The sequence below is a fragment of the Pagrus major genome, chromosome 22 (genome assembly GCF_040436345.1).
Source record: "Pagrus major chromosome 22, Pma_NU_1.0".
Lineage (NCBI taxonomy): Eukaryota > Metazoa > Chordata > Actinopteri > Spariformes > Sparidae > Pagrus > Pagrus major.
Genome location: NC_133236.1, coordinates 15,114,236 through 15,216,614, shown reverse-complemented (window position 1 = coordinate 15,216,614; position 102,379 = coordinate 15,114,236). Strand labels below are relative to the sequence as shown.

The window sequence follows — 102,379 nt, the reverse complement described above, 5'->3', positions numbered from 1 at the left end:
CCAACCTCTGAGGCTGCATAATGTCTCCTTCTTAACACACACACACACACACACACTGCCGTCACAGATCAGTGTTATGGGTTCATTTGTGAGGCACCAGTTTATAAACTCTGTGCATATGTTTGTATCTGCTCCACCTCACCTAAATATTAAAGGGTTGGTAAAGACAGCGTGTTTTATTTAAATGGGTTTTATAATTAAAGTTGTCAGTTTTAATTTGAGAAGAGATGCCTTCATACACTAATTTAGGTTTTCTGTCAGCACAATCTTCATCGATTAACATTAACCTCGCAGTGTGTGGTTTTTACCATCAGGGTGTTAAAATGTTCGACAGACTCAGACCTGTACATTTTGTACAATATAAATCCGTGACGTCAACACACTTGCCGAGCTGTCTGCTGATGTAGCAGGCACAGACAGAGACACCTCGAGGTATAAATGGAAATTTAATCTCAATATGATGCACATTTGTATGTGCTGTCATTTTTCATCACGTATTTTCTTCATTCTCATCTCATTTGTTATATTGCACATCCAAACACTGCCCTGTAATGTTTGGTACAACCATATATTGTGAACATATAAACAAATGGTGTAGAGCCTAATGTGGTGCAGAATTAAGCTTAACCAGTGGTGACTGTACTGTCTGAATGAGTTGACCTGTAAATACTAGCACCAGCATCTGTTTCTGTTTCTTGTTTTGTCAGTTTTGTTTTTCTGGTTTGTTTGTTTGGTTTTTGTGTCCATGTGGGAATATATGTGTTGCTGTATTTTCGTTGTTGTCGATGCTTCTACGAGGCAACCTACAAGTGCAATACTGTGTAAATGTGTACAGGAGAGGCAGATTGTATTTGTAGAGTCTGTGGCAGGAGACAGAGATCTTCATTAGCAATGTAATGTTTTATGTATAAAGTTGTGTTTTTGTCTGAGAAAAAGTTTCATTGCTGCAGTGGTACTTTTGTCTTATAAGTGGGCTGGGCACTTGTTTGTGCATAACACAACAAATTAAATAACTACCTAACTAAGTGCAGTATTTTTCAAGTACTTGCTCATACATTTTCATTCTCATTAGCTTCTCGTTGCTGCTTTAAATGCTGCTGTGCATAATTGTTCCTCAGTGAATTCATTTTTTGACTAAATACTCCAGGGCTCCAAAGTTTTGTTGCTGTAGTCGAAGTTCAGAAACCCATTTGCTGTCTTCTTATTTTGTCTTTATTTTGTCCTATTACAATGAGACTGCAGCATCATCCCAGTTGAGCCCAAATCGTAATTAAAGTTTCTTCCTCTGACCTTATCTGTATCTGCTTATCAGCAGAGAGAAATCGGATTTTAATGTGGCTCTGGATGATAAATGCATTCTGTGTACATAAATCATATCAGGACACAGTCTGCATGAAAAGTGAAAACTAATAACAGCCTTTCTTGTCAGTGAAGTTTAGATTTAAGCTCAAATCTTTTCATCATCACAGAGTTGCATTTTGCCGATATAGCACACTTTCTTTTTTCTTGTTTCGTCCTCCACTTCTTTCTGTTCTTGCTCTAAAATGTTGGATTTAACACTGGCTTCTTGCACTGACTTAGATGAGAGGACTGATACCACTCTCATGTTTGCATGGTAAATAGCTAGAACCAGCAGCCAGTTAGCTGAACTTAACAACACCTCATGAAGCTAAAAGTGGGGGGAGCAGCTAGCCTGTTTCTCTCCAACATTAAAATAAAACATAACCATCAAATAAGAGGGTTGGGATGTACCCAAAGTCTGCATATGAAGGAGGGTGGGGTTGATCTGACTTTGACACAAGAGATCATTATTTCCTGTTTCCAGTCAACATTGTATATTTTATAGCATGACTATGATCATACCGTAACTTTTACCATGTGTTTATTATCTTAACAACGACCACGAAGCTCTTTACTTTAACTAAGTAGTGAGTAGCACCATGGTTTTTTTCTTTAAACTAAGTTGTTTTTGTTCATAAACCTAACTAAACATCAACCATGGAGTTATCATATCATAAAAGTCACTGAAGTTTAAACAGTGGAAGGCCCAGCTGAATTATATCATCCTGATAAGAGGGACGTCAAATCAGAAAACTTTCTCTAGGTTGTAGGCAAATGAGGTGTTTTATGGTTAAATTGGAGGACTTGTTGAACAGAGCCAGGCTAGCTATCTACCTGGTCTTGACTTTTCCCAAGCTAAGCTGCTGGTGTTAGCTACATATTTAGCAGGGCTCCAGGGTTTGACTATTTGGGTCACACATGCATGCAAAAATCTGTCAACTGTGACTAAACTTTTTCATTGGTTGCACCGGTGCGCCTGAAATCTAGCAGTTTAATTTTTAAACAATTGGTGTTCTTTCTTGTGTGTGCTGTGATTTAGATGACGAAAAAAATGTATTTGCAACTTTATTCCTGTTTACAGTCACTTTCATGTGTTGTTTAAGAAATTACAACTACATGCACCTAAATGATGTGCTGGTGCACCTGCAGCCAGGGTAAAAAGTTTGTCTGGAGCCCTATTTAATGTACAGACATGAGACTAGTAGTAATCTTTTCATCGAACTCTCAAGAAGCTTATTTCCCCCCCCAAAAAATAGCCTTAACCAATAACACAGCCTTAACTTAAGTGAGACTGAAACCGAGAACAGTGTGTCACTTCAAAATAGCTGACACGTTAAACATTCACTCTGTTTTCACAAATCCAATACTGACGCTGAGTTAGAACAGCTGGTAAATTTAAGAGAGAAACACAATCTGTGTCCCAACAGCAGTGACTGAGAGCTCTGTCCACAGAAACCTGGTAAACATTAGCAGACTGTGTGCATTTTTGGGTACTGAACTGTGTAAATTGCCCATTTTGGAGCTGCCAAAGTACAAAAAATTGCCTCGTTTAGATTTGAAGCGAAAATGTCTGGTGGTTTCATAAGTGTGTCTGGCAATGTTTCAAGAGAGAGATTCGATAACAAATGTGTGTCCACCTGTGTGTTAAAACTGAAAGCTTGTGTACGTGTGAGTGAAGCAGAGGGAGGAGATCATAAACTGAGAAGCATATTCATGTGAAATATCAGCTTTATCTGCATTGCTCATACACCTGCTTTTTTTCATTAGCTATCAGGACATGATGGCTAATAAAGCACCATGTCTCTTGCATGTGTACTACTGTATACTGCACCACTTACACTCTGTACTCTGTGTCCTTGTCCTTGATCAGACTCCAGTTTACTGTGGCATAAAAGTGCTGAATGCCATTTCCACTGATATAGCGAGAGATTGATTCAATTTAAATTAAAGTTTGAAAAGCCTCGGCTTCAATGCATTTGATTTTTGTGACCACGGCTCCTCTGGAAAATCTTACATTTCAAAAGTGTCAAGTTTTAAGGTGATTTATATAACGAAAAGTGCAACAGCTCAATCCATAATGTTGTGGTGGAGACAGGTCTCTGTAGAGATGTTCTGTGATGTTGTGGTGGAGACAGGTCTCTGTAAAGATGTGGTGGAGACAGATCTCTGTAAAGATGTTCTGTGATGTTGTGGTGGAGACAGGTCTCTGTAAAGATGTTGTGGTGGAGACAGATCTCTGGAAAGATGTTCTGTGATGTTGTGGTGGAGATAGGTCTCTGTAGAGATGTTCTGTGATGTTGTGGTGGAGAAAGGTCTCTGTAAAGATGTTGTGGTGGAGACAGGTCTCTGTAAAGATCAAGCATTAGCCAAGAGCAGCCTTAGATGAAAGATTGATTTGCATGGCTCTTATCATGACTTCAACCCAAAACTCTTTGGATTAAAGGCTCATCAACCTGCTTTCTTCTCCAGTGATTAATGTAATTCGGTCATTGATAATACAACAAAAACGTTGTGATATTTGTAGGAGCTACCGGCCGCTGCATCTGCATCATTTCATTTTTGACTGAATAACCTCTTTCTTCGGTCGTGACATAAAGGACAATATAAAACAAGATACATTTAAATGTTTATTTAATTTAACTTACATACCTGACAAAGCCTGTCTTGTTCATCAGTACCAACATAAAAAAACAACATCTGGTTTCCAGTTATGTGACCTGTATATTCATGTTCAAACAAAAGCTATGCATAATGTAACATGTGTTATTGACTGAGGATCTAGTCCTGTCTCAGTAAAGGTTGTGAGTTCTCTGCTGAGGTCTCGGGGGACTGGTATCTGACTGTGAATGACTGCAGCCCCTCTGCGCTCACACTCCAGCTGGGATCAGCTCTCCATGACCATATCTATCCAGAGGCCTGCTATTCAGCCTCATGATGCAGCAGCACCACCAACATCTCATCCAAAGGGACAGGCTTAGCCTTGGTTCAGATAACAGATGTTTACTGTTTTATACTCATTTTTTCTTTTGTTCTTTGTCTCCTCACCTCTCCTCAAGGAGCTGTAATGCACCATTTGTGCGCGGCTCAGTAACACTTGTGGGATCACGATGTGCTGGGCTGGAATATACACCCACTTCAGCTCTGTTGTGCAGCAGAGGAGGCATCCTCGCACCTACTGGATGTCCCTGGGATAATTGGCACAGAACATCTTGTTATTGGCCCCTATTTCGGTGCAACGCTCACTGTTTGTGAAGTCTTTCCCTGTGGAAAAGATGATTACGTTCTCTTGCTTTGTCTGTGTTCAACCTTGGCTGTGTCATGTGACTAGTCATTTCAATCCTCACTGGTTGTCATGCCAACAGCATATCTAAGGCTGTTGTGCCAGTTCAGTGGAGAGATGGGATGTTTGCACTTCACAGACAGGCAGGTAGGTGCACACAGTAGGTCAGAGTGTGAGCTTTGCTTTGGCTGGTACTCAGATACATTTTTAAAAAAATGTTTTTTCTTCCAGTTCTGTAATGTTCAGATCTTATCTATGATCTGGAGTAATGTACAGGCCTGATGCCCAGATTAGATAAGTCTCTAAATCTGCAATGAACTAACTGTAAATGCATCTTTTCCATCGCTGATTGTCTGATAAATATTCTGTTCGCGTTTTGAGTTTTCCCCCAGGAGGAGATGAGTTTTAAAATGTCCTTTAAAAGGCCAATTTCAATTCTTTAATTGAATTTAGCCCTTTGTATTGTATCGTGTAAGGCCAGCAAACAGCAACGTTAACTAGGATGTCCTTGAATGCTAACGTTAGCTGTGTGTTGTGTATAATGTGTGAGCTTTCTCCGCCATTTCACAGCAGCTATATGACGTTTCCAATGAGAGGCATATTTTAAATCTGTGAATCCATGTTTTTATGGCCATGGTCAATCGATTTGAAATGCTGTGGCTGGTCTGTGCATCATTTAATACAAAAGCTCAGCCTGATATATTCGGTTTGTTTTGAAAACTTTGGGATCTTCACTTGAATTTATATAAAAAATAAAGATCAATGGAATAAACAGCTCATGTGCAACCTGTAAGATGAGATGCCGTAAAGTGTTACAAGCCAAAATGATTGGGAACCAGTGTTTTGAGTTTTTAAAGCATTTCAGAGCCATGAAACACTGTTTTTTTATGGATACTTCTCAATTTTGTTTGCCCCTTTTTGGTGATTTTAACCATCTTGCGAACATGCTGATCAAATTTAATTCAATTAAATTCTTCTATGCTCGCTTTTGTCTCGTACAATGCTGCAGGAAAAAAGTCTCCTGGGGGCAATACCATCTCATATTAACAGAGGTTGTTGTTATTGCCTCTATCAATATTGGTTGCTGATAGTTACCCCAGGAGGAAGAGCTGCAGATACACGGTCATTATTTTACTCAAATGCCTTTTTTTTTTTTTTTCGTCCACGATTAAAAGTTTGTTGCGACCACATTGTGATCTTCAGGGTGATTAATCATTACCTGTGAATGCACAACTCAGAGTTCACACTTAGTAAGACTGAAAGTAATTTGTGTCTGTTGGAACAAAATGTCATGAATATTATTGTTTGTTAGCACAAAAAAAAAAGATCCCAAGATGTCTCACAGTGTCCTGAAGAATAAAGATGAACCAGTATCAGAAGCCTCCTGGCATTAATTTGTGTATCACCAATGACTAATTACTTTTGTCCTGTTCCCGCGGACTAAACAGCGATGTAATCCTTTTTAAAAAATTCTAGTGAGTTGTACAATTTAATGAGTTGGAGCCTCAGGCATTCCCAGTCCAGATGGGATCCATAGTCCTCCAGTGTGTCCCAGGTCAGCCCTGAGGTCTCCTCCCTCCCAGGCACCTTCAAACAGGAGGCAGCCAGTGGGCATCTTCACCAGCTGCCCTGCTCTTATCTGACGGACAGTCGGTCTCACTGTGTTTCCTAATCCCTCTGCAGAATAAGACTGCAAGATGGCTGCTGCCCCCGTCACCTGGATGGGTCGGGCCTCTTTGTTCTGGGAGGATTGTGAGCTCTGACTCAGAGGTGGCGATCCTCGTTTGAACTCTTGTCAAGCTGAAATGCAAAGTGCTTCAGTGCACATTGAGGATTACGGTCCAATGAAGCCGGGAGGACAAACAGCAGAGAGAACACGTACATGTCATTAAACCTTCAGATATGCATCCAGTGACCTTTCATTAATGGGATATCAGGAATACCTCAATTACCAACAATTAAATACACAAAACCATGGATCTAATTAGAGAAATCTGGATACAGCGTCGGACGCGGAGCCCAGTTCTTCCGTAGCGGAATAGCAAAAATTCTGATAATGAAACATTTCTCGGGGGTCGTGACGCTCAAAAAAATCCATCGTTTTCCAGACGCTTCTTTCGCAATGTAAGCTTATGGGAAAAAGTATTTTTTGCCCACAGTGCATCATGTGACGATGTAATTACGTGGTTTGGCCACTATGAAAAATCACTTCAAAGCCTGGTGCTGTTCCCGGGTTACAGTTAGATTTATGGATTTAAAAAAATCCTTTAAACACTTGAAAGTTAATTGGCGGCTAAGAATTTATGTAATTCTGACAAGTCAGCTCAGAAGATAAATGGTTATCCTCACACACATGCAATTAAAAACAATCCTATTACATACATTTCTCCTTCTGTGCCTTTGTACTCCAGTTCGATTGCACACATGCTTCTTCCATTAGGATTATAGGGTGTACATGCAGTAACGGAGGCTTGCATGTGATAAAGTGTGAAGTGTTTCTGCGTCTCCTGATTTTTCCAGAGTGCAGCGTGTTCACCTGCATAAGTCATTCTGACTAACGTGATTTATAAAATGTGAATGAGGACGCTTGCAGAGGCAGCGTCATCAGAGAGCTGCTCATTCATGTGAGACGTCCCAACTTAATTACATTTCATATATATTTTGTTGGAACAGGGAGATAAACAAATGCTGATTTGCCCTTTTTCTCCTACTTATAATGCATTTAGTTTCTTACATCACAACCAATATGCCTCTCTTCCAACATCCACTTTGACTTATTACTTTGTGACAACTGAAAAAACATGTTCACATATATTGTACCGACATATTGAAGATGCTGAAAACATGTATTTACCCGCATACATGTTTACACACATCGCTTAAAAATCACACGACAGACAGGTTGACGAGGTATCTGTCGTTATACTTGCATTCAACAAAACATACTCTCTAGATGCTACATGTGTCTTTAAAACCCGTCACTAGCAATTTATCATATCTACCTGATCAAACTGCTCCTTTAAGAAACCTTTTCAGTCTTTATTTGAGTCATTAAATGCTGTTCTGTTACCTGCGCTGTCAATCTTTCTGTTAAGTTTGTTTTTTCAAGTACTGCCGTTTGATTTGCACATGAAAAAGTGCTTTCAAATACAAATAAATCCAGTCAATAAAAGCATAAACAAGCCCAGTATCTGACTGACAGTGTTTCAATATTGGACATCCTTCTGAACTTTCAGAGGCTTTCAGGGGGGCGAGGGCGAACAATGGAAACATCCATCCACCAATAATTTAATTCAGAGCGTCTTCTCCCGCCACAATAGATACAGATGAGTTTCATCAACGGATGACCCCATAACTACTGTTTTGAAACTAATCAAATCTAATCATCACAATCGCTGTTGATTATTCAGTGTTTAGCATAATTACGCAAAAGTTCAGGGTCGCCGCAGAACTGAAGTAAACTGTAATTTGTCATGAACCGATGATGCAGCTGCAGCTCGGCAACATTATCACTCAGAGTTTATGGCTGGATCGTATCTATTCATGGAGGCAGCAGACAACGAGCTCATTCGTCTCTATAGTTTTCACACAGAATCATGAGCAAGTGCCACACGTGAATAATTAGCTCGAGGTTAGTTGAAGTGCTTACTGGCAAAAAGTACCTGCTTACAGTGCATGTGGTCTATTTTCAGATGAAGTTAACTCGTGCATAGGCCATGTGATAAACTTAATCACTGGTGTAGCCTATTTAGTAAAAGCATGAGCAGGTGAACTCTCATGCAGTTTCAAGATTCAGATCAGGGAAATACCAGTGAGGGATGAAGTTCAGATGAATGCAGGAATCCAAGACAGATTTTGTTTATTAAACCTCCACAGGCCTGTCATATTGATGAGGTTGTTACTGCTGCATTTGTGAGGTCTCTCTGTCAGTCAGAGCTCCTTCCTAAAAAACCTTTGAATGTGGAATAACCTGCAGGAGACACACAGGATATTAGGCTGGTGCAAAATGCATTATGAGCCCTGAGTAAACTCATATCTGCCTCACATGCAGCATCACTGTAATATGAACCATGTGAGGCGAGGAGGCACTTAGCACTCCATGGGTTTAACCTGCAGCGCTCCGTTGCAAATCCTTTAGTCGTCGCTAAGAAAGAACAATGAAACAGGACTTTCACTGCAGCATCAAGCTTTAACAAATCCTCTAAAAAATAACATTATTTAATGTAATAAAACAACTGCCAATCCTTTGACTTTGCTTCATTCATTTGTGAGAAATCGGTGTGTTAGTTAGTTAGTTAGTTTGCGTTAGTGTTGTGTAGTTTGAAATGAGTGAGAAATAGTGGTGTAAATTGGCCCTTATAGACACATTTAACCAGTACAAGAACTTTAGCAAGCTAACGTTAATTCTATAAGTTAGCTCATTCATCTGGCTACGCAACAGTTAGCCTACTAAAAAGGCCTATTTAGCAGGCTAACAACTTACCAGTAGCACTAACGTTATAGCAAGCCAATGTTAATTCTGTCAGTGAGCCCATCTAGCCAGCTACGCAAAGCTACACCTGGCAGTTAGGTGTAAATATTTAGTTACAACTAAACTCTTTAAAAAAAACTATAGCAAGCTAACTAGCTGTGCAAAGTTAAACCTGGCAGTTAATAGGTGTAAATATTTAGTTACAATTAAACTCTATGAGAACTTTAGCACGCTAACATTACAGTAAGTCTGTCAGTTAGCTCCTTCAGCTAGCTACACAGCAGTTACACCTGGCAGTTAGTTATTAAGTTACAGCTTGACTCTACAATAACTATAGTAAGCTAAAGTTAAGTCTGTCAGGAAAGATTTTGCTACAACTAGCCTCCAGAAGTAGTTATATGTGGCATAATAATAAGTCTTCACTTGGCAAACATGTTATAAAGTCTATGTCTGAATTCACAAACAGCTTGTTTAATGGCTCCTGCACCTTAATATTAACATATTTTATACACAGGCTATAAGATTAGTATTATTGTACAATAGTGTTGTGGACATGTTCAGAAATACACTCTGTTTCATTATGGAAGTAATTTTCCATTTATGCATATTAATATGCTTTAAGTGTTTACCGAACAGGCCTAAAGTGGGGAGTCTGACATTTAGCACTGAATAGCAATCAGTCAAATTACAACTGGATCACATAAGTCTTCCTTCTGACTGCATTTCCCGAGCTCTTTTGTCTGATACATGGACTCAAAGTGAGTCACTGGAGGACAAAATGTTATGTACCGCAACTGAAACGCAGATGGCCGTGAGCTTTGCTTGAGCCATCACTCATTGCTCACTCACAGGTTAGCATGCCAACCAAGTCAGAGGAAACTGTCACAGTACACCAGTCGCTTTGGCAAGAAACCCTGCTGCCTAAAGTCTAACTGCTCCATGTGGTGGATATTACAAAGTCTCAGTCGCTGGGATCAGAATTATAAGCTGATGAAATTCTAATTATATTCAACACTTACTGGACATTTACTGGTTTTTATGTTTAGAGTAAGAAAGATATTTCATTCCACATCATGCCTGCAGATGTTTCATGGCTGCCTAGATGTAAATTTTTTTTATAGGTGCTGCATTTCTAAGCAGACATGAAAGACAATTACTTTTGAGACATCGGTCACACAGAGACATGTATAGCTACGGCTGGTTATCAATCAAATGGGTGTGAATACTTAATTGTGCAAACCTGTGGAAATCACATGTAGCCGCGAGAAAAGAAACTCTCATTTCAGCATGCTGTCAAATAAGCTTAAGTAAAATCTACCATTAAAATAATATATGGTTGTTTTAAGAACTGCTGTTGCTGATGAACCTTCCAGTTCTTGGTTTATCCATCGTTCGGTCCACCATTTTGGACAAGGGTGAAATATCTTAACAACTACTGGATGGACCGCCATGAAATTTGAACTGAAAAGATGATGGATAGTGAAAATCTTGAGGACATTGGGCCATATTTCAAGGTAAAACAACATATATGATATGTTAGCATTTTACCACTTCCTTACCATGTAATTACACCCAGGGTTCACTGCTGGGCTCATATAAATGTGTCCAAGATGTACGTTGATATTTTAAAATGAATTAATTTATTTCCTATCATGACCCTCTAACACTATCAAATAGTAATGTTAGTTAGGAAGCGGATGACTGCGAACAGTAGCTGTTATCTTATGCAAGCTAATGCCTTATCAAATATGTTGTTTGTGTGTCCCTCCAGATTTTCATGATCCGAAAATTAAGGAAAAACCGTCTTACACTTTAATTTATGCGAAACTAATTGCACATTCCCATCAACCGCAGCTTGTGTTTAGTGCTAATAAGCTCATTTTAGCTTGCTAACTCACTAAACTATGATGGTGAACATCAACATGTTCACGGTGAACATGTCAGACTGCTGATATTAACACTGAGTTCAGAGCACCACTGTGCCTCGTCGGCCCAGAAAGCTGCTCGCATGGCTGTAAACTCTTGTTTGGTATTCATCATCAATAACCAGCCAAATGTCATATAGCTGAATATCTACATCATTTATTTTTCATTGATCTAAAACTTCAGTAACACATTCTCATGTCAGTACTCTATAAAAATGTTTTATTTTTCTACAATTTTACAAGGGCACTAACACATAATGCACGGAGAAATCCATCACAGAGATGGCAGAGATATGGATTTCTTCATAAAAGATTGCTTCATAGATACACAGTTGTTTGGTTTACAACAAGACAACAGCTTTCCTATAAAACTAATTGCATGAAAGAACTTCATGAGCTTTCTGTGGATGCTCCCAGAAACATAGAAGGAACAATCAATGAAAAACTACAGCACATGATCAAAACAAACTCCTGGAATGCACTGAAACATCACAGATGGATGCTCTCCAACAGTCAAAGTGCATCTGAGGGTGATGTTTTCCTGCACAGGTTTAAGAGGCAGACCGCAGGCTGGAAGACTTCAAGCGTGCAATCGTAGAAACCCAGAGCAGAGGAAGTGAACCAGGGTTTTCTCTTCTCTCTGTCCTTTGATGTTTCCTAGCACGAGGTATTTATCTGCCACTTACTCTGCTCGAGCTAATCAGTTATCAACGAGGAAGAGGGCTTTTATTTTTGGGCCGCTCGCAGGTTTGAGTCAGTGTGTGGAGCTCAGCTTTGATCTGTATCTAGTCCAGCAGATCATGACTGTAAATAATGTGTTCTTTCTGTTTGCTTTAAGATTCGACGAGAATCAGCTTGGAGATTTACAAGAAACTCAGCTGCGTACACTGACGAGCATTAGAGCCAGCATTAAATAAACCCTGAAAAGATTAATAAACCCTGAAAATGAGCTCCTCAACATCCACGTTTTTTGGACATTTCTGACATTTGCTGACCATAAATGACTTCTCATGTCGGGATGTAACATTTTGTTCATTTCAGACGGAAACATTAGCTGTGGCTGAGCGACGCTAACAATTACACCTGCAATTATAGAGCCATAGCCTCATTTCCATTCTGAGAGGCAGAAGGTTTTTTATCCGTGGCAGCAAAATGTCCCATTAATGCATCTATTCTGGTTTTATCTGTGCTGCCTCCTCGTCCTGGACCGCTGATTCTGCGACTGTGTAAGACGGTGTAAAGAGGAGGAAGAACAAAAAAACATCACTTAATGTTTGCAGGGATATGGCCACATGGAAATTAGATCATTTATAATCAGTGAGTTTAATCTGTTTTTATTAGGGCCATGGAAAGGCTGTATTCGTATTGTGATTCATTGCAGAATCTGGCTTGTTAATTGGTGTAAATGGGCTTATTTAGTTACAGCTACCCAGTATAACAATTATAGCAAGCTACCGTTAATTCTGTTACTAAGCTTCAGCTAGCTCTGCAACAGTTACACACAGCAGTTATATCTAAAAGAACTATAGCAAGCTGATGTTTACAGTTCGCTCTTTCAGCTAGCAACAAAAAAAAGCAACAAAAAAGTTGCAACCTTGCAATTATTTGGTTTGTCTGTGAAAAAACTATAGCAAGCTAACGTTAATTCTGTCATTTAGCTCATGTAGCTCAGTTAGCTACACAACAGTTACACCTGGCAGTGTACTAAATAACAATTAACCTCTATGAGAACTACAAGAAGCTAACATTAAGTCTGTGAGCTATCTCTTTCAGCTTTGCGTAAATACAAAGTTACAACTAAACTCTGTAAGACCTATAAAGAGCTAACCACTGAACTATAGCATGCTAATGTTAATTCTGTGAGTTAGCTGTTTCAGCTAGCTACAGTTACACCTTACAGTTATTTGGTTTGTCTGTGAAAAAACTATAACAAGCCAACGTTAATTTAGTCATTTAGCTTGTCTAGTTCGGTTAGCTACGTAACAGTACAGTGAACTAAATAACAACTAAACTCTATAAGAACTCTAAAAAGCTAACGTTAATATGTTAGCTCATTTAGCTTACACCCGGCTGCATAAGAAGTAGTTTGTGTGACACACCCTGTTTTAATTGAATGATGTACACCTTCACTTACAGTTAACACTTTATAAAGGCTACGTTTGAACATTGAACATGAACCATTTTGCTGATTTCAGACAGAGACAGCAGCCATAATTGCACCTCTGATTATGGAGCCATGGCCTCATTTCTGTCCTGAAGTGGCAGGAGGTCTTATGATCTGTGGCAGCAAAATGTCCTGTTATCTATTCTGGTTTTATCTGCGACAGTGCAGCCACTCAGCTCCTGACTCCTCGTCCTGGACCACTGATCCTGTGATTGTGTTAAGAAGGTTTGAAGAGGAAGAAGACAAAAAACATCACTACATGTTTGAATGGATACGGCCAAATGAATAAATGGAAATTAGATCATGTATAATCAGTGAGTAGAATCTCTTTTTATTAGGGCCGTGCAGGGAAAGGCCGTATTTGTTATTGTGAGTCATGGCGGGATCTGACTTGTTAATGTGGTCGTGTGTAATCTGATTGGATGTGCTGAGCTGGGCTATCCTCTTGATGTTATTTTTAAGCGTCTAAATGAAGCTTTTGGCCCTTTAATATTTTTTTTTTTTCTTTTTAAGTCGTCAGAATAATAGGTTTGGATCAGAAAATCTCTGTAAAGTAAACAGCTTAGAGTGAAAACAGTCATTAAAGGGGAGAAACGTGTGAGGATGAGTGGCTCAGGCTCAGCCAACATCCCAAATGATGAAGCTTTTTGTTCTTTGAGATTCTCAATTTTTGGATAATTGTGCACACAATAAAACAGACATGCACTGACTGACAATCCAGACAAGAGTCTCGAAAGTTGTGAATTTCACAGTTGAAATGCAGCTTTTTGTTCCTGCAAAGAGTCAGAATTATGCTCACAATTACCTCATGAATTAAGCAGATAACACGTCTATTATAAGCTGTTTCTTAATCCAATCTTTTGGCTCTTTGTGCTTGTGTTGATGCTGGTTTCTTTGTCCGAGTCTGCCTCAGAGGAGCTTTGGAGGGATTCAAATCAGATCCTTTTTTTTTTTTATAAGCCTCCACCTCCACTGTCGTCTCCCTTGTTCCTGTGTGCAGCGCACTTGACAGCTTCATGGGTTGGGCAGATAAAGCTATATGGAAACACGTGACAGGGCTTGTAGGAGCGACGCTTCATAAGTGTGAAGACTCGGAGAGAAAGGAGTGGAGAGCCGCTGGAGCCATCAGCAGCAGCAGCAGCAGCAGCAGCAGGAGCAACCTGTATCCAAGCTGGAGGAGCGCACTCCAACACTACTTCTACTGACATTACAGAAAAACTTATGTTACATGTAGACTCAGAAAAAAGAAGCTAATAATCATGATTGTAATTGTGGTTTGTTTCTAACACGTTCCCGCTGGTTGTCTCTGCTTTTATGTAAGATCTGTTTGTTGGATGATGCGCTTCTGACTTGGATTTAACGCGCGGTGATAAAGGGCGATTCTGCGCACTTGGGAAAATTATGTAAGGTAAAGAAACACTTTCCTTCTTTTTAATGTTTGATTACGGCTTTTAATATTGTTTCCCAGCTTTTAGTAGTACTTTAAATGCTTTGTGTCTGTGTTTTCTTCTTTTTTTTGGGCGGATTTCTGGATGCATTTGTGCTTTTTTGCACCAGATTAACGATAAATCTACACCCAGACTTACTAAATAGCCTCATATTTGAATAACTTAACACATTTGGCAGTTTTGAAATTATATAATAGCAATTATCCAGATGTTATGTACCTCTTTAGTGCTACAGTTGATCAGATTACTGTAATTGGAGCATGCATATGCTGTTAATCGTTTTACATATTATTACAAGGGGATTGGATTGCGTCTCCATCTCATAGGAAAAAAAGAGGCGTTCAGGCTCATGTTGTTTTCATAAGTAGGTTTTTCTGTTTTTGAAAAGTAAGGAATCAGTCATGAATAATTTTATATGATGAAGTATTTATAAGAAAATCAGCTCTCAGAGGCCAGATGTGCTAGAAACTCTTTAGATGTATTGAAATGCGTCAAATATTCAAAGTATCTGCGATGAGAAATATTTGCATGGTGTGGATAATGTGTTGAAGGTGTGAGCACTGCTGCAGATATTCCTTTCACAATATGCACAGGAGTCTTTGTTAGGTTTTTCAAACATGTCTGAAATGTTTTTCATCAATCTGTAGGTTACCCAGGTGTCTTAAACTGCCGTATTACCCTCAGACACAGCCATGAAATCTGTGCTGGACGGTGTGGCGGACACCACCTTCCGGACTATTACATCTGGTTTACAGTATCTGGGCTCCAACGACGCTAACTATGACGACCCCCTCAATGATGTAGACTTCAAGGCGGGCTTCTCTCTGCAGAAGCCCTTATCTGCCTTCCGCAGCAACTCCTTCCCAGACAAGGTACCTTCGGACGAGGAGCTCATCCTCAAAGGCATCCCCTTCTTCCCCACCAATGCCACAGACTTGTTTGGCAACCGGAGCACGTTCAGAGATGAGAACACTATACAATGTGGGGAGAACTTTATGGACATGGAGTGTTTCATGATCCTGACCCCCAGCCAGCAGCTGGCTGTGGCTGTGTTGTCTCTGACTCTGGGTACCTTCACGGTGCTGGAGAACCTGGTGGTGCTCTGCGTCATCTTTCAGTCGCGCTCCCTCCGCTGCCGGCCGTCCTACCACTTCATCGGCAGTCTGGCTGTGGCTGACCTGCTTGGAAGTGTCATATTTGTGTACAGCTTTCTGGACTTCCATGTTTTCCACAGGAAGGACAGCCCCAACGTTTTTCTCTTCAAGCTGGGTGGAGTCACGGCGTCGTTCACTGCATCTGTGGGGAGCCTTTTCCTCACCGCTATTGACCGCTACATCTCCATACACCGGCCTCTTGCCTACAGGCGCATTGTGACACGGACCAAGGCCGTCATTGCCTTTTGTCTGATGTGGACCATCTCTATCGTCATCGCAGTGCTACCTCTGCTGGGCTGGAACTGTAAACGTCTCAACTCTGTTTGCTCAGACATATTCCCTCTGATTGATGAGAACTACCTGTTGTTCTGGATCGGTGTCACCAGTGTGCTGGTTCTTTTCATCATCTACGCCTACATATACATCCTGTGGAAAGCACACCACCACGCTGTGCGAATGCTGAGCCGCACCTCCCAGAAGAGCCTCGTTGTTTACTCAGCAGATGGGACTAAAGTGCAGACGACACGCCCCGAACAGGCACGCATGGACATCCGTCTGGCCAAGACCCTGGTGCTCATCCTGGTGGTGCTGGTCATCTGCTGGGGCCCACTGCTCGCCATCATGGTCTATGACCTCTTCTGGAGGATGGATGATGACATCAAGACAGTATTTGCATTCTGCAGCATGCTCTGCCTGCTAAACTCCACCGTCAACCCAATCATCTACGCGTTGAGGAGCAAGGACCTGCGGCACGCCTTCCTCAGCTCCTGCCATGCCTGCAGGGGCAGTGCCCAGCAGTTGGACAATAGCCTCGAGTCAGACTGCCAGAACAGAAATGCCAACATTTCTGCCAACAGGGCTGCAGAGAGTTGCGTGAAGACCACTGTGAAAATAGCCAAAGTAACAATGTCTGTGTCAACTGAAACTTCTGCAGAGGCCGTCTAATTGGCCGTCACTGGGGAAACTGTGTAAATGTCATCTTCCCCGAACAATGCCATTCAACACAATAAAGCAGAAGTTAGATTAAAAAACAAAACAAGAAAAAATCAAATCCTCTCCTGAAAGTATTACATTCTCACATAGATGCTTTAGTGGTTGCATTAATTTATGTTAGCGTGTGAGCACATGGTGTGCCAAAGTGCCAAACGGTAAGGGACTCACAATTTGAAAGGTTTTATCAAAGACTGTCATAAGTCTGCTGTTTACCATAGACTTCATGATATCCAGTTAGTGAAGGCATATTATATTTTTGTACTGTGAATTCAGGTTTTGAAAACAATATATCTTCATTTATGGGATAAGGGGCTACTGACATTCTTAATTCAAGATGTTTTACTGTGTCATCTAGACTCTAACATGTGTCTTGCACCATAAATATAAGACAACATCGCGCCTTGACTTTCTACAGGCTTCATGTAAACGTTGCATATAAACATTTCTACGAGGAAATGGTGAAAAAAAAGCTCAAATGACTCTGATTGTTTATTCATTTTTTGTACTTCATCTGACAACACTCAGTGAGTGGCAAATGTGTGAAGAGGTTTTTGAGAAACGAGAGGTGATTCATGCTCGAGAGAGATAAAAAAAAAAAAACGACAACATATTTATCAGCATCACAAATAAACTAATGAGACGGAGTTAAAACAGATGCACGGCTTTTGAGTACGTCCGATCTGAAATGGCATTTTTCTGTGGCGGAGTGACGGTCGTCCCTGTCGTCCATTTCCTTACTCACTAGCTGTTAGACCTTTAGAGAAGCGTGTCTTTGTTCAGATGTATACCTAATAACTGTACAGTGTTTTCTTGCTAAATAAAAGTGTTCAAGTCAACTCATTCAGCGACACAGCCAACAAAACAACAACAACAACAACAAGCTTTTGGCAAGAGCTTGAAGTCTTCAAAACTTGGCTGCAGCGTGCTGGTCACTACTGCAACAAACTGAAGTGGTTCCTGACGATAGATGCTTTCATCAAATGTATGACTTTACTGAACTGTATGTGTGTGATAACTTGTGACTTGGTGATATATTTCCAACCCCAAGCCTTTTGATCATTGCAGTGAGTTGTTTTAGTGCTACTGTCGCAGCGGGGGCATCATTTCGGTAAAATAAAAAGCAACCCATGCACAGGCCTAGTGAAGTACTTCTGGCGTGACTCTAAATAAAAATATGTCTGCTGTTAATTTTTACTTATGGAAACAAAGAAACAAAAGGTTTGTTCATTAGCTGGTGACTTTGAATGGAAGTCTGTGTGTATGCGTTGTGAAGAAGATCGACAAACTGGCCTTACAAAAGAAAACTGAGAAGATGATGTAGTACTTTTAATCTAGAAATCTCACAGCACAATTGTTCTGTAGACATTTATCTTGGTGTAAAGTTATCCAGACAGCTGTTTATCAGTATGCTTTGCTGCCTCTTGTATTATTGAGTATTGAAGATCAAAATGTCAACTGTCAAGTGGCTTCTGTACAATGGTGGCATAATGAGGAATCTATGACTTAAAAATCACAATCAGTCAAGTGTTTTTAATATTGCTGTTTAAAAAAAAAAAAACAACTTTTGAATAAAGTCGCAGATGGTTGTCATGTCGCCTGTAGTTATTTGATTGATTATTTGATGATGGGAAACAGGAGGTCACAGCATATTTTCTGCTCAATTCATCCAACAGCTTCAAGAGAGAGGAAGCCCAGCCCCGAGCCATCAGTGAGGTTTCACTGCCCCCTTGTGGAAATTGTCATTTCTTAAGAGAGAAGACATTTCTGCATTGATTTTTAGCTTTATTAGTATTGCTCTGGTTACGTCTTGTAACCCTGAAAGTGACAAATCGCAAGAAAATGGCCTCTGCAGCATCGTCTGACAGCAACATCTGCTCTGTTCTTTTCATCTCACGGCTTAGAGGGAAAATTACAACATCTGTTCACCAGATACAAACTGGATTTATCTACCAAATACTCCAATCCAAGACAAGCCACATGTGTGGAAAACTACAAGTGTGGAAAATTACAATTAGAGTTGAATTCGATAAATAAACATAGGCTGAGGCTAGAGCCAATAGAGATTAAAGATTTATTGATTGGCAGAAGATTAAAAGCTAAACATTGCCTCATTAAAGTTCTGTCTCACATGATGGTAAACTGAACATTTAAAACAATTTGAAGACATCAACTCGGGCTTTAGGAAGCTATGAAAGAAATGTTTCACTGTTCTCTGAAACTTTACCAAACAAAACAAAACATTTGGCAGATAATGAAAATAATCTTCTGTTGCAGCTCTAGTTGGACCAAGAAGCAGGATATTATATGGCCTTTAGGACATACACCTAAAAGTATGACATCATTACGTAAAGGTGCACTACATAGTTTTGGGGTAGAAATTTTAATCAGAAGCGAAGATCTTCATTGATTGATTTTCATGCCTAAACAACCTGTTTCACTTTGTTTATATGTGGCGGACCCTGCCAGCTTTCTAGCTTCAAACAGTGTTCTGGGGACCCTTTTTTTCCCGCTGACAACAACTTGTTTACTCATACATTTACATGTTACTGAGTTTATATTATTTTCTAAAAAAAAAATACATAGAGCACCTTTAAGAATTCATATTGTTCATATTTCCCAAAAGACTTTCCAGCTTGACACTAGAGGATGATGACACCAAAGTACAATCTTGTGTAATCCAGTATTATAATGGATGTTGCCTTTTCACCTGAGAACAAATGTTGAAATACCAATGGCTCCAAATTCCCCCTCCATTTTTGTACAGTTCAATATGAGTGTGTACTGGGATGGTTGAGGAAGTTGTGGTGATGGAAGGGACATTTGTGGGTGTGTGTGCAAGGTGTGGGTCAACTGCAAACCAGACAGGATGTTTTACAACCACAGTAGGCTTTTATAAGTCCAAGTACATGTATGTTAAGTAACTTATTTAGATCAATACTTAACGTGAACCACAGGCAATTAGTTGACCACTTATTTTCAGACTGATTTAATTATCAAAATTCAAGACCATTGATTCATATTTGGTGTTTGATTCTGTGGCGAAATAATGAAATACCTCAATATCGGATTAAATCTACTTTGTAGTTGCATTTTAGACAAACTGGCCTGAGTACAGTTAACTTTAATTATTTTTTTATGATTTCAAACTAGAAAAGTTCATTTAAAATGTTCCCTTTAAAGTGTTCTCTTAAAGTGTAATAAACATATGTCTGAAATACAACTTTTTTCTTTTGTAGAAATACGTTATAAACTGCTTTTTATTGTTTTTATGTGAACGTTTCAGGCGAAAATGAAACTTTTCCGTGATTTAGGGGGTTTTGTAAGCAAACAAATCAAATTTGAAAAAAGCACTTTCTCAAGGTATTCGGGAAATGTAGTTTTTCAAGCTGGTAAAAATAATGGCAGCGATTAGAAATAAAAACTACAAGTACCAAGATGAGACCGTTCTCTTGCGCATGCTCGCAACCGACCTAATAGATCGGAATAAAAAGTAAGCTAGTCTGAGCCGTTGTTGGAAATACTCACAACTGCGGCCGCTAAATCCACAATCATCTGATTAAATACCAAATTTACCCTCAATTCGTTTATCCAGACTAATTCGAGATATACTCGGTGACCTGAACTCTATGAGATTTATCAGCAGAAGGCGACGAGAAAGAAAAGAAGTGCGTATTTGTCTGAAGACCGGAACCGCTGCTGCCGTCTGACCTAGCTAACGTGAGCTAGCACTGGTAGCACAGACCGGGGCCCAGGTCAGCGACTTACCAAGATAACAGGGGGTTTTAGGTTTTCTAGTTTAGATTTTTAGACACAGTTCAGTGTGATGGCTTGTGGGGCTACTCTGAAAAGGACCCTGGACTTCGATCCGCTAATGAACCCGGCTTCGCCTAAACGAAGGAGGTGCGCCCCGATCATGTCTCCAGTCTCTTCACCACAGAAATATTTGCGTATGGAGCCCTCACCTTTCGGGGAAGTGTCGTCCAGACTCACAGCAGGTACGAACCTAAATCCAGATCTCACATTTCAATGTAATGTCAAGGTTACACTGGTTAAACAGGCCTAATTGTAAACTTGATAGTGATAGCATGTACGCCATTAGCATACCGGTGTCTGTCGTGTGAATCGAACAAAACTCCACAGGCAATTTGCCAAATTAAATACGTGTTGAGTGTTATTTACGTTGCCTGTCTGTTAACACATATTGTAAACTATGTAGTACGAATCTTTATTGCCCAGTGGTAAATTCGGCATTGACTGTGTGGACGTTTTTATGTGAGAATGTAAAATTTTAAGTAGTAGTTTGAGGATGCAAAGTGTGTGAATAACAGGGAAGATTTCTCTGAGGTTTGTGTTCTTGTTGTGTAAACAATAGATGGACGTTGTGCTGCAAGCAGTTCATGAGTCCTTGCTTTTAATTGTACTGTTTGTTCGAAGATGTTGCTTGTGTGTGTATATATACAACTATGATATAATATAACACTGTATTTTGTTTCTGTGTTTCAGAGCAAATTCTACACAACATCAAACAGGAGTACAAGCGGCTGCAGAAGCGACGACACCTGGACAGTGCTTTCCAGCAGGCAGACGGCTCCTGTCCTGTTGACCTGCAGAACATTCACAGTGGATCTGCTCTCCCAGGTACCAGTGGCACCTCCTCACTGAGAACATTGGGTAGTTTTCATAGATCCATTAACCTATTTTAGATCAGGATTTAAAGGATAATGTCAACTACATACAATCTCATCAGACTCAACAAACAGCTAGACTCCCAGAGAGAGAGAAAGTAGAGCTGGAAAGCCCCCTTGTCCTTTCATTTTCTTTTGTCATGGTGGCATGTTACCACAACCTCAGTCTGTATAAAAGTAAAATGGACTTATGCTCCTACAGGGAGTGTACATCAGATAGATGAAGAACGATGATGGCACTACTGCACAATACACATTTTTTTGTCCATAAATATGCTGCCGTTCCTGCTTGGCATTATTGCAGTATATTGTATATCTTATATTGATTGTGATGTAATTCTCCCAACAGGTACGTCCTCAGGTGCCTCATCTCCCACCAGGAAAGAGCAGCCTTTATTCTCCCTCAGGCAGGTCGGGATGATTTGTGAAAGACTACTGAAAGAGCGAGAGGACAAAATTCGCGAGGAGTATGACGAGATACTGACCACAAAGCTTGCAGGTATGAATTATTTTTTTTGAGTGGTACAGACAACAATCTGTGGTGAGCAATCCCTAATGAGCGTTTGTTCTTCTTACAGAGCAATATGATGCGTTCGTCAAGTTCACACATGATCAACTGATGCGAAGGTTCGGAGAGCAGCCTGCGAGCTGTAAGTATATTTATTTTCACCACACACTTGTAGTTCATTGATGGTCCATGTCAGACTTGTCTCTGCGGGTTGTCAAATTGTAAATGAAACAGTATTTGCTTGCAAAGGATACATTTAAATGAGCTCTATAGAACATTTATAGCAATTTACATGTATTAATATTTTTTTTATTGGCCATATGTGAGCGGATTGTGACGTGACGTGAGAAACGAGACCTTCTCCGTCCCTTGGTTGTCTTCATAAGTCTGTGGATGATCTATTTAAGTTGTTGAATGCTGCTGGACTGTTGGCTTCTTTGTGAAGGGCTTGGGACTTGTGTTTAACATTTTCCTGAAAACAAAGTTTGGTCCTGCTGTTGCACATGGATTAATTGATGTGTTTACTTTTTCCACAGTGGACTGTAGCTTTTGCTATTAAAGGGTGGGGTAAAGCTGCACAAATAGCAGTAGCGTAGTGCAAAGGAGGAGTCTTGACAAATGTGATACATTTTATCTGCAGTAAACTGTAAGAATGCAGTTTTCACTGTCCCCAGTCATTGGCATGATGCCTCACAACAGGCTTATGCTAGCTTGTCCAGCTCAAGTTAAGCCTCTGAGTCAGGTCAGTGTTAATGGAAAATCTTATTCCAGGGTGAGCATTTCACTTAGTTTATAATCAGTTATAAAACCAGTGTTTGTCCCTCTTTACTGTCCAGACAGGTGTAGTTAACCTTGAATGACTCTTCACTCAAATGTAACAGTCACAGGTTCAGGATTGGTCACTGTTGGCCAAATAAATCAGGTGATCCAATTTTACTGCGTGATGCTGTCTATTCCGTCTTAATTTGGGAACCTTCAGAATGACACTCCGGTAAAGAAGTGAGCTTACTGATTCTGTAGAAGAGATGAAAGATATGTGGTCTGTTTTTCTCTCCTGACTTAGAAAGGGCCACCCAACACTCCTGTACAAACGAGTCCTGAGCTCTAACGCCATCTACTGATATTAACTGAAATGTGTTCAGAAGTGTCCTCATGCTCTTGCTGTTGTTTGTTCTCCACAGATGTTTCCTGAGTGTCAGCGTCCAATATCCAGGAATACCATTTTGCTGCAAACTATTCCAGGGACTCAGTGGGTCTAGTTGGACTTTTCTCCTAGCTGTGCCATATCGCCTCTATGTGGACTCACTGCCTCAGGCATCAGTTAGTGGCATCCACGTTTGCTGTGTCTGCCAGAGTTAGGAGGGCTTCCTGCTGCCAACCTGTTGAAGGACTCTCTGTGACTCTACCAGTGGCCTCTTAACTGCCGTGTCAATATTTATTTGGCTTTGTTCTGATGCCTTCGTGAAAAGGCTGACTGCCACCATACACTCTGCCTTTTGATTTTATTTTGTCAAATTTTGTTTTTTCATGGAGAGGATGTTAGTCGTGCAGCTTCTCTATGTGTACATTTTGAAAAAGGGATTGACGAGAGGACAAACCAAGGCCGCGTCCAGAGACGGGCATCTTGGCTTTTCTCAGCATTATTTTAAAGTGTCATGGCAATTATTGCTATTACATTTGTATACACTGTATTTTTTTTATTTTTCTGCTTGACTTTTTTTCATTGTATCAAAATTTCATGGTTTTATTTGCTGTACGTATAAAGGGGCTTTGATTCAAGAAAATGAATGAATAAAGTGTTTACACAAATGTTTGTTTGGGTTTGAGTCTCCATGGTTAACGCCATCTTTTGAAGGGATCTCACAAGTCACACAAGCATTATAGTTTTGTAATCCCTATGGTGTCTATCTTGAGATTTTCATTACTCCTGAAACACCACATAGACCCACAAAGACAAATGAACCCACTTTTCATATAATTTTGACACCAGGAATCAAATTATGTCGCAGAAAATGGTACAGCCAGTCTAAAACAGGCAAATATCATTTTTTTCTTTTCAGTGATTCACAGTACCAGCCAAAAGTTTGGACACACCTTCACTTTCATTGTTTTTTCTTTATTAAAAGTGCAATATGTAAGATTTTTAGTTGAAATAATTAAACAATTAGCCAAAATTAACAGAATAGAGGAATAACAGTTTTGGCATTAAGTTAGCATGCTAGCTCGCCCTGGCCCGTCCTGGTCCCAAGCTCCTTTGTTAGCAGTGTAAATGCCAACGCTCCCCGAGCTCCCTTACTGGGCTGCTAGCTGCATGGCTAACTGAGCTACAGTTAGTTTAACTACTGCAAAATACTTTCAGAGTTTGTTAATATTAGGACAATTAACAAATTATAAATATATTTTGGGAACTACATTTTTTTAAAGTAATAAAGTGTAAAACAGGGTATGTATTTTCTTTACACCAAAAAGAATCTAGCAGTGTAAGTAAGACTGTTGTCAAGGAAACGCCATAAAGTTAGATCAAATCGCAATAACGATCGTGACGAAGCGGTTTTTCTGGGTTGTTAACTCATTAAAACAATAAATCAGGATGTTTTTCAAACTTTAACCTTATTAAATCATGAACATTTTATTTTAGCGCAAACATTTAAGGGTTACAACTGATTTCATGTAGATTAGGCGACCGGAGAGGCAACGGTGATACAATCGAACAAACCTTTCGTAGTTGGTGACGTTGTCGGCTGTGATTGGACGAGCTGAGAGGAAGTGGTGCGGTACTGAGGAAGTAGAGCAGCTGTCAATGAGAACAGATTAAACAGACATTTAAATGGAGCTCGTTGTAATAAATAAGTGTGTTATTCTATTCTGTTAGCACGTTTAGCAAGAAACATGGCTTGTTTCTTCAGAAGAAGCATCGCAGCAAAGGTAACGAAGCCTAAACGCCTTGAAAATGACACTGTATGCTAATGCTAACTTAGCAGCATGCCTTGACCCTGGAGCAAGTGACAGAAAGAAGGATGACTGTGAGGGACATAACGGTTAGCTTAGATGCTCTGTGAGCTTTCCTCATCCTAGTGTTTAATGAAATCTTGTCCCTGTTTGTGTGTCTATTTTAATGTGTAGCTGGGTCGGACGCTGCAGCAGCCTGAAGATGTCTTCATACCAGCTCTGTCTGCAGTTCCAGTTTTTAAGAAACAGTTGAGTGTTTTCTGTTTAACACTACTACTTGTGTTAGTTTGAGTCAGGTGCCCTTCATGTGTTGGTCCTCTCAGTTTGTCAAAGCTTCCTGAACCTTGTTCTCCTCAGGCAGACTGCTGACTTTAAACTGTCAATCAACACATTACGGATCAGTGGGATTTTACCATCCAGTGGTGACATCCAGCTGCAGACAGAAAAGTTGGCCTCTCAGGTAAGATTCATCTGGGAGGATGGATGACAACAGATCTAATATGTTGACATTTTGTTACGTCACATGTCTGCTCTGCCATACAAAAGCAGAGAGTAGTAAAAAATAGTACTTTTACTTTCCTTGAAATCTACTTTGTGTTTTCCAGCTGAAGCAGGACAGTGTGCTTGAAGACATATCAGCTGGACGTGGAGTGATCCACTTTAAAGTTCATCGCAAACTTCTTGTCCAGGTTTGTGAGTTTTCTGTTCTACTGTTGTGAGATGAAGTCTCTGGCTGCTTGTACTGTGATTATAATCTGCTCTGCTGTGTCTGTTTTAGAAAATCTTGGAGCCGTTTGGAAAGGAGGACGAGAGATTTGGTTTGAGTAGTGAACTTTTCAATACTCTGAAGAGAGGGACAACATTAGTCGAATATAGGTATGTTTAACAAATGTTGTATATGTGTATCTTATTTAACTCTACATGTCTTCTTTTTTTAAATTGTTTTTTATAGAGTTTTGTGTTTTTATGTTGCAGCTCTCCAAATATTGCCAAAAAATTCCATGCTGGGCACCTGAGATCTACAATTATTGGTGAGTTTTGGCTTTTGAGTTGATGTATTCAGTAACTCACACTCACATTTTCTGTTTTTAGCTTGATAATATCATTGTTATTGTTACCGTATATATTTTGTAATTATTAGTTTACTATTGTATGTATTCATATTATTTTCTGCATTTTAATGATGTGTTTTCTATAAGTTTGTGATATCTTAACATTATTTAGTTGAAGGCTTCAAATTAGCTCTCTGGGTTTTCTGCCTCTTCCTGCACTTTATATTATTTTCTATCCTTATTATTTGTGTATGTACATATTTTTTTAATTGTGCAAAATAGATCTAAACATCTTTGTTAAATAAATACGTTTCCAATTGTTGTTTAAAAATGTTTGCAGTGCTTGCATTCTTATAGCCTTGGGAGGAGTTACATATTTTTGGTGCATAGTTAAAAAAGCACAAAAAAAAAACAAAACTTTATCGGACGGGCTGTACTGTAAACTGACATTTTAACTGATGGTAAAGTCAGCCAACTGGAATTAAAACATAATCTTCATATGCAGGTAACTTCATCGCTAACCTAAAGCAGTCCCTCGGAAACAATGTCATACGAATGAACTACCTCGGGGACTGGGGTATGCAGTTTGGTGAGTAAATAATGTGCATCATATTCAACAAGTGTTGTCCAGTCTCACAAAGGCCCAAATGTTATTCTGTGAGTGAAACCAGTTTTCCTTCTTGAATTTCAGGTTTGCTGGGAGCTGGGTTCGGACAGTTTGGATGTCAAGAGAAACTGAAACAGAATCCTTTACAGCATTTGTTTGAGGTGTGTTTGCATGGTTGGAAAAAGACAAATACCTGTGTGCTGACTCTAATCACAGAGAGCCTGAGAGCCGTTTATGTAGACATTTTTGGAAAGTTGAACGAGTTTGTTTGATAAAAAGTGTTAATTGTCCAGGGCCTAGGGGAAACCCTGGGGCAACATGAAAATTAGACTCCCCTCTTCCCATCCCCAAAGCACCACCAGCAGCAAAGCATTTTTTAAAGGTTTTATTTAAAAAAACATCTAGTACACAAATGGACTTGCTGGCAGTCTGGAGGAGAGAGGAGAGCCCCCAGGAACTGGAAAGAGCCGGCCTTTAAACTTCTGGCTTCCAGAAAGGAACCAATCAGCTCCCTGGACAACCTACACTCACTCAATTAACCAAACACACACACACTTAGGAACATGTTTGGTTTAGCTGCCTTGAATGTGCTTGAATTTCCCTCTTAACACGCTGTACACACCCTGTGTTAATCAGTACCATGACGGTTCATTTATGATTTTCATGTTTTTCATCATCTATGGTATTTTTGCCCTGCAGGTTTATGTTCAAGTGAACAAGGAGGCCGAGCACAATGAGGACATAAAACAGGCTGCCAGAGACTTCTTTAAACAGCTGGAGCAGCATGAGAGCGAGGCTGTGTCGTTATGGCAACAGTTCAGAGAGATCACAGTGGACGAGTATCAACGTGTTTACAAGGTGAGACCAGCTGGACTGAACAACAGCCTGACTAGGTGTCAAGTGTGAAACATTAAGTAAAAAAAATAGTGTTGATTGTCAATACATGATCTTTGCAGCGGTTAGGAGTCCACTTTGATATTTACTCCGGGGAGTCCTTTCACCAAGATCAAGCCCAGGAGGTGGTGCAGCAGCTGCAGAGCCGAGGCCTGTTGAAAACCTCTGAGTATGTACTTTAATCAGTGACTGGTACGACAGACATGACAAGTAAACATGTGTTTGGAGGCCAGTAGCTCAGCTGCTCACAGCTGGTTTATTTCCTGTGTTAGCACGTTGAAAGTATTGGCAGAACATCTTTTGATTTATTATTTCTTTATTTTGAAAAGCAGTCTGATAATATGAAGATTATTCGTGTCACTGATGCTTTCCGATCTTCTTACATGGACTTGATTTAAGGGGAATGGTTGTATTTACAGGAAAGGAACAGGTGTCGTTGATCTCTCTCCCGCAGCAGACATGAGCAACATCTGTACGGTGCTCCGCAGTGACGGCACAACTCTCTACATCACCAGGTCAGTACGAGTACAAATGATCAATTAAAATACAAAACCACCTCAAATGTAGGATTATACACTTGTGCTGTCCTGGCCTGGAGGAAATACTGAAGCTGAGTTATCAGATAAAAGTGTGTTAGGCAATTATATCTCTATTTTCAATCTTCTGCATTTCAGAGATCTTGCTGCAGCTACCGACCGCACAGAAAAATACCAGTTTGATGAGATGATTTATGTGGTAAGTAAACTGGTGCACGCATTCCTGTCCTGAATGGAGCAGTTGAGTTAACATCACATACACAAGACACATTTATCTACAGCATGAGCTGAAGGAGTGAAACGGAGAAACATTGTAGTCATAACATATTAGAATTTAGTCAGTCTAATTAGCTTGTGTGCACCTACATTATGTGCTGCTGCACTGAAATGAAAGTTAGCTACACCAGTGCAACCGGTGTAAAAAGTTATTCTGGAGATTTCTGGCGCATGTGTGACCAAAACAGTGGCCGCCTGGAGCCCTGAAACTGAATATCTTTGTGATGGATGGATGTGATGGCCAGTTTTCACCATTTTCTAGTCATTTAATAGACGAAACAATGGATCAAATGATTGAGAACATAATTGACAAGTCAATATATGATAGAAACAATTGTCCCACTGACTTATTTTAATAGTGTTTGGATTATTTTGATGTACTATCATTATGTTCTGATAAAGGCTTCACATCTAAATAAGTCAGTCGATTAGTTGTAATGACTAATTTTATCATATTTTTTCCTGCATCTGTTAAACACTGTGTAAATGTAAATGTAAACACTATGATTACACCCAGCTGAATATTCAGCACAGTTAAAGAATAGAAGATGGACACCTGTTTCCTCGATAAACTCAAGAGTCATTACAACTACTTACGTTTTCATGACGAGCATATCATGTACCAAATGTTGTGTTTATCCACTTCGTTGGCAGCAGGAACAAAAATGCAAAACATTATGATCAACGTCATGATACCAAACACATAAATGCAAAATGGCTGTGTGGATGTTTACCCAAAGTTAGAAACTCATGGATTTGAATGTCGGTGATAAGGCTGCTGCTGTGTGAATGTAGAGCCTGTTAGTCTATATGTTTGACCCACTGTGCTTCATTTCCTTTATACACTGTATTCCTGCCTTTTGTTGCTTTATATTCATCAGTTTGTTTCTTTTGAAGACAGATAAAAGTCAAGCGACTCACTTCCAGCAGTTGTTCCAGATCCTGCTCCGTATGGGACACTCTTGGGCTGACAGGTAGCAGAATAAAACCCCACACACACACAACATAGACAGCTCTGCGATCAACGAGTAGTATAGTAAAATAAGTAAATGCACATTATAGTTAAGATGGGATTACAATCAAATATGTGTTCTAGCCTGGATTAGTTGGAAATATTTCAGTCTTTCACTATTTGAGACCAAGTTTAGAAACATGAAGTTGGATTTAGCAACACTAAATGTTATCAGTTACTTTCTTCTCTATTACTTTTAGTTAGTTTAGTAATAGCTGTAGTTATAATCACTGTAAAGATAAACATTTTCTATAAAGTACTTCAAATTAGCTCTAACTCCACCAATGTCAACATTAAATTGCTGCCTACAGGTTAATGCATCCGTAATAATGGACAATATTATCATATTAATGCTGAAAAATGCTTTTTTACTTTTGATACATAAATGACATTTTTACTGTTATTAAAGCAAACTAATATAAAGATATTGTACCAAAATGTTACTCAGGTAAAAGTAAAGTTCCTCATACCAATAGTACCTGAGTAAAAGTCTTAAAGTATCTGATATTAGTACTTGAGTAAATGTACTTACTAGTTAAGAGTCCATCAGTGCTTGTAACAGAGTATTTTTATCGTGTGTTATTGCCGTTACTGGTAATAGAAGATATATCAGTAAATGTGTTTTCTACCAGGTGTCAGCACGTGCCCTTCGGCCTGGTGCGGGGCATGAAGACACGGAGCGGTGAGGTGGTGTTTCTGGAGGACGTGCTGGATGAAGCTCGGGCCAGGATGCTGCACAACATGAGCCAATCAAAAAGTAAAGCCTGTCACACATCAGACAGTTATTTATCAAGTCTGTTTACATGTGTACAGTATTTAAATTTCCATACACAAGGACCATTATCACTGATGCTGTGTATGTGTTCAAAAGGACAAAACTCACAGCAAAACTTTTTTAAAAAAGAAACCAAACATTCAGTCTAGTTTAGGCACATTTAGGCCTGTATTTGAGGACAGAAGTGACACGTGCTCTCTCTCTGGTTTCCACAGCAACAAAGGAAATGGACGACCCAGAGGACACAGCAGAGAAAGTGGGAATCAGTGCACTGATAGTCCAGGTGAAACTTTACCTGTAGGCTCAAATATTCAGTCAGATACACAACTACCTGTTTGATTCCTTGATTTGATTAGGGAGACTTTGTTTCAGGACTTCAAAGGTCCGCTGCTGTCAGACTACACGTTCGACTGGGACAGGATGCTACAGGCTCAGGGAGACACAGGAGTCTTCCTCCAGTACACTCACGCTCGACTCTGCAGTTTAATCCAGAGGAATGAAGGTGCAGAAGCAGCTGTATTTGATCCATCCCTCCTGCTCGAGCAGACGAGTATCTCCATCCTGCAGCACCTCCTTCGGTAAATAAACTGCATTTTGTAGGCTGTCACCCCTTGATTCCTCTGCATGTTGTCAAATATGAGGCAATTAAAGAAGCTGCCAGTTCAATATTTGATCTATCTGCTCCGTGTTTGTTCGCAGCTATGACGAGGTGCTGTACCAGTCGGTTCAGGATCTGCAACCCAAACACCTGGTCAACTTCTTATTGAAGCTGAGGTGAGGAGCAGGATGTTAGTCCTGAGGGGTTGGGAACTTTTGCCGCTCAGTTTATTACAATCATTGTAGCTATAAAGTTGTTTGTTAGACGTGGGAAATAAAACGGTGTACTTTTCATGTTCTTTCTCTTCCAGCCACCTGATCGCCTCAGCACACAGAGAGCTGCCGGTGAAAGGAAGCTCTCGGGATGTTGCGCAGGTAGAAAGAAAAACATTTATGCACATTTATTTATCTATGGTTTCTCCTTTAACCCCTCAGAGACCCATCATTTGAAACTAGACAGCCTAAGACATTTATTAGTACCATGTCACAAAAGGGGCTAAAAAGCACTCCAAAGTTAGGCTAAAACTTGGTGGAGAAAGTTTCATGATCTCTAACATCAAGATATTGGTCTTCCTTTGATACTATCCCCTGCATTTTTGGGGAAAAGCCATACAGAGCTTTGGATGAAGTATTATTAGTAAGTGTTATTTTCTCCTGTCTCAAAACGGTTTATTTGAATATTCCTGTATACCGTGGTCCCGAAACAGTACAACCACAAACTAAAGACCTATTGACAATAAGGAGTTGTTTTAGAGCAACTTCAACTGCAGAAGTGATTGCCATCCATTTCCTGAAAAAAGCAATTTTTAAATAAATCTCAACGTCAAAATTTCGTGACGACTTAAAGTGACAGTTCAGGTCTTTCATGTATGATCATCCGAGGTACTTGTGCATAGTCAGTGTATTACCTGTAGTAGATGACCGTCAGGAAGCAGAACATCGTACTGCTAAACGGCACCAAAAGCAAGACATATTTTAGCCACCTATCCGTTTAAGTTTGCGCTATATTTGTAACTTTTTTGGTGCTTTACGTTGTCGTCAGACAACTGCGTAATGCAGTGCGGGGCAGAAAAAAACGACTGAAATTATTATTTCTCGTCTTAAAGGTTAAGACTCGTGCATTAAATATACAGGAATACACAGTAGCTTTGTTGTAAGCATAACAAACCTTTTTCTACAAAGAAAAGTTCGGGACATTTTTATTAATATTATTAAAGTTACTACTCTTGCACTGAGAAAATGGAACTATTTCAGATCTTGATTTCAATATAAAGTGATGAATCATTCAGTCCAACATCTGCATCATAGCACATAAAAATCAGACTCGTAATCCAGCTCATGAACTGTTTACAAAATGCAAAAATTAAATATGTATATATGTTTAAAAATGACATGTTTTCTCATTCACTTAATGTCAACAGGCCAGGTTACGACTGTTCAGCGGAGCCTGCTCAGTCCTCGCCAACGGGATGAGGATCCTGGGCATCACACCGGTCAACAAAATGTGAAACTCACCAAAGTTTTTTCATTACTTTGTCGGTGTTATTTCACTGCTGCAGTTAAATTTTACTGTAAATAAATATTAATAATATTTTATATATTTTCAAAATAAAATCGTCTTCCTTAATTGAACTTTTGCTACTATATAACTGAGTATTTTTCAGTGTTTCTGTTATTTAGCCTTCCCTCACTGATAGAAATGGGGTTGTGTTGACTGGATGTCAATGATTAGCATCGTTTCTGAAGCTATTGAACTTTGCTCCTAATGGAAATGTTTTAGGCCACCATAGGAAAGGCTCAACGAAAAAGAAACCACCCCACAAACTTTATGTGTGAGGACTCCACACACTGTGCAAACGATAAATTGAGGGTACATTGGTAAGATTGCGTGTACTCTGAGCTGAAATAGTAACAGTCACTTTTATCACGTTTCCATCTAATTTTAATGAACGCTTCAAAACAGAAGGCGACACGCGATACAAAAGATTACAAGACACTGAAGAGATGATATTTATAAACATATGATCATACATGCAATCTGTCGTCATTCTGCTTTCAAGTATGTTCTCCTGCGAGTCGGACACATTCAGAATCAGAACTATGTGATATGGACATAAGACACTAACATTGCACAGTGTAAAACAGACTAATTACTGATTGAAAGAAACTACTCCGTGATAAGGAGCTGTGATATTAATTTGCCCCCTTTAACAGATATACGGAGGCTTCAAAATAAAAGTAACACGGTCCTGTCACTGCGTATCGCTCCAGCATGGCTGAGGATGAAATTAAAAACTTCGATTGCTTCAGATTATTTACAAAAGTAAAAAGCAGCTATCTTTAAGGGTGACATGTGATTGTTTTTTATATATATATCAATTAAAAAGATTGCTCAAACCTGGCAACATTAGGCTTTTTTCAGATTATCTGGAAATTCATGGTACTGTCACCAGTCCCATGTGGTCTGAAGTGGGCTGGATCGCGGGAGCAGACCTACTTTAAAGTGGAAACGAGACTGTCGTCCGGCTCCCTGATCTCCCCGGTTCAGGAGCTCTTTGAGGTCCTTATTAAAAGGTGACCTGGTCCACCAGCGAGAGAGAGAGACTCCTCTGCTGCAGGTCAGTGACTCACACAGTGATCAGTTTCTGTTTGGACTCCTTGTCCGTGTCCTGCCGGCTCAGCTTGGATGTGTCTTGTTTTGGAAGTCCGTACAGGTAGATGGAAACACACACCAGGAGGGCTCCAGATGCAAAGGAGATTGCTGCACAAGAGGGAAAGAAGATCAAAATGAGACATTTCCAGAATTAAAAAATGTTTTGAGTGTCTTTTTAATGCCTCCATGCAGGGTTGTCCGTCCATCCCATTCTTGTGAACACAGTGTTTCATGAAAGCTTTGAGGGAATTTCCTCAGAGTTGGCACTTTTTGATATTTTTATTAATTTCTCAGGGAATAATACATGGATCTAGATGAAAAAGAATCAGGCGTATTTAGGTGGCTGGTATCTATGAGTGAGTACAATCCGATGTACATCCCAGACCTGGCGAGCTTAAATTAGAGCTTTGAGTTTGATATTGGATCAGGCTTGAATGAATTAAAGGGGACTGTTGGGCCTTGGCAGATGTATACGCTCTACTGAGTGCCATACTAGTTAAAAATGTGTAAACATACAATTCATGAACCGCAACACCACAAACACAAGCACACATCCGTCATCATACAGTGAAGTTATGAAAAGCTAACATACTTATCTGCAGTCCAAACAAGAGGACAGACGCCACAGTCGAGAGCACGATGGCGGCTGCGGCGGAGAATCCCTTCATGATGTTGTCCGTGTACTTCACCACCACTGACGTGTACAGACCGCCCACACTGGCCAAGACTGGGAGCGCAAAGAGCAAAAGTCAGCTAAAATACTGTGAGATTTTACTGTGAGAAAATGAAATCAAACAGACAACATCTTGTGTTTAGATGTACTTACATACTACAAAGCACACCCAGGGTGTGTAACCGAAGAAGAAGCCTTTCTCCAGAACCTTGTCACCATCGTTCACGTAAACCCCGATGAGGGTGACCACGATACCGGACAGGTACATCTGGATGTTTCTCACCCAGAGAGACGTGTCTGAGCTCTTCAAGACCTTCTCAAAGTACACACCTTAATCAGAGAGTAAACACAAACATGTTAGGTATGGGAGCCAAGAAGGTCCATGCTTGCAATTGCGATCACAAGTTAATTATACCAAAGCTTGTGCTCTCATACTCGTGCTCTGACTCCACAACAATGCAAACACAAATACAATAATATCCTTTAAGCAACATGTGATAAGAAAAGACATCAGTAAGTGTTGTGTTGAGGGCATCATGTGTTTACTTGGCTGGTGAATGCTTTGGCACAGTGTTTTTCTTTACCTGCAAATCCTGAGCAAATAACTGCAATAGCAATGGCCATGAATCCGACAACAGGATTTTGCTCAATCTAAAAAAAGAAATAACAAGATAAGATGTTTAACACCGCCTGCACTTTGAGGAGATACAGGTAATAAACAGCAGAATCCATGATAGAGTGAGTCACAGTGCGTGGATTAAAACTCACTGAGCCATCATTTAAATGTTAACTTGAGCCACCCCCACCTGAACTTTGGTGGCCTCTGCAGGCTTCCATTGGACGAGTGTCACGCCCCCACAGAGCATAAAGACAGATAACCACTGCAGCCGGCTGAGAGAGCGGTTCAGCATGAGGACTGTGCACAGGGCCGTGCACGGGATCTTCAGCTGATAGGTCACCTACACAGAAAAAAACACAACACAGGTCTAATATCTATTGATTGTTTTTTTTTTTTTTACCTATTTATGGACAGGAGGTGAACTGAGCGTTCCTTTTCTGCTTCACACACAAACTGCAGATATTATGGGAACTGCTGAGAATAACTACTGCTGACTAACACTGGACACACTTAAGGAGTCAACATTCCTCTATTTAAAGTTGAGAGGAGAAAGAGAAGATGTTCTATAATATTAGCATTCTACCGCAAAACCAAAAGCCAAAGCGAGCTACAAGTTTGCGTCCAAACATTAGCATCTACTGGTGCTGAAAAATTAATACATAACAATACATATAATTTATCAATTATTGGAGTGATATATCAAGAAAAAAAGCCCAAGGTTCTCTGGCTCCAGCTCCTCAAATGAGGAGGATGCGCAGGGATTCGGGGTCTTCTTGGAATAAACCTTAGCTTTAGAAACTGTCGGTAGTCAAGAAAATCAAGACAATAAAAGACCTAACCTTGGGATCTAGGAATGTGTAATGTCATTTTTCAAACCTCAGAGACAAAACGATTGCTCTGAAACCAAGATCGAAACCAATCAGTGAATTTGTTAGTTGCCGTTGTAGTATTTATTTGTGTCACTGATGCAGCGCTGCATTTTAAAGCGTGTGGGTGCTGCACAAGTTCACCAATGATCTACACATAGCCTTTGTGTAAAGCATGCACACTATACACTCAAAAATCAGGACTGAGTTTATACCTGATAGACCGCTGCATCGAGGTTACTCAAGGCAAGAAAGGCCATGTTATTCTGAACGGCGTACACCACCGAGGGCACGCTCAGCTTCAGCAGCTCTTTCGGGCTGCAGAGTACATGTTCCACTAAGGCGTTCTTCAGTCTGGAGGGACTTCCTGTTTCTCTGGGAGAGGAGACATAAACACAGACAGAAGAAGAAGAAGAGCAAATCTTTTAGATGATTCATGAAACAGATATTCATTCCTCTCTACACGTGTTGAAGCAGTTAAGCAGAAACTTACGGCTTCTGCCTGGATTTTGATGGGATGCTTCTTGTTTTTTAAGACATTATTTGATTTCCTTTTCTGCCTTTTGGTTGTCTTATATGGATATTATCATTATTAGCATTATCATCTTTCTGTAAATGTTCATCTTATATAACTCTTGTTGTAAAATACTTTATTGTGGTTTTATTACACAACCATTATTAGCTTTAGTGCCCTGTTAAGCACTTTGAGGTGCACTAGAGCTCGACCAATACTCAAGTTTTGGGCCAGATGCCGATACTGATATTAGGAAGTAAAAAATTCAGACATGTCAGCCGATATAAATGCAGGTTTTTTTGCACCGTTACCTAAAAATCAGTTCTGAGGCAGATCACTGTCCAAAATGACATCAGTGCACTGAAACAGTACAACTCACTGATAATTTAGTCATTATAAATGCCCCCATGTATCTTTTTTCTGTATTATAATCCCTTTAAATGAGAAATTAGCACATATACATCTATGAGAGGCCAGTATTGGCCGTTAATATTTGGCGCTTTTCTATGTTTTATGCAATAGTAAAATGAATGTCTTTGAGTTTATTTATGGGACGGTCAGTCAGACAAAACTAGCAATGAGAGGGAACTTAATTATTGGACTTTACCTGTGAAGAAAAACAGTGTATCCACTAACATTGTCACTTTTCCACTAATAAGGGGATTGTAAAAAAACAAACAAACAGCATATAACAGTGACAAACACTTACTTTGTCAGCATCCCCAGACTGAGTATTAACTTAATGACCTCAGTGATGCACACTGCAGTTGTGGAGAAGTACAGGTCTCCTGATGAGATGGTCCTTGTGTACCGTAGTGCCACTGTGTATGTAGCCGCCACCAGGGTCATCACAGTCAGGCAGTACAGTTTGAAGACCACGCTCACATTTTCTGAGGAGACAACATGTAGTGACAGTATGAACTTAATGGAGATAACTGTCACTGCCCTACACGTCTACAGTAAACTACAATGTTCGACTATCAAATAGACACTTTATTCGTTATTTAACAGCCACAACAAGTCACTCTGTTAGCTGAAAATGTCATCTCGCTCATTTATGTCCTCTGCTCGGTAACATAACGTTCCTAATGGTCTTCTCCCACCGCTAGCTAACATTAGCCTATGATGCTAGCTTGTATTCACTGGTTAAACTCACCGACGGCCATCGTTGCTCCGGTTTGTGTCCGTCCCAGTGGCAGCGATAAAAAAAAAGTCCTGCTCAGGTTACATGCCTATAATACTACTCGATATAATCAGTGTGAAATGGAGAATGCTGCCCCACCAACACATCATTCACGAAACGAGTGTAGTTCAGATTTTCCTGTTTGGCAGAGTAGTGACTACCTGCATTTCCCAGAATGCAGCGCGACATGACTTTACGAAGGGTGCGTTTGTTTTCTGTACCGCCTGTCGGTTTGTGACATGTCTTTCATCACGCTGTGGAAGCCAAGTTCACACAGTTAAATAAAGAAACAAAGAAGAAAACTTATTTTTATGACAAAACGTTCCCTTGGTTAGTCAGTATTATTAGTGAAAAAGTCAAAATTATGAGATAAAAAGTCAAAATTATGAGATAAAAGAGATGAAAAGTCAAAATTGTGAGTTTGCGAAGTCATAATCATTAAATAGAAAGTTAATTAAAGTCATACATTTGTAATTAAAAGCTAAAATTATGAGATACAGATTACAAATGAGATAAGTCATAATTGTGAAAAAGAAAGTCAAAATAATTAAATGGCAAGTCAAAATTATTAGATAAAAAGTCAAAATTATTAGATAAAGTCAAAATCGTTAGATAAAAAGTCAAAATTATCAGATAAAAAGTCAAAATTATTAGATAAAAAGTCACAAATGAGTTAAAAAGGTGAAATTGAGATTAAAAAGTCATAATTATGATAAAAAGTCAAAATGTATGTTTTTTATCTCAAATTTTTGACTTTTTTTTATAATTTCACAAAATATTGTCCTGACAGACAAAAAAAAAATTGATGTAAACTTTTAACCTTAAACAAACACTAATAGGGTAGAATTCAACATTGTATATAAGCAAATTCACATGGGAACATGGTTTGAAAACCATCATTTTTTATACCTCGCTGCAACCCTACCTCCATCATACAGGTTGAGTCTATAAAGGCCAGTAGTACCAACAAATACTTGGTATTGCTGCATGGCAACTGTCCTGGACTGCAAAATCAACTAATAAATAAAGTTAGATGTTAAAATAATATTTTGTGATAGTTCAGGCAGGATACAAGAATGAAAATTGACAGACATAAGAGAAAATAGACTCAATGAACACATATTGTTTGAATGTCTTTATTTTTGACAAAAAACAAATAAACATGTCCTAAGTTTCATTTGTTTGTTTGGAGCAGGAGTGTAATGAAATGCAAAAGACAAAAGTTGGCTTTTTTCCATCACGTTAAAACCTGTTCTGATCAACTTTATCATCATGTCTAATAACATAAAATAAAGTGGGGATATCGGAACTCTTTATAGGTTCAGTAATAATAACACCAAGTATATGATCAATTTAGGGATACAAATGTTTACTTTTATAATGTTCTTTTATTCTCTGGTTAAGCTAATGTGTAAGAAAACTAATTCAGTGATTATATGAAATAAAGAACTTGTAGCATAGTGTGACATTTAACTCTTGTCAGGAAAGGAATGTGTTGCACACACTGCTTGGTGACTAAATCTTCTGTTAAGAGTCAGAACTCACCAGTGCTGTTCACATCTATCCAAACTTCTACATAACAATCTGTCTGTCTGAGCGTCTTGTAGGGAGTGAATCCTCTCCCTCTAACAGCAGCCAAAATCCCACCACACCAACACATTTTACAAACATCACAGCCTGTCAGGCACATACTGAAGCTCTAAATGGGTAGAGAAGCAATGGTTTTATTACCCATCATAGAAGAAATTCTGATGTTTAAAGTTATGGGAAAATGTCCACCACATCTTGTTTCCACTTCCCACAAACACCCAGCTTGTGATATTATTTTGGCGTAGCTCTACTCACAAATGGCACACTGTCCATGCAAGTCCATGCACTGTAAGCACGGGTTGAGCTTTGTAGCGGCGACACAAGTGAATTCAGGAGTTGTCAGAGGGAACATGCTCGAAGCCTTCGCTCTCCCTCACCAGCGCCCTCTCCAGGATGACACGGCCCTCCTTGTAGCGCTGGCTTTCCTCAGTGGCGAACTCGTACATCCAGCCCAGCTTACTGTTGCAGTTCTTGCAACTGACGTCCCGCACCATGTGTCTGCCGGTCAGCATGACTCTGTCTTGCACCTCGCTGTGCTGCAAGTTCACAACCTGGAGGGCAGCAGTCAGACGCATGTGTCACTGTAACAGTTAGCTGCTTTTTCTACAGAGAATTTTTTAGGTTTTGCGAGCAAAATTTAATTAGCCTTATAGTCTACTACAATAGTGAGAGGAAAGAACAAAAATAAATTAAATATGCAGTGGTATTAAAGGATAAGTTCACCGATGCCGATGGAAAGTTTTTTTTTTTTTTTACATTTTAAAACAAGTTCCCATCTAAACATAGCACAAAAAGTAAGGAAATTTGTGTTTGGTAGATGATTTCTTTGTCGTAACAATGCTTCTTGGCAATAAATCTTATAACGTTGGATAGCCTGTTTATTTTCCTTTTAAATGGTGCCAGATTTGTAAGGAACATGCATTTGTGGGATGATCAGCAGAGCTGAGTATGTGGGTTGCACCCATGAAAAATTTGCCAAATCTTCTCTGCCAAACAGCTTATTCTGCTATTGACTCTTGTTTGGTGTTGTTTGGTGGATTGGATGATTGAAGTCTGAAGAAACAAGACATATTGGCAATTTAACAATTTATTAATTTAACAAACAGGAGCCTCAGAAGCGTGTGGAAGAACCATACACAGCCACAACAGCCTGGCACCTCCTCCTCATGCTGGTCACCAGCCTTGTCAAACACACAGCAGGGTTTCTCAGAGACCACCTCCAGAATTTGGGAGTGGAGAGGATGGAATGGCTGCCAGCAGTCCTGACCTCAACCCCATTGAACACTTGTGGGATCAGCTTGGGCATGCTGTTCGTGCCAGAGTGACCAACACAACCACTTTGGCTGACTTGTGACAAATGCTGGTTGAAGAATGGGATGCCATACCACAGCAGTGTGTGACCAGGCTGGTGACCAGCATGAGGAGGAGGTGCCAGGCTATTGTGGCTGTGTGTGGTTCTTCCATATGCTACTGAGGCTCCTGTTAATTAATAAATTGTTAAATTGCCAATATGTCTTGTTTCTTCAGACTTCAATCATCCAATCCTATTTCCCTAAAACTATTTCTTCTGTATATGAATGCTAACCACTAATATGGGCTGGGCCTTGTTTATGTTGGCATGACACTGCCACCTCCTGGATAATTTTATGTTTACTAGCAAATGAGAAAATGGTCTCACAATCTGTATTCAGGAACTGATGATGTTGACAATATCAAATCAGCTACACATTCAGTATATCACCGTGTTAACTATATATAACTACAATGGAAATGACTATCTGACCCTTGGTGATCTTTTAACATCCTGAAATGTATGTTGACATATTTTATCTATGGTCCATAACTACAACAGTGATGTGCTGGTACCTTGTTGAACAGGAAAGCTCGGCCAGTGGCTCCAGTGAAGCGTGTGGAGATGAGTTCAGCTCTGTTGGTCAGAATGGTGTCACAGTTGGCGCAGGAGAAGAGGCGAGTCCCACCGATGTGGTCCAAGAAGATCCGTCCCATCGTGTCTACCTTTCAGCAGGTTAAAACAAAAACAAAGAAACTAGCCTCGTTAGATGATGCAACACACATCTCTTTTGCAATTACATAGAAATAACAGACAGTTGTATTTTCTTTTTTTAGGGTGAGAAATATGATGATACAATCGGTATGATTTCAGAGATTTTGCATACTGTTTATACCCATTCTGAGCCATGTTGTACATTAACTAACAGGACTGTTGTGGACCAATGAGATAATGTACCTTGATTTATCAGTTATATAATTAGCTGGGTTTGCTAAAGACATTACTGATATTTTTTTCTATTCAGTAAATTAAACTAAAATTAGTTTTACATAAAGTTAACATTCCAATACATAGTAACATTGTGATATAACATTACATTATACACTGTAACAGATTATTTTATCCATATTGCCCACTTCTTTTATTAATGACACCCTATTTCTAAAAGGTGCGAGTCCTGTAAAATATGTATTATGTGTTATAATGACTTGGCGTAAATACTAATTATTAAAAGGTACTGTTTCATTTGCATTCATTGTTTAGCTACCACTATCTGACACAAACTAACCACACAGTTTAAGATTCATTTGGTGCTCACTCGCTGTAAACAAAACAGTACTATTAACGGATTTCACTCCGGAATGGAGGGATTTTCTAGGATGCACTTGAAGGCATCATTAGGCCAGTATGTCACTAACAAGGTTAAGCAAAATACAAGAAAATTCAAAACATTTCCCTGTGGATTAGCTTTTTCTTATAAACCAGCAAAAGCTGTAAGTTTATGAAATAAAGAACAAGGCTACAGTGTGTTTGGCAGCCTGTCAGAGAGAGGAGACCATGTCAACAGCATCCACATAACGGCTAACCACGGTTCAGCCTGATGTCTCACCTCGTAATGTTAGCTAGTTGGAAGAAGAGAGGGATGTTTTCTCGTCGAGGTGTCTTATCCACCTGTATTTCTTCACCCTCCAGTGATTAAATAGAAGGTCCCTGTTTCGGTTTCCTCTGGGTCGAGTTTGACAACAATAACAGAGGAGAACAGTTGATGCAACGTTCACGTACAATGGCGTTTGTTTCAGCCAAGCTAGCAGCAGCGAGACCGCCATCTTCCGCGTAGAACTTTCAAAGTAAAATACTTATTTCGACCGGGACGTTTAAAATGGTAATATCCTAATAATAATGGCTACAGTCAGAATGCCTGACATCTTTAAATTGTAGAAGAGCCCGCACTGAAGATCACAGTACACGTTAATATGTTCGGAATCAGTGTTTGTTTTCAATTACAAACGCTGTGCTTTTATTTTGAATGCCGAGTTGGCTCGGTGTTTTCCGTGTTTCACCGGCAGCTTAACGTAGCTCTACGTGATGGCCACAGGGAGGCAGCAGAGGAGGCCAAGCCTACACTCCCCAGATGTTTAAGGACATTATTTAGCTCCCTTTTCAGTGAAACTAAATCGTAATGGGTATTATTTGAACATTTACATCTTTGTTGGAACCAGTGGTTTTGAGGCCGAAGCCCTGAGATTCCAGATTGATTTGAAAAGACGTTATTAAAGCCAAAATCTTCACTGTAGTCGCTAGGTTAATAGCATTAGCGTGCACCCCTTGTGAAGAGGGTGTAAATAATGTTTTTAAATCCGTTTGGGATCTCACAGCTTCTGGAGACTTGGATAATGTTTTAAAAGCTGTAAGAAGCCATTTGTGTTCCAGTTGTTCTTTGACATTTTAAAATAAGTCCCAATTTTTTTAAATAAAATAATGAACTCTCCTTTCACATAACTGCAGTTGTCAAGATGGACAGATTTATTGTGATTTTCGTCTTTTTTAGTACCTTTTCTGTGCCAAGTTGTGGCCACGTTGGTGTTGGTGACGTGTGTCGATTGAGACGATGTAGTTCACTGAGCAATTTTTATACAAAACTAGATGCTATTTTACTTTAATTACGTCAAACTGCAACTTTCACGACTTTAAAAATGATCTTTTAAATTCACAAACATCATATGTGTGATTCATGGCACAGATTGAGCAGGGAAAAACATATTTGTCTCTCTCCATTCACTACCATACAAAGTTTTTCCAAAACAAGGTCCCATGGGGTCCAACTGAAGGGGCGTGACTTCAGCTCTCAATGCTGCAACGCTGTTTTGCTGTGAAGCTCCAGAAACGTTTCATGGACTGCAAAATTTCACCCAAATTTCCATTGGGATGGGGGTGAGTCAATAATGACTGAATTTTTATGACTGGGTGAACTTTTCCTTTAATAGTGCTGACAGGTTGATACGTTACAGACATGGTGACATCTCCAGATTTAACAGCTTGTTAGAAAGAAAGAGAAAAGTGTGTGGAGAAAGTGCATGTAGTGTGCTTATCAATTATTACAGACCAATTGAGCATTGATCAAGGCTACCACATGCCCCAGATATACTGTATGCAGCCAAGTACAACAACAACAAAAATCCTACAATCAAGTAACTTTCTAAGAAAATTAACCTGGTGATATAAAAAGCCCCAAATCCTCCTACCTTGAAATGTAAATAAAAACAAAAACTAAACTCTTTTATAAGGAGTTGACCGAACACAAGTGTTCATATGTAAAGTATACACACCCTAATTATCTGATTTGATTTATTTGATGGTGTTGCTGTTAACTTTAAGAGCGTTTTTAAGCTGAATCTGAAGTTTCAGAAAAGGTATTTTTGTCTTGAGTCCAGAATCTTACTTCGAGCAGTTTTATAAATATCATAGCATTTTTCTCGTCCTCTGTAACAGGAGGTACAACCTTGTCAGAGAAAAACTCCTTAAAGAACACAGTGATTTCATTCCATGTCAGGTTAGGTCAGTCAGTTTTCAATTGTTTGCACAGACGCTGAGGAAGACTGTATCTTTGCACATGCAGCAGTGTAACTACACTACAGGACAAACTGTTCAGCCCAACTAAGCCTGTTCAAAGATTATTATAGATCGGGGAGATAAAAGCCGTGCTTCAGATGGGGGTTCGTGCAGAGTTAATGTCCTTGAGGGACGATAACGGACTGTAAAGGCAGTTTGCCCTCATATCTGGATTATGGTAATCAGCGATCATAGTTGTGCTGCATTCAAGATCTGCTGGAAGGACACAGTGGAGAGAAACATGCAGTCATGACTGAACAGCTGAGTCATTTAAATGCATACAGACTGCGGGTGTGTGCCGCTGTCCAGGTGATTTAATGGAGTATCATCTGCAGGATTTGAGGTGGTATTACTGTCTGTAGATGATGACATAAGGACAGTAGTATAAATCATCTGGTTATTGTTTGCTTAACTTTTTGCCCCTCTGGCCATCCATCACCTCTCTAATCAGAGCAGAGATAAGAGGTGGTCGAACCTTACAACACTGAAGAATCATTGTTACGTAAAAATTAAGATATTTCTATAGCTATGATGAGAATATAAAGATATTACATCTGCACATCATGCACAGTTAGATCTAAAAGAAATACAATCACTTTCAGTTTACAGGTTATCTCCAAATAATTAAGACATAAATACAAATATTTCATCAAATTATGGGAGAAATGATAGAAACATTTGTCCATTCATCTTAGATTTATGTAACTTGTCTGACATGAAGAAGCTTGTTGGGAAAATCATTGTATTTCCTCATTGTGCTCATAAAACCTGTAGATAAAAAGAGATAGCGGCAACTATTTCTGCTAATAAGTGAGATAATCCTTCCTCCTTTCACCCGCGGTGTTTTGAAACAACCGTCCACACAGTTAATAATTCAGCCTGCAAAGTGGCGTGATTCTTGACCTTGTGTTGTTGCCAGTCAAGTCAACATGTCAAGGACTTGTTTATTAGATAATAAAGGGAATAGTTTGATATTTCAAGGCTACTGTCTACAAGCAATCAGCAGCTTTAATTGAAGTGACTTCCAGATGTCTCCTCGTCACTGTGAGGTTCATAGATGACCAGCAGGATGAAATAGTTCAGGCGGCTACATAAGTCAACGTCTAACAACTTGAAGTTTTTTGCATTTAAACAGAAGCAACACAGCAGTATGAATACACAAAAGTAAAAGTCATGCATTTAAAATTTTACTTAAAAGTACAAAGGTTTAAGCATTAAAATATATTTAAAGTAGCAAAAGTAAAAGTATTTATTTTGGCATCTTTCACAATAATGTATATTATATTATTGGATTATAATGACTGATGCACCATCACTTTAATGTTAAAGCTTGTTAAGCTGGTTATCTACTAGCTTATCTGCTGGGTAGCTGTGAATTTCCTGTCAGGGATCAATAAAGTTTTATCTTAATCTTTAATATTACATCATAATGTATTTATGTTAAGTAGGCTAAATGTAGAAAAGTAAAAAGTATAATAATTGGCTTCCAAAATGCGATTATAAACTAGCAAAAAATGGAAGTAAAGTACCTCAAAATTGTATTAAAGTAAATGTACTAAATTATTTTCCAGCACCATTGTTTGGATGGTATCCAGAACACGCTGGTAGGTGGATTTTGTTTCCAGGCCAGGCTAGCCGTTTCCCCCTGTTTCCAGTCTTCTTGCTAAGCTAAGCTAACCAGCTGCTGGCTCCAGTGACATATTTACAGTACAGATGTGCATCAAGCCTATTAGCAGAAATAATCAGATTGAGAGTTGCATTCAGTTTTCAAACAATCTCTTGTCACTTGTTTGACTGCACTTAATGGCGAGACGTTGAGCTTCAAAACTCAAAATATCAAAAGCATCCATTGAATAAAATAGAAGCACAGTCTGTTGACTTAAAACACTGGAGATTTAAATAATCGTGCCAAGTACAGAAGACAAAACAAAGCTTATGTAACATAAATCCTGCTGTGTAGATGCTGATGAGCAGATTTTTATCATAACTAAAAAGCTAAATGATAATGTGACTGTGTCGTAGCAGCTTGTTAAGACCTCAGCCTCTTCTCTTATCACACTACAGGACAGATAATGTATTGCTCCTTTATCTGAAAAATGTTAAAACCTTTTCCATTAGCTTACCAACAACAATGTGACCAGGTAAACAAGTTAGATCAACAAGTTAGTTCCAGAAATAGAATCAAATTAACATCCCAAAGTTCACTTTCACTCATTATCACATAAGCGTTTCATTATCAGGGTTATCGTTTCATTACAAAACCTTACAGCTGTGTCCTTTGGACAAGTTGGCCAGTCCCTCCCCTCTGTGCGTATTTATGATATGTATAGTTTACTGGTACAACTGATCATCACATAGCAAGAAGGCTGATTGCCTGACAGAGGGAGCAGAGAGGAAACACGGCTGCAGGAAAAAGATCAATGAGGACGAAACCAGAGAATATGAGAGAGATGAAGTTTCCACAGCTGCTTCTGATCGCAGTCCTGGGGCTCACATGGACAACAGGTTCCTCTTGTTTTCACTATCTTAAACTGACGTAGAGGATATAAACATTATAGATCACGTCGTGAACTTTGAAGGAGCATTATTTTAGGGGGATGAAAGTGGATTTGATGGTTCTGAATTAAAGTGACACCTATCAGTGGAGGAAAGTATATTAAAATACATTAAAAAAAAAAAAATTTAAATTAATTTTTAGTTTATAATTCTTGGGCTCCCCTTTTGATCTGACAACAAAACAATTACATATATATATATATATATATATATATATATATATATATATATATATATATATATATATATATATATATATATTGGTGTGCCTCTAAAGTAAAGAGGGTTTTCCCATTATTTCCAATAATTTCTTTTTACAAATAGTATGAAAATTGTACATAGGATCTGTAAAAGCAAACCAATCCCAATGGAGACGCATGAGTTGATGTGTTTTACATGCTTGTGGTGCAAAAAGTGTGACATTCAGGCTAAAAGAGGAAATATACAATAGTCATATGTGCGTTTTAATACTTCATCAACTATATTTAATACACAAATGTTTATAATCGTGTTTGTTACCAATGCCTGATTTCAGTAACCGGACTGCCCTGCCCTCAGATGTTTCCCTCTCGGCCGCCCCCTTCAAATGGTAAGTCAAGTCAGAGAGTTTATTAGAGCTCTGCTTATATTGATGGCTAAACTGTGAGTTTCAGATGATTCAACTGCTTTATGCAACCTTCATTATTCTGAACCAGTACCAGTGGGGAAATATTTTACTGTTTTTTTTAAGTCATTTCAAAAAATATATAATCAGCTTGTGAAATATGATACTAGATACTAGATTAAACTACTGCACACTATAAAAAGAAGTTAAATCTACCTACACGTAAAATAATAATGATCCATATAATATTAATAATAATAAATCACTACTCGACAATTGACTTTTACTTTTTACTATTTAATATTTGTAGTACTGACAATGCTTCTGTACTTTTACTTTATTTTAATCTTGAATGGAGTCCTGCTCTCTTTTCTAAAGGATCTGAATACTTTTTCCACCACTGACTGACTGATTGATTGATTGATTGATTGACTGATTGATTGATTGATACAGTTAATATCACATTTACCCTCAGATTATGGGCCCTTTTTATCAACCCCCATAGTTCGACTACAATTTTTTTTTATTTCTGTTTCGCAACAAAGCAAATTCTCCTGCATCTCAATGCAGATATAACATTTAAATGATCATTTTTTCTCTCTTAAGTGAACAGCGTTAGGCCCTCAGATGTGGCGGCTCTTTCCTCCATTGGACTTCACATGCACAGGTGAGCACAGGTCACCGGTCGGCTTCCACCTTGAATTGATAATTGCGGCATAAGGACTTCAATTCAACGATGTAGAGACACACTCACACCCTGATCTTTTCTTTTCCAGCAGCACTGAACTATCAACAGTGGTATCACGACTCAGAGGTAAGTATTACTTTGTTGTTGGTGGTGTTTACGAGGCCTAAACCTGAATGAATCTAAAATAATTTACTTAATTTAATTACTGCACTCTTGTAAGCTTTGCTTATCACTCATACTGTATGTTCAGGATTGCTCTGAAAGCTTCAGTATCTTCTGGTCACTTTTACTAAAACTTGATTACAGTCTAAATACACGGTGTAATTCATCTGAAGAGGTTGATATGAGCTTCTATCACACTACTGTGCACTATCTTTACTACACCGATATCTACACTCGCCGTGATAATTTGAAACAGTGAACCCCAATACGCTTAAAATACACCAGGCATGTGGTCTGTTATCTTATTTGAAAGCCATTCATGAAATACAAAGCACTGCCGGTACTTCATGGAGATAAAATACTGACTGACACAAAACAGGAAGTGCCAGTCCAGGATTTAAAAAAGCCCTTTTGAAATACTTTAAAGGGGTACTATGTAGTTTTGGAGAAGAAATTCAAATTCAAAATATTAATATTTACAATATTAATGAGGTAATAATACAAACTCAGAAATATTTATTTTTTTCTATTACTGAATAAACAAGCTGTTCTCAGAGTAAAATAAGGTCCCCAGAACACTGTTAAGCTAGAAAGGTGGCAGGGTCCGCCACACATAAAAAAGAGTTTGTTTATTTAATTTGTTTTGATGTAAAAAATAAAAATCAGTCAATGAGATCTTTGTCATAGTGCACCTTTAATTTTTTTTATTAGAATAAATATCTTCTCTGTATTTCACTGTCATGTTTGTGAAGTTTAGTCTATAAATTAAAAACTAAGACACTGTTTTCATGGTCAAATCCAACTATTTTATCCATGTTTCATGCTCTGCATGGGTTTTAATGGTAAACTTGTGTTAATTTTCCTCCATCAGAGCTGATGACACTCTTCAATCCTGCACTGACCAGCCCTCTGTCAGATGAGATAAACCTCTACGCCCCTCAGTTTGTTCAACACAGGTACAAACAGCACTTTCTGACACATGAGGTATGTTCAACAGATAACTCTGTCTGCTTCAAATGGTTTAAAGTTGATTTCTCCTTGTTTGGTTTGGTCTGTAGCACACTGATGGAGCAGGCAGAGGAAGTGTCCCTCTACCTCCAAAACAATCAGGTATGATTTTATCATATCAGACACTTTTACATCTTCATCTATATCTTAACTTGAGTCAAATGAAATGGTAGAAGACTCAACAATATGAAAAGACTTCCCTGCAGGTGAAAGTCCTGCATTTCTTATTCTATTTAAATAAAAGTGTACAAATGTTATGCACCAAAATATACGTAAGGATTTCTACTGTCACCGATATTATTATATATGGCATTATTAGACTGTTCGTACTAAATGCTAACACTATATACTGTTACGCACATAAGCCAAGTGGTTTCCAGTAAGTTGGAGCCCTCCAAAGAGAGAGAGTGAGAGAAAAAACAATTCAATAATCAAAAAGTACCTCTTTAACTATCTGGGTATCCTTGATTTTTCTCCTGCAGGCCACTGATGTGGAGCGAGACTGGAAGCTGCTCCTTCTCTTCGTTCAGGTGGATCAACTCTGTGCCTGTGAGCCACAACAGGTACAAAAACAACAAAATATATTAATATTGATGAAACTATTGGAAATGAAATCATACATATGTGGTGTGTTTGCAGACGTAAAGCCAAGAGGTCAAATCCCTTGTACTTTCAGGTTCAGTCTGTCATCAAAGCAATGGTTGAAGAGGTGGACGATGCTCTGCAGCTGCTGCACTCTCAGGTAGATTTCAGATTACTTCTATATACAGCATTTTTCATTCAGTCACTGTTAATGTCAATATTCACACATTTTACGCATTCTTTGTTTGACTTCACTGTGTTGTAGCTGAAGCGAACCATCGTCAGTGTTGCATTGTGGGATGGAGAGCACAACAGATATCACAACAAGTGAGTTCATAAGTAAAACTACACTTTTACCGGTTGTTCCTCAAGACTTACAAAGACAGAGTTTGTGAGCCTTTATTTGTTTGATTTAAGTGTGTTTTACATTAATAAAATTACTGCGTCTGTAAATGGAGTTTGGTGAATTTGGCAAGAGTGACACAATGGCTGTTTCTGGTTAAACAAAAAGGATTTTGGTCTTTAACAAATGGATCTATCTCTGTAGAGGTCCTTTGTGGTAAAAACACAACTTTTAGAGTCTATTCCATCCAACTTTAACGATAAAGCATATCTCACTGTGATAAACTGAGTTTCTGAAGTGCTGATGAATGCAGAATGTCTGTGTAATCATCAAGTTTTATGAGTATAAAGTTTTAATGAGTGAATCTGTTTTACTGACAGGATGTGTCCATGCATGGAGACATACAGTGAGGGAGAAGTCAGACTTCAGAAAGCCATGCTGAGTCAGGCTCTGCAGGTTTGTCCATTATTCATATCCAAAATGATCTGTTAGCTCTAGTCAGTCCTTTAGCTGACCTGTGGTGGTGGAGTCTGCTGTAGTGCATACGATATATCTTTATGGTGAACTTTTCTTTTCAACCCAGGAGTCCTTGGGTGAGCTCATGGTAAAGAAACGTTGGTATGGCGACAGAGACGACTTCACTGTCATTTTGCAGGAATCACCGTTCATCACAGACCTTTCATCTATTTCTGTGAGTCCTTCAACTCCTAGTGTTATAGTTTCTCTGCTGTTTCTGTTTCTGTTAAAAGATACAGTCAGTGTGTCAGAGTAACAGATAAGGAGTCCTGGTGATCTCTCTGCAGGACAAACTGTTCTCTCTGCATCTAACACACAGTTTGATGTTGTTGATGTTCTGTGTTTGAACAGAGTGGAAAACCTCTCTCAGAGTCACAAACCTTACAGCAAACTGACAACCTGATGGTGCAGATGTGGACAAACCTGGTGAGGCCTAAAGAAATCTCAGCATTCTTTCCTTCTTTCTCCTACAGACACACAAACACATATACATAAACATACAGAGTCATTGTCCTCTCACACATAAAGACAATGAGTTTTCTGTCTTGCAGCTGCAGCCCACACGTGTCCAACGCAACACAGACGACAATGGAAATATCATCGCTTTGCCGTGTCCAACTGAGGTGAGAAACTGCGCTGAAAGCTCACACGCATGCAGTTACTAGATCAGCATGTTAACATGTGTCATTATTACACGTACTGTATTATATTCTACCTTTCTTCTCTCCCAACCCGCCTCCTTCTCCATAATCACATCTGCCCTCCCTAAGGACCGACCCTTCCTGAGGACGGAGGGAAACTCTCCTTCATATCACCAAAGTGATGCCTCTCCTCTCCTTCAGCCAGTGAGTACTGTCAAATGGAGATTGTCGCATTGTTGCACGCTTCCTGTGTGATTCTGACTGTGAATGTGCTCTATGTGTGCGCTCAGTTTACTGGCACAGAGATGCCCTGTGAGGACCTCGGACCTTCACCCTCCACACCCACCTCAGGTAAGATGGTTTATGCTTTTACACTACGAAAAGGTCTTGCCGAGTTTTGAAATCTTTTAATTTAATCAGATTTTCTGGAAATGTTATTAATTTTTTTTTTTTTTAAAGTCAATTACTTACCTGAAGGTGTCTTTTAGGCCTCAGTTAGTCAGGACATCTTAAAATACAGTAATTTACTGGTATCTGGTTAACTTAAATTAGTTCTTCATTTCTTATGTGTGCTAAAATGAAGAGTGCAAAAAAAATGTAATTAAAAATATCATAATATATATTCAGTGTGCGTTCAGTCTGACTTTAATTAATTTGACCCTAAACATCAGCATTTCCCACTTACACTATCGGAGGCTACTAATTTCAAGACTGAACCAGCTTATTTTAAGATTTTTCGTGTTAAAAATTACCTACATGCATGGAAAGATATATTCACGAGTATTAAGTAATTTTCTCCTCAAAGTCAGCATTTATTTCTTAGGTTTTAGCTCTCTCTCTTTTTTTTTGCAGTGTTAATTAGAAGAATTAGGTCCTGTGCTGTTTAATTAATTAAGTTTTGCTTCCTCTGTATTTTCCCAGTCCATGAACTCAGGCCTGGTGATATCAAAGTGGTGGCTGCTGTGGGAGACTCTCTGACAGTGAGTCATTTTCTCATTCTTTTAGTTAGTTAGTTGGATGATAAATATATAATATTCATAACTTATGCCTCATGTCCTCTTCCATCTGTCAGGCAGGGAACGGTGTAGCTTCCAGTCCTAACAACATCTTGGATGTCCTGCGTCAGTACAGAGGTCTATCCTGGAGGTATGTCAGCACTTTTCTCACACAATAGTTAAATTAATGCTTAAGTGTTGGTATTAATGTGTCTCTATGACCATTAATTTCTCCCATCATAACACTGTATTATGTGTTTTTTGCAGTATTGGTGGAGATGACAACCTCACAACTGTCACCACGCTGCCCAGTGAGTCTTCTAATGACTTGTATATGATTCAAATAACATGCTGAAGTCAGTTTTTGTTGCTCTGGCATGCTTATTGCTGCTGTTCAAACTATTTTTAAATTTTTTTTTATCATAATTTCTTTCTTATAACAGACATTTTAAAACATTTTAATCAAAACCTGACGGGCTACTCTGTTGGCATGGGCAAGCAGAACACTCCTGAGGCCTTCCTCAACCAGGCTGTGGCTGGAGCGAAGAGCAAGTGAGTCCTATCAGAGTCATCTTCAGCAGCCTCTTACCAGTTTATACCTATTTAAGACCAGGAACTGAAATCTGTGATTAAACTGCTCTTCAAGAATCAGTTCCTATAAAAATTGAAAGAAAGCAGAATTTGGCAGCATATATCTTAAAATAAATGTACTTTTAACTCCCTGAGTAAACTCTTTGCCTGTTAATTTTCATAATTTATTTTGTGTTTTAAGGGACATGCTACCACAGGTGCGAGCCCTGGTGGCAAGGATGAAGAACGACTCTGTAAGTTATAATAAGTTATTTATTCTTTACCTATTTTTATATTTGACAACGCAGCTATAAAATTATCCTGCATTTGTAGATTATATGTCTGCTTTGGACAATAACAATGAAAAAGACATATCTGTTTTGTTTTTTAAAGTCTGACAAATCTAAGAGACATGGATTTGGGGGTTTGGGGTTTTAGTTTAGTTATTTCCTTTTTTATTTTGAAAGAGTCTCTCCTCATGTCTCTTGGTTGTCTTTACTTCCTGTCTTTATTTCTTTACGCAAGGAACTAATTAACTTTAAAACACATGTGACATAGAAAACTGGGGAGGAAGAAACGAAGACAAGAAATAATATAAACAAGACACATGAGGAGAGACCATTTCAAAATAAAAAAGGAAATAAAAAAACTAAACCCCCAAACCATGACATACAGTATATGTCTTCTATGTCCCTTTTAACAACATTACTTATTCCTCCACATTCTTCTTTCCTGTACAGAGAATCAATTTTGAATCAGATTGGAAGCTGATCACTGTTTTTATTGGAGGAAATGACATGTGTGACCACTGCTACAACTCTGTGAGTACTGATGGAGAGTGATAACTCATAAGTCAAAAGGCACACTTTAAAGGCACAACCTGAACATGTTTTTCTTTACTTTACAGCTGCTTTACTCTGTAGAGAGTTATATTCGTAATGTTCAGGACACCCTGGATTATCTTCACAAACAGGTAAAATCAACAGACATACCAATGTAATGCTTTGGTGAATAATGTAATGTAAGATCAATGTGGTGAGCATCAAAACTTAAGTTATATGTCCCTGTTTTAATGATTGTACTCCCCATTGGATGTCTTAAACAAGCTTTTTGCTGTTGCAAATTTTTCTACACAGTTAGCCTAGGGTATTAACATTGGTCCAAAATTATGTGGTATTACGTATTTTAATTGAAAAATGTAACATTTTCTCGGGGGAAGAGCTCAAAACTCTCACCAAATACATGCACCTACGTATTCCACAAACCTATTTTGTATAGTGAATGTTGGTCTTGCTGGATTTAATTGAGCCTGTCTCTGTCAGGTGCCTCGGGCTCTGGTGAACTTAGTAGAACCTCTACATATTCTCCCACTGAGAGACATGCACCTGGACGCTTCACTTAAATGCCCAACCTGGCTGGTAAAGTGAGTATCATCAACTCTTTGTCTTTAAAAAATTGCTTCAAAATAATATACATTTTGAAGTTTTTTAAATACACAGAAAATAATACTTGATTAAAAGATACTGTGTGAATACGTCTTCCAACACAACAGCACAATAGAGCTCTGCATACTTTTTAAATCTGGATTTGCTCATTTCAAACCAAGTTTTACAAAACACTGATTAGAGCTAATCTTAGATTAAATTAATCCTTGTTGGTGCAACCCAGCCTGAACAGCTAGCTAGAATGTTGTATTAGCAGTTCATTAACTCTAGAGAGCTAGCATAATAGCTAGCTTGTTTAGCAGCTAATTGATCGCAGAAAAACTAAATTAACAGATCACAAAACAGCTATAATAAAAGAGTACCTATAGAAAATGGGGCCACGACTACCTTAAAATACAGTCAGTGACTATAAAAGCATGATAAAATCATAAACAGTGGTATAACCCCTTGTTATGTCTCCTTTTCCAGTATTCTGTGTCCTTGTGTTATCTTGCCTAAAGCCAACTCTAAAGCTCTTCAAATGGTGGAGGACCTTAACAGACACTATCAGGTAGGAAGATAAACCACGTGATTGTGATTGTTCAACAGCCCAGTTTATCTTCAGGCATTGACACCTTCTCTTTCTTTCTTTAAGCGTTCACTGCATGAGCTTGTGGAGTCGGGCCAGTATGACACTCGCTCAGACTTCACTGTGGTCGTCCAGCCTTTCTTCAGAGAAATCGTCGTCCCTAAACTGCCGGTCAGTGACAAATCTCTGTTTTTCACATGTGGACTAGACACACTTTATGGGAGTTTGGTCCATCAGGCATTCAATTTATAAACACATGTAGCACTACAATCATCGTACCCAGACCTTTTCAGTTCTAGGGCCAGTTGAACCTTATGGTGGGCCAACATTAGCATGATTTAGTCAGTAAGGAATTGTTTGGCATAAAATTTGGGAACTATACTTATTCGCTTAATCAAATGTTTGTACAGAAAATATCAGGCTACCGCCAGCCACCACTTAGCTTAGCTTAGCCTAGTTTTTCTGATCTAAATCTCTGCAAGAAAGTGAACATATTATGTCTGTTTTTCCCCCAAAGTTTTGAACTATTTCCTTAACATTAATTGGTAACATTAATTAATATAAACAGAATATGTGAACACTTCAAAAGTTTTGTAGTGGCAGCCATGTGGTCTTCCAAGCTTAGATCATCTACAAAAAAGGTTTTGCAGTTGTTGGTTTTTCTGTAGCCTGCACCAAATAGTGAGTCGTCCTTAAAGTTCATACGTTTACCTACCTTTTCCACAGGATGGCCGCCCTGATCGCTCCTTCTTCAGCGCTGACTGCTTCCATCTCAGCCAGAAGGCCCAGACACTGATGGCTCGCTCCCTCTGGAACAACATGGTAGGTATCAGACGAGAAGATGCTTTTACAATATTTTGTCCAATTAACACTTAACAGTGAGCTAGAATGTTGTATTAGCATTCAACAACAACATTCAGACCAAGGACGTTAGATTCAGACAGCTAGCATAATGGCTAACTTAGAACTTAGAACTTATTAGAAGCTTACTGATCGCAGGAAAACTAAATGAACAACTCACAAAACAGCTAGGTAACACCCCAACAACCACATTTGGGGAGTAGATAAAAGATGCCTCTAATATTGGTGACAGATCTGACAAAATGGCAGATGAAACAATGTCAGTAAAACTGCTCTGCCAACACTGGTTGTAAATAGTAACAGAATATTCAACTAACACCAACTGATGGGGCTGCGACACTGCTACACTACCTGGACTATAAAAGCCTGATAAAGTGTGTTTGTTATGATAACATCATTGTGTTTAATGTCACAGTGTATTTCATATTAAAAGGCCTGAATGATACTCAGCTGTCACTCTGATCCTTGTTTTCTCAGCTGGAACCTCTGGGCAATAAGACCTCCACACAGGACTTCACCCAAGACATGAACCTGAAATGTCCGACCCAGGTAGGAAATCGTGTTTAAATTATTTATTATTCTATTGTTATTATTTTTCCATATTTTGAGGGTTCAAAGTCACTGATCATGTAATATATGTTTTTTCCTTTGCCTACAGACTTCACCATACATCCGGACCTATAACAACAGCGATTACATATATGCCGGTCCCCCTCCAACACCTGGACCTATCACAGTGAGCATCTAATCTTGATCAGAAAGACTGAGAAGTGACAAATAAAATATATAATGTTTAATAACCAAAGACCTGAAAAAATCTCCAAAATCTCACAGTAACTCAAATACTGGTAAAATAGTTGGTTGATAAATTGTTTTCGATATAAAAACAAACACAAAAAAAAAACACTAACTATTTTGATCATCAGTTAAGCATTTTAAGCAATTTATCAAGGTTCTGCCTTCTTTAAAGTGAAGATTTGCTGCTCCTCTGTGTGTTATATGATTATTAATTGTGAATCTTTAGGTTTGGGATTTTTACTGGCACAAAATAAGCCATAAAACGATGTCACTTTGGACTCTGGTCATTTATTATGGGCATTTTCTCTATTTTGAGACACTTTATTAGTGAGCAGCAGTCGATTTATTGAGAAATAATCAACAAATCAATCAATAAGGAAAGAATCATTGCAGCTAATGCACCATCAGAAAAATGCCACTAAGGACTCAGTTTGAATGACTCCTTTTCTCCATACATTTTCCCACCTATTTTCTATTCCTGCTGATCATTTGATTTTCCTCCAGGACTGGGGAAGTAACTTCTCCTGTGTGGACCTTGCTCCATCTGACACTGTGCCAACTTCAGGTGAGACGTACAGCCGTCTCTGCAACATCAGCAGACGGTCGATATGAGATTTGATGTCCTCTTTTATCGGCGGTTTACTGAAGCTAAAACACAGAAGGGAAAGGGCTGAGATATTACATTGTATTCAGATGACTTTTGTGCTTTATCTTGATGTCAGTGGGTTGAATCTCCTTTATGTGTTTTATCTGTAGTTCATAAGCTGAGACCAGCAGACATCAAGGTGGTGGCAGCACTGGGAGACTCTACAACGGTTAGTGTTGTAACACACAGATATCCATCTTATTATAATATATATTATATAACCCTTAAAGTAAGGTAAAAGGAAGGAGAGATAAAACATCAAGCAGCAATAAACAATAAGTGCTTGTCTGGTACTTATTGTTAATTATTATTGCTATGGTATAAATGTGGGCGTGTGTTGAAGGGAAACATTCATTTGCAATTGAGTTCCAACCTGTTGGTATCAGCTATTTAGTGTCATTGAACTATGAACTATCTAATCAATTTGTTATCAGCCAGATAGCTTGCACCGTTGATGATCATCCGTTTTATGTTCTCGTGTTCAATCTTTGATATAAGATATGTTTGTTCTCTGTTCACAGGCCGGCACTGGGGCCAAAGCAAAGAACGTGTTTGACCTCAGTAAAGAGTATAAAGGGGTATCATGGAGGTACAACATGCCAGCAGTGTTAATGAGGTTTACATTAAACGTCACATTTTATGAACCGCGCTAATGTTCCTTTGCTTTTTCTTGCAGCATTGGAGGAGATAAGGCTCTGGACACTGTCACAACACTACCAAGTGAGTTTAGTTTCTTTGAGTGAATATCTGACAGGAATAACAATGTCTCTAATATAATGCAGCACAATCTTGGTTCGTTTTTCCACTGATCCAAAAATCACTAGCTCTGGTTTGGTCAAAATAAACCCTAAATCCACCGCATTGGATGTTAAAATATGCCAAATTTGCACACCATATTCCACAACATACTCCCTCTCACTCCTCCTGTTATTTTCATAGATGAACAGAAAGACAAACCAAGTGGTTTTCGATGTGTTTTATTTTGTTTTTCTCTCATGTTTTATGACAAAAAGAATGACTGTTTCTGCAAATGGAGTCCGGTGGCATTGGCAAGGCTGTTTCTGGTTAAACAAAAAGGATCTTATTCTCTAATTTAAAAAAAGGTCAGACTCTGTAGGGGTCCTTTATGTCCATTATGTTGTTAGACACTTAGAATAACAATCTGAGCCTGGTGGTGGCAAAACCTATTGCAAGACACCAAGGCAGGCAGGTAAAAAACAAAAGGAGTATGGGAAAAACATAGGCCTAAATATACTGGGACTAATTAACAAATAGAACACAGGCTGGAAAAAAAAGGCAGGGAAAAAGACAAAGACAGGAAGTTTAAAGCAAAACATGAGACACAAGAATTGAACCTACAAAATAAAACAGGAAATGAATATTAAACTAATAACTAAAAAGCCCAACTCATTACAAAACATGCACTTTAAGGGAACATATTTTGGCGGTCTGCAATTGTTCAGTGGAATTTTATTTCATGGCTGCATGTAGCATGAACGATTGATTTTCAGTTTTAGAGCTGTGATGTTGCAAGAAAAGAACCCTTTACTCGCTTTTCTTTTACCTGATCCTTTTTGCTCTTTCTCTCCTCAGACATCTTAAAGATGTTCAACCCCTCCTTAAAAGGCTTCTCGAAAGGCGTGGGCTCTTTACAGAAGGGTTTCAACATGGCTGCGTCTGGAGCTAAGACCTCGTATGTGCCTTTTCTTTTTAGTAAAACCTTTAAGGAACTCATTGTTGCCATCTCTCTAACGTCTACTGCCTATATTTGTTCTAATACAGAGCAATCCCAGCACAAGTTCAAGCTCTCATCAAGGCCATAAAGGGGAACAAGGTCAGACATCCCTAAAGCTAAGTAATTTATAAAACAGATTGTCTACCTCTTTCATGCTCATGTTTTGTATACATGCTACACAGGCGGTGAATTTTGAAACGGACTGGAAACTTGTGACAATATTCGTCGGGGGGAATGATCTTTGCCATTACTGCATAGACCAAGTAAGAGTTCTTTAAAATCACATTGTACATAGATAACCACACATTTGTGTGATGTGATGGAACTGCAGGAAAAACCACACTTTGCATATCTCTGCAGAATAACTTGTCACCGAAGAACTACAGCCACAATCTGATGCTCAGTTTGGACATGTTGTACAAAGAGGTGAGATATTAAAAGCTATCAGTTATCATCACCTGCTGTACTTTTGAGTACAAGTGGGTCATACCTTTCCTGCCTTTTCACCCTCCTCTCTTTCTCTGTATCTTTAGGTACCGAGGGTGCTGGTTAATGTCGTGGAGATCTTGCAGATAGAGCTGCTGAAAACAGTCAAGAAGAACACGATTAGTTGTTCCCTCCTGCAGAGGTTTGTTGTGCCTGTTTTTCTGTGATTTACAATCTTCCTATACGTCATGTAGAAAATTGGAAGTCACATGATTTTAAAGTGTCTGTGATCAATATTTTTGTATTATATAGATATTTTATTTTTTAGATTATATATGTATTATATTATAGACACAACAATGTATAATGTAAAAGGAGTCGCTCATAGTGATGATACCGCCTGACTCTGCAGTTCCCCTCAACTCTACGTACCGTATCGTATCGTATCGTATCGTATCGTATCGTATCGTATCGTATCGTATCGTATCATTGTAGTTTTACAGTCCCAGCGAGCAGTTGTTTTTAGTCGAAAAAAGCTCTTAAACCCCCACTACACTACAAATTCAGCACCGAACAGCCAATAGACAAAGTTAAGCACTAGCGTGTGAACACAGAGGAATATTTAGCGGCTAAAGAGACAGATATTTATATCAAGAGTTGGTGGAGACCAAAAAATAGCAAAAAGGAGAGTGGATATCTGACTTTGATTCATCACGAGACCAGATGATAAACTCCAAATGAATTATAATGCTCCTGGATGTGTAAAAACACAACTGTAAAATATGTCAGCACTTTGTTAAAGCTGGTTTCTGCTGCCCCCAAGTGGTTAAAAAACAGTAGATGCAGCTTTAAAACTCCAAATACTAAAATCTTAGAAAGATTAAGATTTTCTAAAGCAGATATGAGAATTAAAAGAGACATGCTTTGCAAATTGGAAAAAACTGAAGGTGGTGAAGTGCTTCCGATTAGATTATTCAGTCATATTTGTTTTGATTGGTTGATATGTTCTCTAACTCAGGCATATTGTAATTTTGCAGTTAACACTAAATAATAACCTATTTTCCCTGTCCATTTAGTGGACATAAAGGAGATGTTTTGGGTGTTTCTGGGAACATCAGAGATTTTGAAAATACCTCTGGTTCAGTTGTTTTGATGCAGAGATATAATTCCTAACATTCCCTACTACTGTAAACCTTTACACCTATCTATTTTCTAGTCAAGGATTTAATTTAGAATTTAAGGATTTTGAAATGAAAAAATATTTGATTCTGTAATTTGAAATAATTTCCTTTCTCCTTTTTTAAAGGACCAACTGTCCCTGTGTTATCAACCCAGATGAAAACTCCCCAGAGCTGGAAGAGATAAAACGAATCAATCACGAGTATCAGGTAGAAGCAAAGAGCTCTTTTAACCATTTTAAATATTTTTGGGGAAAAAAGGGGGTTGTGTCTATAATTTCTCCAATTTTCTGTCTTTTTCCCTAGGTTGAGCTCCTGCAACTTATTTCTGGAGATCGCTATGATGGAAAAGAAGACTTTGCTGTTGTCCTTCAACCCTTTTTACATAATTCCTTCATCCCTTACATTGGAGTAAGTTACAGAGACATACACATATATCAAAACAAGCATCCAAACATAAGTAACGAAAATGTACCCTAAATCTAATCGTTTCACAGGTCGGTGAGGCTGATTCCAGTTTCTTCTCTGTGGACTGTTTCCACATAAGTGAGCGAGCTCATGCTGAGATGGCCATTGCCCTGTGGAATAACATGGTGAGAATGGAGAACAGACTGAACTGAAGCACAATGTGTCCAAGCGTTTTTGGTTTTACAGAATTTCTCTGTCTGTCTTAACAGTTGGAGCCTGTAGGCAGAAAGCAGGCCTATAACAACTTCACATATGACCGATCCAAGATTCACTGTCCCTCTGAGGTATGTGTGGATATTTCTGAAATCACAACTCCTGTTATTATTATATCACCAAACTAGATCTAAGTTGAATTTGCTCTCCATATAATTTGACTAATCAACCCATAATACTTGAATTGAATTCCTACAGGTGAATCCTTTCATCTACACTAAGATCAACAGCCTTCCAAGTTCACCTGTGACCCCCACCTCAACAGCTAGTAGTCCCAACAACACTGTAACAGACTTCCCCTGTGCCAAAGTGTCCCTCCTCATGCCTGTGTGGGTGCCAGTGATTGGTGGGAATCATCTGTTTACTGGCCTGGCGTTACTTTTGCCTGGCTGATTCTCTCCTGCAGTCAGCGTCGGAAAAACGAAGCAGGGACGAGCTGTAGAAATGAGACACAAGTGGTTTTTTAATGTGTCTGTTCTTCTCAAGCTGTATTTATTGTCAACATTATATTTAAGTCTTAAAGCTGCTGTCAAAGGCATTTTTGACCACTAGCTTCACTCGACTGCAGCTCATCTGCAGTTGCGTCTATGGGACCACTTGAAATTCAACCTATTGACCTAAATCACTCGTAGGTCTAGTACACAAAAAAACGAAACAACTATGCTCGAAAGCTGCATAGAGCTGCAGACTTGGATGTTGAATCACTGTTGGATTGGCAGTACTAGCAGCCCGTTTATGCTATAGAGGCAAATGTGATTTGTTTGTATCAAAGATAATACTTGATGGTGCTACATGTTTGTAAAATATTTGTAATTTTTATACTGTACCAGAAATTGTTTCCAAATGTAATTGGCTGACCCTGTTGAATCCTGATGTCCTGTACATTTCTCTATCCTCATTTTTTATTTATTAATAAAATAAAATGGGTACAATATTCAAGTTGTGGCTGATGTACTTTGTCAACAACAGTATCTACCCACTCGAAAACAATGAAGAGACCAGTATTGTCACATGTGCTGTTTGATCACAGAACACAAAATCAAAAATCCAGTTACTGTCACAGAATAAACAACTCAAGTGAAACACTAAAAAAATCCCAATCTCCCCGAACTAATGGATCTGACTGAATGGAAAGCTGATAATCTATTTAATAGTCCAGCACAACCTTGAGTCTGTAGTCTGCATATTCTCTTCTGTAGTTTAATATTTTCGACTTTTTTTTCTGTATATTAATGTCATCTTTGTTTTATTTGCTATTTGTATGCACGTGTTCTTATATGTCATGTTTTATTTTTACTCCATGACGAATTGAAAAAACGAACTTGTTTGCTATGGTATTATAGTACTTGCTATTGTTTGCTAAGTGCTATAGTATAATTATATTTATTTGTATCTAAAATCTTAATTGAACACTGAGTAACTATCAGATAAATGCAGTTGAGTATAAAGTTATTGCTCTTAAATACTGTGGAGACTAAAAAGATACATATAAAATTGATACCAATAAAAAGTACCATCAAATTGGACTTTAATCGGACTTAACTTGCTGATTACTCCCCTGTGCATGACTGGGAAGGCTTGTCCTCCTTTGAGCCTACGAGTCTACGCCCCGGGTCGGTGTTGCCCAACATCCTGCCTGTGTGAGTATCAGAAACATGGCGGAAAGCGAGTTGAACGTTGACAGCATCATCTCTCGACTACTGGAAGGTAGCGTACCATGGTGATATTTTCTCTTTCTGCGTCATTTATCAAGAAAACGACTGAATCGTTCGTTCGTGTTTTCAACCAGCCAACTTCACGCTGTGTTTTAAATCATTTTAACAGCCCGCATCCTTCGTTATCTGTGGTGTTCATCAGCAGCCCGTAAGCTAGCCGCTGCGTTAAAGGCTCTCAGTGAACGTTGTCATGATGTCACAGCCCGGAGCAGCTACCTGCCCGCTAATGTTGGTTTGTAGTTAGCGTTTGTTAGGTCAGTGTGCTTAAAAAGGGAGGGAAGCGGAACAACTCAGCCTGCTGCCGCCACGTAGAGAGCTAACTATGTTAACAAGTTGGTGGTGGGACTTAATGTTATAACGGTAATGTAGAAGAGAAGCAGAGTACGCGCTGATTAGTGTTTTCTTTTTAAAGACGCCATAACGAGAAAGAACCGCGAAATACCGCGGTTGCTAAGTAACGTCAACTATTCTCGTTGGCAAGGAAGCTAGCTAGCAAGTCGGCTAACGTTACCTCCCTCGGACACACCCCCTTTACGTAAGAGCCCGCACAACTTAGCTGTTTCACATGAATCATTTTTAGTCTATTCGATTAATTTAAACCCTTTCATGCATGAAATATTAAATCACAAAGTGATATTTGTTTTCAATGTTTGTTTCTATTCCTAAACAAGTGAAAAATCATGCTAATAACTTGTTTTTTTCGATAGAGCGCCGAAGTCACGCCCCTTCCGGTTTGCAAAAAAAGTAAGGGCCCGTGGGCGGCCCTTATTTCAGACAAAACTTTGTATGGCAGTGAATGGTGACAAATATTTTCTTGATCCTACTTGAATTGTGCCATGAATTACACATATGTTTGTCGATTTAAAAGATAATTGTTTCAACTTGAGAAAGTCGCAGTTTGTCATAAAATTAATAAAATATTAGACTGTGAAAATACGTAATTATAAAGACTTCATAGCTAACAGTTGTGTTAGTGACGTAGTCTCGTTCAACAGTCACCAAACCTGTAACTTAAACATTGCAGAGCTGCTCCTGTATATTAGCAGCTCACAGAACTGACCAACTCTCCTTTCACATAACTGCAGTTGTCAATATGACCAGATTTATTGTGTTTTCATCTTTTTTATTACCTTCTCTGTGCTGAGTTGGTGGCCATGTTGGTGGTGGTGACATGTGTTGAACTAGACAATGTAGTTCACTGAGCAGTTTAACACAAAACTAGATGATATTTTACTTCGATTACAACTGCGACTTTCTTGAAAAATGATCTTTTAACTTGACAAATGTCATATGTGTGATTCATGACACAACTCAAGCTGGATCAAACAAATTATTTGTCTCTCTCCATTCACTACCACGAAGATCTTCCAAAATAATGTCCAATTGGGTCCACCAGAAGGGGTGTGACTTCAGCTCTCTATATATGTTATATTATGTTATCTATATATGGGAATATCGATCCCAAATATCGGTTTTCAGTCTCCTTCCTTTCTAATAATCGGTATTAGCCCCGAAAAAGCCATATCTGTCGACCCATTCAAATTACTATTACTATATAAGTTCCTATACAAATATATACTATATAGATTACAAGATGAAATTACTAATTATTTTTATTTTTTTTATTACTTATTTTGTTGACTACTTTGTTGCTGATGTAGAGCACTTTGTAATCTAGGTTTAGAAAGGTGCTTTAAATAAAGTTTATAAGATAAGAGACATGACTTTATCGATCCCTCACTGGGGAAATTCACCAATTATTATATATTATGCTAAAACATCTATCCACTCCAGTGGACGTTACGCTCCATGTATAGTGTATAGTGTGTCTGTGTTGGAGTTATATTTAGATGAAAATATATATGGGCCTTTGTTGATGAAATCTGAAGACTACTTAATATTGGTGTTTAATAAAACAATTCAAGTGTAATTTATGTCATAATTTTAAATAAAGCATATAAAATAAAGTAGAATCTAAATAGGCAGAATCTAACCTTTGGTGCGTAACATCCATTGGAGTGGACAGATGTATTTTCAGTCACAGAAAAAATGTACAAGAAACTGTTAGTAAAATCTGGATGAAAGTATTTTTTTAACAGCTCATGCAGTTGAAAAATCTAAATGTATTTTTTACTGGTCTGGTTTTCTGAGACTAACATGATTCAACAGTTGTTCCAGAGGTACTTGGTGCAGCTCGTCTTCCCTCTGCCATTTTGAATTTATGATGCCATATCTGAGGGAAAAGGAGTTCAGTATCATTTATCATGTATTATTTCCATCTGTATTCATATTATTGGTCTATGTATTTATTTTGCTAATGATATATTTTCCTCTTGAATGTTTATGGTTTTTTGTTACTTTTTTGTTACTCAGACACATACCAGATACTTTGCTGTGTGCAAAAAAAACTAAGCTGCTTCAGCTACAGAAATGCAGTTATAGCAAATACTGTAAAATTACTAACATAAGCATGTTCTTTATACATGAAGCTGACCTCTAGACTGTTTTTCCCGCTTGCACCACTCTGCCCTCTCTCACACTCACACTTCCAGCTGAGCCGGCAAGCTGTTCATTCCTGTACATGCCAGTTCATAACAACCTGTGTTGACTGGAGTAAATGGCATGTCTAGCCAGGCCAGAAGCAAAGCATATGCATTAGTCAGCTCTCTTTAATGGCACACTGTGTTGCAAATGTAAACAAAAAGGGAGCCAACTCCACCCTTGAAAGAAAAACATTATTAAAACGCTATTACTCTCTGAAGACTGTTACAGATTTTAATACTAACATTTTAAAACTAAATCTGAATGTTCTTAAGATGTTGCAATTTTTTAATACATTAGTTATCATTAGACTTATTTTCTATGGTCATAATAGCAGTGATTTAGCCTATGGTTTGAAAATGTAGCTGCCTAGCCTAGTCAAATTTGAATCATATGAGATCTGATCACTGTGACAAGTAACTTAATGCCCTAATTGTCATAATTTCTGGTGCCCTTTCTCACCCCTGTTTAAGGATCAGCCCATGCTGACTGTTGACCTCCTTGTACTTTTGTCTTGCAGTGCGAGGATGTCGTCCAGGGAAGGTCGTACAGATGACGGAGGCTGAGGTGCGGGGGCTCTGCATCAAGTCCAGAGAGATTTTCCTCAGTCAGCCGATCCTGCTAGAACTGGAAGCGCCACTCAAAATCTGCGGTGAGAACAGCACCTATCAACAGCCATATATATAATCCCTGTGTGACTTAGTTATTGTTTACTGTAGAAGGTGATGAGAAAATACATAATGTTATCCCTCCAGGTGACATCCACGGTCAGTACACAGACTTGCTGAGGCTATTCGAGTATGGCGGCTTCCCTCCAGAGGCCAACTATCTTTTCTTGGGGGATTATGTCGACAGAGGGAAGCAGTCGCTGGAGACCATCTGCCTGCTGCTCGCATACAAGATCAAATACCCAGAAAACTTCTTCTTGCTCAGGGGGAACCATGAGTGTGCCTCCATCAATCGCATCTACGGGTTCTATGATGAGTGTAAGTTCTTGTTCACTGGCTACAGTTGTCCTAATAGTGAGATGGCCTATTGTTTGTTTTGCATTTGGCCAAAGAAACAAACATGAACAATTCGTCCAAAGTTCTAAAATTGGGAATCAAGCCTGATGATTCATATTTACAGCATTTAGTTTGTCTTTGGCAAAGCAAATAATCTTACTTTCATACCCAACAAAAGCTTTTCAGAATTTTTTTCATTCCTGATCAAGAAAGATGTCACTAAAGAGGAATTAAATCTCCCTCAGGAGTATCAAAATCCTGAGGGAGATTTTAGAAATTAAAAGCCTAATTTTACAGTTATCCTTAAATTCTTTTTTTCCTCAGGCAAGCGCAGGTTCAACATAAAGCTCTGGAAGACCTTCACCGACTGTTTTAATTGTCTGCCCATCGCTGCGATTATTGATGAGAAGATTTTCTGCTGCCATGGAGGTTTGTGAAGCATCTCTGTTATGTAGCAGCCAGTAAGCTACCACTGAATAATTTCATTTTTCCATATTACTTTCACAGTGGAAAATAACTACATCATGTTATTGTGATATACTGTATGAGGTCATTCCTTACCTTTTAATGCAAACGAAAATGTACATTTCAATCAGTTCAGGAAGTTTTTGTCACATATCACATATATCATTCCACCGGCTGTGATGCGGCCGCTGGAACTGATCGCAGCTGTTCTAGTCAATGCTTGTGATTTCACTGGAACCACGGCAGAGTGTTTCAGAAGTGGACCTCAGCCTGCATTGAGTAGGTTGAGCTGGGTAGGAAGCCTGTAGTATATAGAACAACTTTATTATCAAACCAAGGCATTTCGGCTAGTGGCCTTCATCATGACCCTAATAATAAAGTTGCCCTATATACTATAAGTGTTGCTTTAGCTTTTTACCTCTTGAGATGATTTCCCTTCTCCAAGCACCTTGAAAGTAGGTGAAGTTTTGCCAGAAACTCTTCCTCTGCTCCAGGTAGGAAGTCAGACACAGAAATGTCATAGAGCACCGGCCAGTTTTCCAAATGAAAAGACTCACTTTATCGTAAAAATAGGCTAAAAAAGAAATGCTGACTGAATCAAGAAAATGTGACAAAATTAACTCAATCAAAGTGAACAAATCAGGCAAGCAAAACACTCCTCTTCTGTAATGCTCCCACGTATGCTTCCAAGCTAAGGACAGAACAAAACCGTGTCCACGATACAACTTCCCAGAGCCCTGCCCGGTGGAATCAAGCTGTAAAAGTCAACTTTATTTATTTTTATGTCCATTCACATAGGATTTACTGTATTGCTTGACTCTTTTTACACAATCGTGTCCTCCTCAGGGCTCTCACCTGATCTGCAGTCCATGGAACAGATTCGACGCATTATGAGACCTACTGATGTCCCCGACACAGGTCTGTTGTCCTACAGTATGTGTTTGTGTCACTGAACTAAAAGGAAACCCAAGCTTGGAGGCTTATAGAAATAATGCTATTAGTTTTGGCAAAAATAAAATCAATAATTTCTCCAGACCGAAACTGATATAGCTGGTAATTCAGACACATTTTTCATGTATTTGTTTTTTCTGTTTGACTTTACTGTTTGTTATTGTGACTGTTCTATGCTCTTTTGTGTGACAGGCTTGCTGTGTGACCTACTGTGGTCCGACCCAGACAAAGACGTCCAGGGCTGGGGGGAGAACGACCGAGGAGTTTCTTTCACCTTTGGGGCCGATGTCGTCAGCAAGTTTCTAAACCGTCACGACCTGGACCTCATCTGCCGAGCACATCAGGTAACACCTGCTCTGTGAATAAGGGCTGCGTTTAAAATATTACCATGGAGAATTAAAACTGGATAACTGGAACAACTTCACATAAAATTAAAGATGATTTATAGTCCTGGATAGGGCTGTAAGTAAAAGTTATTTTCTTAACTGTTTGATCAGTTTAATGTCAGAAAATAGTGAAACATGTCGATCAAAATTTCCTCAGGGCAAATAGACCTATTCTAATGAATTATTTGTATGATCAACAATCCAAAACAAAACAAAAAATCACATTTACAAAGCTAGAAGCAGTTAATTTATGGTAGTTTTGTGTGAAGAATGATTAATAGACTATCAAATCTACTGCCAAATAATCAGCTCTAATCCTGCCTCCTTCCAGGTTGTTGAAGACGGCTACGAGTTCTTTGCCAAACGACAGCTGGTGACGCTGTTCTCAGCCCCCAACTACTGCGGGGAGTTTGACAACGCGGGTGGCATGATGAGTGTGGACGAGTCCCTTATGTGCTCCTTTCAGGTAGAGAACTCAGTGTTTGTTGCACCATAACATGAATCCTGATTTATATTCTTTTATTGTACTCCTCACCTCATCTTCCTTCCTTTCAGATCCTGAAGCCGTCAGAAAAAAAAGCTAAGTACCAGTACGGAGGGGTGAACTCAGGGCGCCCTGTCACCCCGCCTCGCACCGCTCAGGCACCGAAGAAGAGGTGAGCGGCTGGCCCTGACTCTCCTGCTCCTCCCCCCCGGCTGGTCTCTGGCCCTCGTTCCTGCAGGCTGCCTCAAACACTCCAGCCCTCTCTCAGTCAGCTTGTTCATGTGTAAACAGAAACTCCAGGAGTGTTTTTTGCTTGTTCTGTGGGTATTTTTATGAATATGTGAGTGGTATTTCCTCCATTTCTTTCGATGCCATCAGTATGTATTAACTCAGCCCTCACTTCTACTACTCAGTCCATTCAGCAATATTAAAACCAGACTCTTGTGGAGTTGGCAAGATGTTAAGAAAAGATGCTTCTCTGCGCCTTCAGATTTCCATTGTGATTTTGTGAATGCATGTACGCTTGTGAGACTCAGACGGGTTCTTTGTCCTCGACAACCTAAGATCCATGAACTCTCCCAGACCTGTCTCACCTTGATTTGCCTAATCTTCCAATAATTAGACTAATTACTGCCATTACCCCATTATATACTATTAGCTACTTCACTGCTTAAAGGAATAGTTTAGAAAACATTTTATGAAATAACCTTATTTGCTTTCTTGACAAGAGAGAAGATCAATACCACTCCCATGTCTGTCAAATATGAAAGTAATACCAGCAATAGGCTAACTTATCTTAGCACAGACTAGAAACAGGGGGAAACAGTTCACCTGGCTCTATGCGATGGCAGCAAAATCCACCTACCAGCTCTTTAAACAAACAATATACGTGTTAATTGAAGTGTAAAAAGAAATTGGTGTGTTTCACTATTTCAGTCAGACCAATAACCTTCAAAAAACTCTAGTTTTTTGACTGTTTTTGTATGGATTAAACAAACACAAAAGAAAGTGTTCATTGACAAGTTTTAGACGATCAGAGTTGGTGCTAAGCTGGCTGTAGCTTCATATTCAATGGACAGACATACTTGCCAACCTTGAGACCTCAAAAATAGGGAGGATTTCAAAACCAAAGCGGTGTTCTGGGGGTAAAGAATCAAAATAACAAAATAATAAGTAAAATGAAAAAGCATTTTCATGTCAAACAAGCCACTTTCCTTTAAAACTTTACATAAGAAACAGGAATTCCTTTCTCCAGGGAGTCGGGGATAAATTTCTTTGAATATTCTCTTCCTCTCCATTTCTCTGGCCCCCTCTCACACTGTAGAAACAGGTTGTGATAACTAAAAGGGGAAAAGTGTGAAAAATTGTCATAAACAGGAAGAAATACCAGAGATTTGTGACCGTGGAAGGAAACCTGGAGAGGGCAATGAAAATCGGGAGGGTTGGCAAGTATGTGGATGGACATGATATAACAATCTTCTCATCTAACTCTTGAAATCTTTGCAACACAGCCAGATTTTTCCTTTTTATAACTTCAACATTGCCATGACTTTCCCTTCGACTCAAGAATGTTTTTCTCCCAGCGGAGGTATCAAAAAAATCCTGAGATTTTGACGATATAAGTGCAATAAATATTGCTAAAACTCTTGCGATATGCAAGAATAAACATTTGTAAAGCCTACTTTAAAAAAAGGACACAGCCAGCCGATGCTGTACCTTTTATCAGGGCATTCATACACAGTAGATGCTCTACATTAGATCAGTGTTTCCAGCCTTTTTCATACGCAACACCAAGCTCTGAAACTTTTGTAACCCTCATATCACTGAAGGACTGTTTGCGGTTGAGTAATGCAATAGCGTTTTCAGTTTTGATGTCAGTCAGTGTACGTGGAAAATTGTGGGAACAAAACCTGAGTGAGCACTTCGAGTTCGTGTCCTTAAAGTCTGTTGAGTACAGTAGGTGTGTAGAAAAGTAGAGACGGATGTGCCAGTGCAAGAGAAGATGGTGAAGTAAGTGGCGTACAGTACAGGGTCAAGAAGTAGTTATCAGTAGATTCATTTTTTCAGTAGATGTCGAGCTCTTACACACTGAACATCGTTGCACTTCCAGTCATTGCATGACATTGTAAAGGTCAAAACCATAAAGTCAAGATGATGGCATTCTGTTTGTTGTTCCCACTTACTGGTCCTTGAATGAAGTAAATCATTTCCAGCTCACTAACAAACATTTAACCAATGTGTTTTTATTTATTTAAATCTTGCCTTTTGCCTTGTAAATCTGTTGGTCTTCAAGTTGGAAACAGTATGTTGAGACATTTTGAGATTTGTAAGAGTTTGTTTCAAACGAGTGAAATAAATGGAAGTGCTGTTGAGCCTGCTCTGTTTTGTGGTTAATGAAGTGTTGAGTGATGCTGAATGACACAAAAACCAGGGTTCACTCTGTGGTACAGACATGTATTAAAAATGATTTATTTATATGTGGTTTTGCAAATGAACCTTTACATGTGGTTATTGGTGCGTTCCATTTTCCTGACGTCATACCAGAGTGGACAGAGTTCCTGTACAGGTCAGAAAGCCGGCACTAGCCAGATTAGCCAGTGCTAGCACTTCTAGTTAATGCAATGCATTACGCGGTATTTTGTGCATACGAACACCGAAGGAACATAGATGGACACAGATAGAAGTCTGACATGATTGGAGCTGCCATCTTGGATTTTGAGATCATGGTTGGTGAGGTGCGTCCGACTTTCAACGTAGAGTTGAAAATCTGACTTCAGGGGGCGTTACAGAAATTGCTGAATGGGAATTAGCATTTCAAGTGGAACACCATAGAAATCATCACATTTTTTAAAATACAAAATACATTTGATGACTTTTTCTTTACACTTTCTGCATCTTTACAAGGTTTCTGCACTAGTGTCCAGGAACTCTCCTCTGTATGGATTTTAATCTCTGAACCACAGACAGACATTAGTGTTTTGTCTATGATGAAGACAGACTTCAGTCCGTTTTCAGGGCTTGCCTCACTGACTGTGGTACTCTGCTGACGTAGTACTCGTGGTTGCGTAGTGTAGCAAGAACACCAGCAGAGTTCATGTGCTTCACATTAGCATCGTAGCGGTATGCATTGCCATGCATGTCAGTCAGTTTACCTGGACAAAGAGAGAAATTGATGAAGTAGAGAGAAACATTTTTGGCTAAGACTAGTAAACAATCTGTTAAAGGCTTATATTTTAAATCTACAGATTAATTCTTTATAGTTACAGAGACACATCATTTTTTGCATCTGCTGCTACACAACTGATGATTTTTCACCTCCAACAGCAGTGAGAATGGCCTCAGGAGCGCAGGTGTCCCACTTCTTGCACCCTGGACTGGCGAACACATAAGCAGAAGCTCTTCCTTCAACAAGCTGGATTATCTGCAGAGAGACGATTTGATAAAACAAACACTCTTTACACATCAAGAGCCTCTTTTTTGATCAGATTGTATTGATGCAGATGCCATTTTTGATTCTGCCTATCAGTATAATCCTTTACCAATCCCTGATACATTTCTGTGTGAAAAGAAAGTAGGCCTACACAGGTTTACAGCACCAACGGAGCCGTCTTATTATCTCCGAGTCTGAACACAATTTAGAAACAGGAATGCATGTGACTCGGTTGTAGAGCTGCAACAATTAATCGATTAGTTGTCAGCTGTTAAATTAATTTGCAACTTTAGAATGAATTAATCAGTTTAAGTACTTTTTTTAAGAGAGCTTCTTAAATGTAAATATTTCCTGGTTTCTTCACTCCTTCATGATAGTAAACTGAATGTCTTTGGGGTTTGGACATTTTATAGACCAAACAACTAAACGATTAATCAAGAAAGTAACCGAAAGATTCATCAACAGACGGACCTACTTGCCTTAGTCAAGCGTGCAAAACTTGCACTGTTTAACCTCTGTTTGATTTGGAACCGGTTCTTGAGTTACACCCCTGTCATCATCTAAGATGGATGAAAGGCACGTTCTTTTGCAAGGCACTAGTGTCAAAAAAATATGCCGGCATGGATAAAATGGATTAATAAACTCAGATAGATTGGAAAATTTGGAACCAGTTTTTGATTCCCATCCCTACTGATGTACTGGCAGTGTTACAACTATAATAATTTAATTTCTTGTCTACTTTTTTATCAATCTTTTATATAGAGCCTCCTGTGTTTCTCATGTATCTGCTGGTTTCACAGTCTAACACTAAAGGACAGAAACAGTATTGTATGTATGCATTTATTTATGTGTTTAAGTGTTTTTTCTTGTGCGTACAAGCTGTGCTAACAAATTGCCCCTGGTGGGATTAATAAAGTTGTCCGCATTCAGCTTCCAGCCCACTTTAGCTGAATCCTGGTTCAGTTTGGAGCTCATATTTCAAACAATCTCAAAGTGGTTTGCCTCTAAAATCCATCTCACCTTGTTTCCAGCTCCACCAACTCTTACAACTTCATGCGGCTCCATGGCGTCTACACAATCGGTCACCACCTTGTTGCTATGGGAGCGTGTGGTGGTGATGATGCGTCTATCACCCGGAACTTCCTTCAGCTGAAATCCAAAGGAGCCCAGTCCTGGCATTCCCCACATGGTTCGTCCTAATTCTGCTCCCGCTCCGAGCTGATGAGGAGAACATTTGATTTTACCAGAGTGACAGATGTTCGGACACAGGATCATTTACTCCGGTCTGTACCTGGTAGTTGTAGAAAGGCTGGTTGATGACACCTGCGATAGCTTTGCCTGCGTATGCGATACCAATCAGCACCGTCACATTATCCAGGAGCCCTTCAATGAGAAATCGGCAGGATGTTAGCTGTAGTTAGTGGTTTTAGGGCAGTTTAACTCCTAGGGAAATATTTCTGATGTGGCCACATGCAAGTGGACGGAAATAAAAGGACAGTTGAGAATTTAATCTTTTTATCAGTTTCCTGCGACTGCCTTCCCATACAGAGAGCTGTGCTGTGAAGCTGAGAGGTGTCCGACCCTTTGTGTGGTATCTGGGCTTCTGTTGGGTGATGGAGACACCTTGCCGCTGGGTCAGCAGAAATAGAGCGACAGACACAGGTAGACAGCAGAAGCAGGCATACATGAGGAAGGAAAAGAGAAAGGTAAAAGTGATAATGAAGCTCTGAGAGCCAGAAAGCAACCCCAAGAAATGGTCCGAAGAAAGCATTTAACAACCAACAAGGTAAGAATATCTGTTAAAATTCATCGGCCTGTATTTTCTTATTTTTATAGTATTTTGCTGTTGTGAGTTCGGTACTCTGTAAAAACATAGTGACCAGGTTACATCACTGTTTCCGTCTCCTTCCTCTGCTACAACTCTGTGTCTGTTTGACTGAGGGCGGGGCTCAGCTACACACACAGTGCAGAGTTGCAAACCGGACAGGATGAAGCTCTTTGTTTGAATTCACACAAAAATCAGCTAATACTAATTATGTTTTTTTTAAATCTGTAACACACTATGTGGAACTCAAACCGACCATTTTTTAATGTAAGATAACATGAGGTGAGAGGCATAAAAAAACTGAGTGGGCGGTCCAATGTGACTGATAGCAGAAAAACACTGACTCTTACCTTGAAATTGCTGAGCAAACTGTATTTAATGTGGATCTGTCATGTTTGCCTGATACCTGCTTAATAAGGTCAGTACTGACATCCCGAGCATATCTAGAACCTTGACTCCACACAGTACCTTAACAGCTAACTCATCAGAGAGGCTAACATGACTTTGAAGTAGTTACACTATAAACTGCTGTTGTATTTAAAAATAAAAGATTACTGAGCAAGGTTCAAGGTGCAGTGTAGCTGATGATTGTGTTCTTTAATTCATTCAATACAAGTGGGTGGAGTCACATTAGTGATAAATGTATTTGTTTAAGGAGTTTCTTGAGCAAGAGCTGTATAACTTATGATAATGTCTCAGCCTGCAGTGCTTTCAAGGGAAAGGCATTTTAATTGACACACAGAAAAACAGGAAGAACAAGGACATTAAAATGAACCCACCTTCAGTATATTCCTTTGTGCCATCGAGGGGATCAACCCACACAACTAGCTGAGATTCAGAAATATGTGCACAGTAAGAGTTAACAGTGTGTGATCACTAGACGTAGACAATGTTTATGTAGACACAGCTGCACGTCTTTAAAACCGTTATAAGACACAGATAATACGTCTTTCTATGTCTAACTGAAATTATTCATTCATTCATTGTATTTCTGAGTCTTACCTCCTCCTCTTTCAGCCCGCTATATTCTGCTGGACACGTCTTCTGGAGGATTTCCTCTGAGTGGCCATTCTCAATGAGATCTTCCTTTACTTCCTCATCTGGGAGATCCTAATAAAAACAGTTGACACACATGACCAGCAGTCTTTCACTCTCCTTCTATAAACTTGAATAACCTGTATAGATGGGTGTCCATGGGCCTCATTTTACCAGGACACTACTCACCTCCTCTCCAATGATGGTGATTTTAGGGAAACGTCTGGACAGTGACGCGCAAATGCTCTGCTGTGCCAGTCTGTCCGCCAGTGTCTGCAGATCATTAGCTCCAGTCTGTGCAGGGGTTAAGAGAAAGAGAAAAGGTTCAAACAAGTCATCTCACAGCAGGCAGTGTTAATACGCTGTTTAATGTGTTCATCTGGGACAAGCTATGAGTAATTGCGCTTGTTCTGTGATTTAAATGCCAATAATAAACGTATCCTACCTTTTCCACAATGCCAAGCTCTCCACTGTGAAGGACCTTCCTCACAATGGCTCCAGCCTTTTCAGCCACAGTGTAGGCTGAGGCCACCAGCCTCATAACCACAGCAGGACTTCCAGACATCTCTAATAGACAGAGAAAGCAGCATGTTTATTAGTGGACACAATCAAACCACCACCTTAATTTAAATTTAAAGCATGATGAAGTTGAAATGAGGGCATCTTCCAACAATCAATCTGCAGCTCCTTTTTGCAATGTATCTGACAACTTCAAAATCCTTTCCCAAGTTTGTCTGCTAAGTGTAGTTACGCCTCCTCTTCTGTGAATATTTGATTGCAAATGAATGACAAGTGGCGATGACTGGATCAGCCGATCAATCTCACACAATGAGCTTAATCATTAGCCAATACTGTCTGCTTTCATACACACATCTGTTAACTACAAAGAGCTCGTAAACACAGAATAAGCAGAAATATCTATACAATTCCGGCTAATTAGCTAAAATGCTACTGTTTAGAGTCAGCTAAATCAGAGATATTACTCCAAAAAGATCAAGTCAGTATAATAGTTGTGATGTTGGGTGAATACTTACTGATGTGAACAGGGAGAAGTAGCCAGGACACTGCTCACAGGCTCGAGAAGTTGAATTTGGGAGATGTAGGAAGTGAGTAAAGACCTTTGACCCAAAGAGTTGTCAAGATAGTTACCTGGTAGAAGGCAAACAGTGAGTTATCGCAACTGCAACTAGCAAGCTAGCATGACGTGGTATCTGCTAAAGAATACACGTCAAGAGGACGCTTACACCGGCTTCAGTATGCCATAGTAGAAAAAACAGTATTTTCGGTCCTACCTAAATAAATAGACGATAAAATCAGCGTTTGACTGGTTTAACGGTTTTTTTAAAAACCGGAAGTACATGGGAGTGAAGCATCTTCCCTCGAGCGTTCTGTGCAAAAAGTCTTCGAATGGGTCCTAGTGCCCGCCAAGTTTTATTTGAGGGAGACGCTTGACATTTTAATTAATAAGCTTTCATCTGAGGCTCGAGTCCCATGACACATTTGCAGTGATTGAATATAACTAAGTACATTTACTTAATCACTGTACTTAAATACAATTTTGAGGTGTTTGTACTTTGAGTATGTCCATTTTCTGCTAGTCTTCCACTCATCTACCTTTCAGAGGCAAATATTTTTTTTTACTCACTACATCAATTTGATAACTTTAGTTACTAGTTACTTTGAAGATTGTATATTTCATTGGAGCCAAAGCAGCACATTGTTAAAATGAATTTATTTTATCGGCAATCAGATTTAAGAACAAAACACAAAAATTGGGTTAGATTCCGATAATCAGAAAAATGCTGAATATTGGATCTGATAATTGGCCAGGAGGGTAATCAGTCGACTCAATGTATGCAGCATACACATACATCTAAATGTATGTTTAATTTACTTTTACTTGTACTTTTGTACTTAACTACACTTGTTTCCAGCAAATTACGTTTGATTCTTAAGTACATGTAATATAAGATACTTAAAGACTTTCACTCAATACCAAAGTAATATTTTAATACAGTATCTGTACTCACATTTGTGATATCACGGCCTCAAGACAAGACACAATACTGTTTGACACTTCAGAATTATTTATTAAACTTGGGAAGTCGTTTATTTAAAATAAACAGTTTTTCATATAAATTAAAAGCAGCTTGTTCTTGTTGTTTTTTCCCCATTTCACATTCCCACATTTTCCACCAAACATATGTTGATTAGTACAGGAAATGGAGATGAAGTTCAAAATGAAAGACAGATTTTAATTTTGCACTCAGTGATGGTGATGATTATTTGATGTAGCAAATCGTTCCAAAACCATAAGTGATGGTCAGTATCTGTGACCCTTTAAACTGCTTCAAAGTAGAAACAGATATAAAACTGCAAGGGAGCCCAATAGAAATAGTAAATTGTGATTATTGTTTAAAGTGCCTGCAGAGTCAAAGGACAAAAATGTCTGTTTATTTGATATAAATGTGCAGATCACAGGCACTTCATCTATTAGTCAGGGGTCTGTAACCCATCTCTCCCTCCAGCTGCTCTGCAGTGAGAGTGCCCAGCAGAGGCTGACAGTCTGGGTTGAAGACGGAATAAGCGCTCATCTCTCCGGGCTCTCGGGCAGCTGGGCTACGGAGTCCTTCATAGAGCCAGTAGAAGAGGGAGATGACGAAGAAAGGCAGGCCGAACTCCAGTTCAACAAACAGACCCAGCAGCACCAGCCACAGCAGCACTTTGAGCAGAGTGAGGTTTGTGATGACAAGTTGTCTCGAAGCCAGCCATCTTCCCACAGAGCTGTCCAGCAGCCAGTCACTACGGTCCTGCAGAGAAGACAAAAGGAGGTTCAATGAGTTCAATATGTTTCAACATCACGTGTGTACAGCCTACAGATAGTATGTCCCTGTGATCTGGTGTTTTCAGTTAAATGTAGAGGATGTGTTACCTGCTTAAATACTGTAGTTTGATAGTTTCTCCTTGTTAAAGGTAAGCTGCCTGGAATTACTATTATTTACTAATACAACAACTTAGAAAACATTTCATTAGAGAGTTAGTCAACCTGTCACAGCAGCTGCTCATAAACTGAATCCTGCCTCACCGTCCTTGGAGAGCTCTGAGGTGAATCTCTGCTGTTTTCTGTCTCCTGATGTGTCTGTTGACTGTCAGGTGTCGTTGTTGTTGTATCAGTCTGAGGAGCTGTGTCCTCTACTGTCTCTGTTCTGCATTGTGGACTAGGACTTTTATCCCTTTTAGCCGCATTTTCAGCCTGTCGCCTGGCTCTGAACTCTGCCAGCTTCTGCTCCATGGATAAACCCAAAAGTTACGTTACACTGAAGTTATCAGGTGTAGCAACGTGGCAAAACAGCGACCGGTACAACTCATTTATACACTTCTTGATAGCAGCTTTGCTTCAGTAACGCTTCGTACGATATCCCAATACAATTATACTAAATGACATTCACTATAAGTTTAACTTTAACTACATTTTGGAAAGAGTTCGGCTCGTTATTAGCTTATCAGACAGTTTGTTTACCGTTTACATCCGCGTCTACCTGAAAGCCGGAAGTCATGTCGCAAACGGGTTTGAACTGTCGTAAAAGGGGTCGATTTCCGGCAACTTTTCCACAGGGCTGCTACAAGCATAGCAAGCTAGCAGGTAGTTTTCATCAGTGGTGAGTTTTCAAACCTCTACATCTTAATATTCAGTGATCAATGCTTTCATGAATATATATGTTTTAAGCCGTTGTTGCTGTTGGCAACGTTCTCCTAAGCTAACGTTAGCTTACGCCACCTTCTAGCTGAGGATAGAGAGAAAGTTAACGGTCGATGGCTCATTGAATCAGCGTCCAGCTAACACTTCAACCTGCCTGAAGACCAAAATGTCTTCTTCTTTAATAGATCTTATGTTTGTTATATACATGTATAGGTATATCGTCAAATTTCAGGATAAATCTGAATAAACCTCATGATTTTTACAGTTGCTCAGAGCCTAAAATGACGTGTTTATGTCGCTTGTTTTGTCTGACCAACAGTCCAGCTGAGGAAGTGATGTTTTGCCTGAAAATGACCTAAAAGATTAACCAATTATCAAACTAGTTGCAGATGTTTTTTGTATTTGTGTGTAGGTATGTGCAGATGGCATATGGGTACTCTATATGTATGTATATGTGCACCACCATAACGTTACTAGCCTAGTTTATTTGAGGTTTTTCCAATTTCTTTTTTTTTTTTAACTTGATTATCATTATTATCTTTATTATTACTACTAGTAGTATTTTCCTGTGTCTTCACTATAAAGCATATTATTATTATTGTAAGAATGCTTTAAGTTTGAATTAAAGGGGCACTATGCAGTTTTGGAGAAGAACATCAAACTCTAGAATTTAAATATTTACAATAATAATGAGGTAATAATATTAACTCAGAGATATTTATCTTTTCCATAACTGAATAAACAAGCTGTTCTCAGAGGAGAATAAGGTCCCAGAACACTGTTTGAAGCTAGAAAGGCGGCAGGGTCCGCCACATATAAACAAAGTAAAACGGTATGAAACTGTGTTGTCCTTTTAAGGTCAGTTGTTTATTTAGTTTATTCAGTCATGGAAAGAATAGTTTGCTTATTTAGTTTGTTTAGGCATAAAAAATCAGTCAAAGAAGATCTTTCTCTTCTGTTAAAAATGTCTTCCCCAAAACTTCTTTATACATTTAAATTTAAAGGTGCACTAAGAAAATGCAGATACAGATGAATTTTCTATTTATTAACTACTTGTTTTAGCTCTACAACTGTGTACACTTCCAGTCACCATCCTCTTTTAAGCCATCCAGTTTACAGCTGCAACAATTAACTGATTAGTTGTACTATACTATACTATACTATACTGTACTATTAGATTAATCGAAAAACTATTTCCATCATCATGCATTTAAATCGGTGCAGGAAAAAATCTAAACTCTGATTCAAGCTTTGAAAAGTGAATATTTTCTGCTTTCTTTATGACATTAAAACAAGTACCTTTAGGTTGAGGACAAATCAAGACATTTAAGGACGCCATTTTGAGCTTGAAAAACACTGATCGACATTTTATAGACTGAACAACTAATCAAGAAAGTGATCAACAGATAAATTGACAATGAAAATGATCTGTTACTTGCAGCCTTACCCGTTTGTTTTGTTCACTGTTAATATCTGAGTCCAAGTTGTTCTCTGTTTTCTCTTCAGACATGGCCTCAGCTCCAGCACAGCAGCCCACCCTCACTGTTGAGCAGACCAGAGGTGAGAAGTAGTGTATGCTTTCCAGCTTGTCTAACTTGTTTTAGGGGTCCCACATCGTTATTGCTGAGTAAATATTGGAAAAATGCTTTGAGCAAGTCAAATCGCCCGAGGAACTGAGATCTGTCTGTGTCACATGTACTGTAATGAAGTGCACATTGAGTTTACTTTATTTCCAAGATCCTGCCTTTATGTGCTACATAAAGAATTGACTTACATGCTGTGAAAGCAGAGCAGCTACTGATGTTTTGTCTCTTTCTTTCTCAGTGGTGCTGAGTGAAGTGATCCAGGCCTTCTCAGTACCAGAAAACGCTGCAAGGATGGAGGAAGCTCGAGAAAGTGCCTGCAATGACATGGGCAAGATGCTGCAGCTCGTGCTCCCTGTGGCCACCCAGATTCAACAGGAGGTTATCAAAGCCTACGGCTTCAACAACGAGGGAGAGGGTGAGAATTAGGCAGCATTTAATCAAGTATAGACTTACGTCAGAGCCGCCCTGAAGCTCTTTGATTGGATGTTGATGTGTCATACAGAAAAGGACCTTTGAGCACATTTCTATATACAGATGTGTGCACCATACAGTAGATAACAAAAATAAAGTGGATAATTTATACATTCTGAGCCAAAGAACCATCCTATAAAGGAAAACTACACAATTGAACTTCTAGAAACTCTTCAGACTTCAAAATTCATCAAGTTGTTGAACAGAGCTGGGCCAAATATTAATATAATATCATTGTCATGATTTGAAACTGAATATCTGGGATTTGGTTATTTTTAATATGAAATGTATGAATGTATGAAATAATGGTAGGGCTGCAAGGAACAATTATTTTCATTATTGTTTAATCTGGTGATTTTTTTCAGAATTAAACAACTAATTATAAAATGTAAAAGAAAATGCTCATCACAATTTCCCAGAGTGCAAATTGAAGTCTTCAAATGCTTCTTTTATCCAACCAACAGTCTAAAACCCAGACTCTTTATTTACCGTCATGAATGATCAAAAAAGCAACAAATCCTTACATTTAAGAAGCTGAAAGCATCTTACAAAATAGTTTTCTTTTGATTGACTAATCAATGGATCAACTAATCATTGCAGCTGTGTCTCCACACAATACTGTTCGTACCTACCAACAATCCAGACTTCCGCGGGAGTCTCCCAACTTTAACCCCGTCGTCTGCTGTGCTTTGTAATTTCTCCTGTTTATCTCCCGTTTTCATTGTGAAACAAATCAATCAGATCAGTCTTTCTCAGGTTCTGTGTGGGATATGTGTTGTGATACCTGGCAACCTAACTTTTGTCAAAATTGAAAATGGGTCCAAGAAAATGAAACACGCTTCCATATTTCACTCCACTTGGTGTGAGACCTTCCCCAGTATTGATATTTGTTGATACCCCTGAAAATGTTGGCAGGTATGAATGAAGTTGACACACTCGGACACATTTTATCATACTTATCCTGGTTCTGCTTCACTTTCAGGTGTCCTAAAATTTGCCAGATTGGTGAAGATGTATGAAACCCAGGACCCTGAAATTGCTGCCATGTCAGTCAAACTGAAGTCTCTCCTCCTGCCACCACTCTCAACACCACCTATAGGAGGCGCCATCCCAGCTTCATAGGAACTATTTACAGTCATCTTTCAACTGCAAGGTTACTTTCATTTAATGCTTTGGATCAACATGAACCTCCTGTTATTCCATCGTGTCTTTCATTTTATTTGATCATAGTTTAAAACTCAATACACTAATACGTTCCAACAAAGATTAAATTCCTACCTTATCTACATTATGGTTGCATTTAAAGCATCCTTGCAAAAAATGTGTTAAATTATTGCCTTTTAAATGTTTCAGTATTTATTTGTTACATGTTTCGCTATGACCACTTTCTTACGTCACTGAACCTTAAACGTTTCCTTTTATGCCATCTTTTCTTTTTTATCATTTTAAATGATTTTTATACGCTGTCAGATGTATCAAATGTCATTATCTTGTTATATATTAAAATTAAAAGGTTTTCTGTGGATCTTTGTGGTTTTACTGGAGAAAATGTGACACACTTCCATATACATAACTTTATTATTGCAATAAGGCTTTGGCAACAACATCTTCATATGTTTACCATGTTTTTAAAAAATACTGAAGCGCTTACACACATTTACATATTTACAATAGCTCAAAGGCATCTTCCCTTACACAGACTCTGGAGTGTTGCTCCATTTGGGTGCATGCAAACATGATGACTGTATCATGGCAGGAGAGGCTCATGATAAAAAAGTCAAGATAAATAAAATTGAAGTGCCCCACATCCTGAAATCAGCCAATTTAAAATACAAAAATCATAAAGTGCTCTTTAAAAAAAACTGTGCAAAACCTGTGCAAATGGTAACAAATGTGAAAGTAACTCTTTAGCAGGTGTTTATATTGTGGACTCAAATATTACTGTGTCTTGTGCATTATCACCTGGCAGCGACTTGGATCTGAATAGATGGTGTGTAGAAAAATTAAAATACACAACCTGTGTGTCGGCAAACAATTGTTCTATGTGAGGGGATTAAAACCATGTCGTAAAATCTAATACTTCCTAGCTGACCAGTTCATTATGAGTTGAGCTCCCTCTTGTGTTGAAGAGTGTGTCAGTCCTTCAGCTCCGGTTACAAGGATGAAAAACAACGAGGCGGAAGACGAGAGGAAACAACTTCACATCTCAAAGTGACGAAAAATGCTTTCGACGTAACCCAAGACCTTCTGCCAGTCGGGCCCGTCCGCCTTCAGCATCTCCTCCACCGTCTGTCACACAGTTAAAGTAAAGATAACAAGAACACAGTGAGTTTTAAGCCATTTTTTCCAATGAGCGTGGAGTAAAAGTTGTGTAAAACGTCTCACCAGTGAGGCTGAGATCCCCACACTCTCTCCGGTCTTAAAAGCAAGGTCCAGATTTTCCTTCTGTGAAAACAAACAGGTCAGAAGCAGCTATAACATCATCAGATCCAGTCTTACTGTTGATAGCTTGTTTTAACAGTGTTTTGGTTCTCAGACCTTCATCAGGTAAAATTCAATCTGAGGGCCAAAATGTTAAGAAAACAGTCACACCTGAAGTGCAAGAATCTTAAAGTGTTGTATTCTTGAATTGGTGGACTGGATTGCTAAACTTGAGAATCATCAGTTGTACCTTGTCTGCTGGGCTGAGGTTGTCGTACTGGATGTGAGTCGGTAGATACGTGTGATAAACGGCACAGAACGCCAAGCCGTCCTCCCAGCTGCTGCTGAAGTTTGTGATCTCAATATTCTGCCACAAAACATACTTGATGAAGACAGGATATAACTGGTAGACAGGTATTTTTGTTGCCCACCCTGAATTCCTCCTCTCTAACCTTGTAACCTTGGGTACGACTCTGGCACCAGCGCAACAGGGAGTTTCTTCTGGAGCCGCCATGACGCCTCAGCAGAGCACTGAAACCATCCTGAGGTCTGGGGAGGCAAGAAAACGTCTCAGGCCAGTTTTAATGGGACAATTTACCCCAAAACATATTTTTCATCTCCATAAAGATTATTTAGGAGCGAGTTGCAGAGTTTTGGAGATGTCTGACTTCTTTTGAATATAATGGAACTACATGGCACTCTTGTGGTGCAGCTTGTACAGCTCGCAGTGCTCAAAGTGCAAAAAAGTACATTTGAAAAACTCAACAGCATTGTCCCTTTCATCATGAGATCCTGACCCTGTTACTCAAGATAATCCAAAGACCTTTTCATGAGCGGATTCACTGAGAAACTGTGTCTTTATGAACTTTACCTACCAACCATATCATCCCTGAGATGTTAACGCTACGCCAGAGCTCAGCTAGAGAGGATGGCATTACTGTTTACATTGCACGCTGACATCTATGTGTAAAAGCGGCTTGATTACATCTCTAAAACTCACACTAAAACAATCTACATGAGGAAACTGCATTATGTGTAAGAGGAAAGTTATGTATTTTGTGGCAAACTGTCTGTTTAAGAATAACTAGATTGAAAAACACACTACACAGCAGCGTTCAGCTATTATGCAACACATCTGGAAAAAACTCCCAGAAAACAGCAGGTCTGCTCCAATTCTCACCTCTTTTAAATCAAGGCTGAAGGCCTCTTTGTTTGCCACTGCCTCTTATTGAAGCAATTTTAAGGCTTTGATCAATATCTTGAACTGCACTGTAACTTCTATTGTCTTTTATACATTTTTTAAAAATGTAGAAAATACAGCGGTAGCGCTGCAAGTTTGTGTCATTCTGCAAGAAGAGTTCAGTTGGAGATTGTGGCTAGATTTAAATTTGACTTCTTAGTTTATTTGAAGATGCTGTTCTGACTCATTCGGGGTAAACATTTATCAGCCTCTCCGTCTCTTTTGCACACAGACTTTGGAGCCTGTTTAGACGTCGGCATCAATCAGAAAGAAACAGGGTTCAGTAGTTACTTACTTGATGTAATCTGAGCTCTGGTCGTCATCCTGTTTTCCTGCGAGACAAAAATAGCACCAAATTCAATACAACTGTATACTTACTAAAATGTTTGAAAGAACATAGAGGTGTTTTAGTTCTGTAGGTTCAAATAAAAGTATGTAATTTGTGCAGCTCAATCAAAACAAAACAAGAGATGTAAGTAGTGTGGGCTCATGGGAGTTGTTGTCTTCATTGTTATGTCATGTCATGTCTTAGGGTTTTATGGTTCGTCATGTTTGCTGATTTCCTTCCTCACTTTAGTTACCTTGACTAAAAGTATAGATTTGTCTGGGTTTGAACATTGTTGAAAACATTTGGGATAATGCAAGTACACGACTCAACAATAGATATGGTTTTGTGGTTTTTAGACATTTCACTGCAGAAATGTTACATATTATGTCTTTAAACTCACCCGTGTAAAAGCTGGACCAGCTGTCCTGCCGCTGTAACACGCGGTCCATCCGTCTACGTTTTGGTGGCTCTTCTTTCTGAAAAAGTTTAGGGATGTTCATCCATATAATCATGAAAGTGTAAAGAACATTTTCATATTAATTTAACAGGCGTTATTTATACCTTGCATAGCGGCAATGTTGTGCTTGTGTTTTTTGAGGTCCCATTCTCAGTGGAGGGATCAGCTGGGAGTGGAAGACGAGAAAGACTCCTAAAAGACATTTTTTCGCATGATTAATAATACTGTCCTCTATCAATAAGGTTGACTGTGTTCAGAGTCTTTATATGGACTCACCAAGATCTTTCAGATAGCATCACAATCCTCCGTGGATCTCTCGGCTTCTCTTTTTTCTTCTCCAGAGCGGCCAAACTGCGAAGATATCCCTCTGCCACCCCTTTCCCTGTCAGCTGTGAGCTCTCTGATCCGTTTGCCTCCTCAGGATAGTGAGCATCCGCCTCTTGATTTGTTTCATTCTTGTCCTTTTGCTCTTCAACATTTTTAGCCTCAGTGTCAGTTTCAACCTTCTTGGGTTTTTCCTCCAGGACTTCCTCTATCTCCTCCTCAGACTGTTGTCTCTCTGCCTGCTGATCACAATCTGTCACGTCTTTCACCCTGCTCCTCAGAGCATCCAGCTCGACACGCTCCTGCTGCTGCTGCAGGGTGAGTTCACTTAGTTTGATGCAGACGTCTCTGTGCTCGGCTCTCAGACTCTCCAGCTCTCGGTCCTTCTCCTGCTGTCTGCCGAGGGCCTGAGCCAGCTGCTCCTCCACGGCCCTGTGGTTCTCCTGGAGCAAACCCAGAGCCTGCTCCGACTCGACCCGCAGCCGGTCGGCCACGGACACCGCCACCTGCAGGTCACACTGGAACTGGTGCCACTCCAACCTCTCCGTCTGTCACGGAGGAGAAAGAAACGGTGTAAATTTGCTCTCAATATGGATCTTTGTGTCCTCATGAGTCTGAGATACTAATGGTGACTTGGATCTCCTATCACCTTCGTTGTCTTTTTCAGCCTGACCTGGACTATTTGTATATGTATGCTCATTGCTCCTTTTCCAAAACATAAAACTAATTACAAGAGTCTTTTGTCTTCAGAGTTGTCAAAACCAAGTCTCTATTGCAAAGTAAATATATGTTTGTAAGGGTAAGGAGCTCTTTTTCCAACCCACCCTGAGTGTCTCCCTCAGTGTGTCCACCTCCTCAACCAGCTCGTCTTTCTGTGTTATCAAGCGTCTCAGCAGCTCTGAAAGACATGTCAAACAAAAAAAGTACACAAGACTGAGTAAAAATAGATTCCAAAGTCTGACAACTGCAACCACAAGGGGTCATGTATTCATTATTTCATGAAATGTGTTACAGAAAAAGAACACGACAGGACTCATAACATTAATGGTGGCTCTGTTGCATTTAGCCAGTATGCTACATCCCGGGGCCCTGGCACTGGTATATCTAACTTGTATGTGGTCACTATTAGTTTTATTAGTTACGAGTATCTCGATTCTAAAGTGAAGTAAAATTAATGTGGAAGATTAACATCCACCTACGACACAGGACGAAATGTGAGTTTATTCATTCATTTGAAATGGTGCCAGGCTGCCAGCCTGACTGGATTGCCAGTCAGCTTTCATTTTCACTTGAGATTTCAAGTACAGCGACAGACAAAATGGCTTAACGAAAGAAAGATTAATAAGAAATCAGTCTAAATGCTGGCAGTGTCATTTTTCTATAGCTATTTCTCTGTGCAATCACCATTTACTTGACTTTTATGTATTCTGTTGTTTTATGTAGTGCAGTGTTCACATTAATCGACTTTTTATGTATTGTGCTGTTTTAGTTGAGTTGCTGTTATGTGTCTTTTGTTTGCAATTACTTTTAATTGTGCACTGTCCCTGTAAAGATAAACAATACAAATAAAAAAAAAAACTTCATAACAATAAAAGAGAAAAATAAATTGGAAATAGATACCTTTTTTTTTTGCTCTAACTTATCATTTATAAGTATAATGGCTGTGGAAAAATGACACCATCCGTGTGTAGACTGGTTCCCTACAAACCTCATTTTCACTATGCCACTCAGTCTGCCATGTGGCTGGATTTTTCCCGCAAAAACTACGGACGAATTACAGCACAAAGACAACACTGTCTGTCATTTTGTAAACAAAACAGGAAGAGGCATTGTTTTCCCTGGTTGTTATCCCCAGGTGATGGTGGAACAACTGGAATAACTGTGGAAACTTGACACAGCAAAAGCAAAAGAACGTTGTTGATGGAGGAGGCGAAGAAGCTGAAGAGAGAGAGAGAGTGATGAAAAACAAGAGTGAACTGACAGACATTCACTAGATGGAGAGTGCCAGTGTTGTGTCAAAGTCTGTTCCCTCTGTGATATGTGTTTCCACTTACCACCAGGACTGGAGATGGTTCAAAACCAGCGTTCTGTCTGCTAGATCAGTAACAAACAAAACCTGCCTACTTACTCATACAACTGGGTGTTTTAGTCGGGATCAGGGTTTCTAAGTCAAATTGGAACAGTAGCAAGACTGCTAGCAGTAACCATGTTGATGTTATTGCTAACGCTGTCTTTGCAACAGCAGCACCAACAGTGATACCAGAGGGAGACGCTAGGAAAGGGGAAAAGTTGAAAAGTAGTCAATTTCCGCTTCAAGTTTTCTCCTCCCAGCTTGTTCATTTACTGTATCCATAAGCTGGATCCAATGAAAATGTTGTTTCTTCTGCAGTTTCCTCTGATCTTAGTAACAGTTTACCTAGAGTGTCTTAAAGAAATCAAAGAGTGAGGACAGAGGACGTACCTACTGCTCCTGTGGTAACATCAGTGTTGGGGGTCAGGCCTAGTGAGGCCCTGTAGTGCTCCATCAGACTGAGCAACACCAGCGTCATCTCCTCTCCGACTCTCTCCTCTGCAGCCTGCGGCTCCAGTCCGCTGTCCCGCTCCTGCCAGCTCTGCTCAGAGGGCGATCCTCTGGACGGAGGCAGGGACGCCGGGCTGCTCGCTGCCTTCACCTGCCTGGCCGCCGCATCGCTCGTCTCTGAGCAGTTGACGCCTTCTACACTTATCACAGCCCATTCTGTGGGAGCAGACAGTTTCTGTGCCCACTCTGCGATTGGTGAGATTGTGGAGGGGGTGGCGCTGCCGGCTGGTGATGGCGTCTGTGCCTTATTAGAGGGGGCTGCAGAAGACAAGGCCATGGCAGCCAGCTCTTCCTCTGAGGGCGTGGTAGGAGGCGTGTGGAAGAAATCTAAAGGAGAGCCTGAGAGGTGGAAATAAGAGGAAAAAAGAAAACTGTCCTGAACCTTAAAATCATCCAATATAAGTTGAAAAGTGAGCTGAAAGCAAAGCCCCCCTCTTCTTGTCCTCGATGCAGATGTAAGCACTCGGTGTCCGCTCCCTTATTTACTGTCCTGGGCTGACTGATGCAGCAAAAAAAATCCTCTCCTGCCAATGTCTTGGCAGGCAAACACTCACATACTGTTCCCCCATGTGGCAAGATCCAGGAAGAGAGGCAATTTTAACCTGATCTGCTATCTAACAGCCACTCTCACTGCGACCACGAGGCGATTACATCCATCATTAATGCTGCTATCAAAGGAAATTAAGAATCATTTCACTGATTATTTAGTAAAGAGCTGTGTGATTTCTGGCACTTCTGATGTGTTACACTGGCTATAAACTCTGCTTCGACTCAGATCTTTTCATGCTCTTTCATCCTCCTTGCCCTTGTGTTGTAGCGCCGGATTCTGCAGACTCATCATTTCCCGGCAGCAGCATGATGAAGTCTGCTCGGCTACAGCAGGGGAGCTATTCTCAGACTACTTCCTGCACGCTGACAGCCGAGGGAGGGAAATAAGGAGCGGCATTTTAAGCAGCTGTAAGCTAGAATTAAACTGAAAAAGAAAACACGACGTGTGAGGCGACAACGGGCAATTTCACACATTAGCCGAGCCAAATGACAGCCGGCTTTAAACTCGAGGATACTGAAGGCCTGAGAGAGGCTCAGAGATCTGATGCTGCGGATTCAAAATTTCCTTCAAATCCTCTGAGATACAGTTTGTGTTCACTGCAAACTTCTGATTCATCACTTCCTGTGTGCAAAGAGATATTTCTGTGATCATACAGAAGCTGACACCAGAACTTCAGTGACTGGTTTTCCACTTTTGTTCAGAATATTACATTATTGTTATTCCGAATGTGGCATTTTCCAATTTAAACGATCTGCCGATATTATTCAGGTTTTAGGAGCATTTTTGGACAAACCTCAGTTTTACTGCAGTTTGTGACACATAGCCTCTTGTTTACAGTCAGCTCTGTGCATTGCCACCCCAACAGTTTGTGAGGCTGGGGAGGAGAAGAAAATTTTAATAAGAAGAGAGAGATCTTCATTGACCAATTTCTTTTTATGCCTAAACAAACTAAATAAACAAACTCTCTTTGTTTTCATGACTGAAATAAACAAACGGACCTTAAAGGACAACACAACTGTTTATATGTGGCAGACCCTGCCACCTTTCTAGCTTCAAACAGTGTTCTGACGACCTTATTTTCATCTGAGAACAGCTAGTTTATTCAGTTATGGAAAAAAATATATTTCTATTACTTCATTCATTTTGTAAAGATTACAATATTTTGTAGGTATTTAATTCATCATTTAACTATTAATGGACCCTACCCTGATTTTGCATTGAACATAGATTATGTCAGTAGGTAAAACTGTGTTTTCTAATGGAATAAACATCCAACATATCACATATATTATCAATGATTGACCGATAATCGATTGTAAAGGCAGTGGACTATCAATTAAAGAAATAGCTTAGCATTTGCATCCCCCAAGTGCAAGTATCACAATGATGAAGAAGGTGGTTGAAATTGTGTTGAAAAAAAATTAAACGGTCTTCAATTTATGTGATTTTATGTAATGTAATGAGGGGATTATTTGAAGTTGTATGAGATAGTTGAGGCAGGAAACAAAAATACAAAATGGCGCATCAACACAAATCCAGCTGATCCACTTCTTCATATTTTGACTTGATATATGACATGCAAGGGCTCATTAATCACGGCTGCATGTAGTGGGGGTAATATCCATTTCCATTAACCACGTAAACAGCTTCGTAGAAATCTTTTTTGGAATAAAGACAAAAACTGGAATAGTTTGTACACGTGAACAGTCATCGAGACAAAGAGAGGGTCAATCAGTTAAAATGTGATGCTCACCTCTAAAGCAGCCCCACTTTGTGACTTTCAGTCTTGTAAAAACACAACACATTTTGGCTGTCTAACATGCTTTAGGTACATAAAAGAATATAATGAATAGTGTTCTGCAGTTGTCATTTTCTGTGATTATTCTGTTCATTTGTATTCTGCATTTTTATTCTTTTGTATTGCAGAAGAGTTACAACCACAAAGCTGATGCCTTCCTCCTCCTCCTCTGCATCACCAAAGAATACAAACTTCAAGACACATTTTGTTCTGAGAGCAAATCATCTTATTCTCGCTTGGGAGCTGGGGATGGGACAGGCATTGAAGTAAAGAACATGTGTCTAGGAAACAGACAATTAGTGTCCAAAAATAGTCTCACAGTATAATGACCAGAAGTGTCAGATGAAGTATGTGTGAGAAAACTGTCCGTGTGCAGTGCAGCAAATAAAGCAAACTAAACTAATAAATAAAACAATTAGCATTTTTTTCTAAACAAAACCATAGTTTGTGTTGTTTGCCTTTGTACCTGTGGTGCCATGGCTGTCTCTGCCAGTGTGGTTACCCATGATCCAGCAGGGGTGGATGTCTAAAGAGGCTCCCTCGTTGTCCTTCACTGCGTCCTCTGTTTTGTGAGGCCGACTGCTGTCTGGACAGGAGGGAATAATCAGTATAAATGTCTCATGAGTGTGACTCATCACTGAACTCTTGATCAGTGGAACAAAATCAGTGCAACATGTTACAAGATCTTTGATCAGTCCCAAAATGACAATGTGGTTCTTTAAAATGATAATTTCTTATTGAACACACTGACACTAAAGCTTTTGGGCAGTGCAAAAGTCACTGAGTCAGGTGTGTCACCTACCTGCAGGTTTTGTTGACCATGTCTGATTTTACAAGGCTTCCTTAAGCAATCAGAGTTGACAGTAATACAGCTTTCACACACAATTGACATACAGTAACATAAATATAGGCTGCAAAACAAAGAGCTGCAGATGTCTTAAAATCATTAGATTCTCTCCATCAACGTATACACAGGCTTCTCTGCAGTGCTGTGCAGTTAGTCTCTGAATCAACCAAACTCCATTTAATAATCTATCGATTTAAGGTTGTCATGGATGTTATGAGAAGAGACATACATTAAACGTCTTAACTAACCTTATTTAAAAGTTAGTAGTATCTACAAGTCAGTTCGGCATGTGCATGATTGCATTTGAAGCACTACATTTCCAAATTATTTCATGTTTTGGATCATTTTAGGGAGTAATGCAAGATTAGCCTACCAGGAAAAACTAACACCAAAACCAAAACTTATATGAACGTATTTCTCAGTGAATTATATGCCGAATTAACGAGTCCTTCCTATCAATTTTAAATATGTCTGGAAAATTTGCTGCGCTCCATAGTCCTGCTTCAAGCAGCCACGTTATATTAAATTGCCCGGTTTGTGAATGAAGTTTGGAGTCACGTTTTCACAAAAATAACAATCCGTATCGGGTGATTTTATCGTGTGAAAAATGAAGGAAAGCAGCGTTTTTCATTCATTCCGGATCCAGCCGACGACACTGCACACATCACCACCACCCTCCAGCTTCATTCATCCTACCTGCTCAGCCTCCAGCCCTCCAGCCGGTCCCTGCTGTCCGTCCGGCGGGTTTCTCCTCCGGGTGTCTCGACCTTCCCGTCGGGGGGGCTTTCTGTGTCCCGTGTCCCGAATTCACCAGAGGACACAGCTGGAGTCACTGACATGCATGTTTTCCCGACATCTCATTTTGAGCACACAGCTGTAGAGAGGCAGCCACCATCTCTAACTTGGATCCAATTGTCAGTGAAACCCAACTCTGCTTCGCCCTTAAATCCAATGCGACAAAAAGCAGAGACGGAGGCAGAAACTAACCGGTGGCGCAGCGGCTGCACGTTGGACCGTCGACATGTGTGTTGTCGGTGTCATAATGTGTTCACGCATGACTTAATAATGTGGCTAAATATTATACAATGCTGTGCTGCTGATGGGAGAACAAGGCGAGGAGGAGGTCACACCGGCTGGAGGGTGATTATCTTTAAATGCAGGTGTGGTGAGAGGCAGGTAACAGCTGACGTCACACAGCACCTGACGTGAAAGGTGGCAGGTATACTTTAGGTGAGCAGGTCCAGATGGTTCAGTCTGAGCTTGGATTTCCTGCATTTTTCTACACCAGCTCTGAATGCAATGCAAAAGTCACTGTATTACTAGGTATGGAGAGGACATGATGTCACTTAAAGAGGCAATATGTAAGAATTTTAGTTGAAAGCGTTCAAAAATTAACTTTAATTATCAACAGAATATGAACAAATATCGGCATTATGATGTCCGTGTATGGTCCTGCAGAGATATCTATTAAAGTTAGCATGCTAACCAGCTAGCTCCAATACACCTGTGCTAGCGTTGCAAACAATAATCCCACTGGTGCCTGAGCTCCCAGTCCAAACCGCTTGCCAGACGGCTAACTGAGCTAACTAGCAAATTGCAGCAACAGTTAGCTGGTCCCTATTTGTTTTGTGTATGAATCCAACAGGTGGCCAATTCTTACATAATGCACCTTTAATTGAAGTATGCACTACACAAAACTGCAGAGAGAGTTTTGTAATCGCAATCCTCCATATTACAGATTGAAACATCAAGGGCCCTTGATCGATTGATTTTGTTTATGGATATAGAAGACTATGAATCCAAGGGATAACATGTAAAAGTGAGAACACTTACACGCACATAACATTCAGTGATTATACTAAAATAAGCAACAATAATCAAAAGAACCCTTAAGATGAAAAAACAGGAATGAAACTTCTATCCCTGTCCCAGTACGTTCCTTTGCAGTCACAATGATTACATCATGAAAGCAATCACATATAAAAACATGTTGAAAGAGCACAATATACGCTCATGATCTGCCTGTCACTATCTTACCCCATGGATGAGCACGGGCCTGACCTCTTAAAACCCCTCTGGATTCTGGTAGTTTGTTGCGAAGTGGAAGGTTGTTCTACTGAGGTTCCTGTATAGAAAAAGGATCTTCGGGCTATTAACTCGTGGCACCTTGCATGATGCCACAGCGCCTGGTGTTTCAAGAAGAAGAAGAAGAATCTTTGTTTTATCTCATATAATCACACAATGTGAAACTGGTTCTCTGCATTTAACCCGTCCCAGAGGAGCAGTGAGCAGCGGACAAACTCCAGATACTCCGGATCTAAGGTGGGAAATTAACTCAATATACGTGTTTTGATGGTGGGGGAAACCAGAGCACCCAGAGGACAAGCACGGGGAGAACATGCAAACCCGACACAGATGAGCCCTGCCCCCTGCAGGGAGTCTAACCTAGGATGGACCGTGACTATCTGTCAGCCCAGATACTCTGGGGCATCACCACTGTTGATGTTATATGTAGCTGACGTTTAGCTGCTCCACCCTGAGCTTCACTGGCAACAGACCCACCTTCATGAATTCATTATCTCCTACATCACTTCTGGGAGGTAAATTAGAAAAATAAAAAATCATGTTATTTTGCATAACCTGCATCTAAGTAAACCCTTTCAGATCATTTTCAATAGTGAAAATGAAATAAAGAGGCAACACATATTGAATAAAGGATACTCTGTCAAATTAGTACAAACCTTATGGTTTGTACTTTAAAGAGGCCAGTCTTGTACCGTGTAGATTGTACCTTGGGGACAGAAATGGACTCCTCCTGTACCCCTATTTCTGACAGTGTATACAAAACATTAAACTGGTGCAGAGAAAATGGGCTATATCTAAGAACCAGAGTGAGACAGTAGAGTGTTGCATATTATTATTATAATGATGTCATTTGAATGTAAATTAACTTTGAATGTTTCAGCACCATGGACAGTGCACGGTGAAGAGGATTGTCTCTGGCGCCCTCCAGTGACCAAACTGAGTACTGACACAAAATGAATCATATTTAGATTTGTTTTGTCTGTTACATTATTTTTATAAAGAACAGGAAGCAGTAACTAATTCACAAAGAACAAGATTCAATCTTAAAAAAATATCTTTTTGATGAATTGATATCAAACAATTGGTTCAATGTATAATATTTAGTGAGGTAACCTGTTTGAAGGCTGAATGGATAGTTTTAACAAAAGGATTTTTCCTAACCCTCCAAGTCTGTGGAGAGTTGTGTCAGCTGTGTCTCTTTTATCTAACATTCAGTAGATGAATATTTTGAAAATCACATCTTTGCAAAAGTTTTTTAAGTTTCATGCACAATAACAGTGTTTTGGGGAGGTTTTGCCCACATTTATGTGCAACATGTCCACTATCTTCATTGCTGTTTCCTCCGATTTACCTCCCAGACAGATCTAATTTTCCCTTTGTTTAACTAAAATCTTCTGGTACAGACTTGACATTTTCTGACCGAGGTAATCCATAACAGTGAACGCTGTGTGTGTTTTATTGTTGCCACGGTTATGTCATCTTTGTTTGGTCGTGTTGTCAGTGCAGATTGATTTGCGCTGTGTAAAATCTATTGGTCTCTCTCTGCTGTGTGAGCAAAGGTTAAGAGATGCAGGCAGTTTTCAGCTTCTGGCTGTTTTATGCACTGAACCCGCAGTGACCTACACACCAGACCACGCTTAAAAATCAGTTTTTCAGCATCAAAAATCAATCAAAATGTTTCTTCACACTAATCCCACTCACTTTATTACCATAAACACTGTATCTGAAGCTTCAGGCACTTAAAAATGAAACTAGTTGACTTTCCTACGAATGAGGAAACCATCCCAAAATGAAAATATCATAATTTTTATAATTACTAAGATTGAGGAGGGCAACAGGAAAAAGAAACTTAATGAGTCTTTGGCTCAGAGTTTCAGGCTAATGTTGTTTTCTTCTGGCTGCAGGTAAAAAACAAAGAGAGAAGTTTAAGGTGAGTAGGAGGAGACTGCCTGTGAAGGTGTAGCTGAGGTGGATGTCAATAATGAGGACTGTTTTTGAGGAGATATATGCTGAGCCTGTGCTTTGCCAGTTCACTGCTGATATCAAACCCTGCAGGAGCTGCCAGTGACACAGCAGTCAAACCAACAAGCCTGTCATGGAGCTCTGCTGGAGGAAAGTGCCTTGCTCAAGGTCACTTCAACACAAGTTGTTGAAGGACTGCACAGTGTTTTTCAGTCATTTACACATTTCTAAATAGAAAGTTCAGTAAGATCTTTACATGGAAATGTAGTTATTTTAATCATCAGGCTGCAGGAGGTTATAGTCAGGTATTATTGTTTTTAATCATCATTTAAATGTACAATATGTAATTTCTGCCGCTAGGGCTCTCTCCATCAAATCAAAAGACATTTGCCGAGTGTTGTGTGGGGATGGCAGCCCCTCAGAGCTGGCTGGCTCCGGTAGAGGAAGTGGGGTACAGATCCAGACCTTCTGGAGGAATAAACACCCAGAGTCACATCGGATTCTGCTTATTCATGGGAGGAGAGCTCAGAGATACATTTTTAACATTTGGGATTAAAAAGTGGATTTATATTTACTCCCGTTTATCAACCAGACTGCAGTCAGCAGGACGACTGCTGATTGGAGCTGGAGGGGAAATGAACACAACATCAAAGATGCAATATGTAGGAATTGGCCACCTGTTGAATTCATACTCTAGACTAATAGAGGGCATATCACAGTAACCATTAACCAATGCTAACTGTGACTGTAACTCAAGGATGTCATATTCAATCTGGACACAGCGTTGGAGGAGGAGCCCTGTTCATGAAAGCTGCTCAGAGGCGTTTTGAAGCCAAAAAAGCTTGACTTCCTGGGTGTTGTCGGGCCCACAGAGTGTGGGTACTAGAGACTTCAACCGCCCGAGCCAGCTAATTTCCGGTTTAGCGTCTGGCCAACTTGAATGGGGATAAAATAATTTAGTTTTGCAGCTCTTCTAGACTTTCCCAGTTTTATTGGTATGAATGGTTCAAATTATGACGGTGAAATGAGTCATTTCGTGGGGGTTGTGATGCTCAAAAAAAATGTATCCACCATGTTAGTTAGTTAGCACCACAACACAGAAGATCCAGGTATTTTAACTGAGCTAACTAGTGAATGGCAGCTCTATTTAGCAGCTACCCCAGTGTGCATTCAACAGGTGGCCAATTCTTACATATTGCACCTTTAATCTTATTTCGTGTTTGTCAGTGTGGATTTTATTTACTTTCTTGGTTTTACTGTAACACTTTATATAAGAGACACGTTGTAAATTATTATCAGTATTGAATAATTATAAAACCCACATATACTGACAGGGTGAAGAATATGAAAATGATGTTACTGCTTTTCAAGTTTTACAAAATGTGGTTAATCAAATTAGATAAGGGTGTTTCTCCACTATATAAAAGCCAAGTTATTTATTATTCACCAGTAACACAACGACACGTAACTGTCCTTTACGTGTGTGTTTTCACTTTCAGTAAAGTGCGTCATCTGTTTAAGTTTGCATGTTGTCAGACTGAGTCAACACAGCTACTATAGGTGCAGAGTTTGTGAAAATGGCGTCTGATATCGGCTGCCTTCAGAAGCGGGGCTGTGCTGTCAGTGACCACAACAACATCAGCGCACATTAAATCATCTCCAGAGGATGAAGTCTGCCGCTGCATCGGGACTTGCGTCGGACAAGAAAACACACACGAGCCGCCGTCATCATGGGAAACTACGGCGGGTTTGCTGCAGATGTTTCTAACCGACAAGACGATGGACATTTTCACGGTCAGCAGGGGACATGATCGCCTTTCACTCATTTACCCTCCGTTTACTATCGAAGAAGAAGTGACCTTCTCTGAGGAGGAAGATGTCAGCGCTGAAAAAGGTAGGAGGCTGGATGGGTGTCGTGTTTGTGTGCATGGTCCGAGCCTTGTTTGCTGTTATTGACGGACACCTCAGGTGCACCTATACGTGAGGTCTGATGGAGGCTGGAGGTGGAAGGATCACACCTGGTCTGAGTGGCAGAAGTTCTGCAGAGCACGAGTGACTCAATCACTGACTGATCTCTCACTCGTCGGGGTGTTTTCCTGCGTCCATCGATCAATAGCAGTGAATGATGCATGATGTGTGTGTGTGTGGGGGGGAGAATTAGAGTACAAGTGTTATTGGAGGTGGAGGAGGAGGAGGAGGTGGTGGAGGAGCCATTGTGAATGGAGGGGACCCACAGCCTCTCCGTCAAGTTTCCTCTTGTCTGTAAATGTCCCCATTGTGCTGCTCCCCTCCGTTCAGTCAATGTGTGTCTGCCTGTGAGGTGTGTGTGGAGTGACTCAGCTGTATTGTACTATATCTGTCATCCATCTTTTCATCTGTCACAGGTGTTACCATGGCTACTACAGACTCACTGCTGTCTTTTCTTTGAGAAGGACCCAGGTAAGAGGAGGTGGGAGGGGTGATTAACTCAAACATAATGAGGACGAGATGTCTCCACGCTCTTTTTTTTACATGTTGTGTAACGGGAAGCTGAGACATGAGGAAAAACACTTAGCGGTGGCAGCTTCTGTGTCCATTTTTGGCTTGTTGACCATGTTTGCTGGTAATAGTGTAAACTTTGTTCTATATGCTGGTTAATTCACTTTTCCACAGCAGATCCCATAAAAAACACCAAATTAAAGCCTCCTACGTTCCCCGAATGTACCACAGGCCTCCATTTTGTGCAAAAATGATGATAAACACACCAGTGAGTCACACTATTGCACTGTGTGACATGTTCCTTCATTATAAAACACAGATTCTGTAATTCAGAGCCGATGTCACGCTCCTTCTGGTTTGCCCCATGGGACCTCATTTTGGAAATACTCAGTATGGTAGTGAATGGAGAGACAAATCATTTTTCAGACGATGTAGTTCACTGAGCAGTTTAACACAAAACTAGAAGATATTTTACTTAACTTACAACAAACTGAGACTTTCTCGACTTGAAAAAATGTCTTTTTGATTGACAAACATATGTGTGGTTCATGGCACAACCAAGCGGGATCAAGATTATTTGTCTCTCTCCATTCATTAACATACAAAGTTTTTCCCAAATAAAGTCCCATGAGGTCCACCGGAAGGGCCAGGAGACGATTGATACTATTTTATAAACAATGACACAAAAAACCAAGGCGTGAACTACGCATTTCGCGTGTTGCCTCATCAGATTCCCTTCAACAGGTGTCTCTTTAAATAATCAGGTGCTGATCAGCGGAGAATCCAACAAGGTCACATTCCCCAACGTTTTAGCATATTCAAAAACAAGTCTTAAGACCACTTAGTCTGCCAGGTATATGTACATTTTGACTGTCTACATCTTAACTAGGCTGCACAATATTTTTTACCCTGTGATATATATTGTGATGTGAAAAAATATATACCATTTTCACTAAATTACTTAAATAGCCTGGTGTGTGTGTGTGTGTTCCCGTAATCAGCTGCTCATTGTCCTGGTGCTGGCCCAAATTTGAAAGGTGATCTAACTCAACATAAACATTGAGGGGTTTCCTGGACAAAACCTTGAATGTCTCTTGATTACCTACCCCACCTGAGTCCCGACTCCTGCCAGACAAAAAAGGGGGATTTATTCATCATGTCTAACTTTAGTGGATCATGACATATCGGGTATTGAGCCATGACCACGCCCAAAATGTAACCTGCAACAGACCAGGTGAGCCTAGTTTTTATCCTACCCTCTTGCCGTAAACTGTTATGGTCGTAGCTGTGGTTCTGTTATTTCCTTTCCCTTTGTCTTGTCTCACTTTCTACTTCCTCCCTTTGTCTCTTTTCCTGATCTTTTTGCTCCTCACCTGTGTTGTATCAGTTAATCACCTTGTGTATTTAAGCCCTTGTCTTTCCCTCTCTTTTTCAGTTCGTCTGTTCAGTATCTGTGATTCTGCTGTTTAGTTTCTCTGAGTCTGTTCCCTTGTCTCCCCGTTCCATCTCCCCACGGTATGTTTCTGGCTTTTGATTCCTTGTGTTATTCCTGGTATGTAATTTGTACTTTATTTTTGGTTTGTTTTGCTTTTGTTTCCTGGATTTTTCCGGTTTTGTTATTTGCCTTTGCCTGTCTTGTGTTGTTGCTTTTATCTTTTGGGATTTCATAGACTTTGGTTTTCAGCTCGCCTTTTGTTTCTTAACTGCCTGCCTGTGTGTCTCACATGTGGGTTTGTTTTTGTGTAACCTGACAGCAAACGTTTACTATGTTGTCACACTTATTATTAAATTATAAAATGGCCAAGACTAGGGTCAGCTGTGGCAGGGTGTAGAGCGGTCGTCCACCAATCAGAAGGTCGATAGTTTGCTCCCCGGCCCCTGCAGTCTACGTGTCAAAGTGTCCTTGGGCAAGACACTGAACCCAAAAATGCTCTGAATCCATTCATGTGCGAGTGTGTATGAATGGTTATTGCTCCTGATGAGGAGGTGGCGCCTTGCATGGTAGCCTGCACCAGCGTATGAATGTATGTGTGAATGGGTGAATGCTGGCTAGAACAGTTCTATATAAATAGTGTCCATTTACTGCCTTACTTGACACAGCACATGTGCACATTGAAATTATATAGTGTGAAGCCCTACTCTGAACTATAGCAACATGTTTTTCCCTGTACTCAGTGCTTTACGGCGATCTTGTGCACGTGCGTACGTACGCTATCACTTGTTATAAACATTAAAATGTTCCTGTTCTTGCACTCGAGGAAAAACAAAACATAAACATACCTTTAGCACAGTCCATAAACACTTCACTTTAAAAAAAATATACGTAAAACTATAATAAGAATTTAAAAGACATCAGAACAGAATCAGTTAACCTGCGATAATGTCACCAGCAAATCAAATATCTGTCAATCGGCAGCAAAAAAAATAAGTAATTTTTTGCTCAAAACAGTGCCCACCTGTTGAAGGAATAATATAGACATGTTAAATGAACAAAACTATATATTTGTGACCTGTTTTAAAACTGTACGTCATCGGTATGAACCAATGGGCTTGGGACAGAAAGCCACAGACAAGCTGGGGAAGTCTGAACTAACATGGTAGTGTGAATAATGTCAGCCGTATTCTCTAGATGTGTTTCAAACTCTAAGCGAAGGCTGCTTTGATTGATTTCTTTGAGCCACTTGAGGGCAGCACAACAAGATTAAAACACAAAATTTAGATATAATCATCACCTTATAAAGTTGATATGTTAGCAGACAATAAAACATCCAGCCGACACAGAGAAACATTAACATTCCTTTGACCTGACTAGTATTCCTTTTCTCCACCGACTCGTGAGAGAAATACGTCTCTTTAGCTGCTCACTTCTCCACTCTGCTGACCAGCTGGTTGATTACTTTGCTGTTTGTTGCATCTCTATAAAAGCTTTCCTCATTGTAAACCGCTGCCTAATGAGGCTGGAAACTACGCTCATAATGGCACCAAAACAGTAAAGTTGTAGGCTGCAAACATGGAGCTGCAAGATGCTAAAATGCATCAGGCAGGTAAGGACCCTCACATGCTGTAGTGGATGTGGAGGTGTTGGGGCTGTTGTGATGTGTGGAGAGTCTGAGCATGAAGGGGATAGTTGTTAATTAGTTAAACTCTGCACGACTCCTTCTCTCTGCAGAGGTCAGAGCACTGAGAACCATCCAAGGAAAACGCACTGCGGGGGTCCGCTTGCCTTTCTGTTGGCATTTTTTGGGCATCGCCATTGATCAAATGCTGCCTCACATCAGCACAAACCTCAAATACGATCACTATCACTTCGATGCTTTTGAAGCCAAAGGCCAAATTATGAACGCTTTTTACATTTTAATTAAGTGAATTTTAATTTCTTTGGTTATAAATACCACACAGAGACACAAAAGTATTCAAGTGATTCCCGTGACTTGTGGGTGTATAATTCACCTGTGAGCCAACATTTTGAGGTCAGGTTTGGCTATTTTTATACTGCTCTGCTCTATAAAAGGCACACTACGCAGGATTTGTAAGCTGCTGTTTGTAAACACACCATTCAAAGGTGCAGTTTGGTCTCATTTCCAGGTCGTCTGAATAAAAAAATACAGGGAGAGGACGCTTCTAGTGCGTCATAAGTGATGACGAGAGGGATTCTTTTTGTGCTAGTATATACATTGTTTTTTAGGAAAATCCTGTAGAGTATACCATTAATCTTTGGTACATTTTGCATGTTTAGCCCAACATTAAACAATAGCTTGCGTCTGTAGAGAAATAGACTGCAGGTAGTAGATCTCAAGTTTGACAGCGTGTCCTCTGCTCCAACGATCATACGTGTGTTAATCGCACTCTGAAAACGTCTTCTAAAGCGTTACAACGGATGGTAGAGCTTCAGCACAACCACACATCTGAGATTATCTGTGAGTTAATCATGTGTGGGGTGCTCCTGTGGTTTTACAGGCTTTGTCAGCACAAAAGGCTCCAGATGAAGTGTGGGAACATCTCTGCTTGTTTGATGTGCATAACCTAAAGAATTGTTCAGAGGTTTTTTTTTCTCCTTTCTTTATCAGCCATCCGCAGAACTTGCTCTTGATCACACCTTACTCATCATTTTCTCAAGGTTGAGGCAGAATGTTAATGATTGGATCGTTTTAAGGAATATAAAGCAAGCAGGACAAGTACCAGGAGCGATGATACTGTTTATGATTTTATGTGTGAGAGTTTAAGCTATAGAAATGAGCATGACGCGGTGTGAATTCTCTGTTGTTTCTATGGTTTTCAATCTACAGCAGGATAATAGCACAAATGTGTAATTCTTTGATATTTCCTAAAGGGCTTCAGATCAGTGCTGCTCCACTAGGTGGGGCTGTTTACTTGGTAACACTTCCAAACGGTGCCATGACATACCGACAGCAGCAGTGAAGGGGTGTGTTTGTTGAGACTAAATGCAGAGCAATCAGAACAAAGATTGTTTTGTGTAAGATTTTAAATAAGGAATATATTTATAGCTATATGCACACTATCTTAATCATTTCAATGCAGTGGAAGCACTTGTGTTTGGTCTCATTATTCACGATGGCTATTGGGTGAAATATCGACTGGAAAAGTAATATTCCCACTTTCGAATGAGATATATCCTTCTTTAATTTTTCATACTATTCTCTCAAAATTAGAGTGAATGAAAAGCTGCGTTCAGTATTCTATAGTGTGTCCCTGAGTGTAAAAGCTCATTTTCTTTACAATAAATTTACATTTCTGACTTTAGGCATCCCTTGTCTTTAGATCTTTGCATCCACAATCGTTTAGCAAAATGAGACACTGATATATAAATTTAATTTGATTTCAGTTTTATGTGAATGTGCAGTCTAGAGAATGGGAGCAGAGGGCTTGTAACAACTAACGGCAGTTAATTTCAAAACCTTAAAATGCAGCTTGGTACCAATTAAAATCTGATGGGCATTGAGTAAAGGACTGTTAAGGTCGTACTTCAGTAAAAATAAAGGTATTAGTGTAAAATAGTACTAAGGGGGGTGTCAAGGTAGCTCAGTTG

At 39.5% G+C, this 102,379-nt stretch overlaps 11 protein-coding genes across 18 annotated transcripts; 6 read left to right on the top strand and 5 right to left on the bottom strand.

Annotated features, from left to right (window-relative positions):
* Positions 1–14,356: 14,356 nt before the first annotated feature.
* Positions 14,357–18,319, top strand: cnr1 (cannabinoid receptor 1). The gene is made up of 2 exons (XM_073492993.1): positions 14,357–14,589; positions 15,277–18,319. Exon 2 carries the CDS (start codon positions 15,322–15,324, stop codon positions 16,726–16,728), a length of 1,407 nt encoding a protein of 468 aa, XP_073349094.1. The 5' UTR covers positions 14,357–14,589; positions 15,277–15,321; the 3' UTR covers positions 16,729–18,319.
* A 1,932-nt stretch (positions 18,320–20,251) lies between these two features.
* Positions 20,252–23,782, top strand: akirin2 (akirin 2). Its single transcript, XM_073493396.1, has 5 exons — positions 20,252–20,771; positions 21,280–21,414; positions 21,811–21,960; positions 22,040–22,111; positions 23,151–23,782. The coding sequence occupies exons 1-5, from the start codon at positions 20,600–20,602 to the stop codon at positions 23,159–23,161; spliced, it is 540 nt and encodes a 179-aa protein (XP_073349497.1). The 5' UTR covers positions 20,252–20,599; the 3' UTR covers positions 23,162–23,782.
* A 978-nt stretch (positions 23,783–24,760) lies between these two features.
* rars2 (arginyl-tRNA synthetase 2, mitochondrial) lies at positions 24,761–32,299 on the top strand. The gene is made up of 19 exons (XM_073492893.1): positions 24,761–24,894; positions 25,093–25,166; positions 25,276–25,378; positions 25,524–25,607; positions 25,697–25,794; positions 25,894–25,949; positions 26,476–26,559; positions 26,662–26,738; positions 27,277–27,435; positions 27,534–27,640; positions 27,891–27,986; positions 28,146–28,206; positions 29,181–29,257; positions 29,928–30,052; positions 30,286–30,353; positions 30,443–30,648; positions 30,770–30,844; positions 30,979–31,042; positions 32,089–32,299. Exons 1-19 carry the CDS (start codon positions 24,859–24,861, stop codon positions 32,173–32,175), a joined length of 1,737 nt encoding a protein of 578 aa, XP_073348994.1. The 5' UTR covers positions 24,761–24,858; the 3' UTR covers positions 32,176–32,299.
* A 354-nt stretch (positions 32,300–32,653) lies between these two features.
* On the bottom strand, positions 32,654–37,334 carry slc35a1 (solute carrier family 35 member A1). Its single transcript, XM_073492894.1, has 8 exons — positions 37,149–37,334; positions 36,702–36,882; positions 35,694–35,853; positions 34,800–34,952; positions 34,578–34,644; positions 34,147–34,323; positions 33,913–34,047; positions 32,654–33,428 (listed from the first exon to the last, which is right to left on the bottom strand). Exons 1-8 carry the CDS (start codon positions 37,156–37,158, stop codon positions 33,295–33,297), a joined length of 1,017 nt encoding a protein of 338 aa, XP_073348995.1. The 5' UTR covers positions 37,159–37,334; the 3' UTR covers positions 32,654–33,294.
* Positions 37,335–38,295: 961 nt separating this feature from the next.
* Positions 38,296–55,115, bottom strand: LOC141018186 (protein yippee-like 5). Of its 4 annotated transcripts, none has more exons than XM_073493100.1 (4): positions 55,059–55,115; positions 49,126–49,230; positions 40,632–40,781; positions 38,296–39,316 (listed from the first exon to the last, which is right to left on the bottom strand). In XM_073493100.1, the coding sequence occupies exons 3-4, from the start codon at positions 40,770–40,772 to the stop codon at positions 39,095–39,097; spliced, it is 363 nt and encodes a 120-aa protein (XP_073349201.1). In that variant the 5' UTR covers positions 40,773–40,781; positions 49,126–49,230; positions 55,059–55,115; the 3' UTR covers positions 38,296–39,094. The 4 variants fall into 4 exon arrangements, with proteins under 4 accessions (XP_073349201.1, XP_073349200.1, XP_073349197.1 ...); XM_073493099.1 differs by having other exon boundaries at positions 40,632–40,777; XM_073493096.1 differs by lacking the exons at positions 49,126–49,230; positions 55,059–55,115 and adding an exon at positions 41,666–41,832.
* Positions 46,107–61,061, top strand: LOC141017718 (phospholipase B1, membrane-associated-like). The gene is made up of 42 exons (XM_073492449.1): positions 46,107–46,170; positions 46,757–46,810; positions 47,432–47,492; positions 47,605–47,639; positions 48,547–48,631; positions 48,734–48,785; positions 49,166–49,246; positions 49,360–49,425; positions 49,531–49,592; positions 49,989–50,064; positions 50,192–50,299; positions 50,476–50,550; positions 50,676–50,747; positions 50,895–50,969; positions 51,056–51,116; positions 51,687–51,745; positions 51,838–51,911; positions 52,028–52,071; positions 52,204–52,312; positions 52,533–52,584; positions 53,071–53,151; positions 53,238–53,303; positions 53,653–53,753; positions 54,244–54,325; positions 54,410–54,514; positions 55,070–55,165; positions 55,682–55,753; positions 55,863–55,940; positions 56,507–56,567; positions 56,759–56,817; positions 57,170–57,237; positions 57,325–57,368; positions 58,242–58,341; positions 58,431–58,482; positions 58,566–58,646; positions 58,744–58,809; positions 58,917–59,011; positions 60,116–60,197; positions 60,294–60,398; positions 60,485–60,580; positions 60,665–60,739; positions 60,867–61,061. Exons 1-42 carry the CDS (start codon positions 46,107–46,109, stop codon positions 61,059–61,061), a joined length of 3,225 nt encoding a protein of 1,074 aa, XP_073348550.1.
* Positions 61,062–62,257: 1,196 nt separating this feature from the next.
* LOC141018271 (serine/threonine-protein phosphatase PP1-beta catalytic subunit-like) lies at positions 62,258–70,586 on the top strand. Its single transcript, XM_073493200.1, has 8 exons — positions 62,258–62,375; positions 65,445–65,576; positions 65,680–65,910; positions 66,253–66,357; positions 67,240–67,311; positions 67,537–67,688; positions 68,062–68,196; positions 68,286–70,586. The coding sequence occupies exons 1-8, from the start codon at positions 62,324–62,326 to the stop codon at positions 68,388–68,390; spliced, it is 984 nt and encodes a 327-aa protein (XP_073349301.1). The 5' UTR covers positions 62,258–62,323; the 3' UTR covers positions 68,391–70,586.
* A 73-nt stretch (positions 70,587–70,659) lies between these two features.
* On the bottom strand, positions 70,660–75,860 carry bpnt1 (bisphosphate nucleotidase 1). Of its 4 annotated transcripts, XM_073493281.1 has the most exons (11): positions 75,797–75,836; positions 75,539–75,653; positions 74,950–75,071; positions 74,694–74,798; positions 74,472–74,579; positions 74,249–74,297; positions 73,191–73,274; positions 72,936–73,027; positions 72,665–72,862; positions 71,530–71,635; positions 70,660–71,366 (listed from the first exon to the last, which is right to left on the bottom strand). In XM_073493281.1, exons 3-11 carry the CDS (start codon positions 75,067–75,069, stop codon positions 71,215–71,217), a joined length of 1,014 nt encoding a protein of 337 aa, XP_073349382.1. In that variant the 5' UTR covers positions 75,070–75,071; positions 75,539–75,653; positions 75,797–75,836; the 3' UTR covers positions 70,660–71,214. The 4 variants fall into 4 exon arrangements, with proteins under 4 accessions (XP_073349382.1, XP_073349384.1, XP_073349381.1 ...); XM_073493283.1 differs by lacking the exon at positions 73,191–73,274 and having other exon boundaries at positions 75,797–75,860; XM_073493280.1 differs by lacking the exon at positions 75,797–75,836 and having other exon boundaries at positions 75,539–75,764.
* A 713-nt stretch (positions 75,861–76,573) lies between these two features.
* On the bottom strand, positions 76,574–78,041 carry saysd1 (SAYSVFN motif domain containing 1). Its single transcript, XM_073493494.1, has 2 exons — positions 77,590–78,041; positions 76,574–77,314 (listed from the first exon to the last, which is right to left on the bottom strand). The coding sequence occupies exons 1-2, from the start codon at positions 77,794–77,796 to the stop codon at positions 76,991–76,993; spliced, it is 531 nt and encodes a 176-aa protein (XP_073349595.1). The 5' UTR covers positions 77,797–78,041; the 3' UTR covers positions 76,574–76,990.
* Positions 78,042–78,121: 80 nt separating this feature from the next.
* On the top strand, positions 78,122–81,786 carry grcc10 (gene rich cluster, C10 gene). The gene is made up of 4 exons (XM_073493495.1): positions 78,122–78,163; positions 79,711–79,764; positions 80,029–80,205; positions 81,244–81,786. The coding sequence occupies exons 2-4, from the start codon at positions 79,713–79,715 to the stop codon at positions 81,381–81,383; spliced, it is 369 nt and encodes a 122-aa protein (XP_073349596.1). The 5' UTR covers positions 78,122–78,163; positions 79,711–79,712; the 3' UTR covers positions 81,384–81,786.
* Positions 81,787–81,820: 34 nt separating this feature from the next.
* Positions 81,821–91,922, bottom strand: LOC141018260 (uncharacterized). Of its 2 annotated transcripts, none has more exons than XM_073493184.1 (12): positions 91,504–91,922; positions 90,427–90,542; positions 87,493–87,951; positions 85,856–85,929; positions 84,984–85,579; positions 84,812–84,899; positions 84,651–84,726; positions 84,218–84,254; positions 83,135–83,231; positions 82,933–83,049; positions 82,647–82,706; positions 81,821–82,550 (listed from the first exon to the last, which is right to left on the bottom strand). In XM_073493184.1, exons 1-12 carry the CDS (start codon positions 91,644–91,646, stop codon positions 82,461–82,463), a joined length of 1,953 nt encoding a protein of 650 aa, XP_073349285.1. In that variant the 5' UTR covers positions 91,647–91,922; the 3' UTR covers positions 81,821–82,460. The 2 variants fall into 2 exon arrangements, with proteins under 2 accessions (XP_073349285.1, XP_073349286.1); XM_073493185.1 differs by having other exon boundaries at positions 90,427–90,546; positions 91,504–91,593.
* Between the last annotated feature and the right edge of the window lie 10,457 nt (positions 91,923–102,379).

Excerpts from the sequence above, each read along its gene's own strand:
- cnr1 (XM_073492993.1), top strand. The coding sequence starts at position 15,322 with ATGAAATCTGTGCTGGACGGTGTGGCGGACACCACCTTCCGGACTATT.
- akirin2 (XM_073493396.1), top strand. The coding sequence starts at position 20,600 with ATGGCTTGTGGGGCTACTCTGAAAAGGACCCTGGACTTCGATCCGCTA. Across the intron at positions 21,415-21,810 it reads CAGTGGATCTGCTCTCCCAG|GTACGTCCTCAGGTGCCTCA; the intron begins GTACCAGTGGCA and ends TTCTCCCAACAG. Across the intron at positions 21,961-22,039 it reads ACTGACCACAAAGCTTGCAG|AGCAATATGATGCGTTCGTC; the intron begins GTATGAATTATT and ends TTCTTCTTACAG.
- rars2 (XM_073492893.1), top strand. The coding sequence starts at position 24,859 with ATGGCTTGTTTCTTCAGAAGAAGCATCGCAGCAAAG. Across the intron at positions 25,950-26,475 it reads CCTGAGATCTACAATTATTG|GTAACTTCATCGCTAACCTA; the intron begins GTGAGTTTTGGC and ends CTTCATATGCAG. Across the intron at positions 28,207-29,180 it reads TTGATGAGATGATTTATGTG|ACAGATAAAAGTCAAGCGAC; the intron begins GTAAGTAAACTG and ends TTTCTTTTGAAG.
- slc35a1 (XM_073492894.1), bottom strand. Across the intron at positions 35,854-36,701 it reads AGTCTGGGGATGCTGACAAA|AGAAACAGGAAGTCCCTCCA; the intron begins GTAAGTGTTTGT and ends CTCCTCTCCCAG. Across the intron at positions 34,048-34,146 it reads CTGGGTGTGCTTTGTAGTAT|TCTTGGCCAGTGTGGGCGGT; the intron begins GTAAGTACATCT and ends TTGCGCTCCCAG.
- LOC141018186 (XM_073493100.1), bottom strand. The coding sequence starts at position 40,772 with ATGGGACGGATCTTCTTGGACCACATCGGTGGGACTCGCCTCTTCTCC. Across the intron at positions 39,317-40,631 it reads GAGCTTTCCTGTTCAACAAG|GTTGTGAACTTGCAGCACAG; the intron begins GTACCAGCACAT and ends GCTGCCCTCCAG.
- LOC141017718 (XM_073492449.1), top strand. The coding sequence starts at position 46,107 with ATGAGAGAGATGAAGTTTCCACAGCTGCTTCTGATCGCAGTCCTGGGG. Across the intron at positions 56,568-56,758 it reads TGACACTGTGCCAACTTCAG|TTCATAAGCTGAGACCAGCA; the intron begins GTGAGACGTACA and ends TTTTATCTGTAG. Across the intron at positions 58,647-58,743 it reads GCCATTACTGCATAGACCAA|AATAACTTGTCACCGAAGAA; the intron begins GTAAGAGTTCTT and ends ATATCTCTGCAG.
- LOC141018271 (XM_073493200.1), top strand. The coding sequence starts at position 62,324 with ATGGCGGAAAGCGAGTTGAACGTTGACAGCATCATCTCTCGACTACTG. Across the intron at positions 65,911-66,252 it reads CTACGGGTTCTATGATGAGT|GCAAGCGCAGGTTCAACATA; the intron begins GTAAGTTCTTGT and ends TTTTTTCCTCAG. Across the intron at positions 68,197-68,285 it reads CCCTTATGTGCTCCTTTCAG|ATCCTGAAGCCGTCAGAAAA; the intron begins GTAGAGAACTCA and ends CCTTCCTTTCAG.
- bpnt1 (XM_073493281.1), bottom strand. The coding sequence starts at position 75,069 with ATGTCTGGAAGTCCTGCTGTGGTTATGAGGCTGGTGGCCTCAGCCTAC. Across the intron at positions 74,298-74,471 it reads GCGGGCTGAAAGAGGAGGAG|CTAGTTGTGTGGGTTGATCC; the intron begins GTAAGACTCAGA and ends TCTGAATCTCAG. Across the intron at positions 73,028-73,190 it reads GCTTCACAGCACAGCTCTCT|GGCTCCTGGATAATGTGACG; the intron begins GTATGGGAAGGC and ends TTCTCATTGAAG.
- saysd1 (XM_073493494.1), bottom strand. The coding sequence starts at position 77,796 with ATGGAGCAGAAGCTGGCAGAGTTCAGAGCCAGGCGACAGGCTGAAAAT. Across the intron at positions 77,315-77,589 it reads CTCAGAGCTCTCCAAGGACG|GACCGTAGTGACTGGCTGCT; the intron begins GTGAGGCAGGAT and ends TCTTCTCTGCAG.
- grcc10 (XM_073493495.1), top strand. The coding sequence starts at position 79,713 with ATGGCCTCAGCTCCAGCACAGCAGCCCACCCTCACTGTTGAGCAGACC. Across the intron at positions 79,765-80,028 it reads CACTGTTGAGCAGACCAGAG|TGGTGCTGAGTGAAGTGATC; the intron begins GTGAGAAGTAGT and ends TTTCTTTCTCAG. Across the intron at positions 80,206-81,243 it reads CTTCAACAACGAGGGAGAGG|GTGTCCTAAAATTTGCCAGA; the intron begins GTGAGAATTAGG and ends CTTCACTTTCAG.
- LOC141018260 (XM_073493184.1), bottom strand. The coding sequence starts at position 91,646 with ATGTCAGTGACTCCAGCTGTGTCCTCTGGTGAATTCGGGACACGGGAC. Across the intron at positions 83,232-84,217 it reads CAGAGCTCAGATTACATCAA|ACCTCAGGATGGTTTCAGTG; the intron begins GTAAGTAACTAC and ends TTGCCTCCCCAG. Across the intron at positions 83,050-83,134 it reads GTCGTACCCAAGGTTACAAG|AATATTGAGATCACAAACTT; the intron begins GTTAGAGAGGAG and ends GTTTTGTGGCAG.